Source organism: Lathyrus oleraceus, chromosome 1, assembly GCF_024323335.1.
Source record: "Lathyrus oleraceus cultivar Zhongwan6 chromosome 1, CAAS_Psat_ZW6_1.0, whole genome shotgun sequence".
Taxonomy (NCBI): domain Eukaryota; kingdom Viridiplantae; phylum Streptophyta; class Magnoliopsida; order Fabales; family Fabaceae; genus Lathyrus; species Lathyrus oleraceus.
In genome coordinates this window covers 302,285,603-302,429,781 of record NC_066579.1, presented here as the reverse complement: position 1 = coordinate 302,429,781, position 144,179 = coordinate 302,285,603, and the positions used below count along the sequence as shown (strand labels likewise).

General features: G+C 37.9%; 1 protein-coding gene, 4 long non-coding RNA genes and 3 pseudogenes across 5 annotated transcripts; 3 read left to right on the top strand and 5 right to left on the bottom strand.

Moving 5' to 3' along the window:
- The first annotated feature begins 36,567 nt into the window (after positions 1 to 36,567).
- On the top strand, positions 36,568 to 37,763 carry LOC127131804 (uncharacterized). The gene is made up of 2 exons (XR_007806520.1): positions 36,568 to 36,909; positions 36,988 to 37,763. It is a non-coding gene; the product is annotated as an uncharacterized LOC127131804 (long non-coding RNA).
- A 415-nt stretch (positions 37,764 to 38,178) lies between these two features.
- LOC127131781 (probable LRR receptor-like serine/threonine-protein kinase At3g47570) lies at positions 38,179 to 42,657 on the bottom strand (annotated as a pseudogene).
- A 964-nt stretch (positions 42,658 to 43,621) lies between these two features.
- On the bottom strand, positions 43,622 to 48,990 carry LOC127131795 (putative pentatricopeptide repeat-containing protein At1g12700, mitochondrial; annotated as a pseudogene).
- Positions 48,991 to 59,390: 10,400 nt separating this feature from the next.
- LOC127131812 (uncharacterized) lies at positions 59,391 to 64,818 on the top strand. Its single transcript, XR_007806521.1, has 2 exons — positions 59,391 to 59,816; positions 63,888 to 64,818. It is a non-coding gene; the product is annotated as an uncharacterized LOC127131812 (long non-coding RNA).
- A 10,786-nt stretch (positions 64,819 to 75,604) lies between these two features.
- Positions 75,605 to 76,906, top strand: LOC127131802 (uncharacterized). The gene is made up of 2 exons (XR_007806519.1): positions 75,605 to 76,150; positions 76,590 to 76,906. It is a non-coding gene; the product is annotated as an uncharacterized LOC127131802 (long non-coding RNA).
- Positions 76,907 to 77,855: 949 nt separating this feature from the next.
- Positions 77,856 to 81,616, bottom strand: LOC127131789 (probable LRR receptor-like serine/threonine-protein kinase At3g47570). The gene is made up of 3 exons (XM_051060694.1): positions 78,834 to 81,616; positions 78,347 to 78,715; positions 77,856 to 78,192 (listed from the first exon to the last, which is right to left on the bottom strand). The coding sequence occupies exons 1-3, from the start codon at positions 81,526 to 81,528 to the stop codon at positions 78,155 to 78,157; spliced, it is 3,102 nt and encodes a 1,033-aa protein (XP_050916651.1). The 5' UTR covers positions 81,529 to 81,616; the 3' UTR covers positions 77,856 to 78,154.
- Positions 81,617 to 89,231: 7,615 nt separating this feature from the next.
- LOC127104148 (pentatricopeptide repeat-containing protein DOT4, chloroplastic-like) lies at positions 89,232 to 93,653 on the bottom strand (annotated as a pseudogene).
- A 41,409-nt stretch (positions 93,654 to 135,062) lies between these two features.
- On the bottom strand, positions 135,063 to 137,084 carry LOC127131776 (uncharacterized). The gene is made up of 3 exons (XR_007806518.1): positions 136,614 to 137,084; positions 135,663 to 135,730; positions 135,063 to 135,559 (listed from the first exon to the last, which is right to left on the bottom strand). It is a non-coding gene; the product is annotated as an uncharacterized LOC127131776 (long non-coding RNA).
- Between the last annotated feature and the right edge of the window lie 7,095 nt (positions 137,085 to 144,179).

The following is a 144,179-nucleotide window of genomic DNA, read 5'->3' as shown; positions in this document are numbered from 1 at the left end:
GTGGATAATACAGCTCAGTTCTCGGTATTCTCCTTCATGGATGGCTTTTCTGGCTATAACCAAATCAAGATGGCACCAGAGGACATGGAAAAGACAACTTTCATAACCCCATGGGGCACCTTCTGCTACAAGGTGATGCCGTTTGGTCTGAAAAATGCTGGAGCAACATATCAGCGAGCGATGGTAACTCTGTTCCATGATATGATTCATCATGAAATCGAGGTTTATGTGGATGATATGATTGCCAAATCTCAGACAGAAGAAGAACATTTGGTGAATTTGCAGAAACTGTTTGAGCGTTTGAGGAAATTCAAACTGAGACTTAACCCGAACAAGTGCACTTTTGGGGTGAGATCGGGAAAATTGCTGGGTTTTATCGTTAGCGGAAAAGGGATTGAGGTGGATCCCGACAAAGTAAAAGCGATACAGGAAATGCCAGAGCCAAGAACAGAGAAGCAAGTCCGTAGTTTCTTAGGGAGGTTGAACTACATCGCAAGGTTCATCTCTCACCTAACAACCACGTGTGAGCCAATTTTTAAACTGCTGAGGAAAGATCAGGCTATCAGGTGGAATGAAGATTGTCAGAGGGCTTTCGAGAAGATAAAAGAGTATCTACAGAAACCTCCGATCCTTATACCTCCAGTTCCGGGGAGACCTCTGATAATGTACCTATCAGTGACCGAGAACTCGATGGGGTGTGTATTGGGACAGCATGACGAGCCTGGTCGAAAAGAGCATGCCATATACTACCTTAGCAAAAAGTTTACCGACTGTGAAATCAAATATTCGCAGCTTGAGAAAACTTGCTGTGCTTTGGCCTAGGCTGCTCGCCGACTGAGGCAGTATATGTTGAACCATACTACCTTGTTGATTTCTAAGATGGATCCAGTGAAATACATATTCGAGAAGCCAGCTCTCACCGGAAGGGTTGCTCGTTGGCAAATGATTTTAACAGAGTATGATATCCAGTATACGTCACAGAAGGCCATCAAAGGGAGTATTCTGTCAGACTATCTTGCTCAGCAGCCGATTGATGATTATGAGCCGATGAAGTTTGATTTTCCAGATGAAGACATCATGTTCCTCAAGATGAAAGACTGTGAAGAGCCAGTTGTTGAGGAGGGACCTGATCCAAACGAAAAGTGGACTTTGTTGTTTGATGGGGCTGTCAATACTAGAGGAAGTGGAATTGGCGCTGTTATTACTACTCCGAAAGGTGCCCACATGCCTTTCACCGCTCGTTTGACTTTTGAGTGCACAAATAATGAAGCTGAGTACAAGGCCTGTATCTTGGGTATTGAGCAAGCCATTGATCTGAGAATCAAGACTCTGGACATCTTCGGAGATTCAGCTCTGGTGATCAATCAAGTGAATGGTGATTGGAATACTCTCCAGCCCACTCTGGTCCCCTACAGAGATTACACGAGAAGACTGTTGACTTTCTTCACAACAGTAAAATTGTATCATATACCTCGTGATGAGAACCAGATGGCAGACGCACTTGCTACTCTATCCTCCATGATCAAGGTAATTCGTTGGAACCATGCTCCCAGGATCGATGTGATGCGCCTTGACAGGGCCGCGTATGTGTTTGCTGCTGAACTGGTAGTCGATGACAAGCCCTGGTATCACGATATCAAGTGCTTTCTGAAGAATCAAGAGTACCCTGCAGGGGCATCCAACAATGATAGAAAAACTTTGAGAAGATTGGCAGGCAGTTTCTTCTTGAACAAAGACGATGTGTTGTATAAGAGGAACTTCGACATGGTTTTGCTCAGATGCGTGGACAGACACGAGGCGGACATGTTAATGCAGGAAGTTCATGAAGGTTCCTTCGGTACTCATGCCGGCGGACATGCAATGGCTAAGAAATTGTTGAGAGCGGGTTATTATTGGATGACCATGGAGTCAGATTGCTTCAAATATGCTCGGAAGTGTCATAAATGCCAGATTTATGCTGATAAGGTGCATGTACCGCCAAATCCTCTGAATGTGATGTCTTCGCCGTGGCCGTTTTCCATGTGGGGCATTGATATGATTGGAAAGATTGAGCCGACTGCTTCCAATGGGCATCGCTTCATCCTTGTTGCCATCGACTATTTCACCAAGTGGGTCGAAGCAGCGTCGTTCGCGAATGTCACCAGGCATGTGGTTGCCCGTTTCATCAAGAAAGAAATCATTTGTCGCTATGGGATTCCCGAAAGAATCATTACTGATAATGGTTCTAATCTCAACAACAAAATGATGAAGGAGTTGTGTCGGAACTTCAACATTCAGCATCACAATTCTTCCCCTTACCGCCCTAAGATGAACGGCGCTGTTGAGGCGGCAAATAAGAACATAAAGAAGATTGTGCAGAAGATGGTCGTCACGTACAGAGATTGGCATGAGATGCTACCTTTCGCCTTGCATGGGTACCGCACTTCAGTACGTACATCGACCGGGGCAACCCCTTACTCCCTTGTGTATGGTATGGAAGCAGTCCTACCTGTTGAAGTGGAGATTCCTTCTCTAAGAGTCCTGTTGGATGTCAAGTTAGATGAAGCTGAATGGATTCGGACAAGGTTCAATGAGTTGAGTCTTATCGAAGAGAAGCGAATGGCAGCCATTTGTCATGGGCAGTTGTATCAGAGTCGGATGAAGAGAGCTTTTGATCAGAAGGTGCGTCCTCGTTGTTTCCAAGTCGGAGATTTAGTGTTGAAAAGGATCCTTCCTCCTCAGACAGATCACAGGGGCAAGTGGACTCCTAACTATGATGGACCGTATATTGTCACCAAGGTTTTTGATGGTGGGGCCTTAATGCTTGCAACTATGGATGGTGAAAACTTCACTTCCCCTGTGAACTCAGACGCAGTTAAAAAATACTTCACATAAAATAGACCCGCTGGACAGTAAAAAAGAGTAGTCCAGGCAAAAATGGGCGTCCCGGCGAACCAAGAAAATGAAAGGGTTCGGGCAAAAATTAGGGACAAAAATAAAAAAAGATTGTACACTCGGTAAGTTGAAAACCTGAAAAGGCAACTTAGGCAAAAATGGGTATCCCGGTGGATTGAAAACCCGAAAAGGGCGATCCAGGCAAAAGTTAGGGATTAAGCGAATGACTGCGTTCTGAGTAGTTCTGAATCTCATCTCGTGCCAATGACTGGAAATTTTTGAAGGATAGGAAACAGTCCAATCACTCTTTCAGAAGGCTGATTATCTGGAGGATCTTGAAGACGAGCAAGTCATAGCAGAATTGGAACCCAATAGAAATCCATTTCACATTGCCATTAGATTAATTTCTGTTTTATCTATTGTGCGATTACCTCTTTCCAGGGATTGCTTCTTAATGTAAATGCCTATTCAGAGGCCATTCAATCAATAAAATCATGTTATTCAGTATATCTCTGTTTTCATTTTCATTTTACTGTTTTGTTTGCAAAAATGACGTCCGAATTTTTGATAAACATTGCATCATGACACATAAGGGCTTTACAGGTACATGCTCAATAAACATTTAAAATTGTTGTAAGTTTTAAGTGCTTTGGATCGTCTATTCAGAACAGATACCCTCGGGGCATTTCCTTAAAATTCCCTGCAGATGATCGTGAATATCTTCCTCAGTGAAGTCACCAACAGACAAATTCGGTGTCTTATCCCTGCAGAGCTGATCAGAGCGTTGGATTCTTCAATCCCCAGCAGTTTCTCACCATCGCATTTCCCCAAGCGATTGTTTCAGGACATACACTCCCCAGCGGAGTTGACAGTGCCAGACTGTATCTTCCCAGCAGAAGTGGCTGCTCATTAGAGTTCGATGCCAGATCGATAATCCCAATGCCAGATCCATGGTTTCTTTCCTTGAAGCAGAACCTCGGTACCGTATCAGTGTTTGCTCCCCCTGCTGAGTCATCTCTCGCAAATCGAGGTTGCCAGAACCATTGTAGCTTTCCTCAACAGCAGGCTTCCAATGCCATTCTTTCCCCGATCAGAGTCTCGGTATGGCCAGAACACCGCATGGCTAGTCATCTCCCCACAGGGTTCTTTGCGCTGTGCATCTCCAACAGCCTTGCCAGGGTCCAGAAGATGGTGATCATTTCCCCAGCAGATCCCCTTGCCTCGGCTTGGCATTCTACCCGACATTTCGCATCCCTGCATGTAGAATCATATTGCATTGCATCCTTCCAAATCGCGTAGCATTTCCATTTTCATGGAGCATTACGCCATTGAAAAATTCAAACATACGCATGTAAGCATAAAACATTCTCGGTATCCCAAGTGATAAGCTAGAAGTTGTTTCCAGTACTCAGACTGAAGATTATTCATGACTTACCTTTGTTATCCCCAGCAAGTGTCATTGGCCCATGCGCCACCTCTATTATCATTCCCTATTTCTGCCAATGCTGACGGACATGAAGTTTTCCGGTATCCAGACCGAAGTGGCATTCAGGCCCGTGTTCCGGTATCCAGACCGAAGTGGCATTCAGGCCAGTTTTCCGGTATTCAGATCGAAGTGGCATTCAGGCCAGTGTTCCGATGTTCAGATCGAAGAAGTTTCCGACGTTCAGGTCGATGCAACTTGTGGCATTCAGGCCAGTTTTCCGGTATCCAGACCGAAGTGGCATTCAGGCCAGTGTTCCGGTATCCAGACCGAAGTGGCATTCAGGCCAAGTGTTCCGATGTTCAGATCGAAGAAGTTTCCGACGTTCAGGTCGATGCGACTTGTGGCATTCAGGCCAGTTTTCCGGTATCCAGACCGAAGTGGCATTCAGGCCAGTGTTCCGGTATCCAGACCGAAGTGGCATTCAGGCCAGTTTTCCGGTATCCAGACCGAAGTGGCATTCAGGCCAGTGTTCCGGTATCCAGACCGAAGTGGCATTCAGGCCAGTGTTCCGATGTTCAGATCGAAGAAGTTTCCGACGTTCAGGTCGATGCGACTTGTGGCATTTAGGCCAAGTTTCCGATGTTCAGATCGAAGTCATTTCCAGTATTCAGACTGATGAGCGGCATTCAGGCCATGGTTATTGCTGTGTTACCATTTATTTTGGTATCCAAGTTAACATTCTTTTTCGGTATTCAGACTGACTCTCACCGTACCAGACGGATTCTTCTGTCAAGACCACCTCTTTGCCGACTCTGACAGGCATGGTTATGTCACTCCACTTCAGTGCAAATTTATGGGCTGCTATTGTATTCAATCCCTTGATACCTCGAAAGTACGAAAGTCGCTGCTATCTTCTTTTCGGGTTTCCAACTGATTGAATAGGGGCAGCTGTAACACCCCAAAATTTGCCCTCCTCATTCATGCATTCATTGTTTAGCATTTCATATCACATTGCATCATGTCAGTCAGGATTAGCTCCAAGAAGCTCGAGCACTATCCAGACAACACGGGGAAAAGACGTGAAGTACTACCAACAAATCCAGATGGGGCCTGTTCACCATACAAATCGCCAAGCTTGAAGAAGCAAGAATCTGCCGCTGAGCTGCTATGCTCGCTAGGCGAGCAGATGCTTCGCCTAGCGCAAAGAACTGTCATGCTCGCTAGGCGAGCAGATCCTTCGCTAGGCGAAGGGCGCGCATTTCAGAAAATGACAGAAAAGCCTCGGGCCTCAGCTGACTCCATTCCAAGCCCACAAGTCCACGAATTTAGCCTATAAATATAAGAGTTTTAGTAGAGTTTCAGACACTTAGAAATTCACGGGAGACACTCGGAGTTTCACTGGAGAAAGATCTCGAGAGACCTAGGAGTTACTCTGCAGCAATCTTCAGGCAGCCCCAAGAAGTTCACCCCGATTCTCACGCTCTCTTGCCTCCGCCTTACGCAAACCCTAACAGAGCTTCGCGAATCCAGCCGCGCCGTTCGATCGATCTCCCTCATCAGGTATGCCTTTGTTCCTATTACTCTATGCCTCAGATTGAATACTGAATATATGAGGTAACCTCAGGTTTGGCCCACAGGGTTATATTTGTGTATGAATATGTGATTTATGCCTTGACTGTTTAACAATTTCGTTTCTGAGGTGAATGCCATAGGATCTGGAATCTTTAACATCGTGCAGGTGCCAGTGAGAAATCCAAATCCCGCAGGTGCTCGCTAGCCGCTTCGCTAGGCGAGCACGCAGCGAAGCTTCGCTAAGCTTTCGCTAGGTGAAGCAGTCGCGAATGTGACAGTATTCTGCTTTTATTCTGTTTTGTTCTAACCTGTTCTTTGTGTTGCCATGGCCTTGTTATCTTTTGATTTCATCCTGTTTGCCTAACCCCTTTTGGTGAGTTTTTGTGAGGGCTCACATATTCTCGCAGGGATACCCTCCGGAGGTTTATTCCGATTTCCCGTACTGATTGGTTTTCTTTGATGGCATCAGCTTGGGAGAATCTCAGGGTCGCTTATCCTTTAATTGCTGTAACTTCGGATCTTGATCCGTGTGGTATTTTACTTCTTCCCCTTTTATTTTTACCGTTTTCTTAGCTGGAAGACCTCGATAGGAGGCAATGTTTGAGCCCCTTGGTGGCATTTTTTCTACTTTAAGATACATGTTTTGCGTGATGTGATTGTTTCCCCATGGGATGCGAGGCTTCGCATAGTCTCCTTTTTGCATGCCAATTTAGGTAGCACTGTTCCTTCGCCTAGGACTTCCTTTTCGCATGCGCGTTCCTATAACGCAAACTAACCCTAAAACCCAAAGCAACACGTTTACTCCTTCTACTACAGGCGAGTAAGTCTCCAAAGGTCGAGCATCCGGTAGATTGCGTAGTAACGTCGTTCGCCCAAAACCCAATCCATAACCCCGTAGTTAGCCGAACTACGGCGTGCTCTGATTCTCATTCCAGATGAGATACGTAGGCATAAGACGTGATGTCTTAGCGAGCACAATTACCCCCAACCCATAGGCCAGCCGAGCTACGAAGACTCTGATTCTCATATTCAGATGAGATACGTATGCAGTGGATGCGACATCTGCGCGAGTCATTTCTCTTAAACCTTTTTAGTAAATAAACACATTATGTAAACCCACACCCTTTAGACAAAAACCACAAAAGTGGATCCCGTAGAGTACTACGGATGCGTAGGGGTGCTAATACCTTCCCTTCGCATAACCGACTCCCGAACCCAAGATTTGGTTGCGAGACCCCGTCTTGTCCTTTCCTTTTTCAGGTTTACTTCGAGCGTTTCCTTTCCCTCCCTTGGGATAAATAAAGCACGGTGGCGACTCTTCTGTCTTTTTCTTTCGCCGGTTGTTTTTTTTCGCACTGTATTTTTCAGGTTGCGACAGTATGCAGGATGCTGTGAATGTATCAGTTATGTGTGCATTTGTGAATAGACTGTTTTATGGCTTAGAGTGTGAGCATATGTCTATTCTTGAATTGTTGTTGATGATTTAGCATTGCTAGGTGATTAGCATGCATATTGTGGCCTTTATGGTGGTAGCTAATTCCCATGGTGAGGAATTAGTGAGTTGGTCATTATGGACTGTTGTTGATGTTTGCATGCTAGGTGAATTAGCGTGCATAGCATGGCCCTTGGGGTGGTAGCTAATTCCCATGGTGAGGAATTAGTGAGTGAGTCACTAGGTCTCAAATGAGTGGGACTAGTGAGCTTGGTAGCCGTATCTGGATTTGATCGGTGAGGTGAACTATATGTTCACGAATAGTCGGTACCGCATGCATGGAGTCTCATTGCATATTGTATTGTATGGCGTATAATATGAATGGATGTATTCCAATATTATACGTGTGTTTGTGTTGGCATTGAGTATGAGTATGAATTGTGTTAGTATTGAGTATGATATTTGAGTTGATGTGCCGTTACTGAAAGTGTGATATGATTAGGGTGATTAATGTGTTAAATTACTTAACATGACATGATATTTTATAATGCTTATTATATCGATTGAGGAACTCACCCTTACAACTATTTTTCAGGTAACGAGCAGTGATTGAGTAGAAGTTAGTGCTTAGAGTCTAGTGTAGTCTCCTTAGTGGGTCGTGCTCTGATAGATGTAACATCGGGACGGGATGTTTTACCTTGTTGAATAATTTTACATGTAATGTGTTACATGTTTTACATGATTGATGAGATTTCTATCCGCTGCGTATTATGCAAATGCTTATGTTTTGAATTAATAAAAGAGCATGACAGTTATTATGGTGAATGGTGTGAAATGATTGTGTGACACCCTTAATTGCATATTTACTCTGATTGATATATTGTTATTTTAATTAAATATTTGGGGTATTTTAGAAGGGTGTTACATTAGTGGTATCAGAGCATAGTCGGTCGAGTCGAGTCGTAATTATTTTGTTCCCCTGTACGGGATAGGTGTTGTGTAACCCTATCAGTACTTATTGTTTTAGCTTGTTTGAGCTTTCAGAATAGAATGGCTGGAAGAGGTAGAGATGATGCTGCGATTGCTGAGGCTCTGGGTATGCTAGCTGGAGTACTTGGAGGGAATCCGAATGTTGTGGGAATGGGAGCTGCTCGTCAACTGAGTGAGTTCCAGAAGAACAATCCTCCAATGTTCAAGGGAGCATACGATCCAGATGGCGCTCAGAAGTGGTTGAAGGAGATCGAGAGGATCTTCCGAGTGACTGAGTGTGCCGATAACCAGAAGGTCAGGTTCGGTACGCATATGTTGTCAGAGGAAGCAGATGATTGGTGGGTTGCTACCCGCACTGAGTTGGAAACGGCTGGGAATGCTGAGATCACTTGGGCGGTGTTCAGAGAGAGATTCCTGAGGAAGTACTTTCCAGAGGATGTCAGAGGAAAGAAAGAGATTGAGTTCTTAGAATTGAAGCAGGGTAACCGGTCTGTTACTGAGTATGCTGCTAAGTTCACAGAGCTGTCGAAGTATTACACTCCCTATAATGAGGCTACTGGGGAATTTTCAAAGTGTGTGAAGTTTGAGATTGGGTTACGTCTCGAGATCAATCAGGCTATTGGGTATCAACGGATTAGAGTATTTTCTGATTTGGTTGACTGTTGCAGGATTTTTGAACAGGATTCCAAAGCCAGAGCGGAGAGCTATCAGCAGAGGGTTGATAGGAAAGGCAAGAATCAGAATGATCGTGGGAAACCGTATGCAGCTGGCAAAGGTTTCAAGAGACAGAGTGGGATGAAGAGGCCTAGTGGGGGAGACTCCAGTGCCCCTGCTAAGTGTTACAGATGTGGTCAGGCTGGACATCGTATCCATGAGTGTACCAGTAATGAGAAGAAGTGTTTCAAGTGTGGAAAAGGTGGTCACTTGGCTGCAGAGTGCCGGTTGAAGACTGTGACTTGTTTCAACTGTGGAGAGGTGGGTCATATCAGTCCACAGTGTCCTAAGCCGAAGAAAGAGAATCAGTCGGGAGGCAAGGTCTTTGCTTTATCGGGTTCTGAGACTTTTGCAGATGATCGTTTGATCAGAGGTACGTGTTATATTAATGGCTTTCCTCTTGTAGCTATTATTGACACAGGTGCGACTCATTCCTTTATATCTTTGGATTGTGCTGTGAAACTTGAATTAGAGATATCTGAGATGCATGGAAGTATGGTGATTGATACTCCTACAAAGGGTTCAGTGACTACTACTTCAGTTTGTTTAAATTGTCCTTTGAGTATTTTTGGTAGAGATTTTGGGATGGACCTTGTGTGTCTTCCACTAGTGCAGATTGACGTTATCCTGGGTATGAACTGGTTGGTGTTTAACCGAGTCTATATCAACTGTTTTGATAAGACTGTGATCTTTCCTGAGATTGAGGAAGGAAAGAGTTTGTTTCTATCAGCAAGGCAGGTGAATGAGGCAGTAGCCGATGGGGCAGAGTTGTTTATGCTGTTAGCGACTTTGGAGGCTAAAGATAAACTGGTGATTCGCGATCTAGCCGTGGTGTGTGATTTTCCTGATGTGTTTCCTGAAGAAGTGAATGAATTACCACCAGAGCGTGAAGTTGAGTTCTCGATTGATTTGGTACCTGGTACTAGTCCGATATCGATGGCTCCGTACCATATGTCTGCTGTTGAGTTAACTGAATTGAAGAGTCAGTTGGAAGATCTGTTGGATAAGAAATTTATTCGTCCGAGTGTGTCACCGTGGGGTGCACCAGTGTTATTGGTTAAGAAGAAAGAAGGTACTATGAGGTTGTGTGTGGACTACAGGCAACTGAATAAAGTGACGATCAAGAATCGGTATCCTTTACCGAGGATTGATGATTTGATGGATCAGTTGGTTGGTGCGAGTGTGTTCAGCAAAATAGATTTGAGATCGGGGTATCATCAGATACGTGTGAAAACTGAGGATATTCAGAAGACTGCTTTCAGAACAAGGTATGGACATTATGAGTATTCTGTAATGCCTTTTTGTGTGACTAATGCGCCTGGAGTATTTATGGAGTATATGAATAGGATTTTCCATCCGTACCTAGACAAGTTTGTTGTGGTGTTTATTGACGATATTTTGGTGTATTCGAAATCTGAAGAAGAGCATACTGAGCATTTGAGAGTGGTTTTAGGAGTTCTACGAGAAAAGAAGTTATTTGCTAAATTGTCCAAGTGTGAATTCTGGTTAGAAGAGGTTAGTTTTCTTGGTCATGTGATTTCAAGAGGTGGTGTTGCTGTTGATCCTTCTAAGATAGAAGCGGTATCTAAGTGGGAAGCTCCGAAATCGGTTTCTGAGATAAGGAGTTTTCTTGGACTTGCAGGTTATTATAGGAAATTTATTGAGGGATATTCTAAGTTGGCATTACCGTTGACGATGTTGACTAGAAAGGGGCAAGCGTTTGTTTGGGACTCAAAATGTGAAGAAGGTTTCCAAGAGTTAAAGAGAAGGTTAACTACTGCTCCTATTCTGATATTACCGAGTTCGTCGGAATCATTTGAGGTTTACTGTGATGCTTCATTGTTGGGTTTAGGTGGTGTGTTGATGCAGAATAAGCAGGTTGTAGCTTATGCTTCGAGACAGCTGAGGGTTCATGAGAGGAACTATCCGACACACGATTTAGAGTTGGCAGCTGTGGTGTTTGTTCTGAAGTTATGGAGGCATTACTTGTACGGATCAGATTTGAGGTTTTCAGTGACCATAAGAGTTTAAAGTATTTGTTTGATCAGAAAGAGCTGAATATGAGACAGAGGAGATGGTTAGAATTTCTGAAGGATTATGACTTTGGTTTGAATTACCATCCGGGTAAAGCAAACGTAGTGGCTGACGCGTTGAGTCGGAAATCATTGCATATGTCTATGTTAATGGTTAAGGAATTGGATTTAATTGAGCAGTTTAGAGACTTGAGTTTGGTGTGTGAGAGTACTCACAATAGTGTTAAATTGGGAATGTTGAAGTTAACGAGTGGTATTCTGGATGAGATTAGAGAAGGTCAGAAATCCGATGTGCTTTTGGTTGATAAGTTGACTCTAGTGAATCAAGGTCAAGGTGGTGAATTCAGAGTTGATGAGAATGGTGTTTTGAAATTTGGTAATCGGGTGTGTATTCCGGATGTTACCGAACTTAAGAAGAGTATTCTTGAGGAAGGACATCGTAGTGGCTTGAGTATTCATCCTGGAGCTACGAAGATGTATCATGATTTGAAAAATTTATTTTGGTGGCCGGGAATGAAAAGAGAAATTGCGAGTTTTGTTTATTCTTGTTTGACTTGTCAGAAGTCAAAGATTGAGCATCAGAAGCCGTCTGGGCTAATGCAACCGTTGGCTATTCCAGAGTGGAAGTGGGATAATATCAGTATGGATTTTGTTTCTGGTTTACCGAGGACAAGTAAGAATTTTGAAGCTATTTGGGTGATTGTTGACAGATTGACAAAATCGGCTCATTTCATTCCAATCAGAATGGATTATCCGTTAGAGAGATTAGCCGAGTTGTATATTGAGAAGATTGTAAGTTTGCATGGTATTCCGTCGAGTATTGTTTCGGACAGAGATCCTAGATTTACATCGAAGTTCTGGGAAGGTTTGCAGAAGGCTTTGGGAACTAAGCTGAGATTGAGTTCTGCATATCATCCGCAGACTGATGGTCAGACTGAGAGGACGATTCAGTCACTAGAGGATCTTTTGAGGGCTTGTGTTTTGGAAAAGGGAGGTGCTTGGGATTGTTATTTACCTTTGATTGAGTTTACCTACAACAATAGTTTTCATTCGAGCATTGGTATGGCACCGTTTGAAGCTTTGTATGGTAGGAGATGTCGGACACCTTTATGTTGGTATGAGTCCGGTGAAAGTGCTGCGGTTGGACCAGAGATTATTCAACAAACTACGGAAAAGATTAAGATGATTCAGGAGAAGATGAGAATTGCTCAGAGTCGTCAGAAGAGTTATCACGATAAGAGGAGGAAGTCACTTGAGTTTCAAGAGGGAGATCACGTGTTTCTTCGTGTTACTCCGATAACTGGGGTTGGTCGAGCTTTGAAGTCGAAGAAGTTGACACCTCGATTTATTGGTCCTTATCAGATTTTGGAGAGGATAGGGGAGGTAGCCTATCGTATCGCTTTACCGCCGTCGCTTGCGAATTTGCATGAGGTTTTTCATGTGTCTCAGTTGAGGAGGTACATTCATGATCCGTTGCATGTAGTCCAAATAGATGATGTACAGGTGAGAGATAACCTGACTGTTGAAACATCACCTATGAGGATCGAGGATCGAGAGTTGAAGCAGTTGCGGGGTAAAGAGATTGCTTTGGTAAAGGTAGCTTGGGGAGGACCAGCAGGTGGCAATGTGACTTGGGAACTTGAGAGTCAGATGAAGGAGTCTTATCCAGAGTTATTCACTTGAGGTATGTTTTCGAGGACGAAAACTCTTTTAGTGGGGGAGAGTTGTAACACCCCGATAAAAATAAGATAATTATTTAAATTAAGTTAATAGTATATTTATTAATTTAATTAAATAATTGGATTTTTATTGGAATATTATTGGGATTATTATTGGATTATTATTATTATTATTATTATTATTATTGGAATAAAAGTTGGAATTAGAAAAGGTCCCATTTGGTAAAAAGAGGTTTTCACGTGAAAACAGAAAAGCGACTCAAAAGTGGAAAAGGGGAAAAGGGCAAGGAGCAAGAGAACAAGGGTTGAAGAGAGGAAAAGCTTGAAGCTCAGAGATTTGCCGGATTAACTCAGGTAAGGGGGGTTTATCATCGTTTAATGGGTATTATGGGATAACATGTAATGGGTAGTGATAAACCATTGATTTGACTCTGATTAGAATGATGCATGATGAAATTGTGAACTTTTGGATGAACGAAATTTGGATTATGATCGAAGGAAATTCGTAGGAATTAGATGTAATAATGTTAGGATTTGTGAAATCGAATAGGATATGAATTGTGTTAGATGATATGAACGAATATTGTGTGAAATTGGACTGTGGAAGGTGGAATTGGATAGATCTCGTAGCAGAGAAAACCATAGCAGATCTGGAAATTCTGGTTTCTGGTCATACGCGTATGGCACTAGGCAATACGCGTATGAGATGGTCTAGTACGCGTATGGCACTAGGCAATACGCGTATGGATGAGGAAGATGATGTTTTGAACGTGGTTTGGTCTCTGTTGGTACGCGTATGGGGAAGTGATACGCGTAGCATACGCGTATGAGATGGTGTTACGCGTATGGAACTTGGTCAGGAGATGGGCCATACGCGTATGGGACTAGGCAATACGCGTATGGGCAGGATTGTGATTTTCCTGAGTTGTTGTTGTGCAGTTTTTAGCTGTTCAGCTGAGTAATGTAATTTAGCTGATGTATGATATATTAGGGATCAATTCCCGTTGTTTTGAGTAGTATAGGTATTAGTAGAGTGTGCTAATACTGTGGTTGTTATTTGGCATGATCTGATATGCTTATGTGATAAAATACTGATGATGTGTGATGGTATGCAGGATGTTGTGAATGTATCAGTTATGTGTGCATTTGTGAATAGACTGTTTTATGGCTTAGAGTGTGAGCATATGTCTATTCTTGAATTGTTGTTGATGATTTAGCATTGCTAGGTGATTAGCATGCATATTGTGGCCTTTATGGTGGTAGTTAATTCCCATGGTGAGGAATTAGTGAGTTGGTCATTATGGACTGTTGTTGATGTTTGCATGCTAGGTGAATTAGCGTGCATAGCATGGCCCTTGGGGTGGTAGCTAATTCCCATGGTGAGGAATTAGTGAGTGAGTCACTAGGTCTCAAATGAGTGGGACTAGTGAGCTTGGTAGCCGTATCTGGATTTGATCGGTGAGGTGAACTATATGTTCACGAATAGTCGGTACCGCATGCATGGAGTCTCATTGCATATTGTATTGTATGGCGTATAATATGAATGGATGTATTCCAATATTACACGTGTGTTTGTGTTGGCATTGAGTATGAGTATGAATTGTGTTGGTATTGAGTATGATATTTGAGTTGATGTGCCGTTACTGAAAGTGTGATATGATTAGGGTGATTAATGTGTTAAATTACTTAACATGACATGATATTTTATAATGCTTATTATATCGATTGAGGAACTCACCCTTACAACTATTTTTCAGGTAACGAGCAGTGATTGAGTAGAAGTTAGTGCTTGGAGTCTAGTGTAGTCTCCTTAGTGGGTCGTGCTCTGATAGATGTAACATCGGGACGGGATGTTTTACCTTGTTGAATAATTTTACATGTAATGTGTTACATGTTTTACATGATTGATGAGATTTCTATCCGCTGCGTATTATGCAAATGCTTATGTTTTGAATTAATAAAAGAGCATGACAGTTATTATGGTGAATGGTGTGAAATGATTGTGTGACACCCTTAATTGCATATTTACTCTGATTGATATATTGTTATTTTAATTAAATATTTGGGGTATTTTAGAAGGGTGTTACAGTACTCAACGGGAATCTTTTAGTTCTAATTTGTGTTTCGAGTGTTAATTTATATTTGTTTGTTATCTTTGGGTTATAAAATATTGAAAATAGAAATGGATGAAAATCTCAGAAAGGAGAAAGGGGAGGTTTTTTTTATTAGTGTGCTCGCGAAGATACAACAATCTCCTGCCTACGTATCCTTAAATAAGGAAATCAGAGCATTCGTAGTTCGGGAAACTACGATTGGTTGATGTCTTTTACCGAACAGCTGTTTAGATCGTGTTCTAAAGGCTAAACGTTGTCTTGTCTACTCTCGACGGAGGCTTAAGCATTGGTTTGTTATACGCATTAGAAAGGATTAAATAGTGTTCTTTCTGAAAAAGTTTTGATCACACAAGGGTGACAAGTTTGATTAATATGTTGGATGTTTTTGATTGGTTGAGATGTTTTTTGGTTGGATGACGATTACTCGGATAGTTGAGTAAGACAACTCATATCCTAACAGTCGGGAAAGGGAATAGAAGACTCTATACCACTTTCTTTTTCATCCTTAATTATAGAAATGATTTGATAATAATTAAGGTGTTTTGAATGGATGACGAATACTCAGATAATCGAGTAAAACAACTCGTATCCTAATAATCGGGAAGAGGAATAGAAGACTCTAGACCGCTTTTTGTTTCATCTGAGTATTTAAAAAAAATAAGGTTGTATATGGTTGACGTATTTTAGAATAAACGACAAGTACTTGAATGGTTGAGTAAGATAACTCACATCCAAGCATTTGAGAAGAGGAGTTTAAAGCTCAAAATCATCTCCTTTTTCGTGTAATTTGTTAAGAAAATGATTTGATTAAGTTGTATGTTTGTGGAAAAATGACAATTGTTCGACTGACCGAGTAAGAGAACTCGTATTCAACCAATTGAGGAGAGAAGTTGAAGACTCAAAGTCATCTCCTTTTTCATTTCATTATTATGAAAGTGTTTTGATTTAATCGAGGTTTGGAAATTTGTAAAGGAAAGACAATTATTTGACTAACCAAGTAAGAGAACTTGTATTCAAATAGTCGAGGAGAAAAATTGAAGACTCAAAGTCATCTCCCTTTTCATTTCTTATTATAAAAGGATTTGATTTATTTTTTCTTAAGTGGATTAGAAATGACGATTATTCGATTAACCAAGTAAAAGAATTCGTGTTCAAATAATAGAGGAGAGGAGTTGAAAACTCAAAACCATCTCCTTTTTGTTCCTAAATGAAATAATATTTAATTGTGATTATGTATTTTAATTTAATTTTAATAGAGAATACTCGATGTCGGATCGAGGTTTAAAATTTGTATTTTGTGAATGGATTGAATTTATTTAGTGAATAGTTCATCTAATCGATTAATTAAAATCGAATAGGTCTCATTGTAAGAAGGCCCAAGAGTAAGCCATGTGAGGTTGATGGTGATGCTTTTAAAAGTGATCGACTTACAAAGGTGTTTGAAAATGGGCTCGACTTTGAATCGAGAAATATGTGATTTATTTTTAAATAATTTAATATGGCAATTAGAGTGATTATGGGATAAGGGTTAATATTAAAATATAACTCAAATCATGGTTCAAACGAACTTAGGAATTGCATAAGTGGGTTTAATCAAACACATTCAAGATGATATCTTAAACAAATTCTACAACTTGAAATAATGATTAATTTTTAATTAACAAATAAAGAATTTAAAATAAAAGTTGAAAATAAATAAAATAAAAATATTGTTTTTTATAGCAATGATACTTTAATATATATTTTATATGTATATATAAAGATATGAAATAAAATAAATAAATGAACAAGCAAAAATAAAAAGAAAATGGGCTAATGGTGATGGAGGCCCAAATCTGGGCGATTTACTTGAAACAGAGGGGGTTTAAATAACAAAAATGGTCTTTGAGCCCAATCTGAAGGCCCAAAATGCAAGGAAGTGATGTTGAGCCCTGACAACCTTGTTGACCTCCAGCGAAGCTCTTGACCGTCAGATCCACTTATCGGACTTGGTCAAACGAATGCGTGGAATCTGATGGCAATGCATGTTAAGGAAACTATGGGGAGTCCATACAGGATTGCCTGGTTGACCAAGGTCAACCCAGGCGTGGCCTTCCTACATGGAGCCACTTGGCGCACATATGCCCACTCCCAGCACCATTTAAAAAGGAAAATGGAAGAGAATAGCCTCATTTGCTCAATTCTTTCTCTCTCTTCACTCAAAACTCAGAGTTGCTCTGCAACTCTCGCCTCACCTCTCCGTCTTCACCATGGCCAACACCTTCCGGAGAAGACTGTGGCGACCAGACAACCGTGGCGGCGCCGCCTTCTTCTCCGGCGACCCCCACCCCAAAACCTAAATGTCTAAACAAAAACCCCACCTCTTTTTGGCCGGAGAATCCAAATCCGGCCTCGTTTTAACCTAAATTCTCCTCCTCCGGCCGGATCGGCGCCCCTCTCAAAATGGAGATTCAAAACTCCGTTTGATTCTCAACATCAACCACGCGTGGCAACTGCTAATGGATCCAACACGGTGAGCGGTAAGAAAACTAAAAAAACCTTAACCCTAATTTATATTTAAACCCAGCAATCACTATGATTTCATGAAATTAACAAAGGGGTTTTATTTTAATTACAGCAATGAACAAAATGGCATATGAGTTTCAAGCGAAGAAGGAGAGAAGAGAGCTACTTGGTTTGCGTCGCCGAAGATGATAAGTTCTTCTTCTCCTTTAACTTTTCGTCCTCTTCTGCTATGTCTTCTTCTTTTGGAATGTTGTTTGTTTTTTGATGGTTGTGTGAATGTTAACTGGAAAAACTATGGTTGTGGTTCCTTGCCTTGTTGATTTGTCCGTTCTCTCTACTGTTCTCTGATCTGGGTATTTATGTTCTTATGATGAATTTTTTTTAAGTCTTAAAATTATTTGTCAGGTTTTCTTTTCATCCCAGATTTTATGGGATTATTATTTTGTGGATTCTATGTTGTTTGAATTGGTTGCGAAATACCTTTTTGGGTGTTTACTTTGGTTCTCTGTGCAAAGCCTTAAACTGATTAACTTATCCATTATTTTCCAGATTTTTTTAAGTTCTTATTTGAAAAGACTTTTAATCTTTGAGTTGATTTTGCAGGTCACACAAATGAAAAGACCTTGATTGAAAGGAGAAGTCTGCGCCAGCTTTTGGAGGAGGTTGAATTTTGGGCGTTTCAATTCTAAAGGGTAGTTCGACCTGCAGGACGGTCTTGGAAACTGGTTTCAAAAGGCTTTACCTTCAATGTTGAATTTGCAGCACAACACTTAATTACTTTGATGTAACGTTTTGCATTTTGGATAATTGTATTAACTTTGGGACTGTTTGTAGCATATGTATAGTTTTAATTTAAGACATTTTTTGGATAATTATGTAAATGCTTTTGGACTATTTGTAACATTTTGGATTAGAATTCATTTACGTAATTAACCCTTTTTAAACATTTAAACCTTACCTTAATATTTGATTTGTGTTAATCAATTAAAGTGCTTAAACTTTATCTCATTCTGAAAATGGTTTGGGCCACCATAAACAATCAACCAATGGTTACCTTTAGTTATATTACTATTAGCAAAAATAAAAACGCAACCAAAAGTCTAAAATGAAATATGTCACAAGTATTGCAAATTTCAACTTTAATCACAAAACCAACACATACACATACCTATGGTGACTTTATTTAAAACCAACACATACAAGCTTAAAAAAATGCAAACTTAATTTAAGGACCTATGAAGGGTTTTAGAAATCTGACACATATATTTGAGATGTCAAAATGAGCTAATAACAAGTGATCATAGGTAAAATAATCACGGCTCTTTAATACTTACTAATAAGACAATGGATTTTGGATCAGTAATGTAAAAGAGATTTGAACCACACTTTGACTTGCAATATTAATTATGGACATGTTGATGCGAATGGGCCTTTTTAAAACCAAAAGATCTCATGGATAAACCAAAATGGACCTTGTTAACCAAAAAATCCCAAAATGCACATACCATCCCATGCTTCAGTAACAACAATATGAGACAAATGCAACAGATATTTTCTTGAGTCATGTACAAGGATCTAAATAGATGAAATGTCACTGAAGATTTGATGTCACTGAGGGTTTTATTTAGAATAATCATGTGAGTATTGAATGTGCCTTTAGAAATGATGGGGAGTTTGGAGTAGCTTAGGGCTGAGAAACCCTAAGACAGAGTTTATGCCTTATAACATCTGGTGATGATTGCTGGTGAGAGATTTTTCTTACCGGACAAAATTGGGGTATGACAGCTGCCCCTATTTAATTACCTCAAATCGGAAAGTAAGAATGACAGTAGTCTTCGTGCATTCGCGGTGGGAGATAATTAGATACAAAAAGACCCAAATTTTGTCCTAGGAAATGCAAGGAAGAAAATACATGAAGAAAATGCAGTGAGAAATAGTAAAAGACATTATCCTAATGTAAAATGGAAAAGCCAAGACTTTCTGGGAGTCGTCAGAATAGTATCTTGGACATCACAGTCGAGATATGTTAGTATTAGAGTGACATCCCTATCTAAATCTCAAGACTTTTCCAGGATGCTAGAGTAGTATAAAGAAAATCTGGCATGGGACTCTTCATATTGATGAAGCAGCATCTCAACAGTAAAAATGAAATTCTTTGTATCGAGTCGAAACAACATCTTATCTGATAGAATTAAGATATTCCAACAAGGGAAAGATACCTTAATTGAATCTAATACTCTCTGAGGATATTAGAGCAGTATCTCTAAAAAAATTTGAAATGAGACTCTTCATATTGATGAAGCAACATCTTAAATAGTAAAAATGAGATTCTCTGTATCGAGTCGAAACTGCATCTTATCTGATAGAATTAAGGTGTTTCAGCAAGGGAAAGATACCTTAATTGAATCTAAGACTCTCCGAGGATATTAGAGCAGTATCTCTAAAAAAATCTGAAATGAGAATCTTCATATTGATGAAGCAGCATCTCAAACAGTAAAAGTGAGATTCTCTGTATCGGGTCGAAGCATCATCTTATATGATAGAATTAAGATGTTCCATCAAGGGAAAAATACCTTAATTGAATTTAAGACTCTCCGAGGATATTAGAGCAGTATCTCTAAAAAAATCTGAAATGAGACTCCTCATATTGATGAAGCAGCATCTCAAACAGTAAAAATGAGATTCTCTGTATCGAGTCGAAACGGCATCTTATTTGATAGAATTAAGGTGTTCCAGCAAGAGAAAGATGCCTTAATTGAATCTAAGACTCTCCGAGGATATTAGAGCAGTATCTCTAAAAAAATCTGAAATGAGACTCTTCATATTGATGAAGTAGCATCTCGAACAGTAAAAGTGAGATTCTCTGTTGTTGGTGTAAGCCCTAGAGGCCAATACTTTTGGTACTTGTATCGAATTATTTATTAATAATAAAAGGCTTTTTCTTTATTACGTTTGTTTAATAAAGTCCCTAGAATAGCTAGTCTGTTTAATGTATCAAGTATGACTTAATCATGAGATCACATTAAACATAATGACACTATTCTTAAAGTATCTGTAGTCAAGCTTTATTGTGAAGTGGGATGACATTAAAGCATTAAGACTATTATGTATATAGACTGATGATCACATCTCATGGATCATGGATAAAGAGTTATCAAGTCTTAAACATAGGTATGAATATTAAGAGTAATATTTATACCGGATTGACCCGCTATGAGAATACTATATAGAAAGTTATGCAAAGTGTCATAAGGTATTCTCATGGTGATAATGGTGTATACCACTCTTCGACCTGAAACCACTATGGACCCTAGATGTAGAGTCGAGTGCTTTATTGTTGATCAAACATTGTCCGTAACTGGATAACCATAAAGACAGTTGATGGGTACTCCACGAAGCATGCTGAGGGACATGAGTGACCTAGATGGAATTTGCCCATCCTGCATAACAGGATAAATGTCTATGGGCCCAATATTGAACTGGACAAGGATGACACGGTCTATGCCTTGTGTTCAATATAGACATAAGGGCAAAAGGGTAATTATACACGTAAGTATTATCACAGAAGGTTTTGTCAGATCACATGACATTTTCGTGTCTTGGGTAGCAGTGATGTGTTGCTAGATACCGCTCACTGTTTATTATGTTAAATGCGTGATTTAATATAATTGCCAACGTCACGAAAACCTACAGGGTCACACACAAAGGACGGATTGATGAGAGATAGAGTAACTAAGGAATACCGTAAGGTACGGTGCCCTTAAGTGAATTATAGAACATCGTAAGGTACGGTGTACTTGAGTAGAATGCGAAATATGGTAAGGTACCATGGGCTTAAGTGATTTTGGGCATATTATAAGATATGGGCCAAAATACACTTAAGTGGGCTTTTTAGCTTGAAGCCCACACAAGTGGTTCTATAAATAGAACCCTTGTGCAGAAGCATTCATTGCGGTTGCATTATTTCGTTTTCTCTCTCTCCATCTCTCACTCAAAGCCTTCATTCGTACCAGCTAGCACTGAGATTGAAGGAATCCGTTCGTATGGACTGAGTAGAGACGTTGTCATCGTTCAATGTTCGCGATCGCTCCGTGGATCTGCATCAAAGGTTTTGATCGTCACAAGAGATCTGCACCAAAGGTTCCAATCGTCACAAGAGGTAAATATTCTATCACTGATCATGACCATTCGTAAGGATCTCTAAAGGAGAAAATTTTAATTTCCGCTGCGTTTTGGATCGCAATTCTCCTTCATCTGTATCGGGTCGAAGCAGCATCTTATATGATAGAATTAAGATGTTCCAGCAAGGGAAAAATACCTTAAATAAATCTAAGACTCTCTGAGGATATTAGAGCAGTATCTCTAAAAAAATCTAAAATGAGACTCTACATATTGATGAAGCAGCATCTCAAACAGTAAAAGTGAGATTCTCTGTATCGGGTCGAAGCAGCATCTTATATGATAGAATTAAGATGTTCCAGCAAGAGAAAAATAACTTAATTGAATCTAAGACTCTCCGAGGATATTAAAGCAGTATCTCTAAAAAATTCTGAATTGAGACTCTTCATATTGATGAAGTAGCATCTCAAATAGTAAAAGTGAGATTCTCTGTATCGGGTCGAAGCAACATCTTATATGATAGAATTAAGATGTTCCAACAAGAGAAAAATACCTTAATTGAATCTAAGACTCTCCGAGGATATAAAACAGTATCTCTAAACAAAATCTGAAATGAGACTTTTCATATTGATGAAGCAGCATCTCAAACAGTAAAAGTGAGATTCTCTGTACCGGGTCGAAGTAGCATCTTACATGATAGAATTAAGATGTTCCAGCAAGGGAAAAATACCTTAATTGAATCTAAGACTCTCCGAGGATATTAGAGCAGTATCTCTAAAAAAAATCTGAAATGAGACTCTTCATATTGATGAAGCAGCATCTCAAACAGTAAAAATGAGATTCTCTGTATCGAGTCGAAACAACATTTCAAACAGTAAAAATGAGATTCTTCAGATAAATGAAGCAGTATCTCAAACAGATAAATGAGATTCTTCAGATAAATGAAGCAGTATATCAAACAAATAAATGAGATTCTTCGGATAAATGAAGCAATATCTCAAACAAATAAATGAGATTCTTCGGATAAATGAAGCAGTATCTCAAATATTCGTCTGTTGGGGGGAAATATTTAAGAAAAGACTCCTTTTAAAGGAGATTTACTAGAAATTCTCTGCAGGGGAAAAGCTCATAAGAGACCTTTTAGGGTAACCTCTGCTTGGGGAGCAATGATTGTAAAGGAAAATGCTGAGAATATCATTATTAACCATAAAGTTGAAAAATGATTTGCTGAGAAATAATTCCACGAGCATATGCAGGGTAATAATTTCATATGGGAATGAGAAATGTCCAAGATATACATGAATGACCTTGAATCTTGATATTTTATATTTGATTTTTGTATGATATTCCACTTTAGATGGGAATTCCATGCATGGGATGATGCATGGGATGTATGCAAGTATGCAATTTGCTGGGGATATTTAGGATGTGTATGTAGGAATGTGAATCGTATAAGGTTATGCACATGTATGCCAATGATTGGTATGATTATTTCTTGGTGAATTTTCCTATTTGGTAGGAAGATTATGTATGTAATTTATGTACATGGCACATGTGATGTATGCGGGTATGCGAATGGGTAATTGGGATATGCCCTGGTTAAGACGTTTTTGCTTTGAGGAATGATGCCAATAGTGTGGACTTTTATTATTGGGGTGACCTAATGAAGATCGAGCTTTGATGCCCCGTTAGGTGATTTTGGAATATATTTGGGTTGCTCCAGGCCACTAAAGGGTTCAGACTTCTCAACACGCGATACTCCATCCATGATTAATTAACATTTCTGCTGGAAATGCAATGGAGCCTTGCCCCGGTTTGGCTATACCATGAGTACATTTATGAGTGGTGTGAATTAGTGGTTGAAAGGAACATAGGTGTCTGCAAACAATCCTACACCTCTATGAGAAACAAGAACGATCTTGGAGACTAAGGGATTTGTCCGTTTACTATTTCAAAAGCAATTTTACCACTTTGTTAAAACATGTGTTTTATTTTCTCCAATAATTTTAAGAGTGATGTTTATCAAAAATAAAGGTGCTTTGCAAACAAATAGATAAAATACAAAAATGATTTGGGCACAACTTTTGTTGAGAAAATTTCTCTTTTATTGATTTGACCCTTGAATGGGTGACTGTACGTAAAGATGCAATTCCTTAATGAGGTAATTGTTGTGCATAGAAACAAAATGGAAATAAAAACTGAGTTCACATTGAGTTTCCACACTGCTACGATCCTTATGTCTTTGATAGTCCGAGTACCTTGCTTCCAAAGAGTGGGGTAGATTGATTCTTTGTCTTCGAGGGATACGTCAGATGTCTGTAAGTATAACTCTTTGCCTTGGAATTAATGCCTAACTTTTGCCTGGACCGCCCTTTCGGGTTTTCGATCCACCGGGATACCCATTTTTGCCTGAGTCGCCCTTTCGGGTTTTCAACTCAGCGGGTCAATTCTTTTATTTTTATCCCTAATTTTTTCCTGGATCGCTCTTTCGGGTTTTCGATCCACCGGGATAGCCATTTTTGCCTAAATCGCCCTTTCAGGTTTTCGATTTAGCGGCTTTTATTATTCCACTTTTTTAGGCGAAGTACTTTTTAACAGCATCAGCATAGGTGGGAAGCGGCAACTCATCGCCGTCCATAGTTGCTAGGATTAGAGCGCCTCCGGAAAAGGCTCTAACCACCACAAATGGACCTTCATAATTTGGTGTCCATTTCCCTCTAGAGTCCTTGTGAATGGGCAAGATTTTCTTTAGCACCAAATCTCCCTCTTGACACACCCTGGGATGAACTTTCTTGTCGAATGCCTTCTTAAGACGCCGTTGATAAAGTTGACCGTGACCTAACGCTTTCAAGCGTTTCTCCTCAATAAGGTTGAGCTCGTCATACCTTGATTGAATCCATTCTGCCTCGTCTAACTTAGACTCCATCAAGACTCTCATAGAGGGGATCTCCACTTCTATAGGGAGAACTGCTTCCATGTCGTATACCAAGGAATAAGGGGTTGCCCATGTTGAAGTTCGTACCGACGTGTGATAGCCATGTAGCACAAAAGGTAACATCTCATGCCAATATTTGTACGTGACAACCATCTTTTGGATGATTTTCTTGATATTTTTATTCGCAGCTTCAACAGCCCCATTCATCTTAGGTTAATAAGGTGACGAGTTATGATACTCGATCTTGAACGTTGTGCATAACTCGTCCATGGTCTTGTTGTTGAGATTGGACCCATTATCAGTGATGATTTTGTTGGGAATCCCATATCGACATATGATGTTATTTTTTAGGAAACGGGCGACTACGTGCTTCGTGACATTCCCATAAGATGCGGCTTTCACCCATTTGGTAAAGTAGTCTATGGCCACCAAGATAAATTTGTGTCCATTAGATGCTTTGGGTTCTATCATTCCAATCATGTCGATGCCCCACATAGAGAAAGGCCAAGGTGATGCTATAACGTTCAGCGGGGTAGGCAGTACATGTATATTGTCAACATAGATTTGGCATTTGTAGCATGCTCTAGTGTAATGATAACAGTCGGCTTCCATCGTTAACCAGTAGTAGCTTGCCCTTAGGATTTTCTTTGCCATGGTGTACCCATTTGCGTGCGTACCGAAGGACCCTTCGTATATGTCCCTCATAAGCTGATCAGATTCGTGTTTGTCCACACACCTTAATAAAACCATTTCATAATTTTGCTTGTACAATACCTCCTCATTCCAGAGGAACTTTGATGCCAACCTCCGGAGGGTCCTTTTGTCAAGGTTGGAAGCCTCTGCCGGGTATTCCCGCTTCTCTAGATACTGTTTGATATCAAAGAACTAGGGTTTACCATCTGGCTCTTCTGCTGTCGTCAGGCAATGTGAAGGTTCGCCAAAACGCCTAATTTCAATGTGAGGCTGATGATTGGGCCATATTAATTTGTACATGGAAGCCAAAGTTGCTAAGGCATCTTCCATCGGATTCTCTTCTCGAGGAATATGAGAGAAAGTGATTTTGTCGAATTTTGGGAGTAGCTTTAGCACGTAATCCTGGTATGGAATCAGGTTAGCATGTCTTGTTTCCCAATCACCTCTGGCCTGATGTATCACTAGAGCGGAATCCCCGAATACTACTAGTATCTTGATTTTCAACTCAATAGCTTCTTCCAACTCTAATATGCAAGCTTCATACTCGGCCATGTTATTTGTGCAGGTAAAACAGAGCTTTGCGGTGAACGGTAGATGGAAATTCTTGGGAGACATCAACACTGCCCTAATTTCATGGCCAATTGCGTTTGAGGCGCCATCGAACATGAGAGTCCAGCCTACTTTTGGCTCAAGGCTCTCCTCTAGTTCAGAGTCTTCAGCATCCTTAATAGCCATGATGTTCTCATCTGGGAATTCAAACTTCAAAGGTTGGTAATCCTCCAGTGGTTGGTGAGCAAGATGGTCTTCTAATACGCTTCCTTTGATTGCCTTTTGTGCAACATATTGAATATCGTATTCTGATAACAACATCTGCCATCGGGAAATTCTACCAGTGAGAGCTGGTTTCTCGAATATGTACTTGATGGGGTCCATTTTAGATACCAACCAAGTTGTATGAGTTAGCATGTACTGCCTGAGACGCTTAGCGGCCCATGCGAGTGCACAACAAGTCTTCTCGAGTAATGAATATCTGGTCTTGCAATCATTAAATTTCTTGCTCAGATAATAGATGGCATGCTCTTTTCTACCAGTTTCATCTACACAACCCATGGACTCGTCGAGCACGGTTAAATACATGATGAGAGGTCTCCCTTCTGCAGGGGGCATTAGAATCGGTGGCTCCTGCAAGTATTCTTTGATTTTATCGAAGGCTATTTGGCAGTCATCATTCCACTCCACGCCTTGATTCTTCCTTAGAAGCTTGAATATTGGTTTACATGTGGTAGTAAGATGAGAGATAAACCTGGCGATGTAATTTAGTCTCCCCAAGAAACTACGAACCTCCTTCTCAGTCCTTGGTGCGGGCATGTTCTGAATGGCTCGAACCTTGTCGGGATCTACTTCAATTCCTTTTTGGCTTACGGTAAATCCTAAAAGCTTCCCAGATCGAACCCCAAATGTGCATTTGTTAGGATTAAGTCTCAACCTAAACTTCCTTAAATGGGCAAACAGTTTCCCCAGGTTAGTGATATGTTCTTCTTCTGTCTGGGATTTGGCAATCATGTCGTCGACATACACCTCAATCTCTTCATGAATCATGTCGTGAAAGAGAGTCACCATGGCACGTTGATATGTAGCCCCAACGTTCTTTAATCCAAATGGCATTACTTTGTAACAAAAAATGCCCCAAGGGGTAATGGACGTGGTCTTCTCCATGTCCTCGGGATCCATTTTAATTTGGTCGTATCCAGAAAAACCATCCATAAAGGAAAATACGGAGAACTGGGTTGTGTTATCTACCAATACATCAATGTGAGGTAATGGGAAATCGTCTTTGGGATTGGCTCGGTTTAAGTCTCGGTAGTCTACGCACATGAGGACTTTCCCATCTTTCTTCGGTACCAGTACAATGTTGGCAACCCATTGTGGGTATTTAGCGACTTCTAGGAAACCATCGTCAAACTGCTTTCTCACCTCTTCTTTGATCTTGAGAGCCATATATGGTCGTGTTCTTCTTAGCTTTTGTTTGATAGCAGAGCATTCTTCTTTAAGGGGAAGCTTATGGGTCACGATATCAGTATCTAATCCGGGCATGTCTTGGTGTGACCAAGCAAACACGTCGTCATAATCGTGGAGGAGCTCTATCAACCTTGTCTTTACTGCATCTTGAAGCGCGGCGCCTATCCTTCCTTCTCTCTTGTCTTCTTCTGTTCCCGGATTGATAACTTCAACGTCCTCCTGGTGTGGTTGAATGACCTTCTCCTATTGTCTGAGTAATCTGGCCAACTCTTCAGGGAGTTCACAATCTTCCCCCACTTCGTCTTCATCTTGGTAGATTGGACAATCAAAATCATATTGGACCTTAGCAGTGTCATTATCAATGATCACGGTGGTGTTTCTACATGTTATGATTTATGCAGTTTATTTAGAAAGTGCGTGCATAAAAAATGATGCCATTTTTGTAATAATAAAAAAAATGGAAGGAAAGGAAAAATAATTTGGATGCAAGTTGCCATTTCATTAATGATATAAAAACTATTGAAAATGATAAAGGAGGCCCTACAACACGCCATTGTGCCTTGGGCAGAGCACAGGGTTTTGTCTAAAATAATAAAATTACTTTTGAAAAATTTGGGGAACTTCCACAGCCTTCCAGTTTGTCAGCTACTCATTAGGTGCGACTTGTCGCATTCAGCTAGACACCCCCTATTCGTGATCTCCATCACTGATCATCGCCACCTGTTTGCCAAAAATATGGCCAACACTGGTGAATGTTTCCTCTATAGAAGGAATATGCTCTTTGTCATGTTGGTTACCGACTTTATTTGATGAGTGGTCATACCCCAGGCCAAACTTGTCTTGTTTCTCTTTCACTTCCACCATTTTGCCCCAATCTTAAGCATTTTCACTTTCCATAATAGCCTTAGCTCCTTGCCACGAAGCCATGGATGGTCCTAATTTCAAGGTCTCCAATGTCTGTTGGATGGCCATCATATTTACCACTTCCAAGGATTGGAATGATGTCTCAGTTATCTCGCCATCCACCTCGATATATCGGAAATATGTCAAGTGGATAACCAAGATATCCTCCTCCCCTCCAATCACAATCATCTTGTCATTTGTAATGAATTTTAGCTTTTGATGTAGAGTAGAGGTGACAACGCCTGCAGAGTGAATCCAGGGTCTCCCAAGTAGGCAACTATAACCAGGATGTATGTCCATAATCTGGAACGTGATATTAAAAATAGTTGGACCTATCTTGGTTGGTAAGTCAACCTCTCCTATCACTGCTCTCCTTGAGCCATCAAATGCCTTTACGATTAGGGTGCTAGGCTTCATACTTATCCCTTCCATTGGCAGCTTTATCAATGTTGTCTTTGGCATGACGTTCAACGAGGAACTTGTGTCTACTAACACCCTTGATAGTATAGTATCTATGCATTTCAAGGAGATATGCAGGGCCTTGTTATGGTTCTTTCCCTCGACTGGCAGTTCATCATCGTTAAAACCCAAAAATATTCCAGTGGTCACACAAGCTATCACATCGTCAAACTGTTCTATTGTTATTTCTTTTGTGATATGTGTGACGCTCAATACTTTCAACAACGAGTTCCTGTGTGCTTCTGAGTTAAGTAATAAAGATAACATGGAGATTTTTGAAGGTGTTTGATTCAGTTGGTCCACCACTTTTAAATCACTCTTCTTGATTATCCTCAGCAATTCCTCGGCCTCTTCACGAGTGACTGTAGCTTTAGGAGACAGGTGCATGTCTTGCATTTCTTGATTAGGGACAGGGATCTGGACAGCAGCTTCCTTTCCTTTAGCTTTTGCGGAAGTATCAGTAGTCCTTGGTGCGAACACTCGGCCACTGCGTGTAATTCCTGCAGGCCCCACAATTGAAGTGACATTTGGTTCGTTGATCATCAAAGGTCAGTCTTCCTGCCCCTGCTTAAAAGCTCTGGGCTGATATATCCACTAGATGGCCTTCTCATCTTCATATGCGAACGGTGCTGGAAACTCTATCACCAGTGGGATTATAGGTATTTTCACTTTAACCTCATCATAAAGGATGTCCACCACGGCTATCTCTTCCTGGCGCTAGCTATTGACACGGCAATTTATCTGTAACTCACCTTGAACTAGCATTTGTTGTATAAAATTCCTTAACTTTTCATTGTTCTCTTCAGCAATAAGCTCCTCCGGGATTAGACCACTCTTCAACAATTGTGCTCCTATCTGGCGATAGGGGTTTGAATCTCTTCAACCTTACGGATCAATTTACCTTGATCACTCTCCTCAATGGCACTGACGGAGGCATCCTTATGTGTTGGCATAGGATTGGTGTTCACGTTCGGGCGTCTCGGGGTGAAAGAGATGGCCTTTGCTTCGATCAAGTCTTTTACCCGATTTTGAAATGCGAAACAATTCTCCAAGGTATGACCAGGTGCTCCTATGTGAAATTCACAATGGGCGTTTAGCATCGTATCCGGGTGGATATGGAAAAACAGCCGGTTTTAGCTCCCTTAATGTCAGAAGGCCCTCCTTTTGCAGATATGGGAATATTTGGCTATAAGGCACTGGTAGAGGATCAAGTTGCCTTCTTGGAGGTCTTGGCTTGAATTGTCTTGGTGGCGCAGTGTTTTGCTGATGATGATGTTGTTGATGTTGTGGTTGATACACCTGTTGTTGCTGCATTGGTTGTTGATAAGGTATGGGTACCACAACGGCAACTTGGCCATATGAAGCTTGTCGCTTCCCCTTATAGCCTCTGGATATAGCGTTCGTTTTACCTTCTCTTTTCTTCGGGAAGCCTCCAGAATACTTTTTCGGTGCGCTAGGGGCTGCCATAGCTCCTGGAATCTTTCCATCCCTTAACCCTTTTTCTATGCGATCTCCGATTGTGACTAGATGTGCAAAGTCGAATGTTGCACTACTCACCAATCTATCAAAGAAGGGGTCCTTCAAGGTGTCCACAAATATTCCGGTCATTTCCTTTTCAGACAATGGTGGCTCTACCTAAGCAGCCAACTCTCTCCACCGCTGGACGTATTCTTTAAAATGACTCATTTTCTTTCATGGTCATCCCTTGTAACTGCATTCGATCGGGTGCCATATCTAAGTTATATTTGTATTGACGGAGAAATGCATCAGCCAAATCCTCCCAGCTTTGAATCCGCCCCTGCTCTAAGCTCATGTACCATCTCAGAGATGCTCCACTTAGACTATCTTGGAAACAGTGTACAAGTAGTTTATCATTTTCGGTATGAGCAACCATTTTCTTGAAGTACATTACCAGGTGACTTCTTGGGCAAGTCTGTCCTTTGTATTTCTCGAAATCAGAAGTTTTAAATTTAGTCGGGATGACTAAATTTGATACCAAACGCATGTTCATGGTAGAGGCGCCGAAGATATTATTCCACTCTATAGCTTTGATCTTCTTTTCCAGGGTACGGAGCCTATCTGCAGCAGGATCTGGAAGTATTTTAGGCTTCGGTTGATCAGGCACATAGAAAGCATCGTACTGGTCATCTCCAATTTCGGATCCATGATGAATAGACGTATCAGAAGGCTCTGCACGATCCCTATATCCTTTGTCTCCTACCGGTATCTAAACAAATCTCTTCTTGATGGGGACGTAACTCTCGTCTTGGGGGTTGAAACCTGGTGTGCTATCATTCCTTTTTGCCCTAGCTTCTTCATCCTCAATCCTCTCTCTTTGGGAAATTGCGAGCATTGTCTCCAACAGCTGATCCATTTTCTCTTGGATCGTATTGATGTCTGTCCTCATGGTAATTTGGTTAGTCTCAACTTGCTCTAGTGTCATATTTTAGTTGCTTCGCGTCTCGTATCGGTGTTGATTAGTCAATATGGCTGGATAAAGGGTAAAAAGGTTGGGTAAGTTTTTTTGAATTTTTATGAAACGTGATGCATAATGAAGATGTGAATGTTATGCATATTTTATTTTCAGGGAATCGTTCGAGTTCCATTAGTTGTTAGTAATTCGAAGAAACAAGAAATACTTAGAATAACAATAATGGAGTGATTTTTAAACATCATTCATTCAAGTACGTAACATAGGGGTCCAAAAGGCCATAATTCAAAATACATTTGTTAAAGGAACAAAATATAAGACATAGGAAAATTAAACTGCAGGCTTTCTGGCTTGGAGCTCTTATAGTTCTTCCTTGAACCTCTTCAGTAACCCTCTACAGAGCAGAACGAAACTGATTATGGCTGGAGGAGTGCTATCTTCCTTCAACTCTTCAACTGTGTCTCTTAACTTCCATGGTAATTCTTTAGCCGCCCAATTACAGAATCTCACTAGCTCATCGAGCTTTATATGGAACTTATCCCTATCTCCTTGCAAGAAGTCTATGGTATTTTTAAAGGATTCATAATCTTCAATCACATACTCTCGTTCCTTCAACCATATAGAGTTGTCTTGGTGTAATGACTCTAGCTGGTTCTTCCAATAGCTGGCAGACTCTTTTACGTCTCTTACTTCTCGACACTTCTCCTCCTATATCATGGGTGAAACCCTAGAAGCTTCGGTGGCTATATTCTTGAGTCAGAGTTCCTGATCTACTTCAGCCTTTGCATGATGAACAAAATTGGTGAGTTCTTTTATCTGAGCCCCAAGTGTATCTCTTATCGTCTTGTTTTCCTTCGTGGCTAGATGCCACCAACGCTCATTGTCTTGGCATTATTTTTGAGCTCGTCGTAATTGACCCTTAAGAGTATTTAGGCAATGGTCAGCTTGTTCTAGTCCTACTTTGATCTTTTTCCTTTTATGCTTCTCTTTGTTGAACTTTTCCACATGTGCTTGAAGTTGTGCATCCTTTCTCTCAAGCTCCCACTTCATGGTATTTTTCTCATTGATGATTTGTTGGAGTTTTATCTTCAACTCTTCATTCTCTTTTTCTAGATTTGCCATGGTGGTCTTGAGTTCCTCCACTTCTTCAATAGGGACATGGGTGAGCTTAGGTTCAGGAAGAGGTACAGGTGTCGGAATGACGAATGGAATTTTGATCATCTCCACCCTTTCCTTTACCCAATGAAAATATAGTTCTTTTGTAATCCCATTTGCTCTCCCCAAACCAGCTTTCCCTTTTCGATTGATATTCTTCCAAGCCTCTTTGATTCGTTGGAACAAGCTAGGATTCTCAACCCCAAAATCAAGTAACAAGAAAGCTTCCAAAGACCTCGTCTTTGGAGGGCCTTCCATTGGGTAGCCAAGTTGTCTTAGTGATAGAACCGGGTTAGAATTTACGCATCCTTGAGTTTCAATAAGTGGTAGATTAGGGAAATCCCTGCAATTGAATATGATGTCCATTTGATGTATTCTTTGGAATACCAAGAAAGATCTTCGGATCGGAGTGATCCCAATCTCTGAGGCTAACTAACATCTGTCTGTTCAACCCAAGCACCTATCTTCAGAAGATGTTCTAGAAACCACTGATATAATAAAGGAGCACAACAAGCAATCATTCCTTTCTTCTTAGTGTACATATGGCTCATGTAATAGTAAACATCATATAACAAGGTGGGCATTGGGTTTCCTGTAAGGGAAACGCAAATAGCAGCCATGTCTATGAAACCATCCATACTTGGGAACAGGATGATGCCATAGATGGCCAACACAATAATAGAGTAACACGCGTCCTAACTTTCTGCTTTTAGTAGGGTATGAGCTCTTTCCAAGAGAAAACTTAGCAAAAATCCTTTGGTATTCCCTCTGGTCTTTAGGTTAGCCTCTACTTCCTTTTCATCCATGTGAAGCGTGCTAGCAATGATCTTAAGGGGCAAAGATTCATTTATCCCTTTAAATAGTGGTTTGTTCTTCATAGGAATCCTAACAAGATGCTCGAATTCTTCCAACGTTGGTGCTAGCTGGAAGTCTTGGAATGTGAAGCATCTTAAAGGTAGGTCATAGAATTGGGCCAAAGTGACTAAAGCTGTATAGCCCACTCGTTGGTTAAGGATGCTGAGCAGATTGCCATAATTCTTCCCAAAGTTGATTCTGTACACCGGGTGCATCTGAGAGACCAAGTCACGTAAGCTCCTTAGATCGGGATCTTTGAACTTGAAAGAGTAAATGTTCCTTTTGCTTGATTCCATGTTTCTTAAATTCCTGCAACTTATGACACTCAGATTCCTTGGAAATAAAATAATATGAATGTTATGATGCTATGCATGCCACAGGTAGGTCAACATACAGGCAGTGAGAGTGGGTATCCTTGTTTACTAAACAAAACCCTTTTGGGAGGATGCTAAAGTTAAAAGGTTCCCAAAGTCATCAATCATTATTTAGGAAAGTTATTGTCATGACGAAAGCTCATTCGCAAATAACATCCCCAAAAGAGTCTCTTTTGGGTGAGGCCTTCATATGGTCCCAAAGAGGAAGACTTCTAGTGGGTCCATACTACACAACTCTCGAATCCAAGGTACTAATAAGGTTCTCAGAGTCATAGATCGAGGTTAGGAATACTACTGTAAGGTAGTAATACGCCCAAGGGATCTCATCTGATTGGGGCTTTCGTACTAACCCAATAAGTCTGGGACTTTTCAGGTAAATACTACATAACCACCGGATATAATGGGTTAAAAGGTCCCTAGAGTCATTGATCCAACTTGAGAATACTATCGTCGTGACGAAAACTCATCGGGCAGTAATATCTCAAGAGAATCTCCTCTAGGTGGGGTCTTCGCAATTCCCCAACAAGGAAGACTCCTTGTGGGCGTCCACTACGCAACCACCAACTTAATCTTATGGTTTTTCTCAGACTCGGGTAGAGAGCTTATCTCACCAAGCACCACTAACAGAGAGCCCCAAATAAGACATAGTTAATAAATCACAATACAATAATTATGACAACATAATAATAACAGAATAAATAACACACAAATAAACAAAATTAACACACAATACATCAACTGAACTAAATTAGGCTACACTCTCTTTCGCTTGGAGCTATTCCCCAGCAGAGTTGCCATCTGTCGCATCTCAAAAAATACGATTCCTCGCGATAGACGCGGAAAAATAATTATATCCCCAGCAGAGTCGCCATCTGTCGCATCTCGAAAAATACGATTCCTCACGATGGACGCGGAAAAATGATTATGTTCGAACAGAGTCGCCACCGAACTTTATTTATCCCAATGAAGGAATAGGAAAATATCGATAAAACCTTTGAAAAATAGAATAATGGTTGTTGCAACCATATTTGGGTTCGGGAGTGGATTGCGCAAGAGGAAGGTATTAGCACCTCTTGTGCCCGTTGTACTCAACGGGAACCTTTTAGTTCTAATTTGTGTTTCGAGTGTTAATTTATGTTTGTTTGTTATCTTTGGGTTATAAAATATTGAAAGTAGAAATGGATGAGAATCTCAGAAAGGAGAAAGGGGAGGTTTTTTTTATTAGTGTGCTCGCGAAGATACAACAATCTCCTGCCTACGTATCCTTAAATAAGGAAATCAGAGCATTCGTAGTTCGCAAAACTACGGTTGGTTGGTGTCTTTTACCGAACAACTGTTTAGATCGTGTTCTAAAGGCTAAACGTTGGCTTGTCTACTCTCGACAGAGGCTTAAGCATTGGTTTGTTATGCGCATTAGAAAGGATAAAATAGTGTTCTTTCTGAAAAAGTTTTGATCACACAAGGGTGACAAGTTGGATTAATATATTGGATGTTTTTGATTGGTTGAGATGTTTTTTGGTTGGATGACGATTACTCGGATAGTTGAGTAAGACAACTCATATCCTAACAGTCGGGAAAGGGAATAGAAGACTCTAGACCATTTTCTTTTTCATCCTTAATTATAGAAAGGATTTGATAATAATTAAGGTGTTTTGAATGGATGACGAATACTCAGATAATCGAGTAAGACAACTCGTATCCTAATAATCGGGAAGAGGAATAGAAGACTCTAGACCGCTTTCTGTTTCATCTGAGTATTTAGAAAAAATAAGGTTGTATATGGTTGACGTATTTTAGAATAAATGACAAGTATTTGAATGGTTGAGTAAGACAACTCGCATCCAAGCATTTGAGAGGAGGAGTTGAAAGCTCAAAACCATCTCCTTTTTCGTGTAATTTGTTAAGAAAATGATTTGATTAAGTTGTATGTTTGTGGAAAAATGACAATTGTTCAACTGACCGAGTAAGAGAACTCGTATTCAACCAATTGAGGAGAGAAGTTGAAGACTCAAAGTCATCTCCTTTTTCATTTCATTATTATGAAAGTGTTTTGATTTAATCGGGGTTTGGAAATTTGTAAAGGAAAGACAATTATTTGACTAACCAAGTAAGAGAACTTGTATTCAAATAGTCGAGGAAAAAAATTGAAGACTCAAAGTCATCTCCCTTTTCATTTCTTATTATAAAAGGATTTGATTTATTTGTTCTTAAGTGGATTAGAAATGACGATTATTCGATTAACCGAGTAAAAGAATTCGTGCTCAAATAATCGAGGAGAGGGGTTGAAAACTCAAAACCATCTCCTTTTTGTTCCTAAATGAAATAGTATTTAATTGTGATTAGGTATTTTAATTTAATTTTAATAGAGAATACTCGATGTCAGATCGAGGTTTAAAATTTGTATTTTGTGAACGAATTGAATTTATTTAGTGAATAGTTCATCTAATCGATTAATTAAAATCGAATAGGTCTCATTGTAAGAAGACCCAAGAGTAAGTCATGTGAGGTTGATGGCGATGCTTTTAAAAGCGATCGACTTACAAAGGTGTTTGAAAATGGACTCGACTTTGAATCGAGAAATATGTGATTTATTTTTAAATGATTTAATATAGCAATTAGAGTGATTATGGGATAAGGGTTAATATGAAAATATAACTCAAATCATGGTTCAAACGAACTTAAGAATTGCACAAGTGAGTTTAATCAAACACATTCAAGATGATATCTTAAACAAATTCTACAACTTGAAATAATGATTAATTTTTAATTAACAAATAAAGCATTTAAAATAAAAGTTGAAAATAAATAAAATAAAAATATTGTTTTTTATAACAATGATACTTTAATATATATTTTATATGTACATATAAAGATATGAAATAAAATAAATAAATGAACAAGCAAAAATAAAAAGAAAATAAGCTAATAGTGATGGAAGCCCAAATCTGGGCGATTTACTTGAAATAGAGGGGGTTTAAATAACAAAAATGGTCTTTGAGCCCAATCTGAAGGCCCAAAATGCAAGGAAGTGATGTTGAGTCCGGTTAACCTTGTTGACCTCCAACGAAGCTCTTGATCGTCAGATCCACTGATCTGACTTGGTCAAACGAATGGGTGGAATCTGATGGCAATGCATGGTAAGGAAACTATGGGGACTCCATACAGGATTTCCTGGTTGACCAAGTCCAACACAGGCGTGGCCTTCCTACATGGAGCCACTTGGCGCACATGCACCCACTCCAGCACCATTTAAAAAGGAAAATGGAAGAGAATAACCTCATTTGCTCAATTCTTTCTCTCTCTTCACTCAAAACTCAGAGTTGCTCTGCAACTCTCGCCTCACCTCCCCGTCTTCACCACGGCCAACACCTGCCGGAGAAGACGGTGGCGGCCGGCCAACCGTTGCGGCGCCGCCTTCTTCTCCGGCGACCCCCACCCCAAAACCTAAATGTCTAAACACAAACCCACCTCTTTTTGGCCGAAGAATCCAAATCCGGCCTCATTTTAACCTAAATGCTCCTCCTCCGGCCGGATCGGCGCCCCTCTCAAAATGGAGATTCAAAACTCCGTTCGACTCTCAACATCAACCGCGCGTGGCAACTGCTAATGGATTCGACACGGCGAGCGGTAAGAAAACTAAAAAAACCCTAACCCTAATTTATATTAAAACCCAGTAATCACTATGATTTCATGAAATTAACAAAGGGGGTTTGTTTTAATTACAACAATGAACAAAATGGCATATGAGTTTCAAGCGAAGAAGGAGAGAAGAGGGCTACTTGGTTTGCATCGCCGACGATGATAAGTTCTTCTTCTCCTTTAACTTTTCGTCCTCTTCTGCTCTGTCTTCTTCTTTTAGAATGTTGTTTGTTTTTTGATGGTTGTGTGAATGTTAATGGAAAAACTATGGTTGTGGTTCCTTGCCTTGTTGATTTTTCCGTTCTCTCTACTTTTCTCTATTCTAGGTATTTATGTTCTTATGATGAATTTTTTAAATCTTAAAATTATTTGTCAGGTTTTCTTTTCATCCCAGATTTTATGGCATTATTATTTTGTGGATTCTATGTTGTTTGAATTGGTTGCAAAATACATTTTTGGGTGTTTACTTTGGTTCTCTGTGCAAAGCCTTAAACTGATTAACTTATCCATTATTTTCCAGATTTTTTAAGTGCTTATTTGAAAAGACTTTTAATCTTTGAGTTAATTTTGCAGGTCACACAAATGAAGAGACCTTGATTGAAAGGAGAAGTCTGCGCCAGCATTTGGAGGAGGTTGAATTTTGGGTGTTTCAATTCCAAAGGGTAGTTCGACATGCAGGACGGTCTTGGCAACTGGTTTCAAAAGGCTTTGCCTTCAATTTTGAATTTGCAGCACAACACTTAATTACTTTGATGTAACGTTTTGCATTTTGGATAATTGTATTAACTTTGGGACTGTCTGTAGCATATGTACAATTTTAATTTAAGACCTTTTTTGGATAATTATGTAAATGCTTTTGGACTATTTGTAACATTTTGGATTAGAATTCATTTACGTAATTAACCCTTTTTAAACATTTAAACCTTACCTTAATATTTTATTTGTGTTAATCAATTAAAGTGCTCAAACTTTATCTCATTCTGAAAATGGTTTGGGCCACCATAAACAATCAACCAATGGTTACCTTTAGTTATATTACTATTAGAAAAAATAAAAACGCAACCAAAAGTCTAAAATGAAATATGTCACAAGTATTGCAAATTTCAACTTTAATCACAAAACCAACACATACACATAACCAACACATACACATACCTATGGTGACTTTAAAACCAACACATACATGCTTAAAAAAACAAACTTAATTTAAGGACCTATGAAGGGTTTTAGAAATCTGGCACATATATTTGAGATGTGAAAATGAGCTAATAACAAGTGATCATAGAAAAAATAATCATGGCTCTTTAATACTTACTAATAACACAATGGATTTTGGATCAATAATGTAAAAGAGATTTGAACCACACTTTGACTTGCAAAATTAATTATGGACATGTTGATGGGAATGGGCCTTTTTAAAACCAAAAGATCCCATGGATAAACCAAAATGGGCCTTGTTAACCAAAAAATCCCAAAATACACATACCATCCCATGCTTCAGTAACAACAATACGAGACAAATGCAACAGATATTTTCTTGAGTCATGTACAAGGATCTTAACAGATGAAATGTCACTGAAGATTTGATGTCACTGAGAGTTTTATTTAGAATAATCATGTGAGTATTGAATGTGCCTTTAGAAATGATGGGGAGTTTGGAGTAGCTTAGGGCTGAGAAACCCTAAGACAGAGTTTATGCCTTATAACATCTGGTGATGATTGCTGGTGAGAGATTTTTCTTATCGGACAAAATTGGGGTATGACACCATGGACTAATGACTTACACACATCTAACTCAAATAACACATATCAGTTGAGCTACTCCACCTACCTAGATAAAAACCCGAATAGTATCTGTATCATCATGAATGGAGTATCTCATTGTGAATTTCATTCAGTTAAATTGATTACAAACTGATACTTCTAGCTTATAGACTGGTGTATCAGGCTAAGTTTATTCTACTGCATAACATACTTATCCAGGGTACATGAGTTATAGTAGTTGCCTAACATGCTTATGCAACATACTTGAACACAATCTTACATGTATTTTGTATGGTATAATATTTCTAGCAATTAATAGAGACTTTAAGATAATGGATGAGTTTCTTAACAAAAGTTCACCATGCTTCTCAACTTCTCTTTCCACAAATGACTTCGAAATTTAGTCCACCTTTTAAGTACTTGTTATGAGTGTCAACACCTGAAATTCAAATCAAGTAGAAACCCACTATTACCTTTGTATTTTGTACTTTAGCATTTTTGAAATACACAATAAGATTATAAAAAATCAAATTATAACTCTTAGAAAGAAATTAATGACTAGTTATGATTCAACTAAGCATAAAAAGTCTCACCAGTGAAAAAGGCGTTTTTGATTATGCTAAGTTCTCTAGTGACATCAACAATATTCATTCTTTCTTTCGGTGATTCCATTGAACAAGTAAGTTCAATCCTAAACAGTGAAACCAAACCCTCCTCTACATTGGGAGCAAGATTCTCATGATTTTCATCTTCTATTTCTACTTCTCCATCTCTAAATACAAGATGTGGGTCTAAAAACTTTAGAACATTATCAGGAAATGACACTGCAACAAAATTATGCAGATTTTGACCATTTTCAAAAGCTTCATCGATGGGTCTTCTACCAGTAAGAACTTCCAACAGAAAGATTCCAAAGCTGTACATGTCACCGAGTGTGGACACTTCAGAATCCATTCCGTACTCTAAAATATGTATAAAAAAATGTGAGCACTATGTAACTTGTAAAATATTAAATCTACAAAAAAAAATAACAGTGGAGAATTCAAAGAAACAAAGGAGGATTCAAGGTTTAGAACATACCCGGAGGAGTATAGCCAATAGTTCCTTTTATTCCAATTGTACTAGTATTCTTATGAGAGGTACCGCCAATGGCTGAGACAAGTCTTGCTATGCCAAAATCACTCACATGAGCAACCATGTCATCATCTAGAAGGACATTGCTTGGCTTTAGATCAGAATGAATGACCACTTGATCACAATCTTGATGAAGATATTGTAATGCAGATGCAACATCGATAATGATGTTTAATCTATGACCGAGGTTCAGTGTTGTTGGATGCTCAACATTTAAAATCTCAGGATGCAACCATTGTTCTAAGCTTCCATTTTTCATGTAATAAAAAACTAGAGCTTTAAACTCTTGACCTTTGTAATCCGTACTAACACAACATGTTAAAATCTTGACTAAATTTCGATGTCTTATGTTTTTGAGTGCATTACATTCAACAATGAAACTCTTGTGAGCTCCCTTCTTTTGAAGGTTCAGCACCTTTACAGCAACAACATTATCTTCTGACACAAGATTTCCTTTATACACAGAACCAAAACCTCCTGATCCGATCAAGTTTTCAGTCGAGAAACCATTAGTTCCCCGATGCAAGTCTTGGTATGAAACCTTAGCTAGTTGATCAATTGTTGGTGAATCAAAAGACCTATTTTGATTTCTTTTCCTCATCCAGTAGATAGTTATAACAAATAAAAGTACGAGAAGAAAAGAAACTGCACTAACTATCACTGCTATCAATTTGAATTTATGGTGTTTTGCTTGTTTCCTACCTTTGATAGAGCATGGTGGTAGATGCAGTTGCAAAATACCACCACAAAGCTTATTGTTTCCAATAATTGCTACTTGGGTTGCATTTCCAAAGACACCATCTATTGGTACCTGGCCTTCCAACATGTTAAAAGAAACATTCAAATGTTCCAACAGTGAGATGTTTTGCATAACATCAGGAATTGATCCACTCAATCGATTTCTTGAAAGGTCTAAGTACTGAAGACCTTTGAGAGAAGCCAAAGTATACGGTATTGTTCCGTTAAAAAAATTTGCTTGCAAAAGAAGGTGTTCTAAACTTATGCATTCACCAATTGTTGTAGGAATATCACCAGATAGATGATTCTCAGAAACATCTAGCACACCAATAATTTTAAGCATACCGACTTCTCTTGGTAAGCTTCGACTCAAAAAGTTATGCGACAAGTTCAACATGTTTGATAAAGAAGAAAGCTTAAAAACTTCTAAAGGTATGGTTCCTTTGAGCTTGTTGTGTGAAAGTTCTATATATTGTAGTTGTTGGCAGTTCCCTATACTTGGAGGAATACTTCCATCAAACATATTAAGATGTAAATCCAAATAATACAATTGACTGAGATTGCCTATAAAGGGCGGTATATTTCCTAATAGATTGTTTCCATCCAATTGTAATTGTTGTATCTTTTGGAACTTCCCAAAAGTAGTTGGAATCATTCCTTCAAAGTAGTTGAATTGCAAGCCCAATAGAGTTAAGCCAATTAGGTGTCCTAATTCTGCAGGAATTTTTCCTGATATCTTGTTAAACCCAAGATATAGTTCATTGAGTTCAATGGATAAATTTCCTATGGCATTTGGGAGAATGCCTTGAAAATTATTATGGAATATAGAAAAAATATACAACTTTGTACAGTTTGCCAAAGAATGTAAAAATTCCAAATCATTAGTTGAATTTCCACCTAAATTATTGTATTCCAAATTCAAATATTGCAGATCTTTTAGCCTTTCTAGATTTGGAACTTGTCCGACAAATTGATTTTGACTGATATCAAATTCTACAAAGGAAGATGCATTTATAATTGAAGTTGGAATTGGGCCAAAGAATTGATTCCCTCCTATTAGAAAATGTTCGAGCTTGGAAAGGGTGTGGAACATGTTGGATGGAAGAGAACCATAAATGAAATTCTTTGTTGTTACGAGCCCAGTAAGTGATGAAAGATTGTAAAGACAAGAAGGAATCATACCAGACAAATTGTTCACAGCGCAAGTTAAAGTTGTCAAGTTTTTGAGGCGACATACTTCTTTTGGAATATCTCCCTCTAAGTGGTTATAATTAACTGAAATCTCTGTTAAGTATGAAAGATTTCCTATGAATGAAGGGATTCCTCCGGTTAAATTATTTTTCCAAATGTAGAATGATTGAAGGTTTTTCAAAGAGCCAATTTCAATTGGTATTTTGCCAATCAAATTGTTCCCTCCCAAAAACAAGCCTTGGAGATTGGAGCAATATGTTAAGTTTGTAGGAATTTCACCTGCAAACGAGTTATTGGGAAAGATGAAGTTGTTGCAATTGTAGCAACTGACCCAACTCCTGTGGGATTTCTCGAAAGAAGCTGTTGTTATTAAGATTGAGATATATCAGAAAAGAAAAGATTGCCAACATGGGGAGGTAAAGATCCATGTAACTGATATCCTTCTAACTTCAACTCTATAACTCTTTGATGCATGGGGCTGCATGTGATTCCATGCCACTTGCAGAAGTGGATGGAAGTATTCCAGGATTCAAGAGCTCTATGTGGATCACTAGATATTGATTCTTTGAATTTGAGCAATGCCAAATGATCTGTTTGGTTTCCTAATGTTACTGCCACAATTTGGTTTGGAGCAAACCATATTAAGTTTAAAGTAAACAGAAAAAGAAGATGAAGGTAGAAAAGTATAGGTGCCAAGAAAGAAAAAGGCTTCATTTCGTGCAGTAAGAAGTTTATGCTGTATGGCTTTATATGGATTTGATAACTATGTGGTAATACATAAGAAGCATGCATTTAAATACTCGCTGAATGTGAACTTAATTTTGTTATTAACATCACACCCAAAAGAGATCAAACAAACACAAAGTGAGGCAAAGTGATGTGACAGAGCTATGTGATTATGTGGACAATATAACTCCACACTTCCTACTTTAAGTACTTTAAGTTGTATATTATATTCTTAGTTTGTTTTTCAGAGAAAATAACAATGACTATTATGATTATCACCGAAACAAAAATGTCAACTAAAACAAAATGTTGTTTAGTCTTCAAATAGAAATCAACACATGACAGAAGTGAATGAAAAAACAAAATGTAATTCTTAATTCCTTGACCTGTACACCTTGTATTATAACTCGTTCTCTTAACAGAATTAGATTTAATTTAGACTTAATAGCGTGCAGACAAACAAAAGATCTTCTGAAATTGTTAGATTAGAAATAAGAATATCAAGTGTGTAAATAGTACTAATACCAATAGCATGCTGATGGAGGTACTTGTGGAGACTAAGAGCATGAATTTAATGATTTGTGTTGTGGATCAGTGGATAGATAGGAAAATAGCGTGTCTGAAGCAATTTTCGCAAAGTAAATGAACTAATATATACTCACACGTGGTGATTCTTAAAGTAATATATTCTTTAATATAAATCAACTCAAGTACAAATGAAATCGGTGTTCAAAAATGTATTGTTCGATCTCTTGTCCAATGTTGAGTGATCCCAAATCAGCACAAGCTGATAAAATAGTTGCTAGGGTTGCTCCATTTGATTTAGTTTCCATCCCTATCATCCTTCTAAAAAGACTCAACGATTCCTCTGGATGGCCTGAACCAGCATATCCTGCAATCATCGACGTCCATGATAGAACACTCTTTCCTATTATTCTATCAAATATCCTTCAAGCAGATGTAAGGTTGCCAGAGTTTCCATGCATAGTTATAAGCAAGTTTCCAATGGAATCCTCTTCGTCACACCCACAAATGAATACAACATAGTGAACTGATGATATCAGCTAGGTTTGAAAATGAAAGAAGGGCATTTAAGGCATAACGGGGGCATGTAACTATCTTAGATAGGAAGTTGATATCAGGTAGGTTTGAAAATAATACTTACTAACCGTTCGGTTTGGAATTCATAATCAGTTAAGTGAATCAATAATAGTTCAATTCAGATACGAATTAACTTGCACAGTTTGGTTCAATCCTATAAATGTTTTTGATAATTTTCTTAATATATTTCACACACATGTTCTACAACACCATATTTTCAAAAGATTTTAAAATGAACAATTTTTTAATAATTTTCTTAATATATTTCAAACATAATGTCAAGAGATATTATGATAGTAAAAGCAGTGGTGCAATAATCACAACAAAATATGACATAGTAAAAGCATTCCATCTGTATTCATGGAAGATAAAACTTAGGGAAAGGTTGAAGTGGTGGCCAATAGGTTCCTCAAGATCAGGAAAGGGTCACCAGATACAGTGCAATATCATATCATTCATCCTCCATTTCCATGTCATATGCGCTATGTTGTACATTATATTTGCTGCGAGGCAGGTGAAAGGTTGAGTGTGAAGTAACTGTAAAGACATGACTTCTCAAATGTTTTGATGACGACAAACTTCTCTACAAGTCTAAGATTGATTAACAAAAAGGATTGATCAAGATTCAAGTTCATGAAGAAAGTTTTCAACTAAATGATCAAGTCTCGATGAAACTCATGAAGATTCGTATTTCAAATGAATAGGTATAACACTTGACTTCTAGATGATTATACAAGTGTTCAAAACATGTCTCATTCATGCCATAATCATTGGAAGTAATTTTATGCATCAAAGAAATCATAACACTTCATTTTTTAAGCTACTTTTCAAATCTGGGATGAAGTAATCGATTATCCATTTTAAGGTAATCGATTACTTTGTGATAAATTCAAATATTTTTGCACGTTGGAGGCAAGTAACCGATTATCCATATTAAGGTAATCGATTACCACTGAACCAGAGGCAAAAATCAGTGCATCTTTTCATGGAAGCTTTTCTATTTTCTTTACCATGAACAATGGCATCCTTTGGGTAATTGCATCCATTTGAGGAGGTGTTTAGACAACATATATACATCATTTTTTCAGATTTTAAATTAACCTCCTTGCAAAAATTTCAAATCAATTACTCATATTCTTTCAAACATTTTTTAAGTGTTCTTCCAAATTTTCTTAAGAGTGAAACCTTGCATAAACCTTCTTTTTAAGCATCATAGTTTCATTCCATACAAAGAACACTTGTATAATTATTGTGAGAATTAAGTGTTACAAAGGAGAAAATCAATTGATAAATTGATATACTTCAAATTTTCAACTATTTCATCTTCTACAAAAATTCAGAATTGTATCTCTTGATTACAACTTATTTTTAGGATTATTAGGAATAAGTTTGTAAGGTTTTATCCTTGCTATCCGGTGTGTGGATGCAAGAGGTCCTTTTGTGAGAATTTGAGTCTCGATTGGACTTTAAACATTGTAAATCCAAGAGGATTGTTCTTAGTGTGTTAGAATTAGATAGAAAGGCCTTAAGGTGTCTTGTCTAGTAATCTAACATTATAGTGAATTCTCTTTCGTGTTGAAAGGGGAGTGGAGTACTCTCGATCTGTGAGGAGAACCACTATACATCGTGGTGTTCTTTACTTTCCGCACTTTACCGCTTTTCATCACATAAGCATCTCAAGAAAGTAAAAATTAATAAACCGTAAAAAATCCGGAAAATCGTCTAAGTGCCTCATTCACCCCCTCTAAGGCACTCCTTAAACTTACAGTAATCAAACACTTTTTTCAATTGTTATTGCCTACTAAAGTCATCGGAACAAAACAGTGCTCAAAGTGTCCTTGATTGGTCAAGTAGAGGTTCAAACACGCAGCACAACACCGGTATCCATCAAACATGAGGTGATAGCTCAACCTATCAAAGACATAGCTAACTGTTAGTTTGTTATTTATGTTATCGCAGTTAAAAATCTCTTGCTAAATTAGTTTGGCTAGTGATAGCTCAACCTACCATCTATAAAATATGACCGGTGCACAATTTATCAGATTGAGGATAAAACATTTCAGAATCTTTAATTTTCTCCTCTTTTCTAACACTCTCTCTACTCTCAAACTTTTATAGAGAATAATGTCTAATGCATAAAAACTGATTTTGTATATGAAAAGTGTAGAACTTATGCATTCTTAATATGATGGGCTAAACAAGTATTGGACATTCATACATATCGAAAAATCATAAACAAATATGGTCTACCTTTGTCAATATCTAACTCATAAGAACCATAAGTTTCCCCTGATATCCCTCTAAATTATGGCTCTCAGTGACAGCTTACAATATTAGAACCATTCATGAAATTTTTATTAGAATATGATTTCACCAAATCATATTCAAGAAGTGTAAGTAAGATGACATACCGGCAATGTATATCATCACAGTAAGTAACAAGTTTTGATGCACTTCCTCAACCAATTAGAGCAATCCTAGAAAATGTTTATCAGCTTGTGCTGATTTGGTTCGCTCTGCTGTCATGTAATAAACCTTGTTCAGGAAACGAAATTATAGTATATTAACTTATTTAGTGTCCAAAGCTGTGATGAATGTATGTTAGCCTTCATAGATAATTCATGTTCTTTTATTATCTCTCTTCCACCTTCCTTAGAGGCAAGGTTCAAAACAGTATACATCATGCAGATGCAAAAGATTGTATTTGTTACATGGTTGATAGTCCAACCATGTAACACACAATCACAAATAGGAACGAAGTAATTTGAGTTGTGCATTACTCAATTGCAGTAAACAGAGCGATATTCTCATTTTTGCTACTAAATATGTGGATCCAAAATCTACTTATAAATTGTCAAGTATTTTAAAGTTTAGTTTGTCATAATGTGTATCATCATATATAGAACTCCCTAAATCTATAATGCAATTCCGGTGTTCTAATAGTAATTAGCAGTACCTTACTACAGTTTTTCTGCCAAAATGTTTCTCGTGTCCTAAATCTTTATTTGCATTTGTTAAGATTCAAAATAGAAATAAACAGCCCATTTGTAGTGCTAATTAATTCAAAGGGCACTGTATTGATGGAACTTGTAATTTCAGAACAGCAATGACATTAAAAAGACAATAGAGACAGCTCAAAATCAAAGGCAAAGAGACTCTGGCTTCCAAACCTAACACTGAAATCAGAACACACGATATTCTACTTCTCAGACATTGTATCCATGGACCTATTGTGATTGCAGTATAGCAATGACATTCAGAAGATTAGAGCAACAGCTCAAAACCAGACGCCTCGAATGAAGGCCTACGTAAGCAAACTTGTATCTATATTTTATGGCTTCCATACATTGGTGTATGTGTTCCACAAGACTAATAAATTCATCCTCTTGGTCTCGATAAGTATTGATTCACTGAAATAAATATAAAGCATCAAGATGTTTTCTATTGCTAAAGGTCTTGGCTAGAGGTGTAATACGGTTAGTACAAACACAGCCCAACACTTCTAAGACAACAATATAAACTCTACCAATCTCCCTCAAATTGGACTCTCCAATCTATCATTTTGTTAAGCACACAAACAATAAAAATATGTATCTTTATCCCATTAGCTGAAGCAACTACAATAATGAAAAGATGAAATAATGTTGAAACATAAATTCAAAATGATAATTTAGAAATAGAAATGCATCTTACCTATTATTAGTCTCATAGTAGACCTCTCATAATCATTTCAAGAAGAAGTTTCTCAGCTTTATCATTTTCATCATTTTCAAATAGGGAAAGAATAATGATTTCATAAGTACGAGCATCCGGACTGCAACCATTGTCTATCATTTTTGACAGCATAGTCAACGCTTCATCAAACAAGCCATTGTTACAAAATCCTTGGATCATAACAGTGTATATATAGACATCAAGATTGTAACCCTTGACCAAAAGTTCTTCAAAAACCTTTTGCGCGTCCTTTAGTCTTCCACCTTTACACAATCCATTGATAAGAATAGTGTATGTGCGCACACTTGGTTTAATACCTTTGTCTTTAAATTCTTTAAATAAAGCAATTGCCTTATCAACATCATGATTTTTGCACAAAGCATCTAATAAAGAATTATAAGTAATTATATCCGGGGGTTGACCTCTATCATGCATCTCGTCGACAATCTCCCAAGCATGTGAGATTTTCCTCGATTTGCACAAACCATCAATAAGGGAACTGTAAGTTACCGTATTGGGAATGATTTTTCTGCAATGCATTTCTTTGAAGAGATCATGGTACTGTAGCACCAAACATTAGCAATCACTCCCCTTTTGGACATAATGTTGAATATATCATTGGCCTTGCTCACTTCATTTGCATGACAATATCCATTCATTAAAGAGTTATACGTAACAACATTAGGTTTAATGTCTTTTTTAATCATCATAGCTAACACATTTTGTGCTTCTTTCACCTTTCCTTCCTTACAAAAAGCATCAACCAATATATTAAAAGTACACACATCCGGGTAGATTTTTTCCAATGTCATTTTATTAAACAAATAAATTGCTTCTTTCAATCTACCAACAATGCAAAAGCCATTAATTAAAGCATTGTAAGTGAAAACATTAGGAGAAATTCTCTTAACAACCATTTCAGAATATAAATCACATGCATTGTTAACAAGTTTATCTTTGCACATGCTGTCAATAATCGTAGTGTACATTACCACATTAGGTTGAACCAACTTTCCATCAACTCGTCTGAGCAACTGTAGTGCTGCAGTTGTTTCTCCAAGTTTACATAAACCATTGATCAATGCCCCATAGCTAACATGGTCGACATGAAATCCGTGAGCTACCACCTTGTCATGAAATTGCAATGCTTTATGAAGTTCACCTTTGAGACAGAGACCCTTGATGAATGCATTCAAGGTTATAGCATCTGGGAGATAACCCCTCTTGAGAATCTTCCCCAAAACAGAAAAAGCAAAAGTAATATGACCTAATTGAGAGAGAGAATTGATGAGGATGCTGTGAGTTACAAAATCAGGAGTAACTCTACTCAATTCCATCTGTTGAGAAAGGGAAACAACAGTGGGATAATGTTTGGCTTTGACAAGAGAACCTAAAATCTTGCCAAATTCAATGGCGGGTGGGGTGGGTTTCGTTTGGAGCAATCGATTGAACAAGGAAATAGCATCAACAGCATCATCATTGAAATGTTGGAGACAGTGAGAGTATGATCTAGAATTGGGAAAGGAAACACAAGCAACATACCTTAAAAACGACATTGTTGTCTTGTCGCTTGGCACACTGAACAAATTGTGTGCTGTGTTGGAATGAAAGAATAACCTATGATCTATAGAACACTTGAATATCTATACTCAGTTTGCAGACAAAGAAAATAAGCAAAATTAACATAGTGGCATTTGTTATTGAAGTGGTTCGGAACATTTGGATTTTTTTTTAAAATAACCATTTTTTTCAAAAAAATTCAAAAAAATTCATTTAAAAAAATAAATTAAAATAATAATCTTTTAAAACAGATGCGTCAAATGAATTAGCGCATCCATTTTGTAACAGGAGGAGGCGCCAGCGTCACTGGCGCATGCTTTGGAAGTATTTAATGTTGGCGCCTATGTTTGGCCTTTGGTGTATGCGTCAATTCATCTGACGTATACACCTTTGTATTTTTTTTAATTTTATTTTATTTTTAATAAATAATGAAATATAATGTTAAAAAAAAGTTTATTCATGATATAATAAAAGTTACATGGGATTGACAAAAATTTAATGACCAGCCCGATCGAAACGTCTCCTTGTTCCACATCCTGGTGCATTAGTTTGTCTTCGAGGTCTCCCATAATTTTCCTTAGGTGTTTGGGGTCTTTGTGTGCTAACATGATCCAATGATGGCTGGTGCGAAGGTTCGGCGGAAGTTCCAGCGGTATTTGATAGATGTGTCATCATTTGTTCCCAATAGCTAGGGGGCTCTAGCCAACAGCGCTTCCGTAATGCAATTCGGCGCCCATGTTGTCGTAATTGAGTCGATGCGGTTGGGTGAATTGTGGACGGTATAGTTGCCCGAATTGGGACATTGAATCGTTTTGAAAACGAAGCAATGGTTCCTGGGGTGTACTATAGTTAAACAATGGTTGGGTGTTTTGATGATGGGATGTTTGGATGGTCATTGGTAGGGGGCTACGATGAAGTGACCCATATGAATCATCTGGGCTATAGACGTTTATGGTTGATGTGTATGGTTGTGGTTGGGTGGGTGGCATGAATGGATTGCGAGGTTGGGTGTTTGGTTGTTGGGTGGGTGGCATGAATGGGTTGCGAAGTTGGGTGTTTGGTTGTTAGGTGTATGTGGTAGGTTGATGGTGTGAGGTTGGTTGTTGGGTTTGGGTTGTTTGGCATTGGTGTTGGACGGGGACTTGTTGTTGGGTGTATAATGACGAAGCTAGTTGGCGTGGATTAATCAAATATCGTGGCTCAGACACAAATTGTTGTGTTGTTACCGATCTAAACCATGTCATATAATGTTGAGTTGGTCTTGCACCATGTATGACTGATTCGTTTAAGATGTGTTGCCGTTGATTCCTCCAATGACGACATATCTCTTTTGCGAAGTCTCTCCAATTGGAATAATCTCATTGGGCATCGATTCTTTTTTTTATGTCAATCTCCCAACACGTCGGAGGTTCTGGAATCTGTTGCTACATGTCGAACTGCAGTTTTACTCTGTCACTCTAGTGCATCTCCACAGTAATGAACCGGATAATTGGTGTCTTTGTTGTCCAAACTGCAGCATCATCATGGTTAACCTGATGATCAAGACCCAAATATGGCCTCCAGATAAACTGTACAACAATACGACACGATTAAATGATAAATAATTTGATAAGTATGTTTAAATTAAAATAGATTTGTGTAGAAGTATTACATCGTATGGTCCAATGTGATCCAATAGATTGCGATAGACTACTATAATGTGTTTTTGACACCTATTATAGTTCATCCCTCTAACTGACCACCTAAATCATAAACAATTGGTAAATATTATGTACAATTAATAGTAATATAAAGTCTAATTAATTATATGGTAAAGTTTTAAACTTACTTTGTTGCAAACGGGAATATGAATGGCTTCTCGTTTACCGGGGCGAGTGACGGCATTCTTGATCAACCTCATGCTTGTAGCAAACACGCACATGAATAAAAAGTACAAGTGTTTTTTATGCATTTTTGCACATTGCACTATATAGATGGGCCAACATAACTGAACCCCAACTATATGTGTTTACCTTATTAATGTTGCGTAACAACGGTAAATACATAATATTTATTGTAATACCAGTACTTTCTGGAAATAAAAAATTACAAAATGAAATCATAATATAACATCAAACTTTAATTATTTTTTCGTACTCGGTTGATTCTTTGGACAATATTATACTCGCATAATATTGTTTAAGATATTTTAAATTTATACATTGTCCCCTAGCTTGACCGGATGATTCTCCCTCGGTTTGGTCGTCACACAAAGGGACACCCAATAATTCATTGCAGATAGAGTTGTCTTGGTTAACTCTACCATTCACGACCTTACCATCTATACGTAGACCCAACAACATGTATATGTCCTCAAGTGTAACGGTACACTCATCGAAAGGAAGGTGAAATGTGTGGGTCTCGGGTCTTCATCTCTCCAACAAAGCAAGAATAAATTTGTAGTCCACCGAGTACGAGACTATGTTGAGGAGATTTCCAAATCCACATCTGTCGCGCCTCAAAAAATGAGAACACGACTTAGTGAAGCGCAATCGCACGCTCGCAATGATGGACTGAACAGAGTCACCACCGAAATTTATTTATTCCTAAAAAAGAAAGGGGAAATATCGATAAAACCCAAGAAAGAACGACAATGATTATGGTCTTCGCAACCAAATCAGGGTTCGGGAGTCGATTATGCAAGGGGAAGGTATTAGCACCCCTCAGATCCGTTGTACTCAACAGGAACCATTATGTTAATTGTGCGCGTTATTGTTAGCTTAGAAATGTTAGGCTTCTCGAGTTATTAGGTGGGAAAGAAAGAATAGAAGAGAGAAGAATGTTTTTGGATTTTGCAACGAAGGGGACTAAACCTATGTTTTTTATTAATGGGCCTGACAAGTTTACAAATCCTGCTCCTACGTATCTCCGGGTGCAATAGAGAACTCAAGGCTTACGTAGTTCTGGGTAGAAAATGTTTGTGTGTTGGTCGATTTTAGCGAAAGCTATATTGTATTAATCGACGAAAAACATTGTTTTACCCAAAACAGATGAGGAGCGGACGTATACCACACATCGAATGGATTTACAAATCAACATTCAGAAAGACGTCACTTATCTCAACTCAACAATTATGGACGAAGCATTGCTTTACATCACCTTAAGACAAGATTTCTTTCGTTTTGAAAAGGTTTTTTTGATCAATCGCACGGAAGCGAAGAAAAGAGTTTAATTGGTTGGATGTATTTTTGGGCTTGAAAGACGAGTATTTATGACTTGCAAGCTCTTACGACTTGTGTCTAATACTCGGGACTACGTCTGGACCTTTCACCCAGGTAATCTTTTTCTTTCAATTTTATTGAGAAAAGACGTTTGAATATTTACAAATATTTTAAAGAGAAGACGAATACATAAGGCTTACAGGCTCTTACGACTTGAGCCTAATATTCGGGATTACGATTGGATATTCCATCAAGGGTAATATTTTTCTTCAGACTTTATTGAGAAAAATACATTTGAATATTTACAAATATTTTGAAGAGAAGACGAATACATAGGGCTTACAAGCTCTTACAACTTGGGCCTAATATTCGGGATTACGACTGGATATTTCATCCAGGTAATCTTTTTCTTCCAACTTACTTATGAAAATGGTTTGAATACTTATAAGTGTTTTAGAGGGTAGACGAGTACTTATGGCTTGCAAGCTCTTACAACTTGGGCCTAGCATTCAGGGTTACAACTGAATATTTCGTCCAGGTAATATTTTTATTCCAATTTTTTATGAAAATGATTTGAATATTGGAGTATTTTGAAGAGAAGATGAATACATGTGGCTTACAAGCTCTTACAACTTGGGCCTAATATTCGGGATTACGACTGGATATTCCATCCAGGGTAATCTTTTTCTTCACATTTTAATTAAGAAAATGGTTTGAAATTAAATTAAAATGATCAATATATGAAAGTTTGAAATTAAAGAAATTAGGTTGATATTGCTTAAAATCTCATTATATGAAAGCCCAAGAGTAAGTCACTAGATCGAAAACCAACTGAAATCAAAAGCAACTGAATTTAGCTCTAAGCTAACTTAAGTGGATTCATGTAAGAATCACTCTATAAGAAACCGAGCAAAATATTTATGCGTCCAAACGATATTCAAAAGTACCTATATATAAAGTACCTAAAAATTAGAAAAGTAAGTTTCAACAAAAATAGAAAAAAAATCAAAATTATTCAATCGAATAAGGACATGTGGCACATTTAATAAAACAAAAAGGTGAACGAAAACAAATGAAAAAATGCAGGCAGTGGAATGTTAGTAATATCTCTTCTCCATTTTCATGAAACAAGACAAGGTCCTCCCTCAATCTTCATGAATGCATTTACTTAGCAATAAATAAGCTATCTCACTTCACATGAAAATTCAAAGAAACAAACATCCTCTCTCACTCTATTCTCTCTGAGTTTTTATTTTTTAAAGATATATCAAATTAAATCAACTCTCTCCACTATATCTCATAAAGCAAAACCAAAATTGTAATAACAAAAAAATTCATAACACAGATAAAGAAGCTACCGGCTGGAATCGAGGAGTTACATAAGGTTGTTCATGGTGGTGTCGGAGGTGCTGCCGCAAAGTGCGATGACAGAGGTTATTTCAGATGGAGTTTGTGTTATTGTTGGTGTATTTAGAGTTTGGTGGTGAGTGTGATTTATTTATAAGAGAGATAATGTGATATGAGGTTTCTATATTTGTGTCATGAATCAATCACATTTCTACTGAACCATTTAATTTGAAATTGATATGAAATGGAGAGAATGGTTAAGAGATGCAAGGCCTTTTGCTTTACTGTTAGTAGAAAGTGAAAAAGATCTTCTTCTTTTTTCTGCAAGTGCCAACCCCCCTTTTTTATTGAAATTGAAAACGAGAGAGAGAATTTATTAGGAAGGCGCTGTTTGGATCCCGTTTCTCCTCCTGCAATGTTTAGTTAATATATATTAGGGTTCTTATGATAAAAAATCTCAAAATATCCTTTTGATTTTTTTTAGTGTGAAAATGAGTTATAAACAAATTAAATACAATACAATTATACTAGTTTATATAATCAAAATAAATTTGAAACAAAAGCATAGAAAAATCTATTTATTTATTTTGGACATTTTGACAAAGAGATAAAAATAAAATGTCTCAAAATAAATAAAGGTTGGGCGCAAAAGTGCTCAAAAAATTAAAATGAATGCACCAAAATGATCAGTGCAAAATAAACTTATTGGAAAAATACAACGTTTCTTTTAATTTTGAAATAAATTTTAATCGGTTAAACAGGCTCGAGCTGATCAAAAAGTGGCCAAAAAATTAGCCGAAAAATAAATCGAGCATACTAGATTAAACTATCTGAAACGTAGATTAATAAAGCTGATGTCTGAAAGCTTGATTTTAAAATTTTCCGTCCACTGATTTGATGCACATTCGTCGATTAATTCAACCGGTTTGCCTGTAGATCCGAAAAAATTATTTCGACTGATATTCTAGGCACTATGTGGTATGGAATGCATGGTATGTTATGTAGAGATGCAATAGCTATGATGAATGTACGTAATCCTTGATTCAGGGTCAAAATTGGGGTATGACAGTTGCCCCTATTTAAGTATCTTCAACTAGAGATATGAAGCAGGACACTCTTCATATGATCATAGTGGGAGATAATTAAATACTAAGAAGACCCAAATTTTGATCCTGAAATGCAAATGATATGATATGAGATGAGATGAATGCATGAATGAATGACTCTTTTTTATTTGTTTTGCTAGGGATATGATCAGACATAAGATAAATCGTAACAGGATGTTTTATGATGGATACAAAATGAAACAAAGATCTATGGGGAATGATGGAGACATGTTGTAACGGTGGCCCACAGGAAACAAAAATAAAGGTGAAAACTTGTTGGAGATAACAATCCTGCTGGAGGAAAGACAATTGGGGAATATGCAAAGAGATTTTAACAACAGGTTCGTACATAACCTGATAACACCGGAAAATTCAAAGAATTTTCAACAACAGGTTCAAACGTGATCTAACAACACTTGAATATTCAAATAGTGTTCAATTAACAGGTTCAAACATGACTTGACAATGTTGGAGGATATCAAAAGGTTCCATAAATAGGTTCAAACATGACCTGACAATAGTGGAAAACATACAAAGAAAGTTCCATCAACAGGCTCATACATGACCTAACAGCATTGGAAAATTCAAAGCGTTTCAACAATAGGTTTAGACATGACCTGAGAATATTAGAAAATCAAGGAAGTTTTAATCAATAAGTTCATATGTGACCTCAACATTTGGATATTTAAAGAAAGTTTCACCCATAGGTTCATACATGACCTGATAATACTAGAAAAAATCAAAGGGAGTTTTATCAACAGGTTCATGCATGACCTGACGACACTGGAAAATTCAAAGAAAGTATATCCATAGGTTCATGCATGACCTGACAATTCTAGAGGTTTTACAGAGATTCTAACAACAAGTTCATAGGTGACTTGAAAACAAACAAATCTTATGGTTTTTCTTAGACTCGGGTAGAGAGCCCATCTCACCAAGCACCACTGACAGAGAGCCCCAAATAAGACATAGTCAATAAATCACAATACAATAATTATGACATCATAATAATAACAGAAAAAATAACAAACAAATAAACAAAATTAACACACAATACATCAACTGAACTAAATTAGGCTACACTCTCTTTCGCTTGGAGTTATTCCCCAGTAGAGTCGCCATCTGTCGCATCTCGAAAAATACGATTCCTCGCGATGGATGCGGAAAAATAAATATGTCCCCAGTAGAGTCGCCATCTGTCGCATCTCGAAAAATGCGATTCCTCGCGATGGACACGGAAAAATAATTATGTTCGAACAGAGTCGCCACCGAACTTTATTTATCCCAACGAAGGAATAGGAAAATATCGATAAAACCTTTGAACAATAAAATAATGGTCGTCGCAACCATATTTGGGTTCAGGAGTGGATTACGCAAGAGGAAGGTATTAGCACCCCTTGCGTCCGTTGTACTCAACGGGAACCTTTTAGTTCTAATTTGTGTTTCGAGTGTTAATTTATGTTTGTTTGTTATCTTTGGGTTATAAAATATTGAAAATAGAAATGGATGAGAATCTCAGAAAGGAGAAAGGGGAGGTTTTTTTTTATTAGTGTGCTCGCGAAGATACAACAATCTCCTGCCTACGTATCCTTAAATAAGGAAATCAGAGCATTCGTAGTTCGGGAAACTACGGTTGGTTGGTGTCTTTTACCGAACAACTGTTTAGATCGTGTTCTAAAGGCTAAACGTTGGCTTGTCTACTCTCGACGGAGGCTTAAGCATTGGTTTGTTATGCACATTAAAAAGGATTAAATAGTGTTCTTTCTGAAAAAGTTTTGATCACACGAGGGTGACAAGTTGGATTAATATGTTGGATGTTTTTGATTGGTTGATATGTTTTTTGGTTGGATGACGATTACTTGGATAGTTGAGTAAGACAAATCATATCCTAACAGTCGGGAAAGGGAATAGAAGACTCTAGACCACTTTCTTTCTCATCCTTAATTATAGAAAGGATTTGATAATAATTAAAGTGTTTTGAATGGATGATGAATACTCAGATAATCGAGTAAGAAAACTCGTATCCTAATAATCGGGAAGAATAGAAGACTCTAGACCGCTTTCTATTTCATCTGAGTATTTTAAAAAAATAAGGTTGTATATGCTTGACGTATTTTAGAATAAACGACAAGTACTTGAATGGTTGAGTAAGACAACTCACATCCAAGCATTTGAGAAGAGGAGTTGAAAGCTCAAAACCATCTCCTTTTTCGTGTAATTTGTTAAGAAAATGATTTGATTAAGTTGTATGTTTGTGGAAAAATGACAATTGTTCGACTGACCGAGTAAGAGAGCTCGTATTCAACCAATTGGGGAGAGAAGTTGAAGACTCAAAGTCATCTCCTTTTTCATTTCATTATTATGAAAGTGTTTTGATTTAATCGGGGTTTGGAAATTTGTAAAGGAAAGACAATTATTTGACTAACCAAGTAAGAGAACTTGTATTCAAATACTCGAGGAGAAAAATTGAAGACTCAAAGTCATCTCCCTTTTCATTTCTTATTATAAAAGGATTTGATTTATTTGTTCTTAAGTGGATTAGAAATGACGATTATTCGATCAACCGAGTAAAAGAATTCGTGTTCAAATAATCGAGAAGAGGAGTTAAAAACTCAAAACCATCTCCTTTTTGTTCCTAAATGAAATAGTATTTGTCGCACCTCGAGAAAATGAGAACACGACTAAGCGATGTGCAATCGCACACTTGCAATGATGGACTGAACAAAGTCGCCACCGAACTTTATTTATTCCTAAAAAGGAAAGGGGAAATATCGATAAAACCCAAGAAATAACGACAATGATTATTGGTCGTCGCAATCAAATCAGGGTTCGGGAGTCGATTATGCAAGGGGAAGGTATTAACACCCTTCACGTCCGTTGTACTCAACGGGAACCATTAGGTTAGTTGTGTGCGTTAGTGTTAGTTTAAAATGTTAGGCTTTAAGTTATTAGGTGGGAAATAAAGAAAGGAAGAGAGGAAAAGTTTTTGGATTTTTGACGAAGGACTAAACCTAAGTTTTTTATTAGTGGGCCTGACAAGATTTACAAATCCTGCTCCTACGTATCTCAACAGAGAAATCAAGGCTTACGTAGTTCTGGGTAGAAAATGTTTGTTTGTTGGTCGATTTTAGTGAAAGCTACATTGTATTAATCGACGAAAATATTGTTTTACCCAAAACAGATGAGGAGCGGACGTATACCACACATCGAATGGATTTACAAATCAACATTCGGAAAAATGTCACTTATCTCGACTCAACAATCGTGGCCGAAACATTGTTTTGCATCACCTTAAGACAATATGTCTCTCATTTATGAAAATGTTTTTGATCAACCGCACGACGGCGAAAAAAAGAGTTTGATTGGTTGGATGTATTTTGAGTAATGGCGAGAACTTGGATGAGCGAGATATCCATCTCGAATCCTAGTTTCAGGAGTGCGTGGTATCCACCATGTTCCATTTCTATCTTACTGGAAAAAGTGTTTAATAAAGATTAAGTATTTTGAATTTGATTGAAAAGGGGTTTGAAGAAACCGCAACGACAATGACGGCGAGAGTCAAGATAGGCGAGGCATCCACCTCGAATCTTAATCTCAGGAGTGCATAATATACACCATGTTCCGTTTCCATCTTTATTAAAAGAGGTTAAGATAGGAATTAAGTATTTTGGAGTTTGAAATACGAGTACTTGTGACTTGCAAGCTCTTACAGCTTGGGTCTAATACTCGGGACTACGTCTGGGTATTCCACCCAAGTAGTCTTTTTCTTTCCACTATTATTAAGAAAATGATTTAAATATGAAGTGTTTTGAAGAGAAGACGACTATTCATGGCTTGCAAACTCTTACAGCTTGAGCCTAATATTCGGGATTACGACTGGATATTCCATCCAGGTAATCTTTTTCTTCCAACTTTGTTAAGAAAATGATTTGAATAATGGAGTGTGGGGAAGAGAAGATGAATATTTATGGCTTGCAAGCTCTTACAACTTGAGCCTAATATTCAGGATTATAACTGGATATTCTATCCAGGATAATCTTTTTCTTCATAATTTGCTTAAGGAAATGGTTCGAATATTTACGAGTGTTTTGGGGGGAAGACTAACACTTATGGCTTGCAAGCTCTTACAACTTGTGCCTAATATTCGGGATTACGACTGGATATCTCATCCAGAGTAATCTTTTTCTTCAGATTTTATTAAGAAAATGGTTTAAATATTTACAAATATTTTGGGGGGAAGACGAACACTTATGGCTCACAAGCTCTTACAACTTGGACCTAGCATTCGGGACTACGAATCTTTTTCTTCCAACTTACTTATGAAAATGGTTTTAATATTACGTTTGAGTTAAGAAAATAAATCGATGTTTAATCGAGGTTTGATTCATAGAGAAATGATTTGAGAGCAGTGTGATTTTATTTACACGTGTGAGGATATGAACATAGATAGAAATAAACCTAATTAAACCAACTAACACACAAAGGTCGACTAATCGAATAAAACCCAATATCAGAAAGTCAACCATTAATTAAATCTAAAAAGTAAACATTTAAAAATCTAAGTAACTGATTAACAATTAAATTAAAATAATTAAATGAAGAGATAATAGTAAAGCAAATAGAACAAATAAGGGTGCATGGGTGAATGTGAGGTGTAAGATTCAGCAAGTCAGCATGGCCCAAAGTTCACAAGCCCAATCTAAAAGTATTCACTTAATTCTAATTAAATCATACATTAAATAATAGTACAATAATAATAATAACAATAATAATAAAATAAATGAAAGAAAGTTCTACGAAAGATAAGACCATTCCTGCTGTAATCCTGGTCTTATCCCTTCTTACTTTAAATTTTAAAAAGAAGCCAACGGTCATGCGACACGTGGCAAAGTTATTAAGATAAAAAAAGTACATCCAAGGCAGATGGGGTGAACGTTAGAGACTTAAAGCTTTTCTCTCACACCCAGATACACTCTTCTCACTCTGCTTATACTGACGACGACGACGAAAGGAGATTTATAGTGGTGGAGGCTAGGGCATAGGTTCCGACGTGTGGCTCGTAACCAATTCGAGGAAGGCGATGACAGCGACGCGTTACCGTTCGCTTTCGGAAGGATGTGGCGGCGACGACAGTGGCGCACTACCGTTTGGAAGGTTGTGACGGCGACGAAGGTACGATATCGCGCGATTTAGAGAGTTTTAGAAGAAGGCTCGTACGCGAGGTTGACCGGTACGGCGTGACTCTTAGCGATTTCGAAGGAAGTTGGCTACCGGTGGATTTGTTTTTATCCCTGGATGCGATTTGGTTTCTCAGGTTTGCTAGTGACGTACTGGGCGATTTGGTTTCTGTGACGGTGTATTCGTCGCCATATGATCTATTGATTAAATCATAAGCTAAGCATACATTGAATTAGAGTCGCCACCGCACTTTTATTTATCCAAAGGACTGGCTAAAAAGCGAACAAAAGCCTAAGAAGTTTTACGCGTAGAAAACTAATAAAAAGATCAGAGATTCTGGGTAAGGGGTAAATTACGCAATGGGAAGGTGTTAGGCACCCATCACGTCCTAGGTACTCCTAGGGAACCCTTTTTCACACTTGTTGTAAAAATTATTTGTTATTGACATTAATGTTGTGCAAACATGATTGGGATGGTGAGAAAAGAATATACATTTTTATTGGGTTTGAACGGATGAACCCGTTGCCTACGTACCTTCCATCAAAGGTAAGGATCAAAACGCCGTAGTTCGGCTAAAAGATTTCCAAAAGTGGGTTGGGTTCAATTTTAAACACAAACCCTAGGTCTTACGTTATCCACGGGAGAAAACTCAACCTTATACAAACAACAACGTCCACCATGTGAGAACAGCTTCAACTTGCCAGAGAGGGGTTAACCCTATAATAGGCAAGGAAGACTTACAATTCAATCACTAAAGACAGAAGGTGAGATTAACATCAACCACTAAGATAAATCAAACCTATAGCTCATGTATGAAAACATTAATAATGGACAAAGCCAAAACAAGTGAATGAGTGAATTTACTGATTATGATTATGAAAATGGAGTCAAAGTATAATTAAAGTTAATTCAAAGAAGTATTATGAAATGGGGTTTGAAAGAAGTCAAGGACTTGAGGTCCAGGTTTTTAGTTAGAAAACATGAAGATGTTTGCACAACACTTAGGTCAAGTTTGAAAATTAAGAGTGTGAAAAGGTTCTAAGACATAATGGGGATGAATGGATGAAGATGGAAAGTAAAACTTCTTAGAAGGTTCACCTCTTGAAATCATATAGGAGATGATTCAAGTGTGTCCTTTGGAATAGCAATGAATAATAACAAACAAGCAAAGCAAAAGAAATGCGGATATCGGATGCCAATCACTGGTCTTATACCAATCTCCTAAAACAGAAAGGGATATCAGAAGCCACTCAATGGTCTTACACTAATCTCCACAGGAAAAGAAATAAAAGCGGATACCGAATACCAATAGATGGATTTACACCAGTCTCCTAAAACAAAACAGGATATCAGATGCCACTCAATGGACTTACACTAATCTCCACAGAAGAAAACAAGAAATGAGATATGAAAGTCAACTGCCAATCTGTCTGGACTTAGGTTAACTCCACAGATATGCTCATAGGAAATCCAATGCCACATTACAGGGACTTACAATGGATCCTCACATACAAGAACAAAAGCAACATATGATCACAGGAAAAGCAAATGCCAACTTACAGGGACTTACTATTGCATCCTCACATAAACAGATAAAACAAACTATGATCACAGGAAAGCAGATGCCAACTTACAGGGACTTATAACTGCAACCTCACATACAATCAAAACGGATCAAATTATGATCACAGGACAACAGATGCCAACCTACAGGGACTTATAACTGTATCCTCACATACAAACAGATGAAACAGAAGATATGAGTGACCAATGAGGTCTTACACTCTATCCTTCCATATCACAGGAGCAAATGCCAAAGCAATGGACTTACAATTGTCCTCAATGGGTAAACAACAATAACAAAAGTCACACAGACAAATGATATGATCATGCACTAATGGCAATTGATGATGATGATAAATGCATAACATACAAGCAAACAAGTGCATATGAAACAATCAATCAAGCAATGAATATCAAACAGCACACTCTATAGCCAAACAATTGGAGGGCTCACACAAGAGGGTTTGACTGTGAAAGTCCACTGTAATAGGTGAAGGTCGCTCTTAACCTTGCCATTGAGAGGCTAAGGTGAAGCAGATGAAAAGGAGATGAGGGGTGTGCCTCATTGCTTCTATCTCAGATCAGAGAGAGCATCAAATAATAGAAAGTGGGGGAGTTCAGAAAGATGGAACTCTTTCCCCTTTATTGACTCGATTAGATCTTGGGTTTTTATCTCAATGCTTCAACCATGTAATGGGAGCAAAGAGAGGACACACTGAATAGTGGGGGATAGATTGTTTATCCCTACCTTCCACCAATTGCCTTACTTGAAGGACTTTTCCTGCTTAGGACAAATTTAAACACACACAGGCATTGCCTCTTAAGGAGGACTTCAGACAGTTTGCCCGGTCAAATAACAGACCGGGTCTCCAGACTACATGAAGAAGAAGTATTTATACCTCAAAAGCAAATGCTAAAGCAAGCAAGCAAGTTCAAAGAACTTAGGCAACTAAAGTACTTGTTTTTGAAGCAAGTTGTCAAACAGTGGTATTTTGGTGGTTATAAGCTCGAACAGGTGCAGGTCCAGGTTTATGATGATGATGCTTGAAGCCTCTTAGCTCAACAAAGCTTGAGTAGGTCCAAATCTCAATCTGCCATTGGAAGGGTTTGAAGAAAACAGAGCTCGAGGATGGGGTTCCAGCTGTGAATCAAAGGCTCAAAGGACTCTCAAATGAGGTTTAGATGATGGAGGAAGCAAAGGTTCCTTGAGTTCTTTGAATGGTTTGTGCAGAAATCCTGTTTTGGCCCAAAATGCAAGATGCGAGTAAGAGTGTTTTTGTGATGGCTGCTGCAATGTCTCTAGGGTTGAAAATGCAGAAAAAAGACTTTATATGGTCTGTTTAGAGTTGGTTTTGGGAATGCTAATCTTGCTTAGCTTAAAATGTGGTATTTGCATTTTTGCTAATTGTGTACAAGTGAACAATGGAGGTGCAAAGCTGGTCACGAATTGGGCTTGGAAATGTTGCAAACAGACCATCCAATTGCTGTTTTATGATTTGCTTATGCATTGCTGTACTTGTTTTGCTTAATGAAGTCAATTGTACAATTTGCCAACTTTGCATTTTAGGCCAAAATGATGGTAAAATGGTGGTATGATGATGATTTAGGGCTTGGAGCAAATCACAAATATGATTTAACACATTTCCCAATTGGCCAAATTGAGAAAAAGTCAAAGAATCAAAAAGTCAATGGTTGGTCAAACTTGGTTTTTTAATGAAATAGGTCCAAAAATGCCATTTTGATTGGTAGGGTTTTGATGAATGAAATTTATATTTTTGGAAAGAGGAGGAAAAATGTGGTTTGTAGGAAAAAACCCCACCAAATTTGGCCTTATGGTTTGAGAGATATGCCCTTCTGAAGTTCAAAAGTTGGTGAAAATGATTTGATCATATCTTGACAACCACACATGGGATTTGAGAGTTCTTGGACTTTTTGAAAATTGGAGAACAAGATCTTCAACTTTCATGTTGGGCAAAAATTCATTTGAAGCTTGTATCATGATGTAAGTTTAAGATCAAGAAGTTTCCATTTTTGGCAGTTGAAATTACAGGTCCACTTTCTATTTTGGGAAAATTTCTGATTGGCTTGATTTTCTTCCATGATGAGGTTGGACATGATAGATGAGGCTTATACAAGCATGAATGAACTCCTTCAAATCAATTCCATCCATCAAATCTCTGATTAAATCCTCAGTTGACCAAGTTTGACTTTTCTAGGGTTTTGGATGACTGAAGCTCTTCTGATGATTTCCAAACCCTAATTCCTTGAGAACTTGACTTCAAATGATGTCTCAAGACATATGAACTCTTGATTAATGATCATGATGCCCAAATTCCACAAGAATGGCCATCATCCATTGCTTTGACTGACTGTTGACCATCTTTGACCTAATTTCTGATGATTGCTTCAACTGCAAGCAACAAGGTTAGACTGACAATATTTTTGTACTTTTTGAATGATAAACATATGAAAGCAAAGATGTACAAATGCAAGACATGCTTGGTGATCAAGAAAATCAACTCACAAGGCAAACCACCCACTAGGAGGAAAGCTAGGGCATGTAGTGATCCTTGAGACAATGATATGAGATGATATGGGCCATGAGGGATCTTAGGGCCAAAATTGGGGTCTTACAGTTTCTCAGGTTTGCTAGTGACGTACTGGGTTTCGGTGACCTGGATTTTCAGGGTTGCAACTGATGTACTGTTTTTGTGATTTGGGTTTTCAGGTTTGCTCAATGCGGCGTGAAGAGTTTGGTCGCGTGGTGAGTTAAGCTTGGATGAGCGGCTTGCGGTTGGTTTAAAGAAAATGATGAGGGTGACACGTTGTTGCCGGGTAGTGTGAGTCATTGGATTTTGATGGCGGTTTAGAACAGAGACGTGTGATTATTATTGAAGGGGTTGTCTCGGCGGTGCGAAGTTGTGGATGACTGTTAACGTGGTCGACAAGACGCAAGGTGGTTAAGGCGTGTTATGGTCGGAAAAAAATGTAAAGGAGCGGTGGAGTTCATGCAGGTTTGAGGGTTACAATATGTGAGAGTTTAATGTCAATAGTAGTCATGGCTGATGGTTACCTATGATATTGTAAAGCTTGGGTATTTCTGGTGTAAAAATGTTGTTTGGTGGCTATGAAGGTGTGTGTAGAGTGGGTGGTTTTTAAGAGACTCAATGAGATAAAAGGAGAACGGCTGTGTTGCATATCCAAGTGCTACTATGTCCAGGAAAACAACCATGAGGGTGCTTGGAAAGCGCCCTCTCTTAACACCAATGAAAAGTAAAAAAAGTATACATAAGAAAGAATGAACAATGATAATACCTGACTGTTGGTGAATAGCAAGTTTTGCATATAAATGAATACAGTTCTTCTTTTCTTACAGGAGGGAGTCCGAACTCCTTAGACAAAAGCAATGAGTAAAGAATGGTTCTCCCCCTTCTTTTTTTTAGTGCCCCCCCTCTAGGATTTACAGTGAACTTATTTGTTGCTTAGTAACAAAGTTAGATATGAAATTGGCTACTTTTTGAAACATGAGAGTTTGTTTTGATCAATTGGTATAAAACTCTATTAATTATGAAATTATGATATCCTGCATTTGCTTTTTCCTTTTGACTCCAATGTCTTGTGTTTGTTTCTTATAAATATGTTAAGTTGTTGTTCTGAAATTTGCAGGATAAAAGGACAAATGGACAAATTGGTGGAAAATGACCCTTCAAAGGACAAGACAAAACTTTTTCCTTGTAACTGATTTTTTTTTTAAATTTTGTAATAACTTATATGGAACTTAAGGCAAATGTAAATTTAAATGTAATATAATTTTTTTGTAATGCTTTTTAATATAAAAATGAAAAAAAAAATATTATAAAACTAAAGCAACTATTCTAAAATGCAGAAAAAAAATTATAGTGTCAATTCTTATGAAAATACTAGAAAAACTAGATTTATTTAAGAGAAAAGAAAAAAATATAATTACTTCTTACTCTTGTAAGAACAAAAATTGTTCTACAACAGATTCCTTGATTTTGATGATAACAAAGGATGAAACCAAAAATGGCACCCTAACGAAAAGTTTCTAAGTGTGCAGGGTTCTAAAGAAAGAAGGAAGAAATCTGATGATGTCATCAGATACAGAACCAGATCAGATACAAATTATCAAAGTATCAGAAGCATCTGAACAAGAAGTAAGCTCTAGATGTTCTGACTCTGAACAACGCTATCTCTAAATTCCAGAAGTTATCAGCGCTATCTGAAGAATCCATCTGAACTTCAAAAGAGATCAACATCAGAAGCAAGATTCCAAGATTCTCCAGAAACACAAATACTCTGATCATGGAATTGCTAATCAAGGAAGAGTAACGTTAAAGTCAAGTAAAGATTTGTAAATGGTTTTCCTAATAGAGAAAGAGACGTTAATCTCCTATTTCAATAAAGAAGATACTATATGTGGTAAGTAGTCATTTCAAGGAGAGAAAGTTATCCTGCAGAAGCTATTTAAAGTGATGGCGTAAATTCATTTTAGTATCCACCAGTTTCAACCACTACCTCACTGATATATAAATTGGGCTGCAATCAACTTTGAGGACGCCAACAAGCGAAAAACATACTGAAACATCAACGCTCAAGAAAAACACTCTTGCTCTCTAAGATCTTCACGAAGCTTTTGCTTATAACGTGAAAAACTCTTGTTCTTAATATTGTAATTTTTGCTTTCTTAGAAGCACTCTAGATTACATAAATCTTTTATCTATTGTTTGTTTATTTCCTCAAGTGACTCTGTGTAGTCTGTATACTTGAGAGGACTAAGAGATCTTTCTCTTAGACGTTGTTTGTAATCTTTCAAGATTAGTGGATTAAGTCCTTGTTGAAGGCGAAATCACCTCGGCCGGGTGGACTGGAGTAGCTTTGTGTTATAAGCGAACCAGTATAAAATCCTTGTGTGATTTTCATTTTGAAAAGCGCTTATTTTTCCAAACAATTCAAACCCCCCCCCCCCTTTCTTGTTTTTCTCTCCTTCAATTGGTATCAGAGCTCCGGCTCTGTTATTGATTTTCTAATCAAACACTTAACCGTGTAGAGAGATCCAGTACGAGAAAAACTATGGCCCACTCAAACGAAAGAGATAGTTACAATGCTAAGCCTCCTGTTTTTGATGGAGAGAAGTTTGACTACTGGAAAGATAGAATCGAAAGTTTCTTTCTGGGTTATGATGCTGACCTCTGGGACATTGTCACAGATGGATACACACCTCCAGTCTTAGAAAATGGAGCTGAAGTTCCCAGAAATAAGATGTCAGAAGATCAGAAACGTGTCTTCAAAAATCACCACAAGGCCAGAACAATACTTCTAAATGCTATATCATACAACGAATATGAAAAGATCACCAACAGAGAGACAGCCAAAGATATACTTGACTCTCTGAAGATGACTCATAAAGGAAACTCCCAAGTCAAAGAGACGAAGGCTCTGGCGCTTATCCAGAAATATGAAGCCTTCAAAATGGAAGATGACGAAGCTATAGAGGCCATGTTTTCTAGATTCCAAACTCTTATTGCAGGTCTCAAGGTGCTAGACAAAGGATACACAACTGCAGATCATGTTAAGAAGATAGTCAGAAGTCTGCCAAAGAAATGGAGACCTATGGTTACTGCTCTGAAGCTGTCAAAGGATCTGAACAATATCAGCCTTGAAGAACTTGTTAGTTCTCTCAGAAGCCATGAGATAGAACTAGAGGAGGATGAGCCTCAGAAAAAGAACAAGTCCGTAGCGCTAAAGTCCAGATCTGAAAGACGGAAACCTGACAGAACCAAAGCTCTCCAGGCAGAAACTGAAGATACTGACGACTCTGAACCAGAAGACTCTGATGATGAAGAAGAGTTGTCCCTACTAACCAGAAGAGTTAAACAACTCTAGAAAAAGAGGAACAACAACTTCAGAAGACCAAGACCCAGAGGGGATCGATCAGATTCAACTTCAAAAGGTAAAGCTAACAAAGATATTACCTGTTATGAATGTAAAGAAACAGGTCATTACAGGAATGAATGCCCCAAGCTAAAGAAAGACAACTCTAGAAAAGAAAGCTTCAAGAAAAATACCTTTAGGACAAAGAAAGGACTGATGGCTACCTGGGATGATAGTGAATCTGGATCATCAGAATCTGACTCTGATGAACAAGCCAACGTAGCACTTATGGCTACCACATCCAGTAGCTCAGATGAAGAATCTGAAGAGGTATTCTCTGAACTTTCTCGATCTGATTTAGAATCATGCTTGTCAGAAACTCTTAGCTCATATCAGAAATTAAAACAAAAGTTTAAAAACATTAAAGGTTGTCTTAAAGCAAAATTTGAAGAATATAGTGAGCTTGAGATAACAATTCTAGCACGAGAAGATACAATCAAATCTTTAACGTTAGAAAGAGATGGAGCAAAAACAAAAAGCTCAGAATTAGAAGAAGCGTTGTCTCAAGCACCACAAACTTCAAATAAAATAATTTATCAATATGAAGAAGCCTTTCAAGAATTTCTGAAGAATGGGATAGATAGGAGTATTATGGCATCCATGATTTATGGAGTAAGTCGAAACAATAAAAAGGGAATTGGGTATGATCCTAAGGAAGATAAAACTTCTACCAGTGACCAGCTTAAATCTCCCTTTTCATATCATTACACACACACACACAAGAACAAAAATTTAAAAATGCTAGAAAACCCAAAGTTATAAGAAACTCTGGGAAAACTAATCTGAAAGGACCCAAGAGATTCTGGGTACCGAAAGATAAGATTATCTATGTTGCAGATATCCTATGCAGCAAAGTTCAGACACCAGTCATGGTACCTGGACTCTGGATGCTCGCGACACATGACGGGAAGAAAGTCTATGTTCCAAAGTCTGGAACTTAAAGACGCTGGATTTGTAGGCTTCGGAGGAGATCAGAAAGGAAGGATCAGAGGCTCCGGAACTATTGGTAATGGTACTCTTCCCTCTATATCTGATGTCCTTTATGTAGAAGGATTAATGCATAACTTGTTATCCATAAGTCAATTAAGTGATAACGGTTATGATGTAATCTTTAATCAAAAAACATGTAAAGCCATTAATCAGAACGATGGCTCTGTCCTTTTCACAGGTAAGAGGAAAAACAACATTTATAAAATAAATCTTTCTGATTTAAAAGATCAAAATGTTAAATGTCTAATGTCAGTTCACGAAGAGCAATGGGTATGACATAGACGCTTGGGCCACATTAGCATGAGGAAACTCTCTCAGCTAAATAAACTCGAGTTAGTCAGAGGCCTACCTAAACTGAAGTTTTCTTCAGATGCTCTGTGTGAAGCATGTCAGAAAGGAAAATTTTCAAAAACGTCTTTCAAAAAGAAAAATGTTGTTTCTACCTCTAAGCCTCTGGAACTTCTCCACATTGACTTATTTGGTCCTGTGAAAACAGCATCAGTCAATGGAAAGAAGTATGGACTAGTAATTGTTGATGATTACAGCCGCTGGACATGGGTGAAATTCCTAAAGCACAAGAGTGAGTCTCACTCTGTATTCACCAGTTTCTGTTCCAAAGTGCAAAAAGAATTTGACTCTAAAATTGTTAGAGTCAGAAGTGATCATGGTGGAGAATTTGAAAACAAAGATTTTGAGGAATTATTTGACTCTAATGGAATATCCCATGATTTCTCCTGCCCTAGAACTCCACAACAAAATGGAGTTGTAGAGAGGAAGAATAGGACACTCCAAGAGATGGCCAGAACCATGATCAATGAAACTAATGTAGCAAAGCACTTTTGGGCAGAAGCTGTAAATACAGCGTGTTACATTCAGAATAGAATCTCTATAAGACCTATTCTAGAAAAGACTCCCTATGAACTGTGTAAAGGAAGAAAACCCAACATCTCATATTTTCATCCTTTTGGATGCTCTTGCTTTATATTAAATACTAAAGAGCATCTGAACAAGTTCGATTCCAAAGCACAGAAAGGTATTATGTTAGGATACTCAGAACGCTCTAAAGGCTACAGAGTATACAACACAGAAACCAAAATTGTGGAAGAATCTATTCATGTCAGATTTGATGATAAGCTTGACCCTGAAAAGTCAAAGCTAGTTCAAAGTTTTGCAGATTTAGAAATCACTCTTGCAGGATCTGATAAAACTCCAGAAGCACCTGTCACTCAGAACTCTGAAGAAATCAAATCCCCAGAAATCCCAAAGAAAGTTAAAAGTCGTATCAATGTATCTGAAGATTTGATTCTGGGAAACAAGGACGAACCTGTCAGAACCAGATCTACCTTCAGGACTTCTAAAGATACTCCTCTGGGACTAGTCTCTCTGATCGAGCCTATGTCTTGGGATGAAGCACTTCAGGATAACGACTGGGTGGCAGCTATGCAAGAAGAACTAGATCAATTTACAAAGAATGATGTCTGGGATCTCGTTCCTAAACCCAGAGGCACTCACGTCATTGGAACCAGATGGGTTTTCAGAAACAAGCTGAACGAGAAAGGAGAAGTCGTCAGAAACAAGGCTCGACTGGTGGCTCAAGGTTACAGTCAACAAGAAGGTATTGACTATAATGAAACCTTTGCTCCAGTCGCGAGGTTAGAATCTATTCGTCTTCTTGTATCTTTTGCTATTAATCACTCTATCAAATTATATCAAATGGATGTCAAGAGCACATTCCTTAATGGTTATATTTCAGAAGAAGTGTATGTCAATCAACCTCCAGGTTTTGAAAATTCAAACTTTCCAGAACATGTTTTTAAACTTAAAAAATCTTTGTATGGACTTAAACAAGCTCCCAGAGCTTGGTATGAACGTTTAAGCAATTTTCTTCTGGAACAAAATTTTATCAGAGGAAAAGTTGATTCTACACTCTTCTGTAAAAACCTTAATAATGATCTCATGATATGCCAGATTTACGTTGATGACATTATTTTTGGTTCTGCTAATATCTCTGTTTGTCAAGAATTTTCTGAGTTAATGCAGGCTGAATTTGAAATGAGTTTAATGCAAGAACTAAAGTTCTTCTTAGGAATTCAAATTAATCAAACTCCAGAAGCCACGTATGTTCATCAAAGTAAATACATTAAAGATGTTCTGAAGAAGTTTGACATGACTGAATGCAACCCTGCAAAAACTCCCATGCACCCAACTTGCATTATGGAAAAGGAAGAGGTAAGCAACAAGGTTTGTCAGAAGCTCTATCGAGGTATGATAGACTCTCTTCTCTATCTGACTGCTACTCGTCCTGATATTCTCTTTAGTGTCTGTCTTTGTGCCAGATTCCAATCAGATCCTAGAGAATCTCATTTAACAGCTGTTAAAAGAATTCTCAAGTATCTGAAAGGAACTCCTAACCTGGGCCTGATGTATGAGAAAACATCAGAGTATAGACTCTCGGGTTACTGTGATGCAGACTATGCAGGAGATAGAATAGAACGAAAAAGCACTTCTGGAAATTGCCAGCTTCTGGGAAACAATATGATATCCTAGGCTAGCAAAAGACAGTCAACAATCGCTCTATCAACTGCAGAAGCAGAATACATCTCAGCATCACTGTGCACAACTCAGATGCTCTGGATGAAGCATCAGTTAGAAGATCTGCAAATCTTTGAGAGTAACATTGCTATCTTTTGTGATAATACTGCTGCTATTTGTCTAAGTAAGAATCCCATTCTACATTCCAGAGCCAAACACATAGAAATAAAACATCATTTTATCAGAGACTATGTTCAGAAAGGGATAGTAACATTGAAGTTCATTGATACAGAACATCAATGGGCAGATATCTTTACTAAGCCTCTAGCTGAAGATAGATATCTGTTCATCTTAGAAAATCTGAACATTAAAAATTGCCCTGAATGAAGTATGGCTCTGAAAATGTAAAATGAGACTCTGATATAAACAAATGTGTTTGTGCCTCTGACTCTGATACTTCTACCAGTTAAGAAGATATCTGAGTTAGAAATCTTCATGAACCAATCTTTTGGTATTCCTGAAGATCAGATACATCAAAACACGTGGAGCACTAAGCGTCTAACCCTAGAACTTCTAGACAGCTGTCCAAAAGAAATTCAAAGGGCAGACGTTTGAGTTCTCCTCGAGCAGTGTGCGTACTGTTGGGATTAAACATTCATTAATTAGCTATAATCATTTTTCCCCCAAGCGTGCAATCTTGAGCTGTGTGCTAACGCAATATTATGTGTCGTTTTGCATGTGTTTTAACTTAGGGTATTTAAACACTTTTCTCACATTTCACACACTTATCACTCTCACTCACTCTAAAACCCTAAACCTCTCTGAAGCATTCTCTAAAAAAAACTCTTCATCTTCATCAATCTTCATCTTCTTCTTCACCATGGACGCTCAACAACAACAAGTTTTTAACTTTTCTCAACAAATGGAATCAAGCTCAACTGCTTTAACATTCCCTCTGACTCAGAACACTCTGACCCATCTTCTCCAACCTTAGCCCAACTTCAGGCTCTAAACAAACAAACACAACCTGAACAGGAAGTTACTTCACCTCCTCCAGAACCTGAAGTAACTTCACCACAACAAACAACCAACATCCCTTCTGAAGACCAACCTTCTGAAGACCAACCCTCTGACCTTCCCACCTCTGATATCACCCCTCCAAACATCTCCGCTGAACCTGAACCTGAAGCTGAAACTGAACCTTTAGACCTAAACCCTCTTTACGCTTCACCCCAAAGATTTGAACCTGAAGCTGAATCTGAACCTCTCACATTAAATCTCAGCCCTCCAACATCTTCACCTCAAACCTCTGAACCAAACCTTTCTGTACCTACCCTTGAGGAAGCCATCATGCTGGTAGCAGGGGCTTCAGTACAAAAGGTCAAGTCTCTGACCACTAACTCTGAAGTCAGTGATGATCCTGACTCTGTAAGGACACACTGGAACAGAGTCATTGGCTGGATGACCTCTGAGGCTTTTAGACTGAAGAACATCTCTGAACAAGTCAGAAATGGCTACATCAGAGATGCTGAGGCAAGACTCCAGGAAAGACTTGCAAGAGAAGCTGAAGCCAGAAGGCTAGAGGAAGAGAGGCTAGCAAGAGAAGCTGAAGAGGAAGCTAGAAGGCTGGAAGAAGAAAGAGCAAGGGAAGCTGAAATCCTAAGGATAAAGGAAGCTGAAGCTAAGGCTCTGGCGGATGCAGAAGCACAAGCTGCTGCTGAAGCTGAAGCACAGCAGGCTCTGACTTAGGGGGAGTCCTCTTCTGTTATCCCTATGGTTCTCCAGACTCTGAAAGAACTTAAGCAAGATCAGAATGAACTCCGGGCCAGAATGGACAAGCAAGATACTGTCAACGACAACATCCAGAACATGCTTGCTCTATTGCTTCAGAGAATGCCTCCACCTCCGAACCCCTAGGCACTTAGGATATTTTTGCTTGCCTGTTGTTTTGTTTTGCTTTCTGATGTTTTTCTTGTTCTTGTTGCCTTTGTGCTTTTATCTGAATACAATGCTTTTTCTCTTAATTTATTTATTTTTGCTATGTCTTTTTGATTCTGACAAAGGGGGAGAAGTCATTAATAGCTCTGATGAAAATACAGTCTAAATACCTTAAGCACTCTGCAACATATTTTCTTAAAATTAAATTTATCTAACAATAGACTTAAGAAATTGCAGAAGGTATCAAGAAATTTCATCGCTTGGAAGCTCTGGTAAGAACTTCTGAACTCCCTAGCACTAACTCAGGGGGAGCTCTTATCTATCTGATCTGATATTATTCATGTTTCATCTGCTAATTAAGTTTGTTTTGTCATCATCAAAAAGGGGGAGATTGTAAGAACAAAAATTGTTCTACAACAGATTCCTTGATTTTGATGATAACAAAGGATGAAACCAAAAATGGCACCCTAACGAAAAGTTTCTAAGTGTGCAGGGTTCTAAAGAAAGAAGGAAGAAATCTGATGATGTCATCAGATACAGAACCAGATCAGATACAAATTATCAAAGTATCAGAAGCATCTGAACAAGAAGTAAGCTCTAGATGTTCTGACTCTGAACAACGCTATCTCTAAATTCCAGAAGTTATCAGCGCTATCTGAAGAATCCATCTGAACTTCAAAAGAGATCAACATCAGAAGCAAGATTCCAAGATTCTCCAGAAACACAAATACTCTGATCATGGAATTGCTAATCATGGAAGAGTAACGTTAAAGTCAAGTAAAGATTTGCAAATGGTTTTCCTAATAGAGAAAGAGACGTTAATCTCCAATTTCAATAAAGAAGATACTATATGTGGTAAGTAGTCATTTCAAGGAGAGAAAGTTATCCTGCAGAAGCTATTTAAAGTGATGGCGTAAATTCATTTTAGTATCCACCAGTTTCAACCACTACCTCACTGATATATAAATTGGGCTGCAATCAACTTTGAGGACGCCAACAAGCGAAAAACATACTGAAACATCAACGCTCAAGAAAAACACTCTTGCTCTCTAAGATCTTCACGAAGCTTTTGCTTATAACGTGAAAAACTCTTGTTCTTAATATTGTAATTTTTGCTTTCTTAGAAGCACTCTAGATTACATAAATCTTTTATCTATTGTTTGTTTATTTCCTCAAGTGACTCTGTGTAGTCTGTATACTTGAGAGGACTAAGAGATCTTTCTCTTAGACGTTGTTTGTAATCTTTCAAGATTAGTGGATTAAGTCCTTGTTGAAGGCGAAATCACCTCGGCCGGGTGGACTGGAGTAGCTTTGTGTTATAAGCGAACCAGCATAAAATCCTTGTGTGATTTTCATTTTGAAAAGCGCTTATTTTTCCAAACAATTCAAACCCCCCCCCCCCTTTCTTGTTTTTCTCACCTTCAACTCTATGGTTTAATTTTGAACTTAAAAAGAAACATAAATTACTACTACCACTTCTAATTAGCACACAAGAAACTTGCTTGAATTTAAAAAAGACATGACACAATTAAGGACCTAAAAAAAATCATGGCACCCTTATCAGAAATTTCTCTAAAAAAAGGTAAAGGAAAAGCTCTAAACATATAATGTCACACTTGATGAAATTCCAAACCAAATCTAAATATCCATGCTAACAAGCACTTCATGTGAAACAAGTATAATGAACACATGTGGACATGTAATAAAAAAGGTATGGAAGCACAAATTTACGAATGAACATAGTGTATGAATGTATATGCATCAATGCACAATTATGTGATTTTAAATAGGAAACCTAATGGGAAATCATGGTTATGGATGATAAAAAAAATGCAAGATTGACCAAAATAACTAAATCAAGCAGATTGACTATTAATTCTGAATTATGTACAAAACATGAAACCCTCATGGCTAAATGATCATCAATTCAGACAATGAGATGTGGATGAATGAATATTTACAAATGAATGAATGTTTACAAATGAATGACTTTAGGTGGGGCAAAATTTAGGATATGACAATATTTAATTGTGATTAGGTATTTTAATTTAATTTTAATAGAGAATACTCGATGTCGGATCGAGGTTTAAAATTTGTATTTTGTGAATGAATTGAATTTATTTAGTGAATAGTTCATCTAATCGATTAATTAAAATCGAATAGGTCTCATTGTAAGAAGACCCAAGAGTAAGCCATGTGAGGTTGATGGTGATACTTTTAAAAGCGATCGACTTACAAAGGTGATTGAAAATGGGCTCGACTTTGAATCGAGAAATATGTGATTTATTTTTAAATAATTTAATATAGAAATTAGAGTGATTATGGGATAAGGGTTAATATGAAAATATAACTCAAATCATGGTTCAAACGAACTTAGGAATTACACAAGTGGGTTTAATCAAACACATTCAAGATGGTATCTTAAATAAATTCTACAACTTGAAATAATGATTAATTTTTAATTAACAAATAAAGCATTTAAAATAAAAGTTGAAAATAAATAAAATAAAAATATTGTTTTTTAAACAATGATACTTTAATATATATTTTATATGTATATATAAAGATATCAAATAAAATAAATAAATGAACAAGCAAAAATAAAAAGAAAATGGGCTAATGGTGATGGAAGCCCAAATCTGGACAATTTACTTGAAACAAAGGGGGTTTAAATAACAAAAATGGTCTTTGAGCCCAATCTGAAGGCCCAAAACGCAAGAAGTGATGCTGAGCCCGGTCAACCTTGTTGACCTCCAATGAAGCTCTTGACCGTCAGATCCACTGATCTGACTTGGTCAAACGAATGGGTGGAATCTGATGGCAATGCATGATAAGGAAACTATGGGGAGTCCATACAGGATTGTCTGGTTGACCAAGGTCAACCCAGGCGTGGCCTTCATACATGGAGCCACTTGGCGCACATGCGCCCACTCCCAACACCATTTAAAAAGGAAAATGGAAGAGAATGGTCTCATTTGCTTAATTCTTTCTCTCTCTTCACTCAAAACTCAGAGTTGCTCTGCAACTCTCGCCTCACCTCTCCATCTTCACCACGGCCAACACCTGCCGGAGAAGACGGTGGCGGCCGGCCAACCGTGGCGGCGCCGCCTTCTTCTCCGGCAACCCCCACCCCAAAACCTAAATGTCTAAACACAAACCCCGCCTCTTTTTGGCCGGAGAATCCAAATCCGGCCTCTTTTTAACCTAAATACTCTTCCTCCGGCCGGATCGGCGCCCCTCTGAAAATGGAGATTCAAAACTCCGTTCGATTCTCAACATTAACCACGCGTGGCAACTGCTAATGGATTCGACACGGCGAGCGGTAAGAAAACAAAAAAAACACCCTAACCCTAATTTATATTTAAACCCAGCAATCACTATGATTTCATGAAATTAACAAAGGGGTTTTGTTTTAATTACAGCAATGAACAAAATGACATATGAGTTTCAAGAGAAGAAGGAGAGAAGAGAGCTACTTGGTTTGCGTCGTCGGCGGTAATAAGTTCTTCTTCTCCTTTAACTTTTCGTCCTCTTCTGCTCTGTCTTCTTCTTTTGGAATGTTGTTTGTTCTTTTTATGGTTGTGTGAATGTTAATTGGAAAAACTATGGTTGTGGTTCCTTGCCTTGTTGATCTTTCCGTTCTCTCTACTGTTCTCTGTTCTGGGTATTTATGTTCTTATGATGATTTTTTTTAAGTCTTATGATGAATTTTTTTAAGTCTTAAAATTATTTGTCAATTTTTCTTTTCATCCCAGATTTTATGGGATTATTATTTTGTGGATTCTATGTTGTTTGAATTGGTTGCGAAATACCTTTTTGGGTGTTTACTTTGGTTCTCTGTGCAAAGCCTTAAACTGATTAACTTATCCATATTTTCCAGCTTTTTTTAAGTGCTTATTTGAAAAGACTTTTAATCTTTGAGTTGATTTTGCAGGTCACACAAATGAAGAGGCTTTGATTGAAAGGAGAAGTATGCGCCAGCTTTTGGAGGAGGTTAGATTTTGGGCGTTTCAATTCCAAAGGGTAGTTCGACCTGCAGGACGGTCTTGGAAACTGGTTTCAAAAGGCTTTGCCTTCAATTTTGAATTTGCAGCACAACACTTAATTACTTTGACGTAACGTTTTGCATTTTGGATAATTGTATTAACTTTGGGACTGTTTGTAGCATATGTACATTTTTAATTTAAGACCTTTTTTGGACAATTATGTAAATGCTTTTGGACTATTTATAACATTTTGGATTAGAATTCATTTTTTGTAATTAACCCTTTTTAAACATTTAAACCTTACCTTAATATTTTATTTGTGTTAATCAATTAAAGTGCTTAAACTTTATCTGCCATAAACAATCAACCAATAGTTACCTGTAGTTATATTACTATTGGCAAAAATAAAAACGCAACCAACCAAAAATCTAAAATGAAATATGTCACAAGTATTACAAATTTCAACTTTAATCACAAAACCAACACATACACATACCTATGGTGACTTGATTTAAAACCAACACATACATGCTTAAAAAAAATACAAACTTAATTTAAGGACCTGTGAAGGGTTTTAGAAATCTGACACATATATTTGAGATGTGAAAATGAGCTAATAACAAGTGATCATAGAAAAAATAATCACGGCTCTTTAATACTTACTAATAAGACAATGGATTTTGGATCAATAATGTAAAAGAGATTTGAATCACACTTTGACTTGCAATATTAATTATGGACATGTTGGTGGGAATGAGCCTTTTTAAAACTAAAAGATCTCATGGATAAACCAAAATGGGCCTTGTTAACCAAAAAATCCCAAAATGCACATACCATCCCATGCTTCAGTAACAACAATACGAGACAAATGCAACAGATATTTTCTTGAGTCATGTACAAGGATCTTAACAGATGAAATGTCACTGAAGATTTGATGTCACTGAGAGTTTTATTTAGAATAATCATGTGAGTATTGAATGTGCCTTTAGAAATGATGGGGAGTTTGGAGTAGCTTAGGGCTGAGAAACCCTAAGACAGAGTTTATGCCTTATAACATCTGGTGATGATTGTTGGTGAGAGATTTTTCTTACCCGGACAAAATTGGGGTATGAAACCATGGACTAATGACTTACATACATCTAACTCAAATAACACATATTAGTTGAGCTACTCCACCTACCCAGATAAAAACCCGAATAGTATCTGTATCATCATGAATGCAGTATTTCATTGTGAATTTCATTCAGTTAAATTGATTACAAACTGATACTTCTAGCTTATATACTGGTGTACCAGGCTAAGTTTATTCTACTGCATAACATACTTATCCAGCATACATGAGTTATAGTAGTTGCCTAACATGCTTATGCAACATACTTGAACACAATCTTACATGTATTTTGTATGGTATAATCTTTCTAGTAATTAATAGAGACTTTAAGATAATGGATGAGTTTCTTAACAAAAGTTCACCATGCTTCTCAACTTCTCTTTCCACAAATGACTTGGAAATTTAATCCACCTTGAAGTACTTGTTATGAGTGTCAACACCTGAAATTCAAATCAAGTAGAAACCCACTATTACCTTTGTATTTTGTACTTTAGCATTTTTGAAATACACAATAAGATTATAAAAAATCAAATTATAACTCTTAGAAAGAAATTAATGACTAGTTATGATTCAACTAAGCATAAAAAGTCTCACCAGTGAAAAAGGCGTTTTTGATTATGCTAAGTTCTCTAGTGACATCAACAATATTCATTCTTTCTTTCGGTGATTCGATTGAACAAGTAAGTCCAATTCTAAACAGTGAAACCAAACCCTCCTCTACATTGGGAGCAAGATTCTCATGATTTTCATCTTCTATTTCTACTTCTCCATCTCTAAATACAAGATGTGGGTCCAAAATCTTTATTACATTATCAGGAAATGACACTGCTACAAAATTATGCAGATTTTGACCATTTTCAAAAGCTTCATCGATGGGTCTTCTACCAGTTAGAACTTCCAACAGAAAGATTCCAAAGCTGTACATGTCACCGAGTGTGGACACTTCAGAACCCATTCCGTACTCTAAAATATGTATCAAAAAATGTGAGCACTATGTAACTTGTAAAATGTTAAATCTACAAAAAAAAATAACAGTGGAGAATTCAAAGAAACAAAGGAGGATTCAAGGTTTTGAACATACCCGGAGGAGTATAGCCAACAGTTCCTTTTATTCCAATTGTACTAGTATTCTTATGAGAGGTACCGCCAATGGCTGAGACAAGTCTTGCTATGCCAAAATCACTCACATGAGCAACCATGTCATCATCTAGAAGGACATTGCTTGGCTTTAGATCAGAATGAATGACCACTTGCTCACAATCTTGATGAAGATATTGTAATGCAGATGCAACATCGATAATGATGTTTAATCTATGACCGAGGTTCAGTGTTGTTGGATGCTCAACATTTAAAATCTCAGGATGCAACCATTGTTCTAAGCTTCCATTTTTCATGTAATCAAAAACTAGAGCTTTAAACTCTTGACCTTTGTAATCCGTACTAACACAACATGTTAAAATCTTGACTAAATTTCGATGTCTTATGTTTTTGAGTGCATTACATTCAACAACGAAACTCTTGTGAGCTCCCTTCTTTTGAAGGTTCAGCACCTTTACAGCAACAACATTATCTTCTGAAACAAGATTTCCTTTATACACAGAACCAAAACTTCCTGATCCGATCAAGTTTTCAGTCGAGAAACCATTAGTTCCTCGATGCAAGTCTTGGTATGAAACCTTAGCTAGCTGATCAATTGTTGGTGAATCAAAAGACCTATTTTCATTTTTTTTCCTCATCCAGTAGATAGTTATAACAAATAAAAGTACCAGAAGAAAAGAAACCACACTAACTATCACTGCTATCAATTTGAATTTATGGTGTTTTGCTTGTTTCCTACCCTTGATAGGGCATGGTGGTAGATGCAGTTGTGAAATACCTCCACAAAGTTTACTGTTTCCAACAAGTGATATTTGGGTTGCATTTCCAAAGACACCATCTATTGGTACTTCACCTTCCAACATATTAAAAGAAACATTCAAATATTCTAAAACTGAGATGTTTTGCATAACATCAGGAATTGATCCACTCAATCGATTTCTTGAAAGGTCTAAATACTGAAGGCCTTTGAGAGAAGCCAAAGTAGACGGAATTGTTCCATTAAAGGAGTTTCCTTGCAAAAGAAGATATTCTAAGCTTATGCATTCAGCAATGGTTGTAGGAATAGCACCAGATAAATGATTCTCTGAGACATCTAGCATATCAATATTTTTTAACATTCTCACTTCTTTTGGTAAGCTACCACTCAAATAGTTATGTGACAAGTCCAATGAGTTTGATAAAGAAGAAAGGTTAAAAACTTCTAAAGGTATGGTTCCTTTGAGCTTGTTGTGTGAAAGTTCTAGATATTGTAATTGTTGGCAGTTCCCTATACTTGGAGGAATACTTCCATCAAACATATTAAGATGTAAATCCAAATAATACAATTGACTGAGATTGCCTATAAAGGGCGGTATATTTCCTAATAGATTGTTTCCATCCAGTTGTAATTGTTGTATCTTTTTGAACTTCCCAAAAGTAGTTGGAATCATTCCTTCAAAGTAGTTGAATTGCAAGCCCAATAGAGTTAAGCCAATTAGGTGTCCTAACTCTGCAGGAATTTTTCCTGATATCTTGTTAAACCCAAGATATAGTTCATTGAGTTCAATGGATAAATTTCCTATGGCATTTGGGAGAATGCCTTGAAAATTATTATGGAATATAGAAAACATATACAACTTTGTACAGTTTGCCAAAGAATGTAAAAATTCCAAATCATTAGTTGAATTTCCACCTAAATTATTGTATTCCAAATTCAAATATTGCAGATCTTTTAGCCTTTCTAGATTTGGAACTTGTCCGACAAAATGATTTTGACTGATATCAAATTCTACAAAGGAAGATGCATTTATAATTGAAGTTGGAATTGGGCCAAAGAATTGATTCCCTCCTATTAGAAAATGTTCGAGCTTGGAAAGGGTGTGGAACATGTTGGATGGAAGAGAACCATATATGAAATTCTTTGTTAATACGAGCGCAGTAAGTGATGACATATTGTAAAGACAAGAAGGAATCATACCAGACAAATTGTTCACTGCACCAGTTAAAATTGTCAAGTTTTTGAGGGCGCATATTTCTTGTGGAATATCTCCCTCTAAGTGGTTATAATTAACTGATATCTCTGTTAAGTATGAAAGATTTCCTATGAATGAAGGGATTCCTCCGGTTAAATTATTTTTCCAAATGTAGAAGGATTGAAGGTTTTTCAAAGAGCCAATTTCAATTGGTATTTTACCAATCAAACTATTCCCTGCCAAAAACAAGCCTTTGAGATTGGAACAATATGTCAAGTTTTTAGGAATTTCACCTGTAAACGAGTTCTCAGCGAGATGAAGTTGTTGCAATTGCAGCAACTGACCCAACTCCTGTGGGATTTCTCCAAAGAAGCTGTTGCTGTTAAGGTTGAGATATATCAGAAAAGAAAGATTGCCAACATGGGGAGACAAGGATCCATGTAACTGATTTCCTGTTAAGTTCAACTTTATAACTCTTTGATGCAAGGGGCTGCATGTGATTCCATACCACTTGCAGAAGTGAATGGAAGTATTCCAAGACTCAAGAGTTCCATACGGATAACTAGATATTGATTCTTTGAATTTGAGCAATGCCAAATGATCTGTTTGGTTTCCTAATGCCACTGCCACGGTTTTGTTTGGACAAAACCAGATTAAACTTAAACTGAACAGAAATAGAAGATGAAGACACAAAAGTATAGGTGCCAAGAGAGAAAAAGGCTTCATTTGATGGAACAGTAAGAGGTTTATGCTATATGTTTGACTTTATTTGGATTTGATAATTATATGGTAATAATACATAACAAGCATCCATTTAAATACTGGGGGCATGAGTTATTGCTGAATGTGAACTTAACTCTTTTTATTAATTTCACAAACGAGATTATATTGAAAAGTCAAGACAATCAATCAAACAAAGATAAAAAATTATTAAGATGATAACACCCGAACCACCCTTTTGTCAATAGATTGGACCTAGTGGATTAAAAAAATACTATTATTTGATCAATTATTGGATTAAATTACTAAGAGTTTTGCATTTTGTTGAAATGATTCCTTAGGTTAATGTGTAATCTATGAATGGTTACAAATCAGTGCATATAAAATTAGCATGATGGTATTACCAATCAGAAGGTGTGTAGGAGAATTGCGGTCCAAAACGCAGCGGAATTTAAAATTTCTCTTTTAATGATCCTTACGAATGGGCATGATCAGTGATAGAATCGTTACCTTTTGTGGCGATTGTAACCTTTGGTGCATATCTCTTGTGACGATCAAAACCTTTGATGCAGATCCACGGAGCGATCACGAACGTTGAACGATGACAACGTCTCTACTCAGTCCACACGAACGGATTCCTTCATTCTTAGGGCTAGCTGATACGAATGAAAGCTTTGAGTGAGAGAGAGAAAACGAAAATAATGCAACCGCCAATGAATGCTTCTGCACAAGGGTTCTATTTATAGAACCACTTGTATGGGCTTCAAGCTAAAAAGTCCACTTAAGTGTATTTTGGCCCATATCTTATAATATACCCAAAATCACTTAAGCCCATGATACCTTACCATATTTCGTATTTTACTTAAGTACACCGTACCTTACGATGTTCTACAACTCACTTAAGTGCACCGTACCTTACGGTATTCCTTAGTTACTCTATCTCTCATCAATCCGTCCTTTGTGTGTGACCCTGTAGGTTTTCGCGACGTTGGCAATTATGTTAAATCACGCATTTAACATAATAAACAGTGAACGGTATCTAGCAACACATCACTGCTACCCAAGACACGAAAATGTCATGTGATCTGACAAATCCTTCTTTGATAATACTTATGTGCATAATTACCCTTTTGCCCTTATGTCTATATTGAACACAAGACAGACCGTATCATCCTTGTCCAGTTCAATATTGGGCCCATAGACATTTATCCTGCTATGCAGGATGGGCAAATTCCATATAGGTCACTCATGTCCCTTAGCATGCTTCGTGGAGTACCCATCAACTGTCTTTATGGTTATCCAGTTACGGACAACGTTTGATCAGCAATAAAGCACTCGACTCTACATCTAAGGTCCATAGTGGTTTCAGGTCGAAGAGTGGTATACACCATTATCACCATGAGAATAACTTATGACACTTTGCATAACTTTCTATATAGTATTCTCATAGCGGGTCAATCCGGTATAAATATTACTCTTAATATTCATACTTATGTTTAAGACTTGATAACTCCTTATCCATGATCCATGAGATGTGATCATCAGTCTACGTACATAATAGTCTTAATGCTTTAATGCTATCCCATTTCACAATAAAGCTCGACTACGGATACTTTAAGAATAGTGTCCTTATGTTTAATGTGATCTCATGATCAAGTCACACTTGATACATTAAACGGACTAGCTATTCTAGGGACTTTATTAAACAAACGTAATAAATAAAAAGTCTTTTATTATTTGATACAAGTACCAAAGTTATTGACCTCTAGGGCTTACACCAACAATCTCCCACTAGCACTAGAACCAATCAGGCATACCCCTAATGTCCATAGATCTAGTATGGACATCATGCTTCTGCTGCACAAGAGGCTTTGTCAGTAGGTCAGCAATATTGTCAAGTGTAGGTACTCTGCATATTTTCACATCTCCTCTATCTATTATCTTTCGAATGAGATGATAACGCCTAAGTATGTGTTTGGATCGTTGGTGAGATCTAGGCTCCTTATCTTGTGAGATAGCACCATTGTTATCATAATAGAGACCAATGAGATCCACAATGCTAGGAACTATGCCAAGTTCACTAATGAACTTTTTGATCCAAACAGCTTCCTTTGCTGCACTTGAGGCAGCAATATACTCGGCCTCGGTTGTAGAATCAGCAACTGTATCTTGCTTTGAACTTTTCCAGCTCACAGCACCACGTTTAAGCAAAACACATAACCAGATTGCGATCATGCATGTTAAAGTGTCTCAGCACTTTGTCTATGTATGTACTCTGACTTAGGCCAAGCAGTTTTGTGATCCATCTCTATAGATTCTGATTCCTAATATATAGGCTGCTTCACCTAGGTCCTTCATAGAAAATCATTTCCCCAACCAAGACTTTACTTGTTGCAGGGTAGGGACATCGTTTCCAATGAGTAATATGTCATCTACATATAATACCAGGAAAACAATCATGCTCCCACTAACCTTCTTGTAGACACAAGGCTCATCTTCATTTTTGATCCATGAGTAATACATCACCTTGATCAGTTATGAGATATCCATATCTCTCAGGTAGGTGACGTATCCTGCCTGACCTACGCTGGTCTTGTTCTACTTGAGCAGGTTGCTCTTACACAACTACTTGTGTTTCCTACTCTAATTCCTCCATAGGTGTATTAATGCTTTGTGATTCTTGAATTTCTTCAAGCTCTACTTTCCTCCCACTGATTCCTTTGGAAATAAAATCCTTTTCTAGGAAAACTCCAGTTCGAGTGACAAACACTTTGCCCTCAGAAGGATTGTAGAAATAATACCCTCTTGTTTCTTTAGGATACCCCACAAATAAGCATTTGTCAGATTTTGGCTCAAGCTTAGTTGAAACTTGTCGTTTCACATAAACTTCGCAACCCCAAATCTTCATGTAAGACATATGTGGTTTCTTACCACTCCATATTTTATATGGTGTCTTCTCAACCTTTTTGGATGGAACACGGTTAAGTGTGTAAGCTGCTGTCAATAGTGCATGTCCCCAAAAGGTGTTTGGAAGATCGGCGTGACTCATTATGGACCGGACCATGTCTAACAGGGTTCGATTTCTTCTCTCAGATACACCATTTCATTGGGGTGTTTCAGGAGGAGTATGTTGGGATAGGATCCCACACTCTTTCAGATGGTCATCAAACTCTAGGCTTAAATACTCACCACCTCGATCTGATAGAAGAGTTTTAATATTCTTACCTAGTTGGTTTTGTACTTCATTCTTGAATTCCTTGAACTTTTCAAAGGACTCCGATTTGTGTTTCATTAAATACACATAACCATATCTACTGAAATCATCAGTAAATGTGATGAAGTACTGAAAACCTCCTTTGGCTGATATGTTCAGTGGTCCACATACATCAGTATGTATGAGGGCCAAAAGATCATTAGTTCTTTCACCTTTTCCTGTGAATGGAGATTTTGTCATCTTCCAAGTACTTTGGGCAGTTTCTCTTCCAGTGTCCGGTCTTACCGCAATGGAAGCAGGTGCCTGCCGTTGCTATGCCTCCACTAGGCTTCAAAGCAGCAACAGTGGGTCTGGGTTTGGCAACTTCCTTGCCTTTCCCTTTATCACCCTGCTCGGTGGACCTTTTGTTCTATCTCTTTCCAGTTTTGATCATCAGAGTGGACTTCCTTTTAGTCTTCAGATTCTGCTCAGCAGTTCTTAACATGGCTAGTAGTTCAGGAAGACATTTGTCCATATCATTCATACTGAAATTTAGGACAAATTGAATGAATCCATCTGGCAACGATTGCAAGATCAAATCAGTCGCAAGTTTATTTCCTAGGGGAAAACCCAACTTTTCAAGGTTTTCCCACATACCCAATCATCTTGAGCACATGGGGACTTACAGGGGCTCCCTCAGCTAACTTGCTTTGAAAAAGGGCTTTTGAAACTTCAAACCTCTCATGCCTTGCTTGCTCTTGATAGAGCATCTTCAGGTGTTCGATCATATCAAATATTGTCATGTTCTCATGTTGCTTTTGCAATTCTGAGTTCATGGTAGCTAGCATGAGACAAGCAGTTTCATTGGCATCATCGGCATGCTTCTTATAAGCATCTCTTTCTGCCTTAGGTGCAGAACTAGGAGGTTCCTCTTCAGGAACAGGTTTCTCCAAGACATACAACTTTTTATCATGTTTGAAGACAATCCTCAGGTTTCGGTGCCAATCCAGAAAATTTGTCCCAGACAATTTTTCCTTGTCAAGGATTGATCGCAAGATGTTGTTAGAGGTGTTTGTTGTCATGCTAATATACATGAGAATTAATGAAAATATAAGTATCATTGACATATTTAATTAGGCCTTTAATTAAATATGCTCCCACTATTTTACTCATAACAAATGACCCTTATCATTTGATTCGGAAAATCCCGTTGGAAGATTTTCTAGTGGGTCGAGATCCATATTTCACTTCGTTCTAAGTCCGCGTAGGCGGATTACACAAAACTAGGTTATTTAGGTAGGAACTCCTTCCAATTGTATCTCATACAACTCTCGAAAATTTCAGTTGGGTGAATAACTCCTTATTCCAATCCATCATATGGATCATTCCCAACTCTTGCTTCTAAACATATATAATATTATTATATTTAGTTAAGTTTGACCCATTGTCTTAACAGTTGGATATTACAATTATCCCATCGCACCTTACTAATATAGAACATGCACCTCGCGTAGGCGAAACCTACATTATCCGATACTAGTCTTGATGAGTGCTAAAACTTGGAAAGCAAACATATATAATATTATCATAATTTGTTTAGTTAAGTTTGACCCATTGTTTTAGCAGTTGGATTTTACAATTATCCCATCGCATCTTACTAATATAGAATATACACCTCGCGTAGGCGAAACCTACATTATCTGATACTAGTCTTGATGAGTGCTAAAACTTGGAAAGCATAAACTTAATATTTAATTTGAGGGAATTGCAATTATTCTGATCTCACCGGCTTATTTATCATATAAATCGTCTCTCACATGCATTAACATACAATCACATGCATCAACATACATACACATGTATCAACATACATAATGAAACAGTTATAGCCCCTAGCGCAATTGTTCTCCCAAGCCAATGAGAGAACCTAAGCTAACCTAATAACGATCTAAGCTTCTCCAAGCAAGATCTTCAAGGTTGTCCTCCTTTGATATTGAATTCTTCTCTTTCTTCATAACATTACATTACATAAAAGAAACTCGTTTTACATACGAGGGAGTGAGATGAGAAAAGAAGTTACATTAAGAGATTAAAAGAGAGGCACGACACGCAGGTCGAATTTTAAAACCCAAAACAAAATAAAGGAAAACTAAGGCCATAACCGATCACCACAAGACAATAATGATAAACACATTATTATTATTATTAATTTTAATTCTTTTAATGAATTAAAACCAAATTAAATTTCGGCGACCGATCACACTACGCAGAGTTAACCGGGGGTCCGCTGCCCGGTCAGCGGGAACGGGTTAACCAAAATGTGTTAACGGGTTACTTGCTGAAAATCTGCCTAGGAATTGAATTATATTTTCGTGTTAACGAGTTAACCAAAATGTGTTAACCGGTTACATGCTGAAAAATCTGTCCAGGAATTGAATTCTGTTTCAGGTTAACGGGTTAACCAAAATGTGTTAACCGGTTACATGCTGAAAAATTTGCCCAGGAATTGAATTCTGTTTCGGGTTAACGGGTTACCCCAAAAGCGTTAACCGGTTACCACTGTTGAAAAAAGGAAAATTGAGGATTTGATACTTTAAAGCACAACTCTTGCGCAGTCACAACCCTAATTGCATAACCTTTTTGACAACACAACCCTTGTGCCGTCATTAACCCTAATGCACCAATTTCAGACCGTCAAACACATCTCGATTGTTGATTCAGTATGATTGATCAACATGTCATTGCTTCACCAAACTAATGTCGGATCAAGAAGCAAACGACCATTGATCGCTCAAAGGAAAACAATCATTAAGTGTTTGAATGAATGAAATAGAAATAGTATATCATATATACCGTATTTTGCATCAGGATTACTTATATCATATATATAACTTGATCGATCTCAATTTAATTACTCGTTTATTCTTTGATTCATTCTGTCTTTTAATCGTATTAATACAGAAAATACATAAAATAAACAGCTATCAGATGCATGGTTTCGTAAGTGGCTCTGATACCACTGTAGGAGAATTGCGGTCCAAAACGCAACGGAATTTAAAATTTCTCCTTTAATGATCCTTACGAATGGGCATGATCAGTGATAGAATCGTTACCTCTTGTGGCGATTGTAACCTTTGGTGCAGATCTCTTGTGACGATCAAAACCTTTGATGCAGATCCACAGAGTGATCACGAATGTTGAACGATGACAACGTCTCTACTCAGTCCACACGAACGGATTCCTTCACTCTCAGTTCTAGCTGGTACGAATGAAGGCTTTGAGTGAGAGAGAGAGAGAGAGAGAGAGAGAGAGAGAGAGAGAGAGAGAAAACGAAAATAATGCAACCGCCAATGAATGCTTCTGCACAAGGGTTCTATTTATAGAACCACTTGTGTGGGCTTCAAGCTAAAAAGCCCACTTAAGTGTATTTTGGCCCATATCTTATAATATGCCCAAAATCACTTAAGCCCATGGTACCTTACCATATTTCGTATTCTACTTAAGTACACCGTACCTTACGATGTTCTACAACTCACTTAAGTGCACCGTACCTTACGGTGTTCCTTAGTTACTCTATCTCTCATCAATCCGTCCTTTGTGTGTGACCCTGTAGGTTTTCACGACGTTGGCAATTATGTTAAATCACGCATTTAACATAATAAACAGTGAGTGGTATCTAGCAACACATCACTGCTACCCAAGACACGAAAAATGTCATGTGATCTGACAAATCCTTCTGAGATAATACTTATGTGCATAATTACCCTTTTGCCCTTATGTCTATATTGAACACAAGGCATAGACCGTGTCATCCTTGTCCAGTTCAATATTTGGCCCATACACATTTATCCTGTTATGCAGGATGGGCAAATTCCATCTAGGTCACTCATGTCCCTCAACATGCTTCGTGGAGTACCCATCAACTGTCTTTATGGTTATCCAGTTACAGACAATGTTTGATCAGCAATAAAGCACTCGACTCTACATCTAGGGTCCATAGTGGTTTCAGGTCGAAGAGTGGTATACACCATTATCACCATGAGAATAACTTATGACACTTTGCATAACTTTCTATATAGTATTCTCATAGCGGGTCAATCCGGTATAAATATTACTCTTAATATTCATATCTATGTTTAAGACTTGATAACTTCTTATCCATGATCCATGAGATGTGATCATGAGTCTACGTACATAATAGTCTTAATGCTTTAATGCTATCCCATTTCACAATAAAGCTCGACTATGGATACTTTAAGAATAGTGTCCTTATGTTTAATGTGATCTCATGATCAAGTCACACTTGATACATTAAACGGACTAGCTATTCTAGGGACTTTATTAAACAAACGTAATAAAGACAAAGCCTTTTATTATTCGATACAAGTACCAAAGTTATTGGCCTCTAGGGCTTACACCAACAAAGTGAACTACTATTAAAATATTATTTTTAAAAACAAGTTAAATATTTTAAATAATTTTTAGAAATAATTATAATTTTTACAAAAATATGAAATCAACCACTGACCTGAACCTGCGTCGAGACACATTCTTTAACCATTCCATTACCATCTATCAAGTTTTGCATAGTATTCCCCTGCTTCCACTTGGTTACAGATTTGTACAAATTAGCCATTGATACATAACTTGCAGAATTTCATGGACTAACGTCTAATAAATTGGCAGCTGCATGTCATGGATCCTGCAAACACAGCAATGAACCAAACGCTTTGGCTTGGACTTCTAGAGGCATCGCCTGAATTGTATCTAAAGCTAGATCAAGTTGCTCAACTCGACCGAGAGTCCTACTAAACAAGTATAGTGTTCTACACAAGGAGTTTTTCTAAAATTTGTTTGCATACTTTTAAAGTACTTAGTCCATCTTCAATCAATCCTGAATGGCTACAAGAACACAAAAAATTAGGGTAAACAATGGCATCTGTTATTTCCTCCCTGAAGTTGTCATTTTTCCAAAGAGGCTAATACCTTCATTCCTCATCCCATGGATGGCATAACTATTTATCATGAAGTCTAGAGAGTTAAATCTTTATTTTTGACCCTTTCAAATACTTCTTTTGATTTGTCAGTACTCCCACATTTATAGTACATCTGTATAAGAGACGCTTGAACACGTTGGTCCAATTCAAATCCCTTTTCAAAAACGTATTGTTCAATCTCTTGTCCAATGCTGAGTGATCCCAACCAAATCAGCACAAGCTAATAAAATAGTTGCAAGGGTTGCTCCATTGGTTTAATTTCCGCTCTTGCCATCCTTCTAAAAGGACTCAATGCTTCTTCTGGATGACCTAAATAGGCATATCCTGCAATCATCAACGCCCATGACAAAAACACTCTTTCCTATTTTTGGATCAAATGTCCTTCTAGTAATGTAAGGTTGCCACAGTTTGTATACATAGTTATAAGCAAGTTTCCAATGGAATCCTCTTCATCATACCCACAAACGAATACAGCAGAGTGAACTGATGAAGCTAACAAAAGCTCTTCGGATCGTAGGCAAACAGAAATAAATTCAGAAACACAACAAAGTCAATGCCAATGTTTTGATGCTGCATTTGAATTTGATTAAATAACTTGAACACTTCCACAATACTCCCAACCTTCATATTGTGAAGGCAAAGATGTCTAGTTCTTATTTTAATGATGTCAAACCTTTCTAGTCGTCCATAACGTGTATGTCATCATATCATAAAATACATTCATCCCCTAACATGTTCAAAGTATAAGTTCAACGTATCTAGGCATATAGGAGCATATCATAGATGTGAATCATGCACTTGATCATCATTAATACCCTCGGTTCATAAGAGATTGGTTTAAATTGATCAAATACATCTCAAAACTCATTTTTGATAGTTTAAGAGCTGTGAGTCGACTCATGACTCGGAGCGTAACTCTCGGGTCTGAACAGGTCGAGTCACATGTCAACTTAATCCTGGGAAAACTGAATGAGTCGACTCATCCACATGTTGCGTCAACTCATTGCCTATTCCCATTTGAACCATGTAGCCACGGGTCTGAACAGGTCGAGTCATAAGTCGACTTAACCTTGGAAAAACTCTATTTGAATCGATTCATCCCCGGTTTGAGTCGACACATCGCCTGCTTCACTTCAATAATTTTGCCTCGGGTCTGAACAGGTCGAGGGACCTGTGTGAACAGGTCGAGTGATCGCTGCTTGGACTCAATTTTCTGCTATGTAATTATGCAAAATAATTATGTTATGTCTGTTATTTGGTCCATGCATCATATGAATATTCTAGAGCATTTTCTTCAACAAATAACAAGAAAAGTGAAAGATATACACCAAAGTGATCTTCATCTTCATTCTTCATTGCATTTCCCAACAAATACACATAACAATTTTTGTTGATCATTGTGCATTGTTGTGGTGATAACGTCCAAATAGGATTGTGTAATCTTAGTTTGGGTTGAGGCTTTGTGTGGGTTTTCTTGAATAAAATCATTGGGGTTTTGTCCTCTAAGAATTAGGGGGTTTTGCACTAACTTTTGCCTCACAAATTCAGCCGAGTGAAAAGTTTGAAGAACGGTGGGTTCGATCAAACAAATAACGGTAACTGAAGGATTGTGAAAAAAGCTTAGGGTTCAAGCGACTTGCGATCGAAATCAGTAGAGTTGATGTTTTGGAGAACGTGGAGTTCTTGCAATAAGGTAGTTGTAACCGGAGGTTTGTTCAAAGCGCTTGAAGGACTTGGTTCAACTTGAATCAAGGGAAGAGAAGCGAATAGGATCTGCAACAACACTAGGGGTTGATTGGTGGTGATCATTTGTTCTCTTGTATCAACTTTGCAACTTAATAATAAATATATCTCAATTCTAGATTTAGAATTGAGGGCAGACGTACCCTAAGTGGGGACAGTAGGGGAACTGCCTAAACAAATCCGGTGTTGTTCTCTCTTTTTCTTAACTCTTTAAATTCTGAATTAATTACGTTTTGTATGAAATTAATAGTAAAATCAATCTCGCTTGATAGTTGTGCATAGTAGTTGTTCGATAAATTGGTGCACTCACTTTGATTGCAACTGAGTAAAATTCTGCACATTCAATTTGAGTGAAATTGAGACTTGATGAGGAGTGCTCACCAAGTGTTCGATAAAATTAATCTCACACAAATCTATTAATATTTTACTTGCTCTCTTATTGTGTTAACGCATTATTAGAGGTAACGCTATCAAGGATTGTGGTAGTTAATCGATTGATTTAGATAGTGGTTGATTATCTCTATCGTAGTTATTCCATTCGGTTTCACGCATATCCGATCTTTCCATTAACGGATCGTTTAGACGATTGTAATCTAGGAAACTTTCGCAACTGTTGAAAACATTTTTAAAAATAGCTAAATTTTAAATACTGATCTATTCAACCCCCTTCTAAATCGGTACTATTGTCTAACACATATAACCCCCATGATAGTTATGGTACTTTTCATCGAAAAAGTCAAGTCGCTTCGCATATAACTTTTTAGAAAATGAGTAACGATCCTAAAGGGGCGTACAATAGGGCGCCTATTTTTACCGGTGAAAACTATAGTTATTGGAAAGATTGTATGCGTATCCATATCAACTCTATTGATAGAAAGGTATGGAAAGTCATCCAAGATAGTCCTACGGAAATAACCATGACCAATGCGGATGGTGTTGTTATACCTAAACCTAAAGCACAATGGAATGAAGAAGATGATAAAAAGTATAACTATGATTGGAAAGCCAGAAACATACTCATCACCGCCTTAGGTGTTGATGAGTATTATAGGGGTTCCCATTGTACTAGTGCTAAAGCTATGTGAGACTCATTGCAAATTACCCATGAGGGAACCAATGATGTCAAACTAGCTAGAATCAACACTTTAACTCAAGAACTTGACATTTTTCATATGGAGGATGGTGAAACCATTGCCAATATGCAAAAGAGATTTTCTCATCTAATCAATCGGTTAAATGCTCTTGATAGAACTACCCCTAATGATGTTTCTACTAACAAAATCTTAAGATGTCTTAACAGGGATTGGTTAGCAAAGGTCACCGCGATTAAGGAAGTCAGTGATCTAAGAACATTGGACATGACAACATTGTTTGGTAAGCTTCAAGAGCATGAGCAAGATCTCATGAACCTTGAGAAACACGAGAAGAGTAAAAAGAAGGAAAAGAAGGAGAAAGCTAAGGACACTGAAAGGAAGTCTATCGCTTTAAAGGCTTCAAGATATAAGTCATCCACCAATGATATGTGTGAGAGTGAATCAAGTGATGATGATAAAGATTTGAATGAAGACATGGGAGCTTTCGCAACCGTTGAAAACATTTTTAAAAACTCTAAATTTTAAATACTGATCTATTCAACCCCCATTCTAGATCGGTACTATCGACTAACACATATAACCTCATGGTAGTTAAGGGACTTTTCATCGAAAAAGTCAAAAACTCAATATAATGTATTGACATACCTTGCCAGAGAAACTCAAGAATTCAAATTGGAAGAATAATCCGGTAAAATTGAAACAAATGTAGACAAACTCGATTCAAAACCAACAACCAACATATCTTTTAAGAGGTTCAATGTCTTGTCTGTCAAAGACTCATGATAGTAAGCGGAATAAACAACATTCCACAAGACAACACTTCTTTGTGGCATTTCATCAAACATCTTTCATGCAGATTCAATAATGGAACACTTTGAATACAAATAAACAAGTGCAGTTCGAACAAAGGTATCAACTTAGAAGCCAAGTCTAAGGACATGATGAGCATGAAGCATTGTACCGTGTTGAATGGAAAGGAGGTTGGTATGGGAATTGAGGATTAAAGGGTAGGTGAAGGTGTTGGCCATGGACACCAGAGTGATTCATAAACGAATAAACTTTTTTTTATGTGAAGAACCCATTATTGGTACAGTCTGAAATCATCAATTTTCATTGGTAAGAGGGCCTTCAGAATTGGAAGTTGGCAAAAGTTAAGAACTCAATCTATCTTCTCTCTCTATTTTTTAATGTATTTAGTTTATATAAATAATGAATTAGGAGTATATAAACTAATTAATTACTAACAAAATATCCAAAATAACATTTTATACATGCATTTATACACAACAACCTCGTAGCAAAATCTGCAATATGAAAAGTACACAATTTCATAAGCAATAAGGCGATCAAAAGAAAAATAATTTTTATTAATAAAATTTGTATTTAATTTATTTTCTTATTCAAATTATCATTGTGAAAGTTTTTGAAGGTAAGAAGTGATCATTGTGGTGAATTAAAAAATGAGTCATTTGAACTATTTTGTGAAAAATATGGAATTTTCCATGAGTTCTCCTCTCCTAGAATTCCACCGTAAAATAGAGTTGTAGCGAGAAATAACAGATCTTTAGAAGAAATGGCCAAAATCACGATTCATGAAAACAACTTACCTAAGTACTTGTGGGCAGAAGCTGTAAACACAATATGTTATATTCATAATAGAACCTATATCAGACATATTCTAAATAAGACATCATATGAGTTGTTCAAGGGAAGAAAGGCAAGCATTTCTTATTTACATCAGTTTGGATGTACTTGTTACATTCTAAACAATAAAATATATCTGAAAAATTTGATGTTAAAGCTCAAAAGGGTATCGTTTTGGGATACTCTTAACGCTCTAAAGCATACATAGTGTATAACTCTGAAACCAATAAGGTCGAAGAGTCAATACACATTAAATTTGATGACAAAGAGCCTAACAATAAAATTATAGAGATAGTTCAAAAAAATTCAAAAATATGTGTATTTGAAGATACATCAAAAGCTAGAGGTCCCGAAGCTGAAAATTCATAAGCAATCAATCCATCTAAAGCTGGATGCTCATAAGCTATCAGAGCTTCAGAAGTTGGTGATCTAGAAGTTGATCATACCTTAGAAGCTCATCCTGATAATTAGAATTTGAAGAAGCACTAGATGACTCATCAGATGCATCACAATCCAAGAAGACCTTCAAGTACAAGTCTTCTCAATCAAAAGAGTTAATTCTTGAAAACAAAGATAGCCTTAGAAAGACAAGGTCTGACTTTAGAGAAGAGTATTCAATGTTAGGTCTACTCTCTAGGACTGAACCTATTTTTGTAGATGAAACACTTTTTGATGATGCTTGGATTATGGCTATGCAAGAAGAGTTGAATTAGTTTCAAAGGAATGATGTCTGAATTATGGTACCCCAACCTTCACATAAGAACATTATTAGAATAAATGAGTATTCAGAAACAAGTTCAATGAGTAAGGAGAAGTGCTAAGAAATAAGGCTAGACTTGTAGCTCAATGCTACAGTCAGCAGCAAGAAGGTATAGATTTCTCGTAAACCTTTGCACCAGTTGCAAGGTTAGAGGCAATCAAGTTACTTCTCTCTTATGCTATTAATCATGAAATTATTTTATACCAAATGGATGTTAAGAGTGCATTCTTAAATGGTGTCATTTCTAAATACATGTATGTCAAACAACCACTTAGGTTTGAGGACTCAGTCCTCCCAAATTATGTTTTCAAATTAAAGAAATCAGTCTATGGATTAAAAACAAGCTCTCAGAGCTTGGTATGGGAGACTGAGTAATTTTATACTAGAAAATGAATTTCAAAAAGGGTAAGTAGACACTAGACTATTTATAAATACACTTCACAATTATATCTTAATTGTCCAAATTTATGTTGACACGATCATATTTGGTTCTACTAATGCTTTTCCTTGCCAAGAATTTTCTAAGACAATGCAGACTGAATTTGAAATGAGTATGATGGGAGAGTTAAAGTTATTCCTTGATATTCAAATCAATCAATGCAAATAGGGAGTCTATGTTCATCATACTAAGTATACAAAGGAGCTTCTAAAGAAGTTCAAGCTTGATAATTGCAAGATCATAAGCACTCATATGCATCCAGTAACATGAGCAAGGAGGAAAGTAGTAACAAGGTCTTCCAGAAGTTGTATAGAGATATGATTGACTTATTTATTTATTTAATAGATTCTAGACCAAATATTTTATTCAGTGTATGTCTGTGTGCAAGTTTTCAGTCAGATCCTAGAGAGACTCACTTAATAATTGTTAAGAGGATCTGTAGATATATGAAGGGAACAACCAATCAAGGGTTGTTTTATAAAAAATCCATATATTATAAGCTAGTTAGATTTTGTGACGCTGACTATGATGAGGATAAAATTGAAAGAAAATGAACTAGTGGAAGTTGTCAATTCATAGGTGAAAACCTAATATCTTGGGCTAGTAAAAGACAGGCAACAATTGGATTGTCTACAGCAGAAGCAGAATACATCGCAGCTGCAAGTTATTGCACACAACTACTCTGGATGAAATATCACTTGAAAGGCTATCTGATTAGTGGAAGCAATATTCCAATCTTTTATGATAATAATGTTGTTATCTGTTTGACAAAGAATCCTAATAAACATTCTAGAACCAAGCATATAGATATAAACCATCACTTTATTATAGACTATGTTCAAAAGGGTGTGATAGATATACATGACATTAATACAAATCATCAATGGGCTATTATATTTATCAAGCCTCTTATTATTGAAAGAATTGATTTTATCAAAAGAAATTTGAACACGCATTTTATTAAAGATTAGTGTTTGCTAAATGGAGTATCAGAGTGATGATGATCAGAAGCTATTGTGGTCAGAAGCTCTGAACAAGCTTCTAATGAATAGTAGCATCTGAGCAACCTAGTCTCTGATGCTTAAAATTTGATTTGCTGTCTCTGATAGCATATAAGTGGGGGAATTTTTTTGACATCTGTCCACTTATGTGTCATGAATCTGAAAGATTTTCTAACTTTTGGTTTCCTTTTTGTTGGATAATAAGTGTTGATTAATGATGTAAGTGTTTTTGAATACTTTGTCTCATCCCCATCTGTTATTACCATATTTTATACCCGACTTCTATTTGCTCTATGTGTTTTTGAGTTATAGACTCTGAATCAGTTTGTTATGTGATTAAGAATATTTTTTGGTTCAGAAGATCCTAAGTCATAATTCTTCGGAGAATATTTTATCGTCTAATTATTGAGTTATATTAATGGATCTAACCAATCATATTTTTTAAGCAAAAGAGTGTGACTTCTATCATACATTTTCCTTCTCTTAACAAATGGTTGTGTTATCCTTAGGAATCAGTGTTTCTGGATAAAATTAAATTTTGCTTTGTTTTCCTTAAATAATTTCCTCTATTATTGTGTGGTTAAAATTTAGTTTAAACTTAATTTTTTTTAACTCACACAACATGTTAATTCTTTGTATGTTTGGTTGGTAGTAAATTTGGTAAAACTAACTTAGCTGCGACATGTTGAACAAGATGTCCTAACATGTGGATTTGACATCTTGTTTGAAACAAGTTTTACTCTTGGTAATGTTTGATTGTTTAACTGATTACAAAATATTCTAGGAATATTAAGTAATCCCATATGGCACCCATGAGTGAGGAATCAAAGATTCTAATTGATTTTAAACTTTTGATTAGTAACCTAATGTTGTCCAGCTGTTTCACATCATGTACAAGGCCCAAATCCAGATCATTCTATGGATATGTAGAGAATATCTTAAACCTAATGGAAGCACGAAGAAAAGAAGATAGTAGTGTGGTATTAGGGTTTGAGTGTACATGTTATTTGTGAGCCTTTCTAATATCATCTTGATATATGAGTAGGACTGTTTCGTTTGAGTTGTAAGGATTGTCAAGCACTCATAAGCTTTTAAGCATTGAGTGATTGTGTGTCTGTAAAGTGTGACTTCACAATCTTTTGCAACTGTTTGAATTTTCACTATTGTGATCGAAAGGGAAGTGAGAAGGGTCTCACACCTAGGAGTTTCTTAGGTAGAAGTTAAGCACGGGTAATGGTTAGGGTGTAGACTGTAAATTAGAGATAGTGTGTAGAAGGTCTAAAACCTGATACTATTTAGTGGATTTCCTCCCTGGCTTGGTAGCCCCCATATGTAGGTGTTGTTGTACACCGAACTGGGTTAACAACTTTGTGTGTTCTATTATTTTATGTTCTCCTATATGTAAGTCATCTTGTTATTGTGTGTTTGTCAGATATAAGTGTCTCGACATCACTTAGGACATCTGATATCTGCATACCATAATTCCAATTGGTATCAGAGCAGGCATCATGCTATGTGTCTGGGTGAGATTCAGGGAAATTACTTTCTGGTACAATGGACAAGGAAGGAGGATTTATGAACAGGCCACGAAGGAGAATAGTGATCCAAAATGCAGCGGAATATAAAAATTTCTCCTTTAGTGATCCTTACGAATGGGCATGATTAGTGATAGAATCGTTACCTCTTGTGGAGATTAAAACCTTTGATGCATATCTAAGGAGCGATCACGAACGTTGAATGGTGACAACGCCTCTACTCAGTCCACACGAACAGATTCCTTCAATCTCAGTGCTAGCTGCTACGAATGAAGGCTTTGAGTGAGTGACAGATAGAGAGAAACAAAATTTCATATGATAAAATACTTCTGCACAAGGGTTCTATTTATAGTACCACTTGTGTGGGCTGTAAGCTAAAAAGCCCACTTAAGTGTGTGTGGCCCATATCTTATGATATGCCAAAATCACTTAAGTGCGTGGTACCTTACCATATTTCATATTCTACTTAAGTGCACCGTACCTTACGATGTTCTACAATTCACTTAAGTGCATCGTACCTTAAGGTGTTCCTTATTTACTCTATCTCTCATCAATCCGTCCTTTTGTGTGTGACCCTGTAGGTTTTCTCGGCATTGGAAATTATATTAAATCATGTATTTAACATAATAAACAGTGAGCGGTATCTAGCAACACAACACTGCTACCTGTCGCATCTCAAAAAATACGATTTCTCGCGATGGTCGCGGAAAAATGTGTTCGAACAGAGTCGTCACCGAACTCTATTTATTCCGATGAAGGAATAGGAAAATATAGATAAAACCTTTAGAAAAATAGAATAATGGTTGTGGCAACCATATTCGGGTTCGGGAGTCGATTACGCAAGGGGAAGGTATTAGCACCCCTCACGTCCGTTATACTTAACGAGAACCTTTTAGTTTAATTTGTGATTTGAATGTTAGCTGAATGTTGTTTGTTTTCTTCGGGTGATAAAAATATTGAAAAGAGATGTTTTAATCAAGGGGAATGGTAGTTGTTTGTTTTATCCAAGTTTATTTAGCATGTTTTAATCGGAAGACGATAGTCTGAGAAATATAACGAGCGCCAATCATTCAAATATTCGAGAGATAGTGAAGCGAACGCCTACCATTCCCCTTTTCATCTGAAGTTTAAGTTATGAAAGAAGATCTTTAGAAGCTATATTGATTAGAAAAATGATTTGAACTTGTACGATTAAGGTTTTAGTCAGGCGACGAGAATTCAAGCAATATGGCAAACGCCAATCATTCGAATATTCGAGAGATAGTGAAGCGAACGCCTCTTACACGCTTTTTCATCCCAAAAAATAATTTTAATTCAGAATATGAAAGAGAAAAATATTTGAAATTTTTTGGTGAAAGCCCCATATTTTTTGGATCAATATTGAATTTAATATGAATTATTGAAAATAATGCAATTAAAATGAAAATTAAAATATTAGAAAAAACATGGACCACTTGATCTCCCTCATTAATTGAGGTGGCAGATCAAGTGGCCAGAAACGCGCTATCCATGGTGGACATGAGTCAGCGCGCCACAACATTGGTATTTAAAAGGGACGGTCGTGATTAAACCAAAACAAGAGGATCCTGTGGCTGTGAGACATGTCAGCGCATGGCCGGAGCTGTAGCTCCGGTCTTCTTCTCTGGTGGACCTCACCGGACTGGTCCACCATCAACCATCACCAAAATTAAAAACAAGGACATGATTTCAAAGTAAAAATGGCACTGAGCTCGAATTTGGCCTCAATTCACTCTAACTCCAAGTATACTGAGAGATACATGGAGTTGAAATTTGAGGTACATGAACTGAGTTGCTTCGATTTGGCCTCAAAGCAACTCAACCTTCTTGCCTACATTGGTAGGACTTCAGATAACCAAAGAATCAATGGAATTGAGCAAGAATTTGAGAGAATCGAAGAGATCAAAATTTCTGGAAAATACCTTCAATGGAGGTCTGGATTCAACTGATCTTGATCTTGCTTGTGCTTGATCTCACTCCACTTGCTTGCAGAAGAAGGATTGGATGCTTACAAGGCTATGAATTCCTAGAGATTTGAGTTTCAAAACAGTGGAAATTCAACCTCAAATTCAAATGAATCTCTCAAGTTTATCCTTTGCAAAGTGAGGGTTAGAGATGGGGGATCAAAGTTGGCGCGAATTTGTGTTCATTGCTAAGCATATGAGGCTCTATTTATAGCCGAAGCCATTGATATTTGCCCACTTGAAATCACTTTCCAAATGTGGTCATTGATGATGCAAGGGTGCATGGGCGCGCATAGGCCCATAAAATCATTGCCATAAGTCCACAAATGAATGTTAGATAGTCTGAATTCAGCTTGGATTGCAAGGCAGGTGTGCATTTAGATTTGAAGTTTGATCCTTGCCAAGTGATGATACAATGTTCATGCCATGCGCAGCCTATGCGATCCTTGTCTTTGGAAAGGTGAGATCAATAGGAACAACTTTCATGTTTAACACTTTTTCATTTGGAGCTTGGAACTTGAAGAAATTTGAGGTGGAAGTTTGGAAATTTTTGACATATCAAAATTTTTCTAAGTGTCAAGCCATATGTCTCAATATTCCACCTTGCTTAACTTTTTATATGAGCTTCAAATGAGAAACGTATCTTCATAAACGTTGTAGCTCTCTCAAAGAACTTAAAAATAGTTACCAATTTCATGTTATTTGGATTTGAAATGATAGACTTATGCATTTCTGAAGTTTGTAAAAATCACTTGTTCAATGGTATAGGTCAAAAGTGACCTATAATGTAACCTCATATCACATGCTCAAAAAAGTTGAATCAGCTCCCACTCCAAACATCAAAGTTGAAGTAGACACATTGAATTTGATTGTGCAACTTGGAAATCTTTAATCTCATAAAAATTAAGCAAGTTATGGCCTTGGGAAGTTTACTTTCAAATTAGGGTTTAGACAAAATGACCTATAATGTTTCAACATAGAAAATGATTTTCCAAGCAAAACTAGCTCTAGGTCTCAACATGGAAGTTGTTTGGAATGTCATTTAGAGTAAGTTTTATCTTGGAATAATTTTCATATGGTGAAAATTGTATGAGATATGGTCTAGGGAGACCCAGTTTTGATCAGATGAATCCATATGGCCAACCACCATCAACCAACTTGCTAACTTTCAATTCTCTTGACTTTCTTGGCTCATGGTAGATAATATATGCATAAGATGATGAATTTTTAAGTGTCCCTTGAGAAATTTGATCAATTGGTGAGATAGCTTGTTGGAGAAGTTACTCAAGTTACCCAGTCAAACTAGGGTTTCCAAGGCAAATCATCTTCAAACTCTTGAAGAAAAATTGATCAATATAACATGTAGAGAATATTGGGACTCATATATGATATTCCTAACCATTCTTGAATCAATTCTTGGTTGTGCTCTTTCTTCATGAGGGTCTCAAACCCTAGATGTGAACTTGATGAATCAATGAGATCATGCCCTTCCTACAAAAGAGTTAAGCAAATGCAAAGACATATTTTTGATATTTTGGTTAGTGAAATGATAAAATACAAGTATGATACAATCAAAAAGTTCTTGGTGATCTCTCCCAAAACAAACCCAATGAAAGAGGGGTAAGGAGGATGCCAAGGTATGATCCCAATGATAATGCTTAGGATGGAATTGCATGAGGGATCTTTGGGTCAAAATTGGGGTCTTACACTTCTATTTATGACATTCGAAGCCAGTATGTTTGTAAATCTAAGACTTGTGGTTCTGTTAATGTAATTTCAATCTAATAACCCAAACCACACGATGTTGTGCCCGAAATCCATAGTCATACAATGCACAAAAGGACATTTAATCTTCATCCTGAGAAACTTCTTGATTCATGACCCAAAAATGATGATTATAAATGAAGAAAAAAAACTATGAATTTAATTTAATTCATTCACCAATATCTTGTCAACCTTTGTCAAATTAGTTCAAAAAGATGCGAATTTAATGTAAGCATTGTTCTCAAACCAGAGGTGATATTATTAAAGTTATGAATTACTTTGGCACATCAATGATTACTGCTTGTAATAAAACATGCTCATGGCTATGCTCATGGATTTATCGATATGGTACTTGCATAATGAAACTCACTTATGACCTTGATTCAAATTAGTATCCCACCTCAAATAGTATCCTTTCATTACATCTTTTTCCTCGTATTCGTATACTAAATCATACTTTCAGATGAAATTGGATTCACGAAATGCATGTTTCCAAGTAGTATGGAAATGACACAATAGTGATGCGAATCTAAGGTGATGTGCCTTCATGACTTGGATAGATGTCCAACCGAATAATTAATTAATGTAATGACTATCCAACTTCAGTCAAGTACACATCCACTGGTCCACTGAAGAAACGTGTGATGAGACCTTTACCTAGAGGATCCTGGTGGAGCCTAAACCCTAAGTCCAACCTGGTAAAGTTTCAAAATGCGAAGAGATAAAGGTTTTAAGGTTATGACTGTTGGAAATGCACGCATTGTGGTATCCAAAAAATAAAGATAAACTCGGACAAAATTGGGTTATGACACTACCTAAGACACAAAAATGTCATGTGATCTGAAAAATCCTTTTGTGATAATACTTATATGTATGATTACCCTTTTGCCCTTATGTCTATATTGAACACAAGGCATAGACCGTGTCATCCTCGTCCAGTTCAATATTGGGCCCTTAGACATTCATCCTATTATGCAGGATGGGCAAATTCCATCTAGGTTACTCATGTCCCTCAGCATGATTCGTTGAGTACCAATCAACTGTCTTTATGGTCATCCAATTACGGACAATGTTTGATCAACAATGAAGCACTCGACTCTACATCTAGGGTGCATAGTGGTGTCAGGTATAAGAGTGGTATACACCACTATCACCATGATAATAACTTATGACACTTTGCATAATATTCTGTATAGTATTTTTATAGCGGGTCAATCCAGTATAAATATTACTCCTAATATTCATACCTATGTTTAAGACTTGATAACTCCTTATCCATGATCTATGAGATGTTTTCATTAGTCTATATATATAATAGTCTTAATGCTTTAATGTTATCCCAGTTCACAACAAAGCTCTACTAGTGATACTTTAAAAATAATGTCCTTATGTTTAATGGGATCTCATGATTAAGTCACACTTGATACATTAAACGGACTAGTTATTAAACAAACATAATAAAGAAAAATCCTTTTATTATTAATAAATAATTCAATACAACTACCAAAAGTATTGGCCTCTAGGGCTTACACTATCAATCTCCTACTAGCATTAGAGCCAATCAGGCATACCCCTAATGCCCATAGATCTAGTATGGCCATCATGCTTTTGCTGCGCAAGAGGCTTTGTCAGTGGGTCAACAATATTGTCAAGTGTAGGTACTCTGCATATTTTCACATCTCCTCTATATATTATCTCTCGAATGAGGTGATAACGCCTAAGTATGTGTTTGGATTGTTGGTAAGATCTAGGCTCCTTAGCTTGTGCGATAGCACCATTGTTATCACAATAGAGACCAATGGGATCCACAATGCTAGGAACTATGTCAAGTTCACTAATAAACTTTTTGATCCAAACATCTTCCTTTATTGCATTTGAGGTAGCAATATACTCGGCCTCGGTTGTAGAATCAACAACTGTATCTTGGTTTAAACTTTTCCAGCTCACAACACCACCGTTTAAGCAAAACACATAACCAGATTGCGATCTAAAGTCATCCTTATCTGTCTGGAAGCTAGCATCGGTGTATCCAATTACAAAAATCTTTTCTTGAACTCCATATATCAATAATGAGTCCTTAGTCCTTCTCAAATACTTAAGGATATTCTTGACAACTACCCAATGAGCATCATCGGGATCAGATTGGTACCTGTAACACCCCGATAAAATAAGATAATTATTTAATTTAAGTTAATATTATATTTATTAATTTAATTAAATAATTTAGAATATTATTGGATTTTATTATTGGAATATATAAGTTGGAATAAGAAAAAGAGTTTCATTTGGTAAAGAGGGTTTTCATGTGAAAACAGAGAAGCGGCAGAGAAGTGGAGAAAGGGCAAAGAGGAAGAGCAAGAGAAGAAGGTTGGAGAAGAGAAGAGCTTGAAGCTGAAGGTTTGCTGGATTAACTCAGGTAAGGGGGGTTTATCGTCGTTTAATGGGTATTATGGGTTAACATGTAATGGGTAGTGATAAGCCGTTGATTTGACCCTAATTGGGATGTTGAATGCTGAAAAATTGTGTTGGATAATTTGTGTTAAAGCTGTAATTGAATTGGTATTTGGGTGTGTTGTGATTTTCCGAACGTATAGCTTTTTACGGAATCGGAATCGGAGGTCCGGAAGTCCTCCAACGGCGGAAAATGCGGAGAATTCTGCATTCTGCTTCGTGTTAGCGCAGAAACAGCTTTCTGTCTTGCGTTAACCGGTTAACCCAGGGTGTTAACCGGTTAACACTGTTAGGAATTGTGAAGTATTGTTGTTTTGCTTGCGTTAACCGGTTAACCCAGGGCGTTAACCGGTTAACACTGTTGTGAGTTGTGAAAATATTGCTGTTCTGTCTGCGTTAACCGGTTAACCCAGGGCGTTAACCGATTAACACTGTGGAGTTTTGCCAGAAAGCGTGTTCTGTGTTGCGTTAACCGGTTAACCCAGGGCGTTAACCGGTTAACACTGTTGAAAAGTGGAAAAATTGGTATTTTAAATGTTGTGTACCTAATTGATGGTTGGCCTATATTGGCGTATGATGTAATAGGGATCTTTTCCCGTTGTTTTGAGTAGTATAGGTATTAGTAGAGTGTGCTAATACTGTGATTGAATTATTTGGCATGACATGATATGATTATGTGATAAATATGCTGATGATGTGTGAAAATATGCATAATGTTGGGAATGTATATATTATGTATGTAATTGTGGATGGACTGTTTTATGGCTTAGAGTGTGAGCATATGTCCATTGTGGATCATTGTTGATGATTGTATGCTAGGTGAATTAGCATGCATAATGTGGCCTTTATGGTGGTAGCTAATTCCCATGGTGAGGAATTAGTGAGTTAGTCATTGTGGACTGTTGTTGATGTTTGCATGCTAGGTGATTTAGCGTGCATAGCATAGCCCTTGGGGTGGTAGCTAATTCCCATGGTGAGGAATTAGTGAGTGAGTCACTAGGTCTCAAATGAGTGGGACTAGTGAGCTTGGTAGCCGTATCTGGATTTGATCGGTGAGGTTGAACTATATGTTCACGAATAGTCGGTACCGCATGCATGGAGTCTCATTGCATAATGTATGTATGGCGTATAATATGAATGGATGTATTCCAATATTATACGTGTGGTTTGTGTTGGTGTTGAGTATGAATTGAGATTATAAATGTGCTTTATGTTACTGTGAGTATGATGTTGAGTTGATGTGCCGTTACTGCATGTGTGTTATGATTAGGGTGATGAAGTGTGTTAAATTACTTAACATTACATGATATTTTATAATGCTTATTATATCGATTGAGGAACTCACCCTTACAATTATTTTTCAGGTAACGAGCAGTGATTGAGTAGGAGCTAGTACTTGGAGTCTAGTGTAGTTCCTTAGTGGGTCATGCTCTGGTAGATGTAACATCGGGACGGGATGTTTTTAATTGTTTTAATGTTGGTTGTTGAACCAGTTTACATGTAATGTGTTACATGTTTTGCATGATTGATTTGATCTCTATCCGCTGCGTATTGTGCAATGCTTTATGTTTTGAATTATTAAAGAGAGCATGACAGTTATTTTGGTGAATGGTATGAAGTGATTGTGTGACACCCTGAATTGCATATTTACTCTGATATATGTTTGTTGTTTTAATTAAATTTTTGGGGTATTTTAGAAGGGTGTTACATTAGTGGTATCAGAGCATAGTCGGTCGAGTCGAGTCGTAATTATTCTGTTTCCCCTGTACGGGATAGGTGTTGTGTAACCCTATCAGTACTTATTGTTTTAGCTTGTTGGGTTTTCAGAATAGAGATGGCTGGAAGAGGTAGAGACGATGCTGCGATTGCTGAGGCTCTGGGTATGCTAGCTGGAGTACTTGGAGGGAATCCGAATGTTGTGGGAATGGGAGCTGCTCGTCAACTGAGTGAGTTCCAGAAGAACAATCCTCCAATGTTCAAGGGAGCATACGATCCAGATGGTGCTCAGAAGTGGTTGAAGGAGATCGAGAGGATCTTCCGAGTGACTGAGTGTGCCGATAACCAGAAGGTCAAGTTCGGTACGCATATGCTGTCAGAGGAAGCAGATGATTGGTGGGTTGCTACCCGCACTGAGTTGGAAGCTGCTGGGGGTGCTGAGATCACCTGGGCTGTGTTCAGAGAGAGATTCCTGAGGAAGTACTTTCCAGAGGATGTCAGAGGAAAGAAAGAGATAGAGTTCTTAGAATTGAAGCAGGGCAACCGTTCTGTTACTGAGTATGCTGCTAAGTTCACAGAGCTGTCGAAGTATTACACTCCCTATGATGAGGCTACTAGGGAATTTTCGAAAAGTGTGAAGTTTGAGAATGGGTTACGTCCCGAAATCAAGCAGGCTATTGGGTATCAGCGGATTAGAGTGTTTTCTGATTTGGTTGACTGTTGCAGAATTTTTGAACAGGATACCAAGGCCAGAGCGGAGAGCTATCAGCAGAGGGTTGATAGGAAAGGCAAGAATCAGAATGATCGTGGGAAACCGTATGCAGCTGGCAAAGGTTTCCAGAGACAAGGTGTGATGAAGAGGCCTAGTGGGGGAGACTCCAGTGCCCCTGCTAAGTGTTACAGATGTGGTCAGGCTGGACATCGTATCCATGAGTGTACCAGTACTGAGAGGAAGTGTTTCAAGTGTGGAAAAGGTGGTCACTTGGCTGCAGAGTGCCGGTTGAAGGCTGTGACTTGTTTCAACTGTGGAGAGGTGGGTCATATCAGTCCACAGTGTCCTAAGCCGAAGAAAGAGAACCAGTCGGGAGGCAAGGTCTTTGCTTTATCGGGTTCTGAGACTTCTGCAGATGATCGTTTGATCAGAGGTACGTGTTATATTAATGGCTTTCCTCTTGTAGCTATTATTGACACCGGTGCGACTCATTCCTTTATATCTTTGGATTGTGCTGTGAAACTTAAGTTAGAGATATCTGAGATGCATGGAAGTATGGTGATTGATACTCCTGCGAAGGGTTCAGTGACTACTACTTCAGTTTGTTTAAATTGTCCTTTGAGTATTTTTGGTAGAGACTTTGGGATGGACCTAGTGTGTCTTCCACTAGTGCAGATTGATGTTATTCTGGGTATGAACTGGTTGGTGTTTAACCGAGTCTATATCAACTGTTTTGATAAGACTGTGATCTTTCCTGAGATTGAGGAAGGAAAGAGTTTGTTTTTATCAGCAAGGCAGGTGAATGAGGCAGTAGCAGATGGAGCAGAGTTGTTTATGCTGTTAGCGACTTTGGAGGCTAAAGATAAACTGGTGATTTGCGATCTAGCCGTGGTGTGTGATTTTCCTGATGTGTTTCCTGAAGAAGTGAATGAATTACCTCCAGAGCGTGAAGTTGAGTTCTCGATTGATTTGGTACCTGGTACTAGGCCGATATCGATGGCTCCGTACCGTATGTCTGCTGTCGAGTTAGCTGAATTGAAGAGTCAGCTGGAAGATCTGTTGGATAAGAAATTTATTCGTCTGAGTGTGTCACTGTGGGGTGCACCAGTGTTGTTGGTTAAGAAGAAAGAAGGTACTATGAGGTTATGTGTGGACTACAGGCAACTGAATAAAGTGACGATCAAGAATCGGTATCCTTTGCCGAGGATTGATGATTTGATGGATCAGTTGGTTGGTGCGAGTGTGTTCAGCAAAATAGATTTGAGATCAGGGTATCATCAGATACGTGTGAAAACTGAGGATATTCAGAAGACTGCTTTCAGAACAAGGTATGGACATTATGAGTATTCTGTAATGCCTTTTGGTGTGACTAATGCGCCTGGAGTATTTATGGAGTATATGAATAGGATTTTCCATCCGTACCTAGACAAGTTTGTTGTGGTGTTTATTGACGATATTTTGGTGTATTCGAAATCTGAAGAAGAGCATGCTGAGCATTTGAGAGTGGTTTTAGGAGTTCTACGAGAAAAGAAGTTATTTGCTAAACTGTCAAAGTGTGAATTTTGGTTAGAAGAGGTTAGTTTTCTTGGTCATGTGATTTCAAGAGGTGGTGTTGCTGTTGATCCTTCTAAGATAGAAGCGGTATCTAAGTGGGAAGCTCCGAAGTCTGTTGCTGAGATTCGAAGTTTCCTTGGTTTGCCTGGTTATTATAGGAAGTTCATTGAGGGATTTTCTAAGTTGGCGTTACCGTTGACGATGTTGACTAGAAAGGGGCAAGCGTTTGTTTGGGACTCAAAATGTGAAGAAGGTTTCCAAGAGTTAAAGAAAAGGTTAACTATTGCTCCTGTTCTGATATTACCAAGTCCGTCAGAACCATTTGAGGTTTCTGTGATGCTTCATTGTTGGGTTTGGGTGGTGTTTTGATGCAGAATAAACAGGTTGTAGCTTATGCTTCGAGACAACTGAAGGTTCATGAGGGGAACTATCCGACACACGATTTAGAGTTGGCAGCTGTGGTATTTGTTCTGAAGTTATGGAGGCATTACTTGTACGGGTCAAGATTTGAGGTTTTCAGTGACCATAAAAGTTTAAAGTATTTGTTTGATCAGAAAGAGCTGAATATGAGACAGAGGAGATGGTTAGAGTTTCTGAAGGATTATGACTTTGGTTTGAATTACCATCCAGGTAAAGCAAACGTAGCGGCTGATGCATTGAGTCGGAAATCATTGCATATGTCTATGTTAATGGTTAAGGAATTGGATTTAATTGAGCAGTTTAGAGACTTGAGTTTGGTGTGTGAGAGTACTCACAATAGTGTTAAATTGGGAATGTTGAAGTTAACGAGTAGTATTCTGGATGAGATTAGAGAGGGTCAGAAATCCGATGTGCTTTTGGTTGATAAGTTGACTCTAGTGAACCAAGGTCAAGGTGGTGAATTCAGAGTTGATGAGAATGGTGTTTTGAAATTTGGTAATCGGGTGTGTATTCCGGATGTTACCGAACTTAAGAAGAGTATTCTTGAGGAAGGACATCGTAGTGGCTTGAGTATTCATCCTGGAGCTACGAAGATGTATCATGATTTGAAAAAACTATTTTGGTGGCCGGGAATGAAAAGAGAAATTGCGAGTTTTGTTTATTCTTGTTTGACTTGTCAGAAGTTAAAGATTGAGCATCAGAAGCCGTCTGGGCTAATGCAACCGTTGGCTATTCCAGAGTGGAAGTGGGATAGTATCAGTATGGATTTTGTTTCGGGTTTACCGAGGACGATTAAGAATTTTGAAGCTATTTGGGTGATTGTTGACAGATTGACAAAATCGGCTCATTTCATTCCGATCAGAATGGATTATTCGTTAGAGAGATTAGCTGAGTTGTATATTGAGAAAATTGTAAGTTTGCATGGTATTCCGTCGAGTATTGTTTTGGACAGAGATCCTAGATTTACATCGAAGTTCTGGGAAGGTTTGCAGAAGGCTTTGGGAACTAAGCTGAGATTGAGTTCTGCATATCATCCGCAGACTGATGGTCAGACTGAGAGGACGATTCAGTCATTAGAGGATCTTTTGAGGGCTTGTGTTTTGGAAAAGGGAGGTGCTTGGGATTGTTATTTACCTTTGATTGAGTTTACCTACAACAATAGTTTTCATTCGAGCATTGGTATGGCACCGTTTGAAGCTTTGTATGGTAGGAGATGTCGGACACCTTTATGTTGGTATGAGTCCGGTGAGAGTGCTGTGGTTGGACCGGAGATTGTTCAACAAACTACGGAAAAGATTAAGATGATTCAGGAGAAGATGAGGATTGCTCAGAGTCGTCAGAAGAGTTATCACGACAAGAGGAGGAAGTCACTTGAGTTTCAAGAGGGAGATCATGTGTTTCTTCGTGTCACTCCGATAACTAGGGTTGGTCGAGCTTTGAAGTCGAAGAAGTTGACACCTCGATTTATTGGTCCTTATCAGATTTTAGAGAGGATAGGAGAGGTAGCCTATCGTATCGCTTTACCGCCGTCACTTGCGAATTTGCATGAGGTTTTTCATATGTCTCAGTTGAGGAGGTACATTCCTGATCCGTCGCATGTAGTCCAAGTAGATGATGTACAGGTGAGAGATAACCTGACCGTTGAAACATCACCTATGAGGATCGAGGATCGAGAGTTGAAGCAGTTGCGGGGTAAAGAGATTGTTTTGGTAAAGGTAGTTTGGGGAGGACCAGCAGGTGGCAATGTGACTTGGGAACTTGAGAGTCAGATGAAGGAGTCTTATCCGGAGTTATTCGCTTGAGGTATGTTTTCGAGGACGAAAACTCTTTTAGTGGGGGAGAGTTGTAACACCCCGATAAAATAAGATAATTATTTAATTTAAGTTAATATTATATTTATTAATTTAATTAAATAATTTAGAATATTATTGGATTTTATTATTGGAATATATAAGTTGGAATAAGAAAAAGAGTTTCATTTGGTAAAGAGGGTTTTCACGTGAAAACAGAGAAGCGGCAGAGAAGTGGAGAAAGGGCAAAGAGGAAGAGCAAGAGAAGAAGGTTGGAGAAGAGAAGAGCTTGAAGCTGAAGGTTTGCCGGATTAACTCAGGTAAGGGGGGTTTATCATCGTTTAATGGGTATTATGGGTTAACATGTAATGGGTAGTGATAAGCCGTTGATTTGACCCTAATTGGGATGTTGAATGCTGAAAAATTGTGTTGGATAATTTGTGTTAAAGCTGTAATTGAATTGGTATTTGGGTGTGTTGTGATTTTCCGAACGTATAGCTTTTTACGGAATCGGAATCGGAGGTCCGGAAGTCCTCCAACGGCGGAAAATGCGGAGAATTCTGCATTCTGCTTCGTGTTAGCGCAGGAACAGCTTTCTGTCTTGCGTTAACCGGTTAACCCAGGGTGTTAACCGGTTAACACTGTTAGGAATTGTGAAGTATTGTTGTTTTGCTTGCGTTAACCGGTTAACCCAGGGCGTTAACCGGTTAACACTGTTGTGAGTTGTGAAAATATTGCTGTTCTGTCTGCATTAACCGGTTAACCCAGGGCGTTAACCGGTTAACACTGTGGAGTTTTGCCAGAAAGCGTGTTCTGTGTTGCGTTAACCGGTTAACCCAAGGCGTTAACCGGTTAACACTGTTGAAAAGTGGAAAAATTGGTATTTTAAATGTTGTGTACCTAATTGATGGTTGGCCTATATTGGCGTATGATGTAATAGGGATCTTTTCCCGTTGTTTTGAGTAGTATAGGTATTAGTAGAGTGTGCTAATACTGTGATTGAATTATTTGGCATGACATGATATGATTATGTGATAAATATGCTGATGATGTGTGAAAATATGCATAATGTTGGGAATGTATATATTATGTATGTAATTGTGGATGGACTGTTTTATGGCTTAGAGTGTGAGCATATGTCCATTGTGGATCATTGTTGATGATTGTATGCTAGGTGAATTAGCATGCATAATGTGGCCTTTATGGTGGTAGCTAATTCCCATGGTGAGGAATTAGTGAGTTAGTCATTGTGGACTGTTGTTGATGTTTGCATGCTAGGTGATTTAGCGTGCATAGCATAGCCCTTGGGGTGGTAGCTAATTCCCATGGTGAGGAATTAGTGAGTGAGTCACTAGGTCTCAAATGAGTGGGACTAGTGAGCTTGGTAGCCGTATCTGGATTTGATCAGTGAGGTTGAACTATATGTTCACGAATAGTCGGTACCGCATGCATGGAGTCTCATTGCATAATGTATGTATGGCGTATAATATGAATGGATGTATTCCAATATTATACGTGTGGTTTGTGTTGGTGTTGAGTATGAATTGAGATTATAAATGTGCTTTATGTTACTGTGAGTATGATGTTGAGTTGATGTGCCGTTACTGCATGTGTGTTATGATTAGGGTGATGAAGTGTGTTAAATTACTTAACATTACATGATATTTTATAATGCTTATTATATCGATTGAGGAACTCACCCTTACAACTATTTTTCAGGTAACGAGCAGTGATTGAGTAGGAGCTAGTACTTGGAGTCTAGTGTAGTTCCTTAGTGGGTCATGCTCTGGTAGATGTAACATCGGGACGGGATGTTTTTAATTGTTTTAATGTTGGTTGTTGAACCAGTTTACATGTAATGTGTTACATGTTTTGCATGATTGATTTGATCTCTATCCGCTGCGTATTGTGCAATGCTTTATGTTTTGAATTAATAAAGAGAGCATGACAATTATTTTGGTGAATGGTGTGAAGTGATTGTGTGACACCCTGAATTGCATATTTACTCTGATATATGTTTGTTGTTTTAATCAAATTTTTGGGGTATTTTAGAAGGGTGTTACAGTACCTACTCGTTGCACTTAAAGGATACGAGACATCTGGTCGAGTACATAACATGACATAGATGATAGATCTTATTGCAGATGCATATGGAATCTTATTCATGCGATCCCTTTCTTCCTTAGTTGAAGGGGATTGTGTTTTTGATAGACACATACCATGTTGCATAAGTATCAATCCTTTTATGGAATCATGCATATTAAAGCGTCTCAGCACTTTGTCTATGTATGTACTCTGACTTAGGCCAAGCAGTTTTTGTGATCTATCTCTATAGATCATGATTCCTAATATATAGGCTGCTTCACCTAGGTCCTTCATAGAAAAGAATTTCCCCAACCAAGACTTTACTTGTTGTAGGGTAGGGACATCGTTTCCAATGAGTAATATGCCATCTACATATAATAACATGAAGACGATCATGCTCCCACTAACCTTCTTGCAGACACAAAGCTAATCTTCAGTCTTGATGAATCCATATTGTTTTACTATTTCATCAAAATGAAGATTCCAGCTTTTGGAAGCTTGCTTCAATCCATAGATTGATATTTGTAACTTACATATCATTTGGGCTTCTTCTGGTATGTCAAATCCTTCAGGTTGTTTCATGTACACATCCTCAAGAAGATTCCCATTAAGGAAAGCAGTTTTGACATCCATCTGCCATATTTCATAGTCATGATATGCAGCGATAACAAGTAAAATCCAAACAGATTTAAGCATTGCAACTAGTGAAAAGGTTTCATTATAGTCAACCCCATGAATTTGTTTATATTCTTTTTCAACCAGTCTTGCCTTATAGGTATGTACCTTACCATCCATGTCAGTCTTCTTTTTGAAGACCCACTTGCATCCTATAGGGTTAACTCCTACAGGAGGCTCTACCAAGGTCTAAACCTGGTTTGTATACATGGAATCCATTTAAGGTTTCATGGCTTCTAGCCACTTCTCAGACTCGAGACCATTTATGGCCTCTTGGTAGGTCACAGGCTCATCTTGATCCATGAGTAATACATCACCTTGATCAGTTATGAGATATCCATATCTCTCAGCTAGGTGACGTATCCTGCTTGACCTACGTCGATATTGTTTTACTTGAGCAGGTTGCTCTTCCACAACTACTTATGTTTCCTGCTCTAATTCATCCATAGGTGTATCAATGCTTTGTGATTCTTGAATTTCTTCAAGCTCTACTTTCCTCCCACTTATTCCTTTGGAAATAAAATCCTTTTCTAGGAAAACTCCAGTTCGAGCGACAAACACTTTTCCCTCAGAAGGATTATAGAAGTAATACCCTCTTGTTTCTTTAGAATACCCCACAAATAAGCATTTGTCAGATTTGGGCTCAAGCTTAGTTGAAATTTGTCATTTCATATAAACTTCGCAGCCCCAAATCTTCATGTAAGACATATATGGTTTCTTACCACTCCATATCTCACATGGTGTCTTTTCAACCTTTTTGGATGGAACACGGTTAAGTGTGTAAGCTGTTGTCAATAGTGCATGTCCCCAAAAGGAGTTTAGAAGATCGGCGTGACTCATCATGGATCGGACCATGTCTAACAAGGTTCAATTTCTTCTCTCAGATACACCGTTCCATTGGGGTGTTCCAGGAGGAGTAAGTTAGGATAGAATCCCACACTCTTTCAGATGGTCATCAAACTCTAGGCTTAAATATTCACCACCTCGATCAGATCGAAGAGTTTTAATATTCTTACCTATTTGGTTTTGTACTTCATTCTTGACTTCCTTGAACTTTTCAAAGGACTTTGATTTGTGTTTCATTAAATACACATAACCATATCTACTAAAATCATCAGTAAATGTGATGAAGAACTGAAAACCTCCTCTGACTGGTATGTTCAATGGTCCACATACATCAGTATGTATGAGGGCCAAAAGATATTAGCTCTTTCACCTTTTCATGTGAATTGAGCCTTTGTCATCTTTCCAATTAAACAAGGTATGCATGTCTCATATGATTCATAATCAAAAGAGTCCAATAGTCCATCTTTATGGAGTTTGGAAATGCGTTTCTCATTTATGTGGTCTAATCGACAATGTCAGAGGTAAGTTAAATTTAACTCATTAGGTTTCATCCTTTTAGTATTAATGTTATAAATAGGCATTTCAAGATCAATGACATATAGTCCATTGTTCATTTGTGTAGTAGCATAGAATATATCATTCAAATAAATGGAGCAATGATTGTTCTTTATTATAAATGAAAAACCAAACTTGTTTAAACAAGAAATGGAAAGAGTATGCCTGCTAATTACAGGTACATAATAACAGTTCTCTAACTGAATTATTAAACCACTTGGTAAAGTCAATACATAAGTTCCTACAGCTAAAGCAACAACCTTTACTCCATAGCCAACTCGTAGGTCAACTTCACCTTTTGCCAAATCTCTACTCCTTTTTAGCCCTTGCACATTGGTACAAATGTGAGAACCGCATCCAGTATCTAATACCCCATGATGCAGAAGTAGATAAATTAATTTCAATAACAAAAAGACCTGAAGTTGAAGTCTCTACTCCATTCTTCTTATCTTCCAGGTACTTTAGGCAGTTTCTCTTTCAGTGTTCGATCTTACCGCAATGGAAGTAGGTGCCTTCCTTTGCCATTCCTCCACTAGGCTTCAAAGCAGGTGTTGTGGGTTTGGGTTTGGCAACTTCCTTGCCTTTCCCTTTACCACCCTTCTTGGTGGGTCTTTTGTTCTATCTCTTTCCATTTTCGATCATCAGAATGGACTTCCCTTTTGACTTCAGATTCTGGTCAACTATTCTTAACATGGCTAGCAGTTCAGGAAGAGATTTGTCCATACCATTCATATTGAAATTAAGGACAAATTGACTGAAGCTATCTGGAAACGATTGGAAGATCAAGTCAGTTGCAAGTTCCTTTCCGAGGGGAAAACCCAACCTCTGAAGGCTCTCCACATACCCAATCATCTTGAGCACATGGGGACCTACAGGGGCTCCCTCAGCTAACTTTCCATGAAAAGGGCCTTTTTAAACTTCAAACCTTTCATGCGTTGACTGTCTTGATAGAGCATCTTCAGGTGTTCGATCATATCGAACGCTACCATGTTCTCATGTTGCTTTTGCAACTCTGAGTTCATGGTAGCTAGCATGAGGCAAGCAGTTTCATTGGCATCATCGACATGCTTCTTATAAGCATATCTTTCTGCCTTAGGTGCAAAACTAGGAGTTCCTCTTTAGGAACAGGTTTCTCCAAGACATACAACTTTCTATCATGTTTGAGGACAAAATGTTGTTAGAGGTGTTTGTTGTCATGTTAATCTACATGAATATGAATGAAAATATAAGTATCACTAAACTAACATATTTAATTAGGCATTTAATTAAATATGCTCCCACTATTTTACTCAAAACAAATGACCCTCATCATTTGATTCAAAAAATCCCTTTGGAAGATTTTCTAGTGGGTCGAGATCCACATTTCACTTTGTTTTAAGTCCGCATAGGCGGATTACACAAAACTAGGTTATTTACGTAGGAACTCCTTCCAATTGTATCTAATACAACTCTCAAATATTTTAGTTGGGTGAATAACTCCTTATTCCAATCCATCACATGGACCATTTCCAACTCTTGCTTCTAAATGTATATAATCTTATTATAATTTGTTTAGTTAAGTTTGACTCATTGTTTTAGCAATTGGATACTACAATTATCCCATCGCACATTACTAATATAGAACATGCACCTCACGTAGGAGAAACCTACATTATTCGATACTAGTCTTAATGAGTGCTAAAACTTGGAAAATATAAACTTAATATTTAATTTGAGTGAATTTGCAATTATTCTGATCTTACCGGCTTATTTATCATCTAAGTCGTTTCTCACATGCATCAAAATACATTTACATGCATCAACATATATACAAAATAAAACAGTTGTGGCCCCCTAGCGCAATTGTTCTCCCAAGTCAATGAGAGAACCTAAGCTAACCTAATAACGATCTAAGCTTCTCCAAGCAAGATCTTCAAGGTTGTCCTCCTTTGATATTGTATTCTTCTATTTCTTCATAACATTACATTACATAAAATAAACTCGTTTTACATACGAGGGAGTGAGATGAGAAAAGAAGTTACATTAAGAGATTAAAAGAGAGGCACGACACGCATGTCGTATTTTAAAATCCCAAAACAAAATAATGGAAAACTAAGGCCATAACCGATCACCACAAGACAATAATAATAAACAAATTATTATTATTATTATTATTAATTTAAATTATGTTAAGTAAATAAACCAAATTAAATTTCGGCGACTGATCACACTACGCAGAGTTAGTCGGGGGCTCCGTTGCCCGGTCAGTGGACGGTGGTTCTGTTGACCGTTCAGCGGACGGGGGTCAAGGGGGAAACACAACCCTTATACCGTCATGAACCCTAATGCACCAATTTCATACCGTCAAACACACCTCGACTGTTAATTCAAAATGATTGATTAGTACGTCATTTCTTCGCCATACTTTCGTCGGATTCCGAAGCAAATAACCATTGATCGCTCAAAAGAAAACAACCATTAAGTGTTTGAATGAAGGAAAGAGAAACGGTATATCATATATAACTTATTTTGCATCAGAATTACTTATATCATATATATAACTTGATCGATCTCAATTGTGTAACCTATGGACGATCGATGTATCGCTGCTTCACCATACTAACGTCGGATTCCGAAGCATAGTCAACATCAATCATCCAAATCGTACACGCATGATGCCAATTTTAATTACTCATTTATTCTTTTATTCATTCTGTCTTTTAATCATATTAATACATAAAATAAACAACTATCAGACATGGTTTCGTAAGTGGCTCTGATACCACTGAAGGAGAATAGCGATCCAAAACACAACGAAATTTAAAAATTTCTCCTTTAGTGATCCTTACGAATGGGCATGATCAGTGATAGAGTCGTTAACTCTTGTGGCGATTGAAACGTTTGATGCAGATCTAAGGAGCGATCACAAACGTTGAATGGTAACGACGCCTCTACTCAGTCCACACGAACGGATTCCTTCAGTCTCAGTGCTAGCTGCTACGAATGAAGGCTTTGAGTGTGTGTGTGTGTGTGTGTGTGTGTGTATGTGTGTGTGTGTGTGTATGTGTGTGTGTGTGAGAGAGAGAGAGAGAGAGAGAGAGATAGAGAGAGATAGAGAGAGAGAGAGAGAGAGAAACTAAATTTCATCTGATCAAATGCTTATGCACAAGGGTTCTATTTATAGAACCACTTGTGTGGGATGTAAGCTAAAAAGGCCAGTTAAGTGTATGTGGCCCATATCTTATGATATACCAAAATTATTTAAGCGCGTGGTACCTTAACATATTTCGTATTCCACTTAAATGCACTGTACCTTACGATGTTCTACAATTCACTTAAGTGCACTGTACCTTACGGTGTTCCTTATTTACTCCATCTCTCATCAATCCGTCCTTTTGTGTGTGACCCTGTAGGTTTTCATGGCATTGACAATTATATTAAATCACGTATTTAACATAATAAATAGTGAGCGGTATCTAGCAACACATCACTGCTACCCAAGACACGAAAATGTCATGTGATATGACAAATCCTTTTGTGATAATACTTATGTATATAATCACCCTTTTGCCCTTATGTCTATATTGAACACAAGGCATAGACCATATTATCCTCGTTCAGTTCAATATTGGGCCCTTAGACATTCATTCTATTACGCAAGATGGGCAAATTCCATCTAGGTCACTCATGTCCCTCAGCATGCTTCGTTGAGTACCCATCAACTGTCTTTATGGTCATCCTGTTACGGATAATGTTTGATCAGTAATATAGAACTCGACTCTACATCTAGGGTCCATCTTGGTTTCAGGGCGAAGGGTGGTATACACCACTATCACCATGAGAATAACTTATGACACTTTGCATAACATTCTATATAGTATTATCATAGCGGGTCAATCCAATATAAATATTACTCCTAATATTCATACCTATGTTTAAGACTTGATAACTCCTTATCTATGATCCATGAGATATGATTATCAGTCTATATACATAATAGTCTTAATGCTTTAATGTTATCGCACTTCACAACAAAGCTCGACTACTGATACTTTAAGAATAATGTCCTTATGTTTAATGGGATCTCATGATTAAGTTACACTTGATACATTAAACAGACTAGTTATTCTAGGGACGTTATTAAACAAACATAATAAAGAAAAATCCTTTTATTATTAATAAATAATTCGATACAAGTACCAAAAGTATTGGCCTCTAGGGCTTACACCAACACCAACTATGACTACTGGAAAGGTCGTATGGTGGCATTTATCAAATCCATGACAAGGCTTAGAAATATATGGTCAAGGGATGGGATCCACCAATGATTTAAGATAAAGATGGTAAGATTACTAATGTGTTGAAGGTTGAGGAAGACTAGGATGATGAAGAGGATAAATTAGCTCAGGGAAACTCCAAGGCATTGAATGATCTATTCAATGGAGTGGACAAGAACATCTTCAGACTAATAAACAATTGTACTGTTGCTAAAGATGTGTCATACCCCAAAAATTACCCATCATTTTTCCTAAAAAAAAAAAAAAAACGAAAAAAAAAACGAAAAAAAAAAACGAAAAAAAAAAAAAAAATTTAATTAATTAATTAATTAATTAAATTAATTAATTAAATAATTAAAATAAATAAATAAATAAAATATAACATTCCAAGCCCATTACCCACGAAATTAGTCTATAAATACTGAAGCTTCACACTTGGAGTTTACATTGGGAGATTCACTTGAGAAAAAGGGAGAGAAGCAAAATGCTCTGAGGTTTCCTTGGAACAAAACATTGGACAAAACCTGAAGGGAAACCTACAAGCTACTCTGCAGCAACCTCCAGGCAACTCTGAAAGGTTCATTCTGACTCACAGACTTTCAGCTCAAGCAAACCCTGCCATTTGATTTTTCTTCTCCAATCAGGTTTGCCCTATATCCATCATCTTTATGCCTTTAATTTGAATGCTCTAAATATATGAGGTATTATGGGTGAATTTGATACCCTTTTGATGCATGTGTTTGACAAGAGGTTTAGGCCTCCTACCTTTGGTTGCTTTTTATGAGCTTTTAGTGAATTGAAAGGGCATGATTTATGTGATTACATTTTGATTTGAGGGCAACTCTTGGTTACCCTATTTTGCTTCACTAACCCTTTTGTTGAGTTTTTGTGAAGGCACCTAACTTTTGCAGGGATAACTTGCGTGGTTTCCCACTTTATTTGTGGGATACCCCCTGGAGGTTTCATTCCGATTACCTGTACTGACTCACTTTCTTTGATGGTGTTTAGCTTGGAAGGATCCCTGGGTTTCCCATTCCTTTAATTGCTGTAACTTCGGATCTTTATCCGTGTGATAATTTTTTTTCCTCTCTCATACTTTATCGCTTTCTTAGCTGGAAGACCTCGATAGGAGGCAATGTTTGAGCCCTTGGTGGCATTTTACTCTGAGATACATGTTTTGTGTTTTGTATTCATATCCCTGCAGGTAGCGCGGTTCCTTCGTCAAGGACTGCCTTTTTGCCCTTGTTGTGATATTTCTCCGGGGTAATCTTCGATTGCACCCTGATTTGGTGTTCTGACATGTTTCTTTTTTTGAGTTTCGTAAAGGTTCACATATCCCAGGAAAAGGTTATTGGCTAGGTATTCCACTTTATTTGTGGGATACCCTTGTGGAGTTTCACCCTAAATTATTTTTTTTAATGTATTAATTTCTAATGTATTAATTTTTTAATATACTATTTTTAATAATTTTAATGTGGAGTTTCATCCTAATTATATAATTAATTGTAAAACTTTGCCTTTGAATAAGTGATCTTGGACCTCTCTTTGTTGCCTTACGATTACGATATTACGGTCATGTCCCGCGAACGTGGGGATACCCTTAGCAAAGACCCTTCGGTTAAATCATCATAAAATAAATTATAGTCCCTCGGATGTTGCCTTCGAATATACAACTTTGTCCCTCGATGACCCTCCGATGTTGCCTACGGTTAAATGATGATAGTCCCTTCGAATGCTAAGGTATCCTCATAACTGTTGCCTTCAATGACCAATCGATGACCCTACGATGACCCTTTTACATCCAAAGGATAAAACTACTTATTTCTCAATAATAAGGACAGTTTTACCCTCATAAGGATAGGAAATACTCATAAAGACCTTGGGTCGGTATAACTCTTAATTGCTGGCTCACAACCTAAAACATTTTTTCACACCTCACACCTTTCAAAATACCTTCAGAAAATCACCACTTGGTATACATTCATACTAGAATCATTACCGAGTTATATTTTTCTAAACAATTTTCAAAACTAAACGAGATAATCATTTTGTATACATTCATACAAGAATCATTACAAAGTTAAATTCTCTTTTCAAAACAATTTTTCTAAACAATTCACAAACACTTTTTTTAGACAAAAATAATATAAGTGATCGAGCAATTAAGAGCCCATGGATAACCATGGATACAAAGGGTGCTAACACCTTCCCTTTGTATAATGTACCTCCCGAACCCAAAATCTAAATTAAGGTCTTTCCTGTTCTTTTCCACCTTTCCTTATTGGATAAAAGAAAAGTCGGTGGCGACTCTTGCTAACCGCGACATTGCGATTAAAACCACAAAAAAGTCCAGTTCACCGTATGACAGAACTGGCGACTCTGCTGGGGACCTTAAAAAGAGAGGTTACCTTAAAACAAGATCACTTATTTGAATTGTTTGATTTACTTTTAAGGGATTGCTTGGGTATTCTTGAGTGAAAGATCCTACACCCGGATCTAGTGTACCTTAGGTAAGTAGCAATAGATCATCGCGACTATCCGGCGTATACTGGAATGGTTAAAATGATGGCTACGGTTAATGTGACACTTTGGTTGTCCTGATGGTCCTCATGTTAGTTGAGGAAAAATTTGGCTTCCGCGTGGTGTCATCAAAGCATTAACCAGACTTTTAGAACCCTAATTGACTCATCCTGGCCATTAGAAAGTAGTGAGCTAACTGACTTCGGTTCCGACTGGGGCTTGGTTGAGACTCGATACTACACTCCTTGAGATTGGACTTTAGGGAAGCTTCGGTCAACCACTTGGTGTTGCACTGAAGTGGACTTAAAGGAAAGTCAATGATTTGAGATCCTTCTAGAACCCGGTTACTATTCTAGGACAGGTTGAACCAACCAAACTTCAGTGGGGAGGGTACTTACCTATGAAACTCATGCAAGCCTTAAAACCTAGGACTGATGGTTGTGTGACTTGCTTGTGCTTGTTGTTTACTTAACATCATAACATCATAACATCATAACATCATAACATCATGGCATTATACTAACCATTTCAAGGACTTAGGAATTTAGCTTTGCTCTGGTAAACAGGTTATGGCTTCCAGGAAGACTATCCGGATCAATCTTGTAGCAATCTCTCCTCAACTCAAGGATTTAGTGTCAGAACTTCCCGATCACGCTCAGTTCAACAAAAGACATGGATCTCTCCTCGATTTGGTTACCACGGGTTTCAAAGAAGATATGATGAGAGTTCTATTCCAGTTCTTCGATCCTAAACATCATTGCTTCACTTTCCCAGATTATCAGTTGGTACCCACATTAGAAGAGTTTTCCAAGCTGCTTGGGATACCTATCCTTGATCAAGTACCTTTCAGTGGTCTGGAAAAGATTCCGAAGACTGAAGAAGTTGCCGCAGCTTTACACATGACAAAGTCCGACATTGAAAATAATTGGGTAACAAGGAGTGGAGTTAAGGGTTTACTCGCCAAATTTTTGGTAGGTAAGGCCCGGGAATTCCTAAACGTTATGAAGGTCCATGCTTTTGAAGATGTTCTAGCATTGCTAATCTATGGTTTGGTGCTATTCCCTAATCCGGACCAATTCATAGACATGAGTGCTATTAAGATATTTCTCACTCATAACCCTGTGCCCACCTTGCTCGGAGATATTTTGCATTCCCTTCACACTCGTACTATGAAGAGGCAAGGGACCCTCATGTGCTGCATACCTTTGTTGTCTAGGTGGTTTATTTCGCACCTTCCTCAATCATTCTTGAAGCACGATCAAAATCTGAAATGGTCTCAAAGGATAATGGCACTCTCTCATTCAGACATCCGGTGGGGTTCTAACCTCAAGGAAAATGTTATCATCATCGACCGTTGTGGAGAATTCCCTAATGTACCACTCATGGGGATAAGAGGAGGTATTACTTATAATCCTGCCTTGGCCCTACGTCAGTTTGGGTATGCTCGAAGGGATGGGCCACATGAAATGATTATTCAAGCTATAGTGTTTGACTATGACAATGACTCTCAAGGTCTCCGCCAAAGGTTTGTACGAGCTTGGGGCATGGCGAAACGAAGCACTTTAGGAAAGAAAAATTCAATTCCTATGGAGCCTTATCTCAGATGGGTACGCGCCAGAGCTCGTGAACTTGTCATGCCATATCTTGCAGTCGGACCATTGATTGTTGAATCAGAGGTCGAAGGAGGTACTTCCCAGATCATTTCTTACCCAGATATGCCTACCGATGTTGAGGAATTGAAAAGATCCTGGACCCAGTTGAGAGAGGAGAGAGATACTTTCGAAGCCCAGTGCAATGCAGAAAGGAAGAAAGCACTAGAACTCGCCAGCCAGCTTAATGAGGAACGAAGGCTCAATGCATATCTTCGCCCAAAAAGAAGTCGCCCCTGGGAGACTTGAGCTTTCATTGTATTTTACTATTGTTCCTTTTGTAATGAACATGGAAAAAATTAGCAATAAACATTTCTCTCTTGTTGGTGATTTACGCAAAGTTAAATTCCAAAAGTCCTTGAAAACATTTCATACATTGCATAGCATAACATTGCATAACAGGTACTCTAAAGGGATTAGTGTTCTCACGGTTTTCCTCCAAACAGAAAAATGGACCTCGAACAAGCTGTCAGAGATCTCCAGGCTCAAAATGCTCAACTCCAGGAGATGATCTTGAACTTATCCCAAGGGGCAGGAGGAACTGAAGGCTCTCTTGCTCGAGAAAAAGAAAGACCAGAAACCTGTGAGTTACATTAACACGAGAAGAAGGCTTAAAGGACAGGCTGCGGGTGTCAAAATCAGAATTCCGAAGGATCAAGAAGAGGAAACAGAGACAGATTCAGAAGATGAGAATGTCGATCTCTTCAACCCTGAGGACGACAATGAAGATTATGAGAATGAACAGTACTCTCCAAGAGATGGCAAGTACAAGTTGCTGGAAGAACGTATGCTAGCTATGGAGGCCCAGAAGGCGCCCGGTCTGGATTTCGAAAGTTTGGGTCTGGTCTCCGATGTGACCATTCCCCGCAAATTCAAAGTCCCCGCTTTCACTAAGTATGATGGTGCCTCTTGTCCTCAGATGCATCTAAGGGCTTATGTGAGAAAGATTCAGCCGCACACTACTGATAAGAAACTGTGGATCCATTTCTTCCAAGAGAGTCTGTCTGGCACACAGTTGGAATGGTATTATCAGCTCGAGAGCTCTGACATCCGCACATGGACTGATTTAGCGACAGCTTTCTACAAGCACTACCAGTATAACTCTGAACTAGCGCCTACCCGGCTACAGTTGCAGAATATGACTATGGGATCTAAAGAAAGCTTCAAAGAATACGCTCAAAAATGGAGAGATTTGGCTGGCAGAGTCAAACCCCCTATGACTGATCGAGAATTAGTGGACATGTTCATGAGTACACTGACTGGCCCATTCTACGGCCATCTATTAAGGAGTTCCTCATTGGGTTTCACTGAACTTATATTAACAGGTGAACATGTTGAAAGCGGCATTCGAAGCGGAAAGATACAGGCGACTACCTCTGATCCTCCGGAGACTCCTAATGTCATCACTGCTCCTCTGTCTAAGCATGACGAGACTGTTAATGCTGTGGAAGATGCCGATAACGATTATGACTTGGATAGCTGGATTTTTCCAACAATTGGTGACGGACTCAATAATTGGAAGGCTGAGGACACTATCCCGATTTCCTTTAGTCAGGAGTAATTGTTATTGCTATTTGGTGTTTTAAAGCATTGTGTCTATACCCGGGGCACAATAGCTAATTTTTCAAGGGTTTTGTCATTTTCATAAGCATATTCATATTCAATAAATCAATGGACTTTTTGCATTCAAATATTGCGCTCTTTATCTTTCCTGTCATTTTTCCAACAAGCTATGTTTTCTTGCACACACTCACGTAACAATTTGCCGATCCATACCCACTCTGGGTCCTGTTGGTAATGACTCTGCTACTGTTCATTATGACTTTGAAAATCCGATCTACCAAGCCGAGGATGGAAGTGAGGAAGATTGTGAAGTCCCTAGAGAACTTGCCAGACTGGTACTGCAAAAGACTATACAGCCGCATGAGGAGTCAATTGAAATTGTAAATCTGGGTACTGAAATAAACAAGAGAGAAGTCAGAGGTTTCTTGGGGCGCTCGAATTACATTGCCCGATTCATTCCACACTTGACTGCTACCTGCAAACCCATCTTCAAATTACTAAAAAAGAAAAATCAAGAGATGGTATGGAATGGTGAATGACAAAATCAAGAAGTATCCCCAAGAACCTCAAATTCTGATGCTACCAGTTGAAGGAAGACTTCTAACTATGTATTTGACCGTGTTAGAAAATTCAATAGGGTGTGCTGGGGCAACATGACGAGTCTGGTCGAAAAGAGCATGTCATACACTGCCTTAGCAAAAGGTACCGACTGTGAAACAAGATACTCACAGCTCGAGAAAGCTTGCTGCGCTTTGGCTTGGGCTGCTCGCCGACTAAGACAGTATATGTTGAATCATACCACTTTATTGATTTCTAAGATGGATCTTATCAAATATACATTCGAGAAACCTGCTGTCTCCTAAAAGAGTTATCACTGATAATGGTACTAAATCGAACTCTGCATGCAGTTCAAAATAAAACACCATAACTCTTCTCCGTACCGGCCAAAGACGAACGGCGCCGTGGAGGCTGCTAACAATATCAAGAATATGACAGTAACATACAAAGACTGGCATGAGATGTTACCTTTTGCTCTTCATGGTTACCGCACTTCGACAGGGGCAACTCCGTTCTCTTTAGTCTATGGAATGGAAGCCATCTTACCAGTGGAAGTTCAGATTCCCTCTCTAAGAATCATGAAAGAGGCGGGCTTAGACGAGGACGAATGGATTCAGACTCGACTCGATCAGATACATTTGATTGATGAGAAGAGACTTGCGGCTGTATGTCACGGGCAGATATATCAGAAGCGCCTGACCAGGGCATTCAACAAAAGGGTCAAGAGACAAGTGTATCAAATGGGCGACTTGGTGATAAAGCGTATCATCCTACCACAAACTGATCCCAGAGGCAAATGGACTCCCACATACGAAGGGCCATTTGTAGTTAAGAAGGTATTCTCAGGTGGAGCCATGATACTCGCTACAATGGATGGCGAAGATTTCCCGCATCCCGTGAACGCGGACATAGTTAAAAAATACTACGCATGAAAGAGACCCGCTAGATCGACGTATCTAGGCAAAAGTAAGGGCATCCCGGCGAACCAAAAGGGTTCGGGCAAAAATTAGGGATATATAAAAAAAAAATGTACACCCGGCAAGTCGAAAACCTGAAAAGGCGGCTTGGGCAAAAAAGGGTATCCTGGTGGACTGAAAACCTGAAAAGGCGGTCCAGGCAAAAATTAGGGATTAAAGCGTATGACTATGTCCCGTTCTCAGTCAACTTTATCCAAGTTCAAGGGACTGACCAAGCCAATCACTTCTATCCGACAGAAGGGGATGAGATGCTTGAAGACATAATGACAGTAGTAGACTTAAAATCAATAAGACTTTTCTGCATAGCTTTCTCTTTGTTTTTGACAATTTCCTCTTACTAGGATTTCTGTCTCCTTGTACACAAATTGCCTGTTCATAGGCCTCCTTTCAAAATCAATGCAATTCATTTCAAAAAAGATGCTTTTGTTTTACTTTTTCTGTTTTGTTTGCGTAAATGTCCATTGATTTAATTTGAATTAATATGTGCATTTGAATATGATAAATGTTTACCAAAATATATGCGTAGAATAGCAATAGCAATTACTACCCGACTTCAGGATCGAGGAGAAGGTCTAATCATGCTTCCAATGAATCCGCTACCAATTCTATTCCCCCAGCAAGTCTGCTATTCCTCAGAAGAAATTAGCAGTATTCCCCGGCACAGCCAGTTACTCCCCAACAGAGGTCGGCATCATCAGACAGATTGATCATCTCATCCATCCTCAGCCAAGATCTGTGGAATATTTCTACCATCAGACAGAATCAAGAACCCCCTGCCGAGAAAGGGTCATCGTTACAAACATCTCCAATCAGTAGATGGGGATTTATTTTCCCCAGTAGAGTCCCCAAGCAGAACTTCTCATACGCATAACTCATTCATTACATCATTTCACAGCATACGCATGCATACAACATTCACATTTATTTTAGCATAACACGAAACATCTCATGCATCATGACATAGCATGAAGCTAACTTTTCTTTGCAGGTTATTTATCCTCCTGATATAGTCAAAATAAAAGGTTCATTCAGACAGACACCTTTATCAATCACATTCAAGATTCAGATACATATTTCAAATACAGTTCATGGGAACATTCATTCTGACAACACTTCGATATCCTCCTAACGATGGCATCTTTAAGCCCATCCCAGACATTTATTGCAAGTACAACATATACAGGTTATCAGATACAGCCTAACGTACGGTTCATTCTGATTCAGCCCAACATATGACTTCTTCAGCAACTCCAATGCGGTCTAACGTACGACCCATTTGGACCTTCAAATCCTCGGATGCTGCCTAGCGTACGGTACATTCAGGGGTGTAGTCTAGCGTATGACTACTTTCTTCTTCGGATACAGCCTAACGTACGGCTCATTCTGCAACTCAGATACGATCTAGCATACGATCCATTCTGAACTCCAGCAACTCCAACGCGGTCTAACGTACGACCCGTTTGGATCTTACAACCCTCAGATGCTACCTAACGTACGGTACATTTCTGAAGTGTAGTCTGGCGTACGACTACCGCTTTCATCATCAGATGCGGCCTAACAGACGACTCATTCTGCGACGGTCTAACGTACGACCCGTTCGGATGTCCATCCCCTCAAATGCTACCTAACATACGGTACATTTCTGAATAGTCTAACGTACGACTACCCCTTTCGTCATCAGATTCAGCCTAACGTACGGCTCATTCTGCAACTCAGATACGATCTAGCGTATGGTCCATTCTGATCCTTTGTCCCCAACAGCATATGACACACTCCGACTCCCCAGCGAAGTCGGCAGCCTAATGGATGACTCATTATTCGGTCTAATGTACGACCCAGTGTGGCACCCATGTCTTCAAATTGGCCTAATGTACGGCTCGATCTGAAGCTTTCGTCATCAAACCTCCCGGATGGCATCTTTAAGCCCATCTCCATCAAGACCAACTGTCGATTCTTAAGTGCAAATTTTTGGGGCATTCTAGTGTTCAATAATCTTCCACCTCCAGACCACGAATGGCATACACGCCATCCTAACTCTCTCGGTTCAAGAATATTGAACAGGGGCAGCTGTCATACCCCAAAAATTACCCATCATTTTTCCTAAAAAAAAAAAAAAAAAAAAAAAAAAAAAACGAAAAAAAAAAAAAAATTTAATTAATTAATTATTTAATTAATTAATTAATTAATTAAAATAAATAAATAAATAAAATATAACATTCCAAGCCCATTACCCACAAAATTAGTCTATAAATACTGAAGCTTCACACTTGGAGTTTACATTGGGAGATTCACTTGAGAAAAAGGGAGAGAAGCAAAATGCTCTGAGGTTTCCTTGGAACAAAACATTGGACAAAACCTGAAGGGAAACCTACAAGCTACTCTGCAGCAACCTCCAGGCAACTCTGAAAGGTTCATTCTGACTCACAGACTTTCAGCTCAAGCAAACCCTGCCATTTGATTTTTCTTCTCCAATCAGGTTTGCCCTATATCCATCATCTTTATGCCTTTAATTTGAATGCTCTAAATATATGAGGTATTATGGGTGAATTTGATACCCTTTTGATGCATGTGTTTGACAAGAGGTTTAGGCCTCCTACCTTTGGTTGCTTTTTATGAGCTTTTAGTGAATTGAAAGGGCATGATTTATGTGATTACATTTTGATTTGAGGGCAACTCTTGGTTACCCTATTTTGCTTCACTAACCCTTTTGTTGAGTTTTTGTGAAGGCACCTAACTTTTGCAGGGATAACTTGCGTGGTTTCCCACTTTATTTGTGGGATACCCCCTGGAGGTTTCATTCCGATTACCTGTACTGACTCACTTTCTTTGATGGTGTTTAGCTTGGAAGGATCCCTGGGTTTCCCATTCCTTTAATTGCTGTAACTTCGGATCTTTATCCGTGTGATAATTTTTTTTCCTCTCTCATACTTTATCGCTTTCTTAGCTGGAAGACCTCGATAGGAGGCAATGTTTGAGCCCTTGGTGGCATTTTACTCTGAGATACATGTTTTGTGTTTTGTATTCATATCCCTGCAGGTAGCGCGGTTCCTTCGTCAAGGACTGCCTTTTTGCCCTTGTTGTGATATTTCTCCGGGGTAATCTTCGATTGCACCCTGATTTGGTGTTCTGACATGTTTCTTTTTTTGAGTTTCGTAAAGGTTCACATATCCCAGGAAAAGGTTATTGGCTAGGTATTCCACTTTATTTGTGGGATACCCTTGTGGAGTTTCACCCTAAATTATTTTTTTAATGTATTAATTTCTAATGTATTAATTTTTTAATATACTATTTTTAATAATTTTAATGTGGAGTTTCATCCTAATTATATAATTAATTGTAAAACTTTGCCTTTGAATAAGTGATCTTGGACCTCTCTTTGTTGCCTTACGATTACGATATTACGGTCATGTCCCGCGAACGTGGGGATACCCTTAGCAAAGACCCTTCGGTTAAATCATCATAAAATAAATTATAGTCCCTCGGATGTTGCCTTCGAATATACAACTTTGTCCCTCGATGACCCTCCGATGTTGCCTACGGTTAAATGATGATAGTCCCTTCGAATGCTAAGGTATCCTCATAACTGTTGCCTTCAATGACCAATCGATGACCCTACGATGACCCTTTTACATCCAAAGGATAAAACTACTTATTTCTCAATAATAAGGACAGTTTTACCCTCATAAGGATAGGAAATACTCATAAAGACCTTGGGTCGGTATAACTCTTAATTGCTGGCTCACAACCTAAAACATTTTTTCACACCTCACACCTTTCAAAATACCTTCAGAAAATCACCACTTGGTATACATTCATACTAGAATCATTACCGAGTTATATTTTTCTAAACAATTTTCAAAACTAAACGAGATAATCATTTTGTATACATTCATACAAGAATCATTACAAAGTTAAATTCTCTTTTCAAAACAATTTTTCTAAACAATTCACAAACACTTTTTTTAGACAAAAATAATATAAGTGATCGAGCAATTAAGAGCCCATGGATAACCATGGATACAAAGGGTGCCAACACCTTCCCTTTGTATAATGTACCTCCCGAACCCAAAATCTAAATTAAGGTCTTTCCTGTTCTTTTCCACCTTTCCTTATTGGATAAAAGAAAAGTCGGTGGCGACTCTTGCTAACCGCGACATTGCGATTAAAACCACAAAAAAGTCCAGTTCTCCGTATGACAAGATGCTTGGGAGATCTTGAAGACTGCTCATGAAGGAACCTATAAGGCAAAGATATCAAGACTTCAACTTTTGACCACCAAGTTTGAGAACTTAAGAATGAAGGAGGATGAGAGTATTCATGACTTTCACATGAATATTATTGAGATAGCCAATGCCTCAAGTGCCCTAGGGGAGAAGATGTCAGAAGCTAAGCTGGTCAGAAAAATCCTCAGGTCTCTTCCAAGGAGATTTGACATGAAGGTAATTACCACTGAAAAAGCTCAAGATATCAAAAACATGAAAGTTGATGAACTAATGGGATCTCTTCAGACCTTTGAGTTAGGGATCTGTGAAAAATTAGAAAAGAAGAAAAGCACAGTCTTTGTTTCTAGTATTGAAGACATTGAAGATGAATGTGACTTGTATGAAGGGATATATAATGTTATTGTATTACTTGGAAGACAATTCAACAAAGTGATGAAGACGATGGACTAGAAGACAATATCTAATGTCAAGAACAAGTCATTCGACATCAACAAAAATCAGGATTTTTGCAGAAGGACCAAAACTGAAGAAAATACTAACCAAGGAAAAGGAATCAAATGCCATGGATTTGAAGGGTTTGGTCACATAAGAGCTGAGTGCCCCATGTATATCAAGAAACAGAAGAAGGGTCTATTTATCTCTTGGTCAGAAGATGATTCTGAAAGTGACCCTGAAGTAGAACATACCAAACAGGTTACTGCCTTGACTGGAATTTGTGACTCCGATTGTGAGGAACTTGCTGAATCTTACAAGGAATTGTGCCTCAGAAGTGAAGAAGTCTGTAAACTAGGAGAAGATCAAAAGAAAGTTATTGCTCAACTACAGGCAGAGAAAGTGGAGCATATATCTATCATCTCTGATCTGAAGGAGGAAGTTGTATTGACCAATTCAAAACATGACAATATGACTAAATCTGTAAGAATGATTAACAGTAGTTCTAATGTGCTGGATGAAATTCTTCAAACTGGTAAGAATGTTGGAAATGTTCAAGGTCTAGGCTATGATAATCTAGGTGTAATGAACAAAGGAAAATGGTCTGTAATGAACTTTGTTCAACCTAAAATAAAATAGGAACACATATGTCAAATCAAATGTTCCAACATCAGGAAGGGCATCAAGAGGTTTACTCAGGAAACAAGACCCCAAGATGGAAGTGTCATAATTGTGGTAAGTATGGTCACATAAAACCCTATTGCTACAAATTATATGTCTATCCCAAACCTTCTTCACAACCCAGAAGAAAACAAACTATGGTTAAACCAAATAAAAGATGGATTCCCAGAAATGGTATGTCAGGACTCATAGCTCACACCTCCCTCAGAGCCTTTGCTAGAGAGGATTGGTATTTTGATAGTGGTTGCTCTAGACACATGACTAGTGTCAAGAAATGTTTGGTGAATATTAAGTCATATTTTACTATATATATCACCTTTGGAGATGGATCAAAAGGAGAAATAAATGGGGTTGGAAAGCTGGACTATCCAGGACTTCCTAGTCTAGATGATGTTCTATTTGTTAAAGGGCCGACTGCTAATCTGATAAGTATTAGTCAACTATGTGACCAAGGTCTCAAAGTGAACTTCAGTAAATATGAATGTATGGTAACAAATGAGAAGAATGAAGTTATCCTGAGGGGAGCCATATCAAAAGATAACTGCTATTTGTGGACACCTCAAGAAATAGAGTGTCTCTCCACTTGCCTAATGTCAAAAGAGGATGAGACTAAGCTATGGCATCAAAAGCTTGGTCACTTACATCTGAAAGGTATGAAGAAAGTTATGTCAAAGGAAGCAGTCAGAGGAATTCCCAAACTGAAAATTGATGAAGGAAGAATCTGTGGTGAATGTCAAATAAGGAAGCAAACAAAGATGTCACACAAGAACTCCAACATCTGACCACTTCTAAAGTTCTGGAGCTACTTCATATGGTTGATGGGACCTATGCAAGTTGAAAGTCTAGGAGGAAAGAGGTATGCATATGTTGTTTTTGATGACTTCTTAAGGTTCATGTGGGTGAACTTCATTAAAGAAAAGTCAGAAGTGTTTGAAGTGTTTAAAGAACTCTGTCAAAAGATTGAAAAAGAGAAGGATAATGACATTTTCAGAATTAGAAGTGACCATGGGAAGGAATTTGAGAATAGAAAGTTTGAGGAATCCTGCACCTCTAAAGGAATTAGTCATGAGTTCTTCTCACCCATCACCCATCAACAGAACGGTGTGGTGGAGCTCAAGAATAAGACCATTCAATAATGTGCCAGGGTCATGCTTCATGCCAAGAAACTACCATATCGTTTTTGGGCTTAAGCCGTGAACACTTCCTGCTATATCCTTAATAGAGTGACTATCAGATCTGGCACATCAACCACATTGTATGAACTATGGAAAGGAAGAAAGCCAACAGTGAAATATTTCCATGTATTTGGAAGTAAATGTTATATTCTGGCAGATCGTGAGCAGAGGAGAAAAATGGATCCTAAAAGGGATGGGGGAATTTTTTTGGGTACTTTACAAACAGCAGAGCATACAGAGTTTTCAACTCCAGAACAAAGGTAATGGTGGAATCCATAAACATTGTTGTGGATGATTCAACTAACGAAGTTGATGTCACAGATGATATTGAAACATCAATGAATAATGTTCCAGAAGATGTTGCAGGCTCAAATGCTAATTCTGAACCTACAGAGATTGAGTCAACTAACAAAGGGCCTTCCATCAGAATTCAGAAAGATCATCCTAAAGAGCTCATTATAGGAAATCTAAATGAAGGGATAATTACCATATCAAAGGAAGTTGTGTCAAATTCCTGTTTTGTTTCTAAATTTGAACCAAAGAATATCAAGGAGGCCTTGATTGATGAGTTTTGGATTAATGTTATGCAAGATGAACTTGTCCAATTCAAGAGAAATGAGGTGTGCGATTTAGTTCCAAGACCTAAAGGAACAAATGTTATTGGCACTAGATGGTTGTACAAGAACAAGTCTGATGAACAAGGGGTTGTTACCATAAACAAAGCCATACTTGTTGCTCAAGGATACACCCAAATGGAAGGAGTGGACTTTGATGAAACCTTTGCTCTAATGGCATGCTAGAGTCTATCAGATTGTTACTTGGAATGACATGTCTTTTAAAGTTCAAGTTGTTCCAAGTGAGTGTTAAAAGTGCCTTTCTAATGGCTATTTAGATGAAGATGTGTATGTTGAATAGAAAAGGGTTTATTGATCCTAGGTTCCCAAATCATGTGCTCAAATTAAAAAATGCACTATATGGTTTAAAACAAGCTCCAAGAGCTTGGTATGAAAGGTTGATTGAGTTTCTCATCAACCATGGATATAGAAAGGGTGGAATTGATAAAACTCTCGTTGTCAAAGAGGAGGATGGAAAACTTATGATAACTCAAACTATGTGGATGCTATTGTATTTGGAGGGATGTCATATGAGATAGTCCAACATTTTGTCAAGCAAATGTAATATGAGTTTGAAATGACTTTGGCAGGTGAACTGACGTACTTCCTTAGGCTCCAAGTCAAACAGATGGAAGACACCATTTTTCTATGTCAAAGCAAATATGCAAAGAGTATTGTGAAGAAATTTGGATTGGAGAATGCTAGCCACAAAAGAACTTCTGCACGCACTCACTTAAAGTTATCTAAAGATGAAAAAGGCTTAAGTGTTGACCAAAGTTTATATAGAAGCATGATTGGTAGCCTTCTATACCTTACAGGAAGCAGACCAAATATAAATTTTGTTGTTGGAGTTTGTGTTAGGTGTTGTACCCCAAAATTTTCCCTCCCCTTTTCATCTTTTCATTCAACCATTGACTTGGGAATCATATGTATACATTCATGCCTCGTTCATATGCATCCTTCAACCGTTAGTTGATCACTATAGATTTAAAACTCTTGACTTGCAAAGCTAAGGTTTGTGTGTGGATCAAACTTCAAAGGTATGACTTGGCTATTCATCTGATCATATGAGATGTAAAACCCTAATTGCCTGATCTTGGAGGTATGGATTCAACAAGGTTTCATCAAGGCACTCCTCAGGGTTTTCAAACCCTAATCCTTAATGATATGGTTATCAAAACCCTAATTTGGGCCATCCTTGCTTGTGGATGTTTCTAACCCTAAGTTTCATCTGAGGCATCACCATTTAGTTGATCAATGGTGCATTGGTTTGTTCAAGTTATATTCAAGGCCTTATGTCTTTGGTTCATCAGAAGATTTCATTGGTTGGATTGGATCCATTCCAAGTCTCATCATTCCATTTATTCATCCTTGGTTCATTCAAGTGCATTCAATTATGGTGTGCATGTCATCCATCTTCATGGACAAGATCTTGGTTTGTGCTTGGTTCATTGGATAGTCTGTCAAGTTTTCAATCCAATTTCATTCATGACCATTTCAATCCACCCAATAATCCACTAAATACCTTACCTCAAACATATCACGTTCTTTCCATCACAAATGTCCATGATTATTGCAGAGGTTACATTGATTGGACAAATCGGTTACAACTGACTTTTAGTCAATTGTTGACCAAATTCAACACACCATTTTTGAACCCTTAGCACTGGTCTCTATGCATTGAATCAAGATTCATCACAAGATCATTGGTTCATTTAGATTTTGTTTGGTTTTACATGAGTTTTCCTTCTTTTTAATCATTTGCAATCCAATTTTTCCATACACATAAACCATTCAATCATAAATACCATGCATTTCCACATGAACCATTAATCAATTCTTTTTTCTTTTTCTAGCCATGCCACGTTTCAACATTGATCCACGTTAACCTTGTTCAAATTTCATGTTCATATTAACATGTACCATTCAAATGCCAAATTCCAAAACCATTTACAAGTCATTACCATTTCATTTTTCAAATCACTTTTCAATACAATTCAAACCATTTACATCTAATTCCATAAATTACATGCAACCATTTAAAGTACGATTTGAATAAAATTACATTGATATTTACAAGTCACTTGACCTAATTACATTCAATCACCATGTCTTATCATACATGACATAAACCATACATATTACATCCCTTTGAACCAATTACAACCATTAATCCAAATGTCCAAGACCATGAGTTCAAATACATTCAAATTCCATGGCTAAAAGCAATGTGAAAACTCCATGATTCCAAGCAATGCACTTCATTTTACAAGCCCAAATTCTGAGCATACAAACCTACAAAACCAGACAAATTTCGGCTGTGCAAACCTGCAAAAGGAACAGACCAACCCAAGCTTTGTGAACCTGCAATAAACCATACCTAAATGCAAACCTTGCAACCTCCTTATGGACCTGCAGACACGAACCTTTCATCTGCAATTCAACAATGAAGAATTATCTCCATTAGCATTTCAACGATGCATTCTAAACAAGCCATAAACATAACTCATAACAAGCTAAGCAAAAAAGGTTGAACCAAGTCAGAATGGCGATGAACATCATGCTACTCCAAACCTTCAATGCATAAGGCCACTTGATCAAGTCCTGCAGAAAAATTAAAACCATGAGCATCTTGATCAATTCAGGTTCAACTCAACATTAACCAGACTAACATCCACATATGCATTAGTAACCTCATTTGAAATCCCAATCCAACTTAACTAACTTAATAATAGAATAGCATCTAACATAGTGAGCACACTTTACAATAATTGGCAGCAAATGAATTCGATAACAGGAGTTAAATCGTTTAACCTAAAAGAAAACCACACCACTTAAGCACTAACTGTCATGACAGAGACCATAGCAGAACCTCCATTAATAAGCATAGCATGAACCTAACCGAAATTCTGCAGGGATCTCATCAAGTTCATTTCAAAACTAACAAGATTTCAGTTGGAATTGCATAACAAAATTCCAAATGGATAAAAAGAGAATAATGATGACAGAACCAGTATAACAAAGCCAATTATTGATTTTTCACAAAAACATTCTAAGAGTATTTTCAGTTCACATAAAAATGGAATTTCAATTAACATTTCATTTGAGTTTGAATTTGAATTTCCTAACTAACTATCCATTCCTAACTAACTAACCCTAAATTTGTTAGTTAACATTCAACAACTTTGGGTTGAATCAAACTAACTGAGTTAACTTTTGTTAACTCATATCTCTCTATAAATTAGTTCACTGGGATCATTGAGAGGGGCGAGATTTTCACAACTATAAAACTCAGATCCAATTCCTCAAGAACTCGCTGCATCTCTCAAACCCTCTCCTTCACTCCACATTGAAGCTCTGAAACAACAGGAGCTAGACCTCTCATTTTCAGAATAACACAATTTCCAGAATCCTTCCTATAGACTACATTCACAAAGAAGAAGAAGAAGAACGTGAAGAAGGAATCAAGACTTTGAAGAATTCGTACCGGAAGAAACTCTAGTATTCTTATTCAATATCATCATCTTATTTTTCAACGAATTCCAGAACATTTCTCCGTTCTGCAGGTAGGCTCTGTTCACTGTTCCGCCCTGAATTTATTGTCGTCGTGCGAGGGGCTTTGATTCCTCTTGATCTTCGTCTTATTCGCGTTTCAAAGATCTATGGTCCGTATCCTATTCGACGTCGATTTGAGAGTGTAGTTAAGAGGTGGAATGATTGGCTCGGGGATTCAGACGTAAGGTTTAATGGCGAGCGTTTTGGTGTTGGTATTTTACTGATTGGACCACGCCACCTCCTCCGAAGCGGCGGCGTCTCATCTCCGGCGAGGATGCAGGATGAGAGGGAAGGAGAGTGATGTTTAAATTTGAACCTTCTGAGTGTTCCATTTTCCAGCTTTATCGTGCGTGTTATTGGCCATTAGTGCTGATTAATTCAGGTTTAATTCCAAGGTGTTGACTATTGATTAGCATGATGACCGTTAATCCCAAAATTAATTAAGTTAATTACATTTTCCAATACCAATTGTGACCATTTGCCTGGATTTTGTTGGTTGTGGTTCGGATGGGCCTTGAGTACGCTTCGGATCCATGTATTTTTGGCAGCGTTTTGCACTTCTTGTTTGGGCTGGATGAAAGTTTGTGCCCATTATGTGGGCTTACGCCTCATTTTTCTTGGCAGACTTTGGGTCTGCTAGTTGCACCCTCATTGCCTTGGGAATTTCCGGTTTGGGCCTTCGTGCAACGGGCCTATGCGTCAGCCACAGGAAACACCATGTTTCAGGGCTTTCACCCCTCCTTCAGGCCCATTATTGCTTTGGTTCTTTTTGGTTGTTCTTGGGCTTAGTGTTTTTTATGTTGTTAATTAGATCATTTAGAATTTTATGATTAGATTGATTTTGGTTTAATTAATTTAGAATTTTAATTAAAGTTAGAGTTAATTAGAACTAAGGGTGTTTAGCTTAGAATTTCAATTAGAAAAAAAAGATTATTATTAGATTAGAATTTTAATCGCCACTTTTATATTTCTAAACAAGTTATGTTAAAATCAAACTTTAAGACTTAATCAATTTTAGGCCATAGTTAGATTTTGACTAGAATTTAATTTGTGATAATAATTGAATATTCTTGTGAAATGACATTTTACCCTTTAGGGGCTCACTTTACCATTTTTAGTCATGTAAATGCATGATACCTTAGGATTAAATTTCGACTTAGAATTTTTTTTATCGAATTTTTGACTAACCAATGCAGGCTCCCTTAGGAATAACTTATGAATAATCTTAACCATTAGATTAGGATTAGTCATAGATTCCAAATTAATTCAAACCCTCTGATTCAAATTGATCAAAATCAATTTCGATCAATTAAATCCTTTGATCATGTATAACCCCACAATCCATCAAAAGTCACTTGATCATTTGATAGGATTAATTCTAACATTGTGGATCTCCAAGCTTCAAGACCAGTCTTTCATGCAAGATATCTCAGTCAGATTGAGCAACGGATTATACAAAATAAATCAAAGGTCAACACTTAGTAAATATGATTCAAATTGAACGAAATGAGCATTAAGTAATAAGGAATGATGAGACGGGGTTTCTCTTACCCTTGTCTAAAGCGACTTTGCATACGGGGCGTAGGCCCTAGATATTCAAAGCGTATGCCCTTATTCATAGACTTTAGTGCAATTGAGTAAACTACCAAGTCTTCTTCATATAAAACAACATCCACTCAAGGAGCAATAATGAATATTCTTCTCCAACAACTTGTCAGTTATGAGAGGTATCATGCGCCATGAGCCTTAAGTAATAAGGAATGATGAGACGGAGTTTCTCCTATCCTCGTTTAGAGTAACTTTGCGTACGGGGCGTAGGCCCTAACTATTCAAAGAATTTGCCCTTATTCATAGACTTTAGTGTCATTCTTATCAATCAACTGTCAAGTCTCTTCCTATTCCATATTCAATCAATCAATCGCTTCTTTTGCCTCAATCATCTTGCTGTCAGCCCTAGTGGGCTAAACTACGAAAGCTCTGATTTCCTTATTAAACCATAAGGATACGTAGGAAGGAGAATTCAGATTCTTCGTGAGCTATCTTATTTATTAATCCATCATTCTTTCATCAATCAATACCATCTTTTTTAGATCAAACATCACTTTTCCTTTGGTTTCCATGTACATCCTTTTAGGATGCCTAATGAAAAGTCTGCTTTGTGAATTAAGAGTTGTTTGGCTTGTACCCAAACACTTAATTTGCTTTGTTTCTGGTTATGACAGAAGTGGGTATGCCTAGTTTCCTCCAATTCCAAGTTAATACTTCTTCCGCTCTTCGGTTCAGAGTTTATTCCTTCATGGATACAAGATACCTTCTTCTTTGATCTCGAACTGTCTGTTCCCCAGCAAGTGATATATCCTCTCTTGTACCCAACAATACTTCCTTGTGGCTCCCATACCCATCCTTTTATGACATTTGTCCATCTTGTGAACCAAGATTTGTTTGGCTTATACCCAAACACCTAATTCATTCTTTTGGTAAGACAATATAGTGGGTATGCCTCTATTCTTTCATATCTTAGTCTGTACCTTTTTACTCTTGGGTTCAAAGCAAGTTTTCTTTGTGGGTACCCATGTTACCATTATGTTGGTACAAGTTATACTATTCATCACTCCAATCATATCCTTGAAGTTGTTTGTCTTGTTCCTAGTTGCCTAGGCAAACACTTCCTTTTCTTTCTTTTGTTTTCGTAGTTCCACGAACTACGATTACTCTGATTTTCTTATTGCACAGTGAGAATACATAGGCACGAGGATGCGAATCCTTATCGAGTATACTCCTAATTATTCCTCCTTCCGCCTTAGGGCACCACTCATATCTTTCACGATTCATGATCTACCGTTCACCCCAGTGACATACTGTTTCTTTGAAATCAAATAGATTTTCCTTTGGAATCCCATATATATCCTTTTAGGAAATTTTCCCACCTTTGTGCCAAGAGATGTTTGGTTTGTACCCAAACAACTAACTCATTCTTTTTGGTCATGACAATACAGTGGGTATGCCTTTATCCCTCCATATCTTATTTGTGCCACCTTTACTCTTGAGCTACAAATACCACTTATCCTATGGATTCCAATATACCCTTATCTTTGGTTTCAAATTATAAATTTCAGTCACTATTACCAAATCCTTCCTTTTTGTGACTTTGGTCACTTCATTCCATTCATCTCCACGATACATTCATATTCTACCTTCATTCACTCCATGTGATACACCCTATCTTTGAGCCAAATACACTACCTTTGTGCTCCATCTTATATCATCTTGTGAACCAAGTGATGTTTGACTTGTACCCAAACACCTAATTCATTCTTTGTCGGTAAGACAATACAGTGGGCATGCCTAGTTTCCTCCACGTCTTAGTCTATACCAGTTTTACTTTTGGGTTCATGTTTCACCCATTTTTGGAGTTCAAACAACATAATCCTTTGGTTCAGACCATACTTTGATCACAATTCTTTTCATATCCCACCACTAATTCTTTAAACTACGGAGCTATGAATTCCTCATTGCACTATGAGGATACGGAGGCACGAGGCCCCAATCCTCACCAAGCACTTTATCTATTTCTTTCCTTTTCCCCTTTCTTTTACGAGTAATCTTCAGATATGAGACTTGTTCAAGCAAGAACAGTAAAAACGGTTCCCATGGAGTACCATGGAGGTTTGGGGTGCTAATACCTTCCCTTTGCATAACCGACTTCCTTACCTAGCATATCTTTTTCCCTCGGGTTTTATCGATGTTTTCCCTTTCCTTCGGGAATAAATAAAGTTCAATGGTGACTCTATTGTATGTTCGAGCGTGCGATACGTTCAGGTATATTTCCGCTAGCTTCACTAGGTATCAAGTTGAACCCAAATTAAGTCACATTAATCAAGTAAAAAGGATTCTTAAGTGTGTGAATGGAACTAGTGATTATGGAATGTTGTACTCCCATGATTAAAAATTATATGTTAGTGGGGTATTGTGATGTTGATTAGGCTGGTAGTGTTGATGATAGGAAGAATACCTCTGGAGTATGTTTCTTATTAGGAAACAATTTGCTTTCATGGTTCAGTAAGAAACATAATTGTGTATCCCTATCATCTGCTAAAGTTGAGTACATAATAGCAGGCAACAACTGCTCTCAACTAATATGGATGAAAGAAATGTTGACTGAATACAATGTCACACAAGATGTCATGACATTATTCTATGACAACTTGAGTGCTATTAATATCTCAAGAAATCCTATTCAGCATAGTATAACTAAACACATTGACATCAAACATCATTTTATTAGAGAACTTGTTGAAGATAAAGTCATAACACTTGAGCATGTTAGCACGGAGAATCAGCTTGCAGAAATTTTTACCAAAGCCTTGGATGCAGTTCAATTTGAAAAATTAAGAGGAAAACTTGGGATTTGTGTTTGTAGCGGGGTATTCGTTACCATTGGAGATATTGACTAAATCCAAGGTAAATCATACAAAAGTCGAGTCGCCACCGCACTTCTATTTATCCAAAGGAATGGTTAGAAAGCGAACAAAAACCTAAAAGTTTTATCGAATCAAAAACTAGTAAAAATGTCAGAGATCTGGGTAAGGGGGTTGGTTATGTAATGGGAAGGTGTTAGGCACCCAAAACATCCTAGGTACTCCTAGGGAGCCCTTTTCACATTTGTTGTAAGATTGTTGTTTTTTTGTGAAAAATTATTTGTGCAAACATGACTGAAGGGATGAGAAAAGCGTGTATGTTTATCTAATGCACTATGTACTAAAGGGAGGGTCAAAAGAAAATGACTCGCACGGATGTCGCATCCACTGCATACGTATCTCATCTGAATATGAAAATCAGAGTCTTCGTAGCTCGGCTACCTAGGGGTTAAAGGGAAATGTGCTCGGTAAGACATCGCTTCTTATGCCTACATATCTCATCTGGAATGAGAATCAGAGCAAGCCGTAGTTCGGCTAACTACGGGGTTATGGATTGGGTTTTGGACGAACGACGTTACTACGCAATCTACCGGATGCTCGACCTTTGGAGACTTACTCGCCTGTAGTAGAAGGAGTTAACGTGTTCTATAGAGAAGAAAAATCAATGGATTTGCAAACCAATGTTAGGGTTTGCTTGAGCTGAAAGTGTATGAGTCAGAATGAACCTTTCAGAGTTGCCTGGAGGTTGCTGCAGATTAATTCTCATTCTCTCTGTCTAGGTTTCTCTCCAGGGTTTTGTTTCAATGAAAACTCTAGTATTTATAGCCTAATATTGGTAGCTTAGTGGGCTTTTGAGAGAGGTCCAAGTCTGAGATTTATTTTATTTATTTATTTATTTATTTTTTTCGTTTTTCGTTTTTTTTTTCGTTTTTTGTTTTTTTTCAAAACACGTGGGCTTCGCCTAGCGAGCATGACAGCTCATGAACAAACCTTTGCTCCTTCAAGATTGACGTTTTGACTGACGAATAGACCCCTGTTGGAAGTAACTCAAGTCTTTCCCTTGTGTTGACTGATCATCTAAATAGAACCCACAAAGTGTCCTGGATGATGTTCAAGCTTCTTGGAGCTAATCTCGATTGACATGATGAAATGCAATGTATCTAATGTTAAATGACCTAAAAATGAATGCGTGAATAAGGAGGGCAAATTTTGGGGTGTTACAGCTGCCCCTATTCAGTCATCAGCTAACCCGAGCAGGATGAAAGCGAAAAGCTTATCAGACAAACAGGGTGAGCTGTGATTGAATACTAAAGACAGACCGAAAATTTGCGCTCCGAGAACACCACAAAAATGCTGAAATACACCGCGCTGTTTATTTCTCTTCCGATCCTCTGGCTGAATCTGAATCAGTCTTCTGACTTAATCTGGAGTTTCGATCCTCTGGCTGAATCTATACTCAATTTAGTCCTCTGGTTGGATATTAATTTTGATCCTCGGGCTGGATACGGTTTCAATCTTCTGGCTAGATCTTCTTCGATCTTCTGGCTAGATCTTCTTCGATCTTCTGGCTAGATCTCCTTTGTTTTGATTCTCTGGCTGAATCTATTTTCTTTGATTCTCTAGCTGAATCTACTTCGATCTTCTGGCTAGATCTGAATTGTTTTGATTCTCTGGCTGAATCTATTTCCGGTCTTCGGGCTAGACCTGACTTTGATCTTCTGGCTAGATCTTCTTCGATCTTCTGGCTAGATCTCCTTTGTTTCGATTCTCTGGCTGAATCTATTTTCTTTGATTCTCTGGCTGAATCTACTTCGATCTTCTGGCTAGATCTGAATTGTTTCGATTCTCTGGCTGAATCTATTTCCGGTCTTCGGGCTAGACCTGACTTCGATCTTCTGGCTAGATCTGGATTGATTTGATGATAAATTCCCATCATCAGGATCTCGCATCTGAGGCATGCGCTGGTTGACTCTCTTTCGAAATCTGCGCCCAATCTTCATGTTAGATATATAGCTTCGAGAATATCCCACTCTTGGGCTTCGTACATATTCTTCAGGCTAGAACATGTTATAATGACTCTTCGATTAGACTTTGTTTTTTAAATGCGATCCGCGGGCTGGATCCTCTTGTAGGTTGATTTTCTGTTGAGCTGTCAATCTATTCCTCCAGCTGGCTTGCTGGGGAAATAACGCTCGTAGTCGATTCTCTGGCTGAATCTTCAAAACGAACCTTAGGCTGGCTCTTGGGAAAACGATTCTCAGGTTGAATCTTCAAAATGACCCTCAGGTTGGATCACTGGAAAACGATTCTCAGGCTGAATCTTCAAAAATGACCCTCAGGCTGGATCACTGGAACACGATTCTCAGGCTGAATCTTCAAAATGACCCTCAGGCTGGATCACCCACACTTGACCCTATGGCTGGATCTCATGACTTTGGTTGTAAAGCAATTCTTCAGTTTGCTTTGAAGAACCTGTTTATCAGTTTATGTGTATGCTTGATATGCATGCAAATGCAAATGTTATGCATGGTGCAAAAAGAAATCTGTTTGGGGAAGCAAACTTCGGTAGGTAACGGATCGCTGTATCAATCCTTGAATGCTCTGTGGGGAATGATCTGTCTGCCGGGACCAATGAGCCACCAAAAATAAATTAGCCTTTTGAAAAGTTGACCTTGCTGGGGGAGTATCAACTATGGGAACTTTGTTTGGCGAGGCTCTGTGAGGAGAGTCTGCGGGGAAAGCGTTTCTTGGGGAAATGTCGTAGGAATCGACCTTTGCTGGGGATATGAACTTGCTAATCGTCCTCAAGCTAGGGATTAAAACAAATCTGTTAGAAATAATCTGTTGGGGGAAGAGATGAACACTGGGAACACCACCCTCTTGTCTGTTGGGTATGCGACTACTCCGCTGTTGCTGGGAAGATACAGTCTGGCACTGTCGACTCCGCTGGGGATATACAGTCTGGATACTGTCAACTCTACTGGGGATATACAGTCTGGATACTGTCAACTCTACTGGGGAACCTGCTCTGCAGAGGAGAGGCTTTGTCAACCGCTTGGGGGTGAGGATTCATGACTTGG

Bases quoted from the DNA above. Each gene is read 5' to 3' on its own strand.
- LOC127131789 (XM_051060694.1), bottom strand. From the start codon at position 81,528: ATGAAGCCTTTTTCTCTCTTGGCACCTATACTTTTGTGTCTTCATCTT. The intron at 78,716-78,833 runs GTATGTTCAAAA...TACATATTTTAG, and splicing joins TGTTGGCTATACTCCTCCGG to AGTACGGAATGGGTTCTGAA. The intron at 78,193-78,346 runs GTGAGACTTTTT...TTTGAATTTCAG, and splicing joins CAAAAACGCCTTTTTCACTG to GTGTTGACACTCATAACAAG.